The following is a 144,179-nucleotide window of genomic DNA, read 5'->3' as shown; positions in this document are numbered from 1 at the left end:
TTATCTTACTTTCAAAAGAAAGTCTTTCAACAAATGTTTAGATATGTACTTTGAAGACAAATTCTGAGTTTTCCTTCCATATTTAGCAATATAAGAGAAACAAGACGTGATTAAAGAAAGATCAGATCCTGCCAGCTGGCGTGGCTCAGGGATTGAGGGTACACCTATGAACTAGGAGGTCATGGTTTGATTCCCAGTCAGGGCACATGCCCAGTTGTGGTCTCGATTCCCAGTAGGGGCATGTGGGAGGCAGCCGATCAATGATTCTCTCTCATTGTTGATGTTTCTATCTCTCTTTCCCTTACTCTCTAAAATCAATAAAAATACATTTTTTTTTTAAAAAAAAGAGCCTATACAGAAGTGATCAAATGACGAAGTCCTTATAATCGTGTTTAAGCTTCATTAAGTTTTATTCATTTGCAAATCTTTATAAAGCATGTATTTCGTGCCAGGGCTATTCTAGGAACTGGAAATACAATGGTGACTGAGAGCTGGTTTCTGCCTTTTCACAGCTTATAAATCAAAAGGAAGAAACACAGTTAAACAATCATAAAACAGAACAATTCAACAACAGGGCAAGCACAGGGTCCTACAAGGCATAAAACAGTGCCACCCAAGTTAACTGGGGAGAGAATAGGGAGAACTCAGAGAGGCTTTTCCAAAAGGGGCTTAAACTCACACAGCACAAAAGGCAAGAAAAGCCTAAAGTGAGAAATGGCCAGTCCAGAAGTGAATAACGATAGCTACTGTGGAGGAGGAATAAAGTTTCCTCTACTCTTCCAGGTTCTCTTGGCTAGTCTAATAATTAAATCTACATGGGACAGATTAACAAGAGAAAATAACCAAATTTAATTACATACATATGTACAGGAACTCCACATACATGAAAGAGTCAGAGACTCCCACATACATGAGAGGTTCAGAGACAGATGGTAAAATGAAGTATATATGACATCCTGAGCTAAGGAATGAGGTAAGAACTCTGGGGCTTTCAAAAGAACTCTAGAAGGGGTTAATTCACAGATTGATGAGAAGAGCAGATGTTCAGTAGTTAGATGTTTGCCCTGCCCTCTAAATAGGTCATAAAAAGTTATTCTTGTTTTATTATAGACAAGGCCCTCAATTTAAAATTTAAGGGAAAGGTAAAAGTTTCTCTGGACCTTACAAAGTCTCGATTACCTTCAGCTTAAAATACTGTAATCCCCATACCACAGAGCCACAACGCGGGCAACTCATTCTGAGCCCCCCACTAACATTTACTGAATGTTCGTGAAATGCCCAGCAGTGTTCTAAATGCTTTACATGTAGCCTTACCTGGTTAGGCTCATTGGCTAGAGCATCGGCCTGCAGACTAAAGAGCCCCAGGTTTGATTCCGGTCAAGGGCACATGCCCAAGTTTCGGGCTCAATTCCCAGTAGGGGACCTGCAGGAGGCAGCCAATCAATGATTCTCTCTCATCATTGACGTTCTATCTCTCTCTCCTTCTTCCTTCCTCTCTGAAATCAATAAAAACACATTTTAAAAAATGATTTACATGTATAAACTCACTTAATCCTCAAAAATATAAAATACGCACTATTATAATTATTCCTATTTTACATATGAGGCAACAGATTTGCAGAGGTTAAAACAATGGGATTAACATCCTCCTTATAAATCCGAGAGACAGAGGAGTAGCTACCTGATCTTGCCCAAATAGGAAAGAAAAACCACAGGCATTATTTTCCTGGTGCAATTAGAACTGAAGGTTCCACTTAAAAAAAAATAATTCTAGAGAAAGATATGTAACCATCTATAGCATTTTGTGTCAAGAACAAAATTTTCTTAGCCTGAAGTCTGTATTATAGGTGACATATTCACTTCCTAATATGAATCTGTAGGTTGCCCTTACAGAAGAGGGAGGTTTCTATAATGAAGGAGAAAGTCAGACCTCCTGTTTGATGTCTGCCACTAGTAAGTGAAATGACACCGGATACTACAGTATATTAAACTTCAAGGTCCATTCTTTGTCATCTATAATGAGAGTAAAGATATCTACCTTTCAGCATTGTTATGAGAAGATGATATTGGTGATGAAAACACAAACAATATTACAAAATATATAGTGCTTACTATGTGCCAGGTGCTGTCATAAAGTACTTGATTCTCACAACAAACCTATGAGCTAGGTACTATTTTTATTATACCCAGGTACATTTCAGAAAAAAAAAAAAAATGTTTACTGTAGAAAAAGGAAAACCTCTCTGGGAGGTTAAATAAAATGATCAAGTTTTGGCAGGTGATGGAAAGACAAAAGAGCCTAATGGAGTCTAACAAGAATCATTCACGAATTACACCTTATCTTTAAGACAACATAATCACCCATAAATGCAGTAAAAAATTACACCACCAATTTAATGGAAGAGTGCCACCTGCTGAAACCTCCTGAAATAATACAGTTTGTGACCCATTTGAAAGAAGTTTTAATCCATTCTGAAAAACAATAAAACACATTTTGATTTATGAAGAGTAACAAGATTAAGCTTCAACAAAGTAAAACAATGAACATAAAATTACCCCACAAAAGAATTTCAATAAAGAAATACCAAACCTGGATTCTACCACTACCAACTTAATGTTCCTGGCATATACATAGGGGCTCAAATAATGTTTGTTGAATGAACTGTAACACAGAGAACTACTAAAAAGTTATCTTAAAATCTTGCAATCATCACCTTATTTAGAACCAAAACATCACCTTATTTAGACCAGGCTGGTCTCTTCTCAATATACTGTACATGTAAGTATTACCCAAACTTCTCCATTCCCACTTCTCAAGTAATAATGGCTCATTATGTTAGGCACTGTTCTAAAAATTTGGCATATAGTAATGAGTTCTTATGACAACCTTATAAAGTCAGTATTAATAGTATCTTCATTTCATAAATGAAAAATGAAGGCTCAGAGAGGTAAAGTAACTTAATTGGGGTCCCTCAAATGGGCAGAGTGAAGATTCAAACCCAAGAGGTCTGGCTCCAGAACTTTATACATAACCCCTTTATAATCTCTTACTAGAGGCCCGGTGCACAAAAATTTGTGCACTCGGAGAGGGGTTCCTTAGCCCAGCCTGTGCCCTCTCGCAGTCTGGGAACCCTTGGAGGATTTCCACCTGCTGACTTAGGCCTGCTCCCCGGGGGGATTGGGCCTAAGCTGGCAGTTAGACATCCCTCTGGCAGCCCGGGAGCCCTCGGGGATGTACACTTGCCAGCAGGTAGCAGGCCTAAGCTGCAGTTGGACATTCTTAGAGCTGCTGAGGAGGCGGGAGAGGCTCCCACCACCACCACTGTGCTGGCAGCCGTCAGCCTGGCTTGTGGCTGAGCAGAGCTCCCACTGTGGGAGCACGCTGACCACCAGGGGGCAGTTCCTGCATTGAGTGTCTGCCCCCTGGTGGTCAGTGTGTCATAGTGACCAATCATTCCTAGTCGTTCTGCTGTTAGGCTCAATTTGCATATTACCCTTTTATTATATAGAATAGAGGCCTGGTGCATGGGTAGGGGCCTGCTGGTTTGCCCTGAAGGGTGTCCCAGATCAGGGTGGGGGTCCCGTTGGGGTGCCTGGCAAGCCTTGGTGAGAGGCTGATGGCTGTTTTCAGGCTGGCCACACCCCCTTCAGGGTAAGGGTCCCCACTGGAGGGCTTGGCCAGCCTGGATGAGGGGCTGAGGGCTGTTTGCAGGCTGGCCAAGCCCCCCAGCGGGGACCCTCACCCCATGGGGGTTTGGCCAGCCTGAGTGAGGGGCTGAGGGCTGTTTTCAGGCTGCCCACAGCGCCTTCAGGTTGGGGGAGGGTCCCACTGGGGTGCCTGGCAAGCCTGGGTGAGGGGCTGATGGCCATTTTCAGGCTGGCCATGCCCCCTGGTGACCCAAGCTCCCAGCCTCTCATTCTGGGCTGGAAGCAGGTATCTGAGATTTATTTATCTTCTATAATTGAAACCTTGTAGCCTTGAGCGGAGTCCAGGTCCGGCTGGAAGGGGCAACCCAGGCTCCCAGCCCCTCCTTGAGCGGAGGCCATGGCCGGCTGGAAGCAGCTATCTGGGATTTATTTATCTTCTATAATTGAAACTTTGTAGCCTTGAGCGGAGCCCAGGGCCAGCCAGGGCAGGCAGGAAGCTTGGCTTCCTCCATCACCAGGGGCAACCCAAGCCTCCTGCTCACTCCAGTTCCGTGGCTGCTGCCATCTTAGTTGGGTTAATTTGCATACTTGTTCCTGATTGGCTGGTGGGCATGGCTTGTGGGTATAGCAGAGTGATGGTTAATTTGCATGTTTCTTTTTTATTAGTGTAGATTATGGGTTGGTCTAGGCCAGTGGTCGGCAAACCGCGGCTCGTGAGCCACATGAGGCTCTCTGGCCCCTTGAGTGTGGCTCTTCCATAAAATACCACGTGCGAGCACGCACATACAGGGAACGTTGTGGAGTAAAAGAAGATGTAGAGTCGAGGATTGAGAAAGGTATGTTAAGATGGTTTGAACATATAGAGAGGATGAACGAAAGGAGATAGACGAAACAAGTATACAAGACGAGTGTGGATGGGAGAGTTGGAAGGGGTCGACCTCAGAGAACATACCTCAATCAGATTGAGGACATTTTTAGCAAAGGTCAGCTTAGGAGTACCCTAATTAAGTTAATAACAATGTACCTACCTATATAGTTTAAGCTTGAAAAATTTGGCTCTCAAAAGAAATTTCAATCATACTGTTGATATTTGGCTCTGTTGACTAATGAGTTTGCCGACCACTGGTCTAGGCAATAAAGTAGAAGCTAGAGGTTTATGGAAATGGGAGCAACAGCAGCTGTTGATCTGTCTTGGATGCTTGTAAGCTTACACTGAAGCTCTGTCACACAGACTCAAAGAATAGAATTATAATGAGGCTTCAGATTAGAAATGGGCTTGGAAATTTATGCCTATCAACTTGTATCTGACCCCAATATGCAAGTGGTCATGATGGCAGGGCTATGCCTATCATCTATTTTGCCTGCATACTTTTAATTGCTGATTGCTAGAAACTCTTAGTACTGTGATCCCAAATAGGTAGTGCACAAACCTAGAATACCAAAAACAAGGCCTAACTTGGGGTCGTGGCTGGGTGAAGGTGGAAAAAATGTAGCTACACATGTGAATGTATTTCTATGCACTGCAATGGCAATGCCATCATCTAGATTCTAGATTACCTGGATTTCAGCCTCTACCCCGCTCTCACCAGTGTTCATCCTTTTTCAGTCCAGCTCTTAACCAACCTGTACTCCCACTGTTTTCTACACCCATGTAGGGTGCCAGGTCAGCTTATATTGTTAGTGTGCCAACAACACTCTATCTGGGGATTTTGCAAAAATATTTCCCCCACCAAGAGCTCTACCCTCCTCTGCAAAAACTACCTGTCCTCAGAACTACACTTTCTTCTTGACTTTTCCCAGCAATGAAGATCCACAGTAATTACTGGCCTTTCCCAATGTACATACTATCTGTCTCACTTGTATCAGCTTTTTCAACTAGACTAGGAGTTCCTTGAGAGCAAGGAGTTTCCATAGCTCTTTCTGTCTCTAAAGCTAGGTGATATTGTAGGAATTTATTAATTCATTCAATGCTACTGCCCAGCTCTGTTCTAGGAACTAGATTTTTAAAATCCCGTTTATGTGGAGCTTACATTGTACTGGAGAAGTCAATAAACCAATAAATGCATAAGGTTTGTTAATGGAGAATACTACAAAAACAAAAAATGGGGTGAAGGGGTAGAGTGAGGTAGTGGGTGATATTTTAAACAGGAAAGGCAGGGAAATCCTCTGAGGCGATTGTGAGCTGATAGGCAGTTTGTTCCTAAGTGCAGTACTCACTGCATTCAGATGAATTAAATCTTTTAAAAACATTTAAAAAATTGATTTTAGAAAGAGAGGGATAGAGAGATAGAAACATCGATGAGAATCATCTGTCAGTTGTCAGCTGCCTCTTGCAATCTCCTCCCCCTGCCCCCCTCCGGAGATCGAACCCACAACCCGGGCATGTGCCCTGACCGGGAATCAAACCAGCGACCTCTTGGTTCATGGGTCCCGCTCAACCACTGAGCCACACCAGCGGGCACACATGAGTTAAATCTGTGTCAAGGTGGTGTGGGGCAAATAGCTAGAACCCCAGCATCAAAGCACTCCCTTCACCTGTCCTGGCTCTGCAGCAGGGCCTTCATTTCCTCACCATCTTCAATGGCTTATTGGCTTTGGGAGCCTTAGCAGTGGTTCTCAACTTTCCTAATGCCGCGACCCTTTAATACAGTTCCTCATGTTGTGGTGACCCCCACCATTAAATTATTTTCGTTACTACTTCATAACTGTAATGTTGCTACTGTTATGAATCGTAATGTAAATATCTGATATGCAGGATGTATTTTCATTGTTACAAACTGAACATAATTAAAGCATAGTGATTAATCACAAAAACAATATGTAATTATATATGTGTTTTCCGATGGTCTTAGGCGACCCCTGTGAAAGGGTCGTTCAACCCCCAAAGGGGTCGCAACCCACAGGTTGAGAACCGCTGCTTTACGGGCTCAGGGAAGGATGAAACGGAAGCACAGTGCCAGTGCTGCAGCCTGTGAATCAGTGCGCAGAGGGCCACCGTTGGTTTCTGCCCGACTCACTAGGGGTCCTCAAACTACGGCCAGCGGGCCACATGCAAATACAAATATTATATTTGTTCCCGTTTTGTTTTTTTACTTCAAAATAAGATATGTGCAGTGTGCATAGGAATTTGTTCATAGTTTTTTTTTAAATTATAGTCCAGCCCTCCAACGGTCTGAGGGACAGTGAACTGGCCCCCTGTTTAAAAAGTTTGAGGACCCCTGCACTAGAACAAGGGTTGTGCAGTGAGCAGACTTGCGGCCGGCTGAGAGGCTGGGACTCAGAGGGGCGTGAAGGCAGGCAGGTCACGCCCCCTGAGCTCCCAGGTTCGGGTGTCTCTGGGTCCTCCGCTCCCCCGGCCAGGCCAGTCTCGGGGTAGGTGCTGCATGTCCAGTCCCCGCCGCCCGCACTCACCGATGGGCTTGTCCAGCCGCATGAGGCGCAGGTAGGGCTGCAGAGGGCGGGGCGCCGAGTCAACCACCGCCGCGGCCGACAGGCTGAGCCGACGCCGGCATGGTCCCGGCCCCGGCCCCGCGGAGGACGGCCGGTCCTCCGGGCGGGGCGCACCAGCCGCACGCGCCAGGGCCAAGGAGCGTCCGCGCGCGCCCCACGGCCACGCCCGCGCCACGGCCCGCAGGCCCCACGCGAGCCCCGCGCCACGGGCGCCCAGCATGGCGTGGGTAAGCACGGCACGCACGGGCCTGACGTCATTCCCGGGCGCCAGGTCGCGGGTTGGCATGCGTGGTGACGTCAGCGGCAGGCCCTCGGGGCCGACACGTCTGGGCAGGGGCGGGGCCGAGCCTTTGAGTGACGTGAAATAAGCGTTACGTTGTCACTTTAACCTGCAAAGGGGTCCCCTAGGTTCTTGGCGTAAAAGGAATTCCTGTTATCAGCTTTCTCAGTGAATACGAAAGGATATGTTTACTCGTTCGGAACGGTTATAGCAAAACAAACAAACAAAGCACACGCATAAAACCCACGGAACCCGAAATGTTGATTTGAAGACAGGGTTTTTCTTTTTTAAAGTTAAAAGGATCCCTGGCAGCCAAATCCAAGAATGTAAGTTAAAACCGTACTCATAGTTAAGGGACGTTCCTTACGAAGTCGTAGGTAACCGGCAGTTCAAAGGAGTCGGTATGGTTGAGAGGCAGGAGTGTGTGGGAGCTAAGAGCCTCAGCTAGAACATCGGCTCTCACTTCTCATCATAGCCAACAATCAGACAGCGCTGTGAGCCAGGCACTGTTGCAGGCGCTTCGCAAGTATTATCCCATTTAACCACTTCCTGCGTGACCGAGGGCCAGTCACTCATCTGGATGTTAGGTTAGTCTTCAAACTCCTCTCCTTCAAACCCGAACAGTGATGCTGTGATATCTTGAGTCCCCAGTGGTGTTGGCGAGGGGGCTGTCCTTGATAATTCTACAAAACTAGTACACAACTTGTTTGTTCACCAATTGTAGACAGAGGGATCAAAAGGTACTGGGAAATTTTATTATAAAGGGTGGGGCAAAAATAGGTGTACAGTTGTGAGTATGTAAAAACACAGAGTTTATTCTTGTATTATTAGTGTATTATTTTCCATATGAACAATTGTAAGCCCAGTTTTGCCCCACCCTGTAAAGAAAAACACACTTTTTTCTGTGTTTCCTCTACTCTTAATATTCTACTACAACACCGCTCCACTCTGTCACCAGATGTGTGGATTTTCCACCTATGAAGCAATTGTGACACCACCTGGGTGGCCTACGATTTTAACTCAGTTCTGGCACTACTGGCCATAGCAGCAGATCCCACAGATTCAGGGCGCAGTTCCACAAGACCGCCCCTCCCCCAACTGCGGAAGCCAGTGGAAAGTCCAAGTTATTAGCTGTGCTTCTGCGTTATTGGTGATAGCTGCGAGGAGCACAAGACCTCTTTCTGGGGTTTGAGTAATTTGCTGGAGTGGGTCAGGAAACTTAGGAAGCATTTTGCCTAATAGATTACTAGTGTATTATAAAAGGACATTAACTCGGGAATAGCCAGATGGTGAGGAGATACATAGGGCAATGTATGTGGGAAAGGGAACAGAGCTTCCATGCCCTCTCTCGGCATGTCATTCTCCTCATTTCCATGTGTTTCACCAACCCTAAAGCTCTCTGAACCCCATCTCTTTGGGGTTCCATGGAGGCTTCATTATAGGCATAAGTGATTAGATCATTGACCATTGATGATGAACTCAATCTCTAATCCCTTCCCTGATAGTCAAAGTGGGGCTGAAAGTTCCAACCTTCTAATAACATGGTTGGTTCCTCTGGCAACCAGCTCCCTTCCTCGGGACTTTCCAAAAGTCCCTTCAAACATTCCTACCACTCAGGAAATTTCAAGGGTTTTAGGAACTTTGTGTCAGGAACTGGAGACAAAGACCAAATATATTTATTATACTATAATATTACACACACACACACACCACACACACACACACACACACACACCCCATATGTACATTGAAGTCAAAAGAGGACTTAAAGGTATAGCAATTATAGTCCTAACAGAAACTCTACCTGCATAAACTCTCTTCCACCTGCCTTCCTTAAAATAACTGACAGGTAAAATGTTTGCAATCAAGTCACTTGACTCAGGGTATTTCTGAAAATGGAAGATGGGCTCCAGGCATGAAACTGAGCAGTCACATCCTGAAGCATTTGGAAACAGATGAGCTCACTTTTTTTTAAATCCTCACCTGAGGATATTTTTTACATTGATTATATATATATATATATATATATATATATATATATATATATATATATAAATGTTCGAGGCCTGGTGCATGAAACTTGTGCATGGGGGAGGAGGAGGGTCCCTCAGCCTGGCCTGCGCCCTCTCACAGGAGCCCACCCACTGCAGCGCTGCTGCCAGGTCGCCTGGGCCTCCCTCTGGGGGGCGATCATGGGGCAATGGCTGGGCCCTCGACCAATGGCATCGCACCCGCCTTGGCTGGCCTGGCGCCAGTGGGTGTCATATGTAGTTGTCCAGAAGGTCGTTCCACTGTTCAGCCATTCAGTCGATTTGTATGTTACACTTTTATTATTATAGATACTTCAGAGAGGAAAGGAGAGGGAGATAGAAACATCAATGATGAGAGAGAATCATCTATTGGCTGTCTCTATGCCTGCAATCTGGGCATGTGCCCTGATCTAGAATTGAACTATGAGTTCCTGGTTCATGGGCTGATGGCTCAACCACGGAGCCATACTGGCCTGAATCCATTGATTTTTTTAGAGAGAGTGGAGGAGAGGAGTGCAGAAAGAGAGAGAAACATCAATGTGAGAGAGACACATCGATTGGTTGCCTCCTGCATGCTCCACAACCGGTGCCGGGATTGAGCCTGCAACTCAGGTATGTGCCCTTGACCAAGGGCCAAAGCTCTAATCACTTAGCCAAACCGGCCAGGGAAAGATGGGCTCACTTTTAAGAAAAGTCTTCTAGAGCCATAATAAGCAGACTGATGTCAGATAAATATTTCAATTAATGACTTGTAAGCCTGCCTCTGGGGGTGAGGACAGTTCTAAAACGACAGCTCTCAAAGATCTATAATCTAGAGTAGATTTTCCTACCTATCCTCCCCCAGTTATAAAAGTTACAGAATTTTGCTGGATGGGATCTGCTGCAGAAGGACAGGAGTTTTTGCAACCGTGTTTTGTTTTTTAAATAATGTATTTTATTGATTTTTTTACAGAGGAAGGGAGAGGGATAGAGAGTTAGAAACATCGATCAGCTGCCTCCTGCACAGCCCCTACTGGGAATGTGCCCGCAACCAAGGTACATGCCCTTGACTGGAATCGAACCTGGGACCCTTCAGTCCTCAGGCCGACGCTCTATCCACTGAGCCAAACCGGTTAGGGCGCAACCATGTTTTATTGAAAGACGATTCAGTGCTTCGCAGGCTGCATTGGCCCTGAAATAATGGTACTCTTTGAGGATCTGGGTCTTCATAGGGTACCTCATGTGGTTATATCACAGGTAAAATATTTAGGCCAAGGGTCAGCATTGCTAGTGAAAGGGTTAGCTAGCTAGCTTAATTAGGCAGGTTTAGGAAGTTTTAGGAATGAAAATAGTCCATGGGAAGGAATACTTAATAGAGACTTGCAGACGCCAGGGTGTTTATCTTGTACAGAGAATAAAGAAATGCCACAGGCAAATAGAAATATCTCTGTCTTGTGCAATTAAGACAGCCATAAACCAAGGACAGACAGGGGTATTCTGGGCCTGAACAATTAAAGTGACCATAAGTTAGGCCAGTGATGGCGAACCTATGGCACGCGTGTCAGAGGTGACACGCGAACTCATTTTTTTGGTTGATTTTTCTTTGTTAAATGGCATTTAAATATATAAAATAAATATCAAAAATATAAATCTTTGTTTTACTATGGTTGCAAATATCAAAAAAATTTTATATGTGACATGGCACCAGAGTTAAGTTAGGGTTTTTCAAAATGCTGACACACCGAGCTCAAAAGGTTGGCCATCACTGAGTTAGGCCAAAAGTAGCCCTGACCTGAGTAGCTGGGAGGGCTATAAGGCTTTCTCTGCCACCACAACTGGGAGAGCTGTTAAGATAAATCAAAAGTGACTCCAACCAACAAGGTAAGGAGGAGAGAAGGCGGGGACACCACTTGGGCTTTGAGCTTTGAAACTAATTCTGTGTAGCCAAAGGGCCAATAAGAAGTGGTCAGATTCAGACAAAGAACTTCAGCCTATTTAATGCCTCAAGACAAAGAAAGCAGCGGTCACCCTTCTCGGGGGCCCCCTGTCCGTCCAGGAGGGACAGAGTCTTAGGCTTAGAATCTATAATTAGGGTTTTAGAGGTAGTGTCTGCTTGCAAGAGAGTCTCTGCACTTTTTACCTATCACCTTTCGTCCGTGGCTTCATTCTTAAAATCCATCAGGACAAGAACCCGGGAATTCACCTTTACATTCTGCGCAGAGGAAAAACCATGTGTTCCAGTTCGATTTTTGCGTTTCACTAGAGGGGCCTCCTGATCATCTAGTCAACTTCATCCATTTGTGTTGTTAAGTTAATTAAACAAGGAAGCTTATTAGGCGATGGCTCTAATGCCGTGGCAGCCTACATAAGCAAACCGCTGCCTATAAATGCCTCAAAGGTATGAAATCAGAATGTTAAGGACAGCCAATCACAAATAGCCAACTAGGCTTTAAGCTATAGCCAATTAAATCATCTCCCTTCTTTGCTTCCGTGCTTTCTCTATATTAGTCTTTCCCCTAGCCCCCTGTCTGCAGAGCACTCCTAACTACTTCTAGTTTGACACCGCCCTATTCAAGTGGATACGTGCCTAAAGTCTTAAACTATTTAAAATGCCTCAGTTTATCTTTTAACAGTTTCATGTCTTTTTCATCTGGATTCTCAAACTCAACAAAGACAACTCAAACTTCAACTCGATGAGACATTGCCCTGACCTTTGGAAAGAAGGGTTTCTGTCCCCAAAGTGGAAAATACAATGTGGTGTGACTTCTTGGAAGCCTCTCAAATGTGTTTTTCTATAGATTTGGAGAGAACGATTTCCTCGTTGAGGGAAACATTCCACTTTTTAATTTCCTTTTCATCATTTTTAGAATATGTAACCTTAGAGTAAGAACGCTTATGTTGTCTTGTCTCTGATGTTTCTGTGAGGATGTTTTTGGGTGAGATTAATATTAACTTTGAGTATAGCAGATTGTCCTCCATAATATGGGTGGGCCTCATCCAATCAGTTGAAGGCCTGAATAGAACAAAAGACTGAACTCCTTCAAGCAAGAGGTAATTTGCCAGTAAATGACCTCCAGACTTGAACTACAACATCAACTCTCTCCTGGGTCTCCAGTCTGCTGGCCTACCCTGCAAATTTTGGACTTGTCAGACTTCATAATCACCAGTCAATTCCTTAAAATAAGTCACATACTATTGGAATATCTATCTCTATCTATCTCCATCTGTTTATCCGACAATTCAAACTAAAAGCAGGAATATTTAAAACTAAAAATAAATGGTAGTGGAGTGAATAACTAGTTTTGACTCTAGATGTCTTTAGTGATCTTTTAGCAAAAGGTGGAAGGGGCTGTATGTTCAGACTTCTAAACCAGTGTGCGGGGTGAAGAACAGAGTTTGTGGGAGAATGACAAGAACTGAGGCTGAAGAAATAGGCAGGTGAAACAGGGAACATATGTAATACTTTCAACAATAAAGATTTTTAAAATTTTTATAAGAAAAGTAAAAATAAAAACTAAAACAACACAACAATAACAACAAAAAGAAGTAAGCAGGTGCCAGGTTATGGAGGACCTTTTGTGCCTATAAGAGATGGGAAAAGTCAGGGAGAGCAGTTAGGAAATGATAATGATTATACAAATGAAAATTAGACCTTGACTTTATTAAGTGGCCAGGAGACAGGTAAAAAAATAGAACAAGATGTTAACACTGAATCTGCATGATGAGGGAGGAAATAAACGTTAACAATGAATCTGCATGATGAGGGAGGAAATTGTGTTTATGCCTGATGAGCCCTTTGCGTCAAGGTCACCTCTTATGGTGTCAGACTGAAGGGACAAGTCAAGATAGGAGGTGTAAACAATGCAGTGGAGAAAAACAAGGCTCCAAATGTAGGCTTAAGCTTTATTAAAAGAATAATCGTGCAATACTGAGATTACAAAAATTGCTTTATTTCAACTGTGAAAATATAAAAACCACATACCTACAAAATGTAAGGGTATTTAAGCATCCAACTTTAAGTTCCAGCTTTAGCTCCTCATAAATGTGATTAAATTTAATTGACACACTATTTATTCATAGTTGGCATAAATATGAAGAGGATTACATTTCTAGAAATTAAGCTACTGGAGAAAGGAATACATCCTGTCACGGATAAAAGTACAGAAGTGTAGTGGTCAGTGCCATGGGCTTCCCGACACCCGCTCCATTCCAAAAGATTACTAGCAGGAAACTATAGGAATTTCAGTGATGCTGGCAGTGACTGGGAGAATGGCCACGTGGTCTATTCCTGACCAATAATAAGACATGAGGAGACACAAGGAGAGGTTTGCTGGGAGAACCTCTGTGAAAGCGTTCTTCAAGTCTGTGAAGGAGACACAGAAAAATTGCTCATCTTCTTTCCCTGGATGCTTCCAGGTCTCCGTGGGTCCATGGAACAGCTGCAGCCATCATGCCACCAGCTTGAGAATGAAGCCAATACTAAAGGTAGCAGAGCAGAGAAGGAAAGAGCCTGGTTCCTTACTGAGCTATGGAGCCCTTCCTGTTTCTACTTCTTGTAATTTGGGATTTTAAATACCCTTATTGTTTAAGCCATTAGAATCAGGGTTTTCTGTTACTTGCAGCCAAAAGCTCCCCAACTAAAATAAGAACTAAAGGCGGAAAAAAAGTGTAACAGAAGTAAACATGAATGGATGGTGATAATGTATTTAACCAAATTTTCTCCTCTTGGCAAATCAATTTCCCTTATAGTTATTTTTTATTTCATTTAAATTTTACATAATACTTCTGTCAAAATGATTGTCATTAATAATTGTTTAATATGATCATATTCACCATCTGTCTTCTCACATAGTATTGTTGACAAAGACAAACAGAACAAAGAGAAGAAAAGTGGCGACTGAGTCTAGCTCTCTATCCAGGTGCAAAGAGATTGTCTCTCTTTTATAGATAATTTGGAGGTTATGGTAGTAAACTTTTTCTGATGGGAGCCCATGGAGACAGCACATGCAGGAAAGAATCTGACAATCTTCTAGTAACTGTTTTTTAAAATAAAAACTAAGCACTTTCTTAAAACGAATAATATATCCTTCACTTACTTGCCTCCTGGCTGTATTGGAAACATTCATATACATTTGTAATAACCTTAAATAAAAATATTACACATAAAGTACAAGAATAGTGTTTGGCACAAAGTAACAGTGGTTTACTTAAAGGGAAGAAAATGCTGTGCTAAGTCTAGCCTGAGAGTGTCCCTGTCTCTACAGCTCCCACTGGTTGATTTGTAAGGTGTCTGCTTGCCTTCCTGTAGCTTGAGTTTTGCTTTCCTCTTCTCAATACACTTGAAAAATTCAATCTCAAGGCTAGTGTATGCCATTCATTTTCAGAGGCAAGCAGCAACTCTGGCATTCCTTATCACAAAAAACCCATAGGAGAAAGCCGGCAGGCTCAGTGGACTTCCTGGGCTGAGCGGCTTTTCTGTCAAAGCTGGCAGGGTCTGGTCATCCACCATCCTCAGAGTTTTGTCATTGAGCTGGACAGATCTGCAACGTGGAAAGATACATTTAAGTTAGCCACGTCGTGTGTGTGCTCCGCCTGCTCTACAAAAGTTGTGAGATCTTTTTAAGACCAAAAACTTTTTCTGTGATAGCCTATCCTATATAATAAAAGCCTAATATGCAAATTGTCCCCTCAGACAGTCTTTCGACTAGGAGTTCGACCGCTTGCTATGATGTGCATTGACCACCAGGGGGCGGCACGAACATGGCGGGCATCAGCCATGTGGCGCTGGCAGTGGGTGGTAGTGGAGGTGCTGCCGACCCCGATGGGCCCTGACGAGAGCAGGACTGCGGCAGGATGGTGGAGCAGGTGAATGGGCAGCGCCAGACCAAGGCGGGTTGCCAGGCGGGGCTGTGAGGCTGGGGGCACAAGCTGGGGTCTGATCCCTGCAGGCCACCCCGAGGGACCCCACCCGGGCATGATTTCGTGCACCAGGCCTCTAGTAGTACATAACTTGTGTTTCCACACTCTATCAGTTAGGTATTTGACTTACATGATCTTCAAGGTACAATTGAGTAGTTGTGACAGTGACCATATGGCCTACAAAGCCTGAAGTATTTACTGTCTGGGCCTTTACAGAAAATGGAACATGTGATCTATATTAGTCTATAAAATGGAAGTAAAAAAGGATAAACATGACATAACTTCTGGATTTGTGGAACATTTATGGCAAATATTTTATATAGAGCTAATAGATATAATGAATGGAATGTAAATTTCACATTTAACATAAAAAAATTACAGTAATTAAAAATTTCCACTGGTAACTATGTCCATAGCCTTCTAACTCTATTCTCCCCAGGAGATATACATTTACTTTCTTATGTTGTGAAGATATTTTGGTAGAATGTATGTTGCTGGGTAAAACAAAATGATTTTGTTTGGCTAAACCACAGATTGAAAACAAATTATATTTTCTTTGCATTTCACTGGGGAATTCAAATTCAAAACTGAGTCAAATACTGGAAAAACTTGTTAAGCACAAGTGTTATTTCTCATGCATATTTACTATTATTTAAATCAAATGAATACATGCTCACAGCAACAAATCCAATATAAACAAGAGTGTATGAAGAAAGCTTTAGTCTGCTTTTAGTTATATTAATAACTACTTCCATAATTCTAAATGATGTTTATATCTCTATTATCTTTTTCTCGAGTGATTTTTATATCATGAATAAAATTAGTACTTTTTTACTGTAAAAATTTAGAGGATTAGTTCACGTCAGAGTTACATATATGTCATATGTGTCATTCATGTAATACATGTAGGACACTGAAAAGAGTATGTTGCATGTGGTAAGTGCTGTAAAAGTATCATATCATCATTATTCAGAAATAAATATAACAAAAGTAACCTGTTAAGTTATCCAAACTATTTTTAGTATTTTGATGTATATTCCTTCATCTCTTTTCTGTGTATGTATAACACATATTTTCATTTAAACAAAATGAGTACATACTGTACACAGTCTCTTAAAAATTGACTCTTCCAGCCAAAACCGGTTTGGCTCAGTGGATAGAGCGTCGGCCTGCGGACTGAAAGGTCCCAGGTTCGATTCCGGTCAAGGGCATGTACCTGGGTTGCGGGCACATCCCCAGTGGGGGATGTGCTGGAGGCAGCTGATCGATGTTTCTCTCTCATCGATGTTTCAAACTCTCTATCTCTCTCCCTTCCTCTCTGTGAAAAATCAATAAAATATATTAAAAAAAAAAATTGACTCTTCCAAAGAGGACATACAGATGGCCAAGAGACATATGGAAAGATGCTCAATGTCACTAACAATTAGGGAAATGAAAGTTAAAACCACAATGAGATACCACCTCGCTCCTGTCAGAATGGCTATCATCAATAAATCAACAAACAACAAGTGTTAGCGAGGATGTGGAGAAAAGGGAACCCTTGTGCACGGTTGGTAGGAATGCAGATTAGTGCAGCCACTATGGAAAAACAGTATGAAGCGTCCTTAAAAAATTAAAAATGGGACTTTTTTACAACCCAGTGATTCTACTTCTGGGTATATATCCAAATAAACCCAAAACACTAATTCCAAAGAATCTATGCACCTCTATGTTCACTGCAGTGTTATTTACAATAGCCAAGATATAGAAGCAACACAAATACCCATTGATAAATGATTGGATAAAAAAGTAGTGGTACATATATGCAATGGACTATTACTAGGCCATAAAAAGATGAAATCTTACCATTTACAACAGCTTGGATGGTATTAGGCTAAGTGAAGTAAGTCAGACAGAGAAAGACAAATACCATATAATTTCATTTATATGTGGTGCCGGGGTCCAACCCCAGCAGGTCCAGGGGTTCCCAAAGGCGTAGACGGAGTCAGCAAAGAAGGAAGGACACGGAGACAGTGTTCAGTTGATCAGCAGCCTAGCCAGGATCTCCAGCCAGGATCTCCAGCCAAGTTCTGGTCTGGATCTCCAGAGAGGTTCTGGTTAGGATCTCCAGCCAGGTTCTGTGTCCATGTTCTCTTGCTAGGTTCTCCAGCCAGGTTCTGTCCAGGTTCTAGTCAGGTTCTCTTGCCATGTTCTATCCAGGTTCTGTAGCCAGGTTCTGTCTCTAGGTTCTTCAGCCAGGTTCTCTCGCTAGGTTCCGTCTCTAGGTTCTGTGGCCAGTTTCTGTCCAGGATCTTTTGCCATGTTTTCTCCAGCGAAGTTCTTCTGTCTCTAGGTTCTGTGTGGGTTCTGTCTTCTAAGTTCTGTCTTCTAAGTTCTGTCTTCTAAGTTCTGTGTGTTGCTGTCTTGTTACATCTGTATTTATACCAGTTGATTCAATCCTATCAATCTCTATTACAAAGGTTAGGGTGTTTCTTATCTCCATTCCAGGAAGTAAAGATTATGTAGCTTAAGCATGATTGTTCATAGTTAAAGTGATTAATTATCTGCCTGGCACTTAGTTGAGGGGTTTTATTCCCTCCCTAACTTCAGGGGAAAATCCCTATCTGGGGAAACAATCTTTCTCAGAGAGGAGACCTTGGTTAAAACACATAGTGCCAAGAAGGTGAGCGAACATTTTAAGAACAGTATGCCATATATGCCAGGTCCTTTGAAACAGCAAGGATGGACCGGCTCCCGGCAATGTGGAATCTAAAGAACAAAATAAATGAACAAACAAAATAGAAACAGACTCATAGATAAAGAAAGCAAACTGATGGTTGCCAGAGAGGAAGGGGGTTGAGGGACTGGGTGGAAAAGATGAAGGAATTTAAAAGTACAGATTGGTAGTTACAAAACAGTCACAGGCATATAAAGTACAGCATAGGGAACATAATCAATAATATTATAATGAGTATGTATGGTGCCAAGTGGGTACTGGAATTATAAAGTATATAATTTGTAAAGTATATCATTGTCTAATCACTATGTTGTATACTAATACAAAATAATAGTGGATGTAAACTGTAATTGAAAAAATAAAATTAAATAATTTTTAAAAATTAAAAAAAACTTGATTGTTTCCCCCTTAATTATTATAAAGAACTCATTTTTAAAGCTCTCTTAATCCTCTATCCTCCCTAAGTATCAGTCAGCAGAAAAACTGCATCCCATTTAATCTTGGTCAGAGGCCCAGTTCTGGGCTCTGTACTTTAAGACATATCCTCCCATTCCGTGTGCCAGTATGTAAAGATGCTGTGTATAAAATACTGGGATCAATCAAAGTGTCCAACTACAGGCAATTAGTTAAATAAATCATCTAATCTTAAGAACTAAGCAGGTCTGAATGTGCTAATGTGAAAAGACATGGGTGTTTTTAAATGAAAGATACTTAGGCTTATATATGGATAGCACACTTCTAGAATGATACTCAAACTCCTGGGAGTGGGACTATGGAGTGAGGAGTGAGGAAATGACTTTTCTATGTACACCTTCTTCTACTGTTGGAAATTCTTACTATGGCATACATTTTATCATAATCTTTTAAATAAAAAAGGAAAAATAACTAAAAATAAGAGATATAAATAAGATGTTCATGAGCCCTAACTGGTTGGGCTCAGTGGCTAGAGCATCGGCCTGCGGACTGAAAGGTCCCAGGTTCGATTCCGGTCAAGGGCATGTACCTTGGTTGTGGGCACATCCCCAGTGGGGAGTGTGCAGGAAGCAGCTGATCGATGTTTCTCTCTCATCGATGTTTCTAACTCTCTATCCCTCTCCCTTCCTCTCTGTAAAAAATCAATAAAACATATTAAAAAAAAAAAAAAAAAGGTGTTCATGACTGTGCTGGAGGCTGAGAAGCCCGCATTGCAGTTATGCTCGGTCCACATGCTCTGGGTTTGTTTTCACACCTGCATCACACCAGTTTTTTGATGGGCTCTAGGAGGAAATGCTGTGACTATGATCAGGAAACCACAAACAAAAATAGGTCTTGAAAACATCTGTACATGACAGTAGTAAGAGCTGTTTGGCACAATGTTGAGGACCTTCTACAAGGGTACACCAAACATTTCAGAAACACTTTTGAATAGGCAACAGAGTTTAAAGGTAACCCTAATCATTGTAAGTTAATCCTGCTATAGGTTAGAACAGCTGTGGGCAAACTACGGCCCGCGGGCCGGATCCGGCCCGTTTGAAATGAATAAAACTAAAAGGAAAAAAGACTGTACCCTTTTATGTAATGATGTTTACTTTGAATTTATATTAGTTCACACAAACACTCCATCCATGCTTTTGTTCCGGCCCTCCAGTCCAGTTTAAGAACCCATTGTGGCCCTCGAGTCAAAAAGTTTGCCCACCCCTGGGTTAGAATGATGAAACAGGGGTAAATTACTAATTCCATCAGGCTAAACTGTTTAATCAACTATAAATATAGCTAAAGGATGCTATCAGTGCACAGAGTATGAGCTGGCAGGGGTGGGGAGCCTTTTTTATGCCGAGAGCCACTGGGATATTTATAACATCATTCATGGGCCATACAAAATTATCAACTTAAAAATTAGCCTGCTATATGTGGTTGAACATTTAATTAACTCACCCCTAAGGCCTTGGCAGGGCCAGACTAAATGATTTCGAGAGCCTTATATGGCCCATGGGCCTGATTTCCCCACCCCTGGTTTAAAGCATACTGATTATTTCCACATCAGGCTGGACAATGTGGGTGGGGTTTTATTTGAGAGTAGTATCTTGTTTCATATTTTGAAGTCAGCAACATAATGATAAAGAAATATGAAATATGTTTGTGAAGTTTCAGATGAAATAGAGCTGGAATACAAAGCAGTTGTCCTTCAAGAATTTGAGAGTTGTTCTGGAGAAAATGAGATATTTGACATTGCTCCAGACTAAGGGTAGCAAACTCAAATGCCCACAAGGGCCAAGGAAGTTATACATGCAAGTGTCATAGGACAGGCATAATGGGGTTACATCTAATAGAAAAGAACAAGCCCCAAGTTGCCAGAGTACCCATTTTTAAAGATTTTTTTAGTAGTTGTCAATTGTTAAATATTGACAACTAATCCTATATAATAAAAGGCTAATATGCAAACAGACCGAATGGCAGAACAACCGAACAACCGGTCACTATGATGTGCACTGGCCACCAGGGGGCGGGCACGGAACACGGCGGACTTCGGCCACAGCGGGATGGTGGAGCAGGTGAGCAGAGGTGCCAGACCAACGTGGAGCGCCGGTTGCTGTCAATGGGGCGAGCCTCTGGTGGTTACTGATAATTCTTTGCTCCCGTGCTCCGCGGTCCCACCCAGCACTCAAAGTTGCTGCCAGCACTGGCCCCACTCGCACCCATTGCTGGTGTTGGAGCCGCCACTCGCACCTGCTGCTGGTGCTGTCAGCGGCTGTGAGTGGCGGCTGCTGGCCCCGATTGCCCCTGAGGGCTTCTCCACCTCCCCCTGCTCCTGAGGGGCGATTGGGGCAGCAGCCACCACTCGCACGTGCTGACGGTGCTGGCCCCGCACGCACCCACTGCTGGTGCTAGCCCCAATCGCTCTGAGCCATCAGCAGGTGCCAGCAGGGCCGGCGTCCTCAGCGCATGAGAGCAGTGGCAGCAGTGGGAGTGGGGCCGGCCGACGGGACCAGGGGCTGCAGCAGGAGGGGCCAGGCAGGGGCACAGAGGATGGGCCGAGACCCACCCCTGTGCCCACTGCAGCCTCAAGGCCCACGGTTCCTTTCAAGGTGCACGGATTCATGCACTGGGCCCCTAGTTGAAAAATTAACAGAGTGCATGCCAATCTTTCCTACCAGGAAGAGAAAAACCACTTGTCTAAACCCACTTGCCCACAGGCATGAGGTGTAGTTTCCAACCTCTGCCCTGAAAAACAGAACTAAGAGCAGCAGAAGAAAGGCATAAAGAGGCTCACTTTGTCCCCACCAACGAGAACAGTCACCAGGAGAGCTGGGAGCTTCATCAGAGGAGGAATCAGATACTGACCTAAAGTTGGACTAAAATGATCTAAGACACTTGCAACTCTACAACTATTATTCAATTACTTTACAAAAGCATTTCCCTTATCAGCATCAGACACAAATATGCTAAAAAGGCCCACTCAAAAAGGGTCAGAACCCAAGTAGAGAAAAGTATCTGTTACCCAAATATGCATTATTTACAACAGGAAAAAAAGGTTTAAACAGTAGGAAAAGGGTAAGTAAGCCATAGTATTTTATAAAACATGAAACCCATTAAAAATGTCTACAGGGTGGTGAACACACAATATAATATACAGATGATGTATTATAGAATTGTACACCTGAAACCTATAGAATTTTCTTAACCAATGTTTCCCCAATAAATTCAATGAAAAAATTTTTTTTAAATGTCTACAAAGGCTCTGCATGGAAAGACATGGGAAAACTTATGGGTTCTTCCTCTTTTTCCCATTAGAGGTTGTATGTTTACAGCTATAATAAAAGAAAGCATAGGGAGAAGAATAAAGGAATGATACCCAGTGTTAGTAATGTTTATCTATGGGGGATAGGACTTTGGAGAAAGCATTCTTCCTGTCCTTCTTCAGGTTATGATGCTAATTGTCACTGAAAACATCACTCATATAGCATTTGCAAAGATGGGAGGAGATTAAAAGAATTTTGTAAACTCTTAATTTTTTATGCTTCAATCTGAGAATAACCATGATGAAAAGAGCTCCTTCCAACACACATTGGACAGAAATTTGATAATGTTTGCATGCCTAACTCTTCAAAGCTCATAGACATTCTTGGATAGTCTCTTAAATATAGTCTATTTGTTTTTTTTAATCCTCACCCGAGGATGTTTTTATTGACTTTTAGAGAGAGAGAGGGAGAAGGAGAGAGGGAGAGAGGGAGAGAGGAAGAGGGAGAGAGAGAGAGAGAGAGAAACATCAATCAGTTGCCTCCCATATGCATCCCAATGGGGGATGAAACCCAAAACCTGAGAATGCGCTGTGACCAGGAATCAAACCCACAACCTTTTTGGTGTACAGGACAATGCTCCAACCAACTAAGCCACCCAGCAAGGGAAAATAGGGTCTTTTGTAATACATATTCAATGGCTGGCTTTTAAAACCAAATTGTCTTTGGACCAACTTCAAATAATCCACCTAAAAGGTACATTTCAGGCTACTTTTTCCTTACTCTTAAGTAATAAAAAACTACTTTAATGCTGTTAGAAATTCATGCCCAGCTCACACAGAATAACAGTTTACAGCAACCCCCATGCCCTTAACAGCAATTATATATAGGTATGCTTTGCTTTTGTGACTGTGTTACCAAGCATTATAAGTATTTTTAGAGCAAATAATCTAAATATATTGAATGGATCTTTTTTTTTTTTAATATATTTTATTGAATTTTTACAGAGAGGAAGGGAGAGGGATAGAGTTGGAAACATCAATGAGAGAGAAACATCGATCAGCTGCCTCCTGCACACCCCTCACTGGGATGTTCCCGCAACCAAGGTACATGCCCTTGACCGGAATCGAACCTGGGACCTTTCAGTCCGCAGGCCGATGCTCTATCCACTGAGCCAAACTGGTTAGGGCTTGAATGGATCTTGACATACCAAGTTGTTTTGAAATGCAAATTACTTCCTAAGATAGCTGCGAGCTTGTGTTCAGCCCTTCTGCTTGTGACTCTCAGAGTGAATATATATGTATTAATAGGTATTTATATATAAACTTCCTGAATATTAAAAATTATCAAAACTTGAAATAGTTGGCTTCTTTTTCTCCCTATCAACACTCTATGCTGATAAACACCGATACATTTGGTGAACGTTTAAAATGAACAAGAAAAAGTACTCACTGAGAAAATAATCCATCAGGTCCTGAAGGTTTTACAAGGTATCTGTCCACTTCTTTGTCAAATAAATAATGTGGTAACTGCAAGTGCTTGGTGACATTATGAAGGTTTAAGGCATATAGAGTTAAATCTCCTTCTTTATACCTTGGGCTAAAAGCAAATAGATTGACTCAATAGTAAAAATATTTGTCTCATTTAAACAATTAAAAACTTGATTACAAATATAATTATGGATACTAAGTATTAGTATTTATAGGATGATGGACCCTCCTTTTACCCTTCCTTTTATAATGATGTAAGACCACGAATGTGGCCCTATTTGAAACTGATTACACAATGCTCTTCACAGCACCTCTGTCTGGGCCAGAGTACCCTGAGATCTTTGCTGCTTTCCCAGGCTGAGTTACTAGGGAGCCAAGCAGCTTATTAATTTTCAAATATAGGAAGGTTAAATGATAAAAGTTGAATTTTGTGGGTTCATGTGCATTCGAATTATAAACCATAGGAACAGGGGCTTTTTCTAGCCGTATGAAAAGAGTGTAACAAACAAGAAAAGTAAATCTGTTGACACTTTTCAGAATTTATTTATCCAAACTACCCCCCAACTTCTTCCTAGTGGGGCCCTCACTATCCAGAGTTCCCACTCACCAGAAATTGGAAATGTTGGGTAGCTATTTTGGCTAGAACTAGTATTTTAGTTATCATCCTATCAGGATGGACAGATTGAAACCAAGAAGATAAAAATCCATGAGATTTAGGAACATTTTTTGCTACCAAGGGCAGGATATAAACTATAAAAATCTCTGTAGTCTCTCAATTCCATAAATTGGGTTGAAACTTTTGAAAATAAGATTGTTATTGTTGATACTGTTCTTTAATTCTTCTTCCCTATCAAATTGATCAGATGTGATACAAGGGGATAAGTATCCTATCTAATAAAAGAGAAACATGCAAATTGGTGTCACACCGCTACCCTTCCCATTGGCTAATCAGGGCGATATGTAAATTAACTGCCAGCCAAGATGGAGGCCAGCAGCCAGGCAGCTTGAAGCAAACATGAGTCTTGCTTGCTTCAGAGACGGAGGACTCCAACGTTCCCCGCCTGCCGCTGCCGGCCTCTGAGCTTGCAGTTTGAAACATTGTTACAAATATAGAAGCTAAACAAAACCCCAGAAACCTGCTTTCAGCCAGCCGGGATCTCAGAGCTGCAGTTGAAACAGTGTTTCGATTATAGAACCCAAACAAACCAGATACCTGCTTTCAGCAGCCGAGGCCTAAGAGCTGGAGCCAAGCCTCAGAGCTAAAGCTGGCCCAGAATAAAAACAAAAAAAAAGAAAAAAAGGAGCGGTTGGGAGCTTCAGTCACCCGCCAGCCTGAAAACAGCCCTCAGCCCCTCACCCAGACTGGCCAGGCACCCCAGTGGGGACCCCCACCCTGAAGGGTGTGTGACCAGCTGCAAACAGCCATCATCCCCTCACCCAGGCTGGCCAGGCACCCCAGTGGGGACCCCCACCCTGATCCAGGACACCCTTCAGGGCAAACCAGCTGGCCCCCACCCATGCACCAGGCCTCTATCCTATATAATAAAAGAGTAATATGCCTCCCAGAACCGGGATCAGTGTGACAGGGGGCAGCGCCCAAACCCCCTGATTGCCCTGCGGCTCTATGTGTGACAGGGGGCGGGGCCACAACCTCCTTATCCGCCCTGCTCTGTTCGTGACAGGGGAAGGCACCCCAACCCCCTGATCAGCCCTGCTCTGTGCCTGATAGGGGGGAGCTCCCCAACCCCCTGATCGCCCTGCGGCTCTGTGTGTGACAGGGTGGGGCGCCCCAACCCCCCCCCCCCCATGGGCCCTACTCTGTGTGTGATGGGGTAGAGCCATAACCTCCCCATTGGCCCTGCCCTGAGTGTGACAGTGGTGGTGCCCCAACCCCCTGACTGGCCCTGCTCTGTGGGTGATAGAGGGCGGCGCCCCAACCCCCCTTCACGGGCCCTGCTCTGTGTGTGACGGGGTAGAGCCATAACCTCCCCATTGGCCCTGCCCTGAGTGTGACAGGGGGGAGCTCCCCAACCCCCTGATCGACCCTGCCCTGTGCGTGACGGGGTGGCGCCGCAACCTCCCCATTGACCCTGCCTTGAGTGTGACAGGGGGCGGTGCCCCAACTCCCTAATCGGCCCTACCCTGAGCGTGTCTGAGGGTGGCATCGCAACCTCCCAATCCGCCCTGCTCTGTGCATGACAGGGGGCGGCGCCCCAACTCCCCATTCGGCCCTGCTCTGAGCCCGACCAGGGGCTGCACCTAGGGATTGGGCCTGCCCTCTGCCACCCGGGAGCAGGCCTAAGCCAGCAGGTCGTTATCTCCGGAGGGGTCCCAGACTGCGAGAGGGCACAGGCCGGGCTGAGGGACCCCCTCTCCCCCCCGAGTGCACAAATTTTTGTGCACCGGGCCTCTAGTATTCATATAATTATTCATTCATATGAATTTATATTTATATTCATTCATAGTCATTCAATGAAGTAATTGTTCATATAAAAATGCATTGGTGCCCAACCAATGTGGCTCAATGGTTGAGTGATGACCTATGAACCAGGAGGTCACGGTTCAATTCCTGGTCAGGACATATGCCCAGGTTGCGGGCTCAATCCCCAGTGGGGGCATGCAGGAGGCAGCCAATCAATGATTCTCTCATGATTGATGTTTCTCTCTCTCTCTCCCTCTCCCTTCCTTGAAATCAATAAAATAATATTTTTTAAAAATACTTTGGTACTATTCTTTATTTAAAGTTAGGGTATATTTTGATTATGGATTATGACAATTAAAGTCATTGTAAAAGTCAAATGCTAATGTTTAAGCTATATTTTTTGTGGGGGTTTTTTGTAGTTGTTTGTTTGTTTTTTAGACTCTGGCACCATATCACTATAAATGGGAAAAATAAAAGAATAATGACACAGCTTAGACCCTCTGAATAGAGAGGAGACAACCAGGTGTTAGAGTAGGAAGTTAGGTACTTACTAATTAAAACTTGTTGGTTTGTAAAGAGTGTATTGCATACTTACTGGTTGATGTTTGTGCAATGAAGGTATACTCGAAGTTTGCTCCTGGCTTCACCTTTCACACTTGCCTTTAATACAGTGGTGCCCACCAGTTTCTTGAATAGAAGAGAGAGCCAATAATCCTAGTTGTGGTGGTTGGGGAAAGGACGGACAAAAATAGATGTTTACTTAGTTCTTCATTTAACAAAATGAAGTAGTTATCCTACAAAGAGTGTGACTGTTATTCTAGAGGTAATTAAATAGGATTCATCTTTTGGTTTGGGTTATCCATGAATCTGAGTGCAGCATCTTGTTTGCTGCTTTTTATCACTAAAGGACTATGTTTCCACAATTCAGGGGGCCATACCTGCTAGGAGTTATAGCTCAAGACTGCAATTATTGACTAAGAGACAATTTAAATATTCTCTGTTGTCTATCATGCAAAAATTGAAAGCAAAGCTCAAAGCTGAACTTTTAGACACACACACACACACACACAAAGACAAGTTTTTAAAATAAAATTTCTGTTTAAGACATTAAAATATTTTCTTTAAAATCTTTTAACACCCCTAATAAAGTAATGGATTAGGGGACAATCATCACTAGCTATCAAGGTGAAAAAAAAGAAAGATAACCAGACATTATTATCTGTTGATGGAAGCACACAACATCACCTTCAAAGAATTCTTGCAAAACAAAACAGAAAAAACTTGAGTAAGCTCAAGCCTCTAGTTTAAACTACCAGTTTACAGGAACTATAGGGGACAGAGGAACATGCTAAATGAATAAATTTAGCAAAATCCAAAATGTGGGAAGCATTATGGAACAAACTACCTGCTTTCTTTAATTAATAAATTCCAACGGACAAAAAAAAGGAAAGGAGAACTTAAAGATTAATACACCCCCCAAAAGATTAATAGACTTAAGAGATATATCAACCAAATGCTATATGTGAATCTTATGGATTTGAATATGCTAACTATTAAAACATTTGCAACAATAAGAAAAATGTGAAACACTGATTTAATATTTGATGATATTGACGAATTACTGTTAATATTTTAAAGTATAATAATGATATTGTTATGTTTTTAAAAAGGAGATACATACTAAAATATTTATGGATAAAGTGATATATCCGAGATTTGCTTGAAAGTAATACTGTAGATGGGAGTAAGGAGTGGATAGCATTGTAGATTAAACAAGATTGGAGATTCATACACTTTTCTCCCTACTTTGAAATTTTCCATAATTATTAGTTTAAAAATAAACCACTCGATATATGCCTCAACTCTTCCCAAAAGCTGCTTAGGGAAAGTAGGCAGCTTTTGTTTCTCTGCCATAAATTCGGATTCAAATCGTCTCTTGAGATAAGAGTAGAATCAATGAAATGTTTCACAAGAGACATAACTTGAGCCCGGTTCAGTTCCTGGGTAGAAAGCATGCAGGCCTCAAGCCAGGATTTGTACAGGACTCTTTAGAAAAATACTGGCTAACTGCGTGACCTCGAGCAAATCACATGACTTCATCTCAATTAGAACTTCCTCAACTGAAAAACAAGGACTTAAGATACCTGTCTTTCCGGCTTCTGGGATTGTTATGCAATTCAAATAAGAAAACAGACAGGTACAATAGGTTTAAGGCCAATTCCCTTAATCCTATTCATAGTAATACGGTACATTTATTTTTGCAAGTTTTGCTAGCTGATCCTGCACTATAAGGAAGAAGTATAGTTAGTGCATATAAAAGGGTCTGAAGCCAAAGGTTTATGCACTGAGAAGATTTAGATAACAAACTAAATAACTGGCACTATTTACAAAGAGTGACAGGATAAGCTGGCTAGTTTCTAGACATTGTACTCAAAGTGAATTTTGTAGAAACTATTTATTTACCTTTGTTGCTCAAGGCCAATTTAAGAAAGGGCCAGCAGTAGATTATGGATATTTGTCTAATGAAATGATCATGTTTGGTTTAACTTTACAGATGGCTCATAATACACTTGGGAGAAGACAGATTCTATTTTGTGCAAGGTCATTTTTCTAAGAATTTTCTAAAAGTTATGAACAGTGTGTTCCATGAGCTTGGACCACTATAGATTAAAAGCAATTTTGTTGAGTAATCTAGCTACAAACCACAGAAGCCTAGCTTATATTTTGGTATGTGCTTTTTGCAAACTTACTTAGCTTTCTTATAATATTCACATAATTCCTTTAGGAATTATTCTTAGAAAACAGATATCCTCAAATATAATTTTAGACAATAAAAATCAAGGTCATACTTCTTAGGGAGATATCTATACTATTTCAATTTTTAGACACATATAGATTCCAGGTGCCTTTTTAGATAGAAAGGCTACATTACCTAATTTAGCACCAGATGCAATTGGAGGTAGGGTGGACTTTTTAAAAATTCACAAATACCTTGAAGATTATTATAAAATAGCCAATTCTTTGGGTGAGCTTTTTGAACAAATATGTGATACTACTGGCTTATCTTAAGGTTAAAGAAATTATGATTTAATGACATAAAAGTTTTAAAGCTTTGGATACTATAACCAATTTTAACTTTGATTTACTCTTAAATATTTTTTGATCCAAGTTTTATATCTTGTAAAATGAGAGTCATAAAATTTCAAATGACCCCTTTTAAAGAAATCCCACACCACGTCCACATTAAAAACATTATTCCTGGGCCTCAAGTTCTTCTCTTGACATACAAAAAATATTAGAATGGATTCTCTCTACCCTTTCCATGGTTTGGCTATACTGAGAGCACCGAATTTACTGAGAGGGTTGACAATTCATAGGAGGTTAATACAGGGGTCCTCAGTATAGTCTAACCTACTCACAGAACCAGAAGAGTAATGATCACTTACAGGTAGAGGTTCGAAGTTTTCATCCACCAAGTGGTAGTCTCCAGCTCCAAAAAACACTTGCCTCATCACCACTTCTATGCCCATCCTGGCCGACAGGCCCAATTTATCCAGCCACCTGGAACAGTGAGGCCCGACTTATTTCAAACTTGGAAAACAAAACAACTTAATTCTAATTATCGACTATTCTGATTTATTCATCTATGAAACCAGAAAACTGGTATTAATTGTAAATAAGTCACTCAAATCAAATGGAGACTATCCTTCCCTTCACAAGTTCCCATACTTCTGCATGATTACAAGTCCTAGAGGACTGTTAATACGCCACAGAAGTCCCCTTCAGGCTAAGATTTGGTCTATAAAACGGAGTAGATAAATTCCTACCCCCACAGACAATTATTCCTTGTCTTTCAAGGTACCCCTCCTCCCCATCCCTATGTGAGGTCTAAACACTACAAGGTTCCATGTAGTCAGGAGTAAAATGTGAAATAAGTAGGATCACACTTAAACTTTTATGGACACCTCCTGCCCCTTATCTTTAGTTAATGGCAAAACAAACATCTCCATTTTTTTCTCTACTCATCATGCCCCCAAGAGCATAAATGATTTGTACTTTATTCTGGGCTTATTCTCCTACTTTGTGTAAGTAGGAGAGGAAAGAGAGTAAGTCTCAATATGAGAGTGTTAACAGTGTTGTGGAATGTAAGTTAACTGGTTGTTTAAAGCAATCAAGTTTGTGGTGGTTGGAGTAGGAGTTAATTTAAATTCATTGATAGGTCCTCTGGTGTGACCTCATACTTCAGGCTCTAAACTTCTTGGGAATCTGTAGTAACTGTGTAGCCTGTACCACAAATCCTTCCAGAGTCAGAGCTATAGATGCACTCCTTTACAACGTTTTTGTTTTGTTTTGACAATGTACTTCTTTAGAGGAGGAATCCTTGGCATGGCCATGGCCAAAATTAAGGAACAGAACTTCTAAAGCAATTCATTCATACAATGATTAAATACAGTATGTCCAACAAGCTTTAGTAAATCATTATTTTACAAAATCTGGCACAAATTTTGGAGCTCAGCCACAGAAACCATCATTGATCAGACTTTTGGCTGATGAGTTATTTCAACCGAATAGAATAGGAGCACGCTGAAATCTGGTCCCTGAGGCGAGTGCTACTTCACTCACATGAAACCAGCCGCAAAGGTGTTGGACAGCAAGGGTGCTCCACCCCCATACGCAGAGCTTGTTTCTCCTAACCAAACCTTCTTGTGGGGTCTGGTCATCTCAACAACCTATGAAACAGGAAAGTCTCCATGGTAAATGCAAGCAAGCTGACCAACTATGGTGCTGGAGATTAATGATATTCAAAATCTTGTATTCCCAGACCCATCTGTCCAATAAAGTTACAAAATATGTTCACAATCATTTAGGTCTTGGGTAACTTACTTTTATTGGAATTCTAGGTGTGGAATAAATGTAAACAATCTCATTCTTATAGCCTATAAAAGTTAATTCTACCAAAAGGCTATTAGAAGTATTTTTCATTTCTAATCAACGTCCACAGGTAGGACCTGATGCTAAGGGGACAGACAGAAGGTGCATAAGATTAGTGCCTGTTCTCTAAGATTAGAAAACATGTAAATGTATACACCTATAGAATTTGGCACTAGCTAAACCACAGAATAAGGACTTCGGTTTTACATAAAAAAGAATAAAAGACTATTACCTGAAAAATTTTTTGCACAGGTAAAATAAAAGTATCCAATACATCAGGGTTTAGGAAATCTTCTTTGGTAGCAGTTCGTCCATTCAAGTAGTAGCTAAATTATTTAGAAAATAATCAGAAAAAAATAACAACCTTTACTTTCTGCTTTTACGTTAATTGGCTGAACCTGCTCTTCTTACTACCTCTTCCCACCTGCCTATTATAAGAAAGAGGCAGAAGTTCTACTAAGGCGAGATGGCGATAAAAGGGGATCAGTTACTCTGCCTTGAGGAGACAGTCATCAGTGCAGGGCTCATGGGTTACTTGTTCTTCCGCAAGCATACTGGCTGTAGCTACTTATCTGTCCCATGAGTTAAAGGATAGTGTGCTTTGATCTTGTAGAAACTATCACATTATTTAAAATAAGTTTAAATTTTTGTTTTATTAAAATTTTACTACAGTGCTGTTTGAGACACTGTGATTCTTACTTGAATTATAAAGTCAATTAGCAGTTAAGTGGAAATCATTTTTGGAATAAAAAAAACACCAGTAAGTAAAGCTAGCAGTACTTTTTTAGTATTAAGAAGACATACCATTAGTAGATGAGTGGACAAAAAAGCTATGGTACATTTACACAATGGAATACTACTTGGCCAAAAAAAAAAAGAAGGAAATCTAACCCTTTGCAACAACATGGATGGACCTGGAGAGTATTGTGCTATGTGAAATAAGCCAGTCAGAGAAAGATAAGTATTATATGATTTCACTCATATGTGGAATCTAATGAACAAAATAAACTAACAAAATAGAAACAGACTCATAGTTACAGAGAACAGACTGACAGCTGTTAGAGAGGAGCAGGGTAGCAAGGTTTGGTGAAAAGGTGAACAGTTTAAGCAAGAAAAAAAAACCTCATAGACACAGACAACAGTATAGTGATTACCAGAGGTAAGGGGGGTGAGAGGAAGGTATGAGAAGGTAAACGGGGGATAAATGGTGATGGAAGGAGGCTTGGCTTGGGGTGGTGAGCACACAGTATAATATACAGATGATGTAGTAGAGAATTGTACACATGAAACCTACATAATTTTATTAATCAATAAATTCAATGAAAAAAGAACAACAACAACAACAAAGAACAGGAGATGTACTTACTGATGCCACGTAACTGAATCAATCACTTCTCCCCCAGTTTCCAGGAAACTACAAAATCAAAATCTATTATGTTATCACTAAATTCTCATATATACATACACACACAATATGTGCACAAGAAATGGGCTGGCTACTGCTTTAGGATCAGGCAAACACAAACTTCCTAACTCAGATACAAGCTTTATCACAGGTACCATTTGACCCAAATCCTTGGTATTCTGAGCCAGTCAATGTTTTCTCTTTTGCTTAACCAGCTAGCCCGGCAGAAAACTGTTTAATAACATGTGCACTATTGAAGATTCTACACCAGAGAAATACAATTTTTAAGAAAAGAGATTCTTCCTCGAGCTCTTACTTGCTCAGCATCTTAACAGTCTTTCCTCGAGGCTGACCAACATCTGGACCATACAGTTTTGCATTTTTGAAAGCAGATGTTCCTAGAAGTTTATGCAACTTAACAAAATCTTCTCCTAACTGCAATCCATCAATGAAAATACCAGCCTTCTTCTGGAAACTGTTGGGTTCTGAAAGAGCAATTTTCAAAAGAATCGCTTATGTAGAAATTTCTTATTTAAAAGCAAACATAACAAAACATTTTTCAAATTTCAAAAATCTTAGAATCCAAAGTCACAGAAAGTAAAACCACTAGTTATAAAGACAATATTGCAGAAAAACGAAATTTTGAATTCTATAACTAAGGTATGACGGCATATTAAAACAATTTGAAATTAACAATGAGGATTTTAACCAATGAATAGCTAAAAAAAATAGAAGGTTTATATGTGCAAATGATCCTAGAAGTAGCAAAGCTGAAGAGATGGGAGGGAGGCACAGGCAGTGTCCAAACTACTTCCCACAGATACCTTCACCCTGAAACCAGACCTTTTCTTTGCAAAATGGGGCCCAAGGAAGAGGGAAACATAATGACATCACTCTTTTATCTCACTGTGAGGAGCAGAAGGAGTTGGGGATTGTAGGGTAGAAAAGGAGGGAGGGAGGGAAGTAGGGAGGGATGGAGGGAAGGAGGGAGGGAGGAAGGGAAGGAGGTTGGGAGATGGGTAAGGATGGGTTCAGGTGACCTATTATGCATATGGTGGCTATGGTAAAGTTGTTCATCATCTAGCTAAGATACAGTTGCCTCTACCCGTCTATTCTGTGTGTGTGCGCACACTCCAAGTTGACAGTTATCCTCAGCAACCCGATCAGAAAAGCTGCTTCTAGACTTTACCATAACACATACCACTACTGGCATGTATCATTTCTTGGCTTCTTTTCTTGTTGGTTTGGCTCCCTACCTCTAGAATAGAAGTCTCAAGAGAGCAGAGACCTTGTTCTGGAGGCAGATTGCCTGGGTTCAAAGCCTAACTTCTCTAAGAATCCTCTAAGAGTTGCACAGCATCACAAAGCTATTTAGCTAACCTTTTGGTGCTCTTGCTATCTGTGAAATGAAGGTCATAATTGTGTCTACTTCAGGGTGGTTAAAAAGATAAAATAAGTTAATACTTATTAAACACTCAGGACAGTGCTCATCATACTATTACATCTCATTTCCCATTTTATCGTCAGGTCCATTTGCTGATGTGCGAAAAAGGCGCTATAAATATGTTTGAATGAAGTGGCTAGTCATTTGCACTTTAGTTAGAATTTACACATTCCTTGCAAAAAAAGGAGACAATCAGGAGTTTGACCTGGGTAGGATTCTACACTGGGAACTTCTAGCTTGAGCATTTCATGAGGGTTGGAATGGTGTTGCTGAGATTAACTGACAAGTCAAGAAACAGGTAAAGGAGTGGAAGGGGAAAAGCAACAGCCTGCTTTACAGTTTTGCCGAGTCCAGCCTGCCAAGCCTAATAGGCTTAAAGTGACCCTGAAAATCTCAAGGAAACCAGGGCACTGTGGAAGTTGCTGGTTTCAATGAGTTGTCCTCAGCTCAAATGTATCATAAACTGGAATTAGCAACAGGTTCTGGGATATACATAGGAGTTTTCTGCCTTAAGCAATCCAAAAGTTGCACTGTTGAGCACTGCACAAATGAACTAGAAGTGCATTTGCTGATATCACAAGTATAAACAAATAATGCCAAAGGGGAATCTCGTTAATGAAATGTCCCAGGGGTACTTACCATTGCCTAGTTCCCAAGAAATGTTATAACGCTTGGAAGAGCAGTAGTCCAAGAGCAGCTGGGCGTTAGAACTGTTCCACTGCAAGTCTGCTGTTCGTAGTAAGGCATTTAGACCAAAGATCAAGTCCAGTCCTGAGCAATTTGCAAAAGTATACAGTATATCCACTGAGCTTCCTAGAAGAAGAACATAGCTTAATAGTTAGGTTGGCACCACAGGGATGAAGGCCTCCAGATTTGTTCTTCATAGTTCACTATTTCTGCTGTTAAATCTAAGGAATTTCTGTCCTAAGGAGTGAATATAATTATGAAAAAGAGACAACAAAATTGGACTGGCAAATTAAAAAAAATTAATATAACTTCATTTGCTTCAGCTGTTTAATCAAGTCTCATGGAAGGTACTAGAAGCTTTGGTCTGGCACTCAGGTTTTTTTCAAATGACCTCAGGTGAATTGGAAAAACCATATTGTAGTAGCTCAGTGCTCAATATGCACAGGCCAAACCTTCATCAGTCAACATAAGCCCTAGGCTTAATAATCTAAATATCTTTAGTTATAAACCCAGTCACAAAATATTTTGGTAAATTTAATTAAAAACATTTTTTTGAAAAATTCATGTGTATGATTTATTAATTTTAAATAAATAGAATTTTGTATTAAAAACTGGCCCTGGGCTATAATGTGCCAAGGCACCCTGGAAAGCCACCATGAATTCACCGGTGTGATTGTTAGATTTAGCAAAAAACAAACAAAATACAGGGCATCATTTGCAACTACATGGATGGACCTTAGAAAATCCTGCTAAGCAAAATATGTCAGACAGGAAAAGTTAAGAACCTTATGATTTCACTCCTAAGTGGGATATAAACCTGAAAGCAACAAACGAACAAACAGGAAAGACAAACAGCCCAGCTGGTGTAGTTCGGTGGTTGTGTGTCGACCTATGAATCAGGAGATCATGGTTCGATTCCCAGGCAGGGCACTGGCCCGGACTGAGTAAAGGGGATCAAATACATGGTGACAGAAGATGCTTTGACTTTGGCGGTGGGCACACAATGCAATGTGCGGATCATGGATCATAGAAATGTACACTTGAAACCTACATAATCTTATAAATCAATGTCAACCCATTAAATATAATAAAGAAATAAAATAAAAATACAGGGTATCTGGTTAAATTTGAACTTCAAAGCAACAATGAACACTTTTTAGTGGATATTCTCTGCAATAGTTGAGAAATACAGTAAAATGTTTTTTATCTGAAATTCAAAGTTAACCAGGCAACCCTACTCACAGGGGTATTGCAGGATCTTTTAAATTGCAAGGGAAACACTTCGACGTCTGTTGGACAAGATGAGAATTATTACTATTCGGTTGTTTGAACCTAATAACCTATTAACAAACTCTTCGGTATTTCTTTTAGGCTAAATACACTGTGAAAAAGATCACTGAGTCACTAAAGTGCCATAAAAGTTTGAGAACTTTTGACCTCAGATTTTTAAACCATTAGCTAGTGACTAGTCTATAATCACTGTTTGAGAGTGGCAACAGTGTAATTTTTAGTGTTATCTTTAAATGTTATCATATGCTAAATAAGTTATTGAGATTTGCATGTATATTTAGTCATTTGTTAAATAGAACTCTCCCAGTTTAAAAACCAAATCTTGTGGTTCGGTGGGAAGAGATTAACCAAAGAACTTGTATGCATATATGCATAACCCACGGACACTGCAGGGTGCAAAGCTCTCTGAGCCCAGCTGCCCAGCGTTCCACTGGATCTTAAAGCCGCAATTTAAGACAGCATGGGCCTTTGAGATTACTGAGTCCTCCCCGAACCACCACCCTCATTTTCCTTTGAGGAAATGGGCACCCAAAGTAACAAAGTGCTTTGTCCAGTATCTCACAGCTCTTTGGTGGTGGTGCCATTACTAGAGTCTGTTATAAAATTCCTGGAACTGCCTACTCACTGCTATATTTTAGCCTTATACATTGCAGAAAGTGTCCTGATCAGAAATCTAAGTCCTGAGTTCCAGGCCTCACTCTCCTGCTTACCGACTGAATAACAGGGGTGGAACCCTGAATGAGCCTGAGCTACGGATCTGCAATCCTAGAACTGGTACCATCATCCGCCTACCTATCTCACAAAACCAAGGTTGAAACTACACATGTGAAAACGCTTTGTAAGGCATGCACATCTCTTACAGATATAAAGCACTGTTATTGCCCAGCCCCTTTACAAAGATTATGGCATTTTCAAAAAACCTGAAATGTTTGCATGTTAGCTGATTTATTCAACTCATACTTTACTCTTCTTCCATTTCTTCATTTTTCCAAATGCACTTGGAATGTATGTAGCCTGAAATTCTATTATATGCCTCCTATCACACAACAGTAACATCTCCTAGCATAAGGGCTGTATATTACTGAGTTTAAATCCACTCTTAAAAAAAGTCTACTCCCTCCTCAAAATAAGAACAATAAGAAAACTCACAGCTGCCCGGCTGGAATGGCTCAGTTGGCTGAGCATCGTCACCTAAAGGTTGCCACTGGATTCCAGGTCAGGGCACAACCTGGGGTGCAAGTTCGATCCCTGGTTGGCATGGATGGAAGGCACCCAATCAATGTTTTCCTATCACATTGATGCTCCTCTTCCCCAACCCCTTTCCCAACTCTCTCCCTTCCTCTCTCTAAGCATGCCCTTGGGTGAGGATTTAAAAAAGAAAGAAAACTCACAGCTAATTATCCAACTCTCAGTCATTACCCAATCTCTTATCCCTTCCTGTATGAGAGGATGGAAAGATCCCTGGGACAAAAGCAACCTAAATGACATTAAACATTGGCACTGTCTCTTTCCCTGGTATCATATCATAACACACTTATATATTTACATAAGTGTGTCCAGCATCCAGTGTGGGGTGGGTGTTGAGGGTGGAGGAGTATAATAATGAGGTTAGCTCATTGAATGTGATTATTTTAATAAGAGAGTCTTCCTTTCTGCAGTAACACCCAGAATTATACCTGTAACACATTGCTGCCTTTCCTGTCCTAGCAGGTTTGCAGTGTGAGTTTATAGTCTCATGACGAATGTTTTTGTCATCTTCTACTTAAGTGAAACACACCAGCCAATGGGCGCTGGAATGAGAAAATGTCCCTGTATCTTCTAGGACACCTGTTTGAAGGGTACAGACCACTGGAAAAGCAAGGTGTCCTTGCCCCAACAGACTTTTGTTCTCTCTTCCATCGTGCGATGCCACCCCAAGTTACTCAGGCATTACCAACCCCAGCCATGGATGGAGAACAATGTGCGGAAACTCCCATTGGCTTCTGAGATACTTATCACTGTGATGAGTTGGTGCCTAGAATAAACACAGGGATTCCTATCTATATGTTGGCAAGACATACAGATTAAATAGAGAATTTCAAACCAGAAGTCAAATATTTCCAAATACAAATAAACAATCTGTATTTGTTACAGATTTTTGAATTGCCAAGAGAGTGGCTGGAGTTTTACTGACCCAGTTACTATGTAGTTAGCAAAGGAACTTTCCCCTGGTATAGGAACTATGAAGTTCCCAGTCCCACAGGCAGGAAAAGATGTTGAAAACCTGCCATTTTGGTTCCAGAAAGGTAACGTGAGAGCAAATCTTTTTTTAAAGGAAAATTTAAGATAAATTGGTATACTATTTAATATGATTAAAGAAAAAAATGGGAATCTGTAGATTACTTAATGCTGTGTGGTCTTCTCTAAGCAGGCCTTTATCATAAGGATTTATTGCAAATGAGGCCTTGCTGCTGTAGGTCTCTCTGTACTTCTGTCATTCCTTTAACGGGATCTGAGGTGGCCGTGCCTTATGCCAAATCCCGTGCAACCAAATCAGAGTAGTCCCGCCCCATTTTAAAATGCAAAACAGTTTAGAGAACTACATTATCTATTAGCATATAATGTATTTTCCAATTTCTTATGTGTTGTGTATTTTTCTGTATCTTATAAATTTAAAAATATAAAAATTAAAAAATCTATGGGATACACTAAAATCCAGAGAGTGTACAATATAAATCTTATGAAGGTAATTTACTTTCAATAATGTACTTTTAGAAATGCTGACTAACCCAAATTAACTTCAAGATCATTTATTTTTCAAAAGTTCCAAGAAGATAGTTGTGGACTCTCTGAGCAGGCTATTTCCTCAACTGAGATCTGGGGCAACATCATCCCTTAGGAGGGTCTGAAAACATCAACTTTCAGATAAAAATATATTTCATAGTTAGATATGGCTTGCTTGTTTAGTTGCTTCAAAGCCCTGCGTGACAACATCCTCCCATTTTGAAGATTGAATGGAAATAACTTCCTGATTAGTTGCGCTACTCATGTGTTTACAAACCACAGAAGAAAAAGAGAAAGCTGCTTCAAGGCCAAGGCTGTCTGGTGTGACTCAGGCTTCCTCTGCCTAATTCACCAACTCACAATAGGGGCTGCTTCTGGGAGGGGAGAGAGAATGGACAACAAGGTTTTCACATTCCACTCTTTATACTTTCCTATTTTACTTTTACATGACAAATGCATCCATGTCTTCCTTGATTTCCTAGCTCTCAGAGAAGTTAAGGTTATTATTAGCTTATGAATGAATAGTTTCTGGGACAAAACTATTTTGTGGCTAGTAGGTAAAGTCAGGTGAAGACAAGAAAAAAAAACACCCATAAATTTTGGGTTCAAGATTTCCATTAACTCTTTTTTTTTATATATCTAGACTTAATTCTTTAAAATGCTTTTTAAATTTATTTCAGAGAAGAAAGGAGAGGGAAAGATAGAAACATCAATGATGAGAGAGAGTCATTCATCAGCTGCCTCCTGCATGTCCCCCACCCCCCTCCACTGGGGATTGAGCCCCCAACCTGGGCATGTGCCCTGATCAGGAATTAAACCATAACCTCCTGGTTCATAGATCGACGCTCAACCACTGAGCCACACCAGCTGGACATTCTATTAACTCTTGAGAACATCTGAGTATTATGCAGCTTTACACAACTGCTATAGAGGGCTTATTAGACTGAAGGTCAAGTTCAAGCTATCCAAATATTTTAGGGGCTGGGACACTTGCAGGTTGCCATTCATTTCTTACTTGAGTAGGTGGTGTTCTTGAACCTTTTGTAATACTGTTCTCTGAGTAGAAACTGCTCTTGGGATGGCCATTCCAGCTGTAACCTCTTCTCCACATCAGAAGGGATGAATCCAGACTTGCAAATATCTGCAGATGGGAGACAATTTAGAGAATCTATTTTCAGTGATCCGGTTGAAATCCCCTACATTTATTTAGTTAGGTACTTAAATGGCTAAAGTAGACTAAGTTTCTGGTTATTAGGAATGCGATCAGAGAAAATATATTCTGTTACAACAAGTCAAATTTGCTGGCTAACCAGTCACCACACACACACACACACAAAAGGGCAGGTTTCTTAAGAAACATCGGCCATACACTGGACACAGGAACACTGGACATAAGTTTACAATTCAGAAAGCTCCTCAGAAATATGAAATTACCAGAGAACCCCTCTGAAGAAAACATAGTCCAGTTTTCTTAAGGTTCACCTTCAAAATACAGAGAACTATGTTTTACTACATCTGATTAATGGTAATTTCCTCTTGCCATAATGGCAGGACAGGAAATGTGGACGTTTTTCCTTCAAATCTGGGATGGTCAAAGCTTCTGAGGCTACAACATGTGCACCTAGAAAATTCCCCACTACGCTGTCAGGCTGACTGTGCCTCTTGATCACAAGACAGCGGGCCTGCCAGGCGCTCACTGCCAGGCCTGGCTGACCCACCGGCGACTTCCTTTCTGGGAAGTCCTGCATTCTGGCTTTCTGGCAGCCAGTGCCCTATCCATCCCTGTGCTCACAAAGGATGTTTCAGTAGTGCTTGGATAATTCCATTGACCCCCACCCCACCCCAAACAGGAAGAAGAAAATTGATCAGTGAAGGGCAGTTTCTGGTCTGAACTTATAAGACCTTCTGAATGCATATGACTGCTGGGAAAGGGCCAAGTCTACACGTAAACTATCCCAATGTGTTATTCAAAAAAAGCCTCTTGCTTTTTTCATTTTTTCTTATTTATTTATTTATTTATTTATTTATTTATTTATTTATGTCTTTATAAAATACATTTTATTGATTTTTTACAGAGAGGAAGGGAGAGGGATAGAGAGTTAAAAACATCGATGAGAGAGAAACATGAATCAGCTGCCTCCTGCACACCCCCCACCACTGGGGATGTTCCCGCAACCAAGGTACATGCCCTTGACCGGGAATTGAACCTGGGACCCTTGAGTCCGCAGGCCGACGCTCTATCTACTGAGCCACACCGGTTAGGGCTTCATTTTTTCTAATTACTATTCTATCAATTTTTTAAAAATATATATTTTTTATTGATAGTATTACAGATATTTCCCATTCTCTCCCCTATAACCCCTTGCCCCTTATTCTATCAATTTTGACCCAACATGGTTAACTGTTCTAAATACTTCCTAACTGAAGAAAATAAACAAAAGGAAAATATGTAATATATGAAAAGTGAAATGTTATTCACTAATATATACACTATACAAACATTATTATCATTCAATAATGTATATTTTTAAAATAATTGTTAAAGTAATGATCCACTGATGCCTAGACAGCACTTACGAAAGACACAGGGCAAAGCCTCGTGGCTTCCGTGGGCAGGTTTCTCAGGTGAAGCCCGCACACTGCCCATATCAGGACTATCAGAGGAGCTTGCTAACCTTGGAACTAAGGTGGGAGCCCAGATCTCCAGATATTTAAACTCACTCCAGGTGAAGTTTGAGAACCACTGCCCAGTAAGTCTTAAAATCTATTCTTAGAAGCAGAATATATCTCACATCCTCTACCTATATCTGTCATCCACATTCTATAAGGTATTCCAAAAAAATGTATACACACTTTAATAGCTGATAACCCAATTTTTACTCCTTTTCAGGTTTAACTGACTTGAAATAATGGGTGAAGCCAGACTGAGCTTTTAACAAAGAAAATTTATCCTAACGTGCCACTAGACTTTTTTTTTTTTTAATGGGGACATACAAAAGATAAAGTTTACAGTACAAAACCGGCAACAGTCAATGAATTGAGGGCACACAAATATTGAACAAAATGATTATTATTTTTTTTTTTTTGGTTAATCCTCACCAGAGTATTTTTTTTCCATTGTTTTTTCAGAGAGAATGGAAGGGAAAGAGGGATAGAGATAGAGAGAGAGAGAGAGAGAGAGAGAGAGAGAGAGAGAGAGAGAGAAACATCAATGTGAGAGAGACATCAACTGGTTGCCTCCTGCACATGCCCCAGGCAGGGAACAGGGAGCGAACCTTCAACCTAGGCATGTACCCTTGACCGGGAATCAAACCCACTACCCTTTGGTGCTCAGGCCAATGCTCTAACCAATGAGAACACTGGCCACGGCGAAACAAAATGATTCTTTATGTTTGCGATTCCATTGCTTCACATTATCCGTAGGACCTGGACTAGAATGGCCACCAGTTTGAAAACAGGCACTGACAGAAAAATTATTCATTTCTATAGATTCTTTTAAATTTTGAAAATGGCCAAAACCGGTTTGGCTCAGTGGATAGAGCGTTGGCTTGCGGACTGAAAGGTCCCAGGTTCGATTCCAGTCAAGGGCATGTACCTGGGTTGCGGGCACCTCCCCAGTAGGAGATGTGCAGGAGGCAGCTGATCGATGTTTCTCTCTCATCGATGTTTCTAACTCTCTCTCTCCCTTCTTCTCTGTAAAAAATCAATAAAATATATATAAAAAAATTTTTGAAAATGTACTATATGTTCATAAACATGTTAATAGACACTGACCTTATAATCATTCAAAGTGAGTATACATTTTTTTGGACACCCTATATTTCCAGAATAAAAGGGTTTCAACCCATTGCTGTATCTTCAGCCAGAAAGTACTCTCGTCAGTTTGAGGCACTGCTACCTACATGTTCCTTCCAAGCAGCTCTGTCCTTCAACTCCAGTTGTTGTTCTATTTCCACACAATTAACTCCCGGCTATGCCCAGCACACCTTTGTTTGGTGAAGTCTCACATTCATGAAAACATCAGGAAGAGGAAACCTGCCCACTGCCTCCTTCTTTTGTGCAGGTGCCTCCACCGGTCAGTTGGAAGCCCTTAATCTCTGACTGAATGCCCATGACTAGCCACTTAATGAAAATATATGGTTAATCTTTAAAAAGTTTCACCGTGGTTTAACTGAGATTGCCAGTAACTTCTCTCTTCGAAGCTTGGCTCCTTCTTGGGATCAAAAACGAGAAAGTCTGTCTTGGTGCCACCAAATCTCAGGTATGCAGGAGACAAACCTCTGGCCAAAGTACGAAGTTTTGGAGAACTGTGAGGAAGACAGGAAGAAATTAAAATTTTTTCCCCCCAGAATAATCTGATCAAACATGTTTACTCCTTCTGTCTCGGTGGACCTATTTCTTCATGTCTAGCTGGACAGGCCGTGGAGAGAGCAGTCATATTGCTATATGGGGAGTCATCTCATTCTGAATCTTTCTAATGGCCAGGTTGCTCTCTAGGCACCTGGAGGCAGTGTGGAGCTCTAACTCCGGCAAAGCAGGACAGTGTTCAATCCATTAAAAAAACTCATAACCTTTTATGATTGTTGGAGGGAATAGGTAAGAAGCTGGAAAGTACAGGAACGATGACTTTGTGTTTCTTTAAAAAATAGATTGTCTTCAAAAATTTATGTTCCCACAGAAGTTCATAAATGACACAGGATTCCTCCTCCTCTCCCTAACCATCCCTTCCCTAAGAAAACCATCCTTTTAAATTTAAGTCAACTAACTGTTCCTGGCCACACTGCTTTCTGGAATGCTCTTCAAACACATAAAATCCATGCTGTGTCATTCTTGGATTGGCCTGATTTTAGTTTACATCTGGATTTATTTCAAATTGAAAAATCATCCCAGGAAAACTATCTAATTGTCAATATTTCTAACATCCTAGGAATTAAAACCTAACCTAAAATTTAAAATTTTAAGATGTGCACCTGCTTAATTATACATAATGTTATGTAAAATTTTGAAAGATTTATTTACTTATGTTCAGAGAAGCGAAATTAAGAGGTGGAAATTGACCAAAGAATAAGTCTCCTGCATTAAAGAATGTCAGCCATTCTTCCTCACCATTTTTTTGTCTGTAACTTGAGAACTTTTTACTGTACTATATAGGCACTTTTTCCTGTCTGAGCCTCTTCCTCCATAAAAAGCACTTTCATGATGCTATTTATTTAATTAAAGACAAATATGCTAGTATTATAGAGTAAAACATTTTCTTTGACCTAAAAGTTCATTTCCTCTGCATCTTAATAGAAGATAAAATATTTTCATGGGTCCCAGCACGAGAAAATGCAGTACAAAGTGAGGCTTCAGAAATGTCATTAAACTGGATTCACTCTGACAAACACCCGACAACACCAGCACTCTGGGAGGGACGGCATCGGCCACAGGATCCTCACAACCACTAGAAAATATGCAGAAATGCTCACTTGGACTAGGTAAGGATCCAGAAGACAGCCAGTCCACTTACTGTAGGGAGGAGGACCAGAGCATCATTGTGTAATGGGCATAGAATTTCAGTTTGGGAAGATGAAAGTTTTAAGATGGGTGATGGTGATGATTGCACAACAATGTGAAAGTACTGAATGTCAGTGGACACTTTAAAATGGTAAATTTTATGTTTGGTGTATTTTACCACAATAAGACAAACCAACTGTAGACACAGTGTGATTTCAACAATGAAAATAATATAGAAGGAGATAAGAGTGATTATTATTATTATATGATAAGATGGATGATAGGCTCTTTTCTACTGTTTTTCTGTTTTTTACCTCTTTTCCATAATAAGCACATGATAGTTAAATTTATACGGGATTTGTGTGTGTGTGTGTGTGTGTGTGTGTGTGTGTGTTTTAATGTTTTTTTTAGAATAGATAAAGAAACCAAGATTTACTTAAAGGAGCTATTGCTATCCATTAATTTATTCAATAAATATTCACTGCAGGCCCACTCAGTGCCAGGCATCATGCTAGTTATTGGGGGCACAATGGCAAACAAGACAGAAATAGCTGCAGTTCTCAATGCATAGTCTAGTGATATAGATGAACAAGTAAACAGGCAAGTCCAAAACAGTGCTATGAGAATATACAAAGGGATCCTAACCCAGACTTTGGGCTGGGGGTAAAGAGTGGTTAGAGGTTTTCCAGGGGAAATGACTTCATTGCTAGACATTCAAAAATAATAAATCTTATCCAGATCAAAGGTAGTGAAGTAGGATTGAAGGAAGTGTTTCAGGAGTAGGGGGAAGTCTGTGCAAAAACCAGAGGCAGAAGAACATATGGCACCACTGAAGAGCTGACAGGTGTGGCCAGAGCCTAGAATTGGGGAAAGGAGTCGCTGAGAGAGGATATCTGGTGAGGCAAGTAGCACCATGACACGGGAGGCCTGTAAGCCACCATGTCTACAAGTTCCAACTTCATATGAGAGCAATGGGGAGCCATGGAAGGATTTAAAGCCATGAAGTGGCCTCACCAGACTTTTATTTTAGAAAAGAATCTCAGGCTATAGTATAAATAACTGAATAGAAGGACCAAGACTGTAGTCATAGTAATGTAAACAAAAAGTAATGGGCCTGGGTAAGATAACAGCAGTGGGGATGGAGAGAAATGGATAAATTCAAGATACATATGAAGGTAGAAATACCAGATTTGGTGTTATTTGAATGTTGGAGAAGAATCAAGAATTGCCCCGGAAGCATCTTGAAAGAAGGTAATATTTGCTGAGAAGAAGAATAGGTGATAGATTGGAGTTGGGGGTGAAGGGGAGGGGGACTTAGTTTTGTAGAATTTGAGATGCCAATGGAACACTTACCCTTTCAGCAGGCTAAACCATATTTCCATCAGGCCCTTGGCCATGTGTGCTTGAGTTCAGAAGACATACAGGTGAGGTATAGGGTGGAGAGCACTCGGTCTAAGAGTCAGTGACTAGTAACCCCAGCCCACAGGTGCGGAGACATGGCCCTAGAGCTGATACAGGACCTTCCTCAGAGTCACCCCACTGCCTTTGGTCAGGCACTGATTCTAGTCCTTGACATTTTGATTGTGTTTGATGATAGAGGAAGCTCATTTAAATCTGTGTAGCTGGTATTTGTAAGATGGGGAGAGACTGGGGCTTTCTGGGGAATGTGGGGGGGGGGGTGGGGGGAGACTAGCAACAGATAGAGGTGCTGTGGCATCACTAGATGTGCATCTGTGCATGGCTGGGGTCAGAGGTATGAGTGTCAGAGCCTAGTTCCCAGGGGTAGGGACTCTACCATTGTGGGTCACTCTCAGTCACATTACCCTGCCTTTATTACCTTCATCCTTAGTTGCTTCCTTGGTTTCCTATCTGTCCCAGTCCCCACCCCTGACCTAAGCCCTGTGAAAGCCCAGACCTTACCTGTGTGGCTCCTCGGAATCTTCACTGTGCCCAGAGAAGCATCTAGATAAGTCCCTGGCACACTGCTGGTGTTTAATAAGTATTGGTTAAGTGAATGAACTATTGAGTCCAGCCTGCTGAAAGGGCAAGTGGGGCCAGGCAAAGACTGTTTTCTGGACAAAATAAAAACCCAATGCTCTGGCTCCTGCCAAGGAAAGGAAGTCAGATGTTTCCAAGTATCGGTATTCAGGACCTTTTGTTTGTCTCGTTGCAATGGAACATTTTCTTGTTTTGAGAATACAGTATTGATGCCCTCTTACAAAAAACAAAAACAAAAACAAAACCAGATTGAAAACAGATGCTAAACATGTCATAAAAATAAAACCGATCAAAGGTATTTCCATCATATATAGGAAAAAGAAAAGGGGGGACCTGCCACCGCCACAGTGACATGGCAATAACAAAAGGAGACATAAAGCAGCTGCAGAGGTTCATTTCCGGAGCAGCTGTTAGGGAAAGGAAAGTCTGCAGGTATTTTTATGTTATCTTATGTCCGACAATAGGCGGCATATGTCTGGCACAAAAGCAAAGGTGTGCTGGAGCCAGCTTGTATTGGCTCGGACCAGCCGGCGACAGCCAATTGTTAAGTTTTGAGAACCAGTTGTTAAACTGCTGGCAGTTTGAGATTAGCCATGGTGGGATTACTTATAACAGAAATTGGAAGAAAACTTACATTAGTCTCCCCTCCTCCCAGGAGGCTCATGGTTCAACATTTCCTAGCCCACTACGGCATGAAGAGTAATTCAACCCACGGAAGTGGGTAAGGCCACTCAGGAGAGTATGTGAAGTGAAAAAACACCTAGGCCAGAAGTCTGAAGAACATCAACATTTAAGACAAGCTAGAGAAAGTCATGGAGAAGAACCGTTAGTTAGGCGGGGAAACTCCCAGAAATGGAAGTGACACAGGCCCAAAGAGATGAGATAGTGTTTCAATTGTCAACCTTGCCAAATGCTTTCAACAGACTGTGTTAATTTGCTAGGGTGCAGTAACGAAGTACCACACACACACTGGGTCTTATAGTTCTAGAGGTTAGAAATCTGAAATCTAGGAGTTGGCAAGGCCACCATCCCTCTGAATGAACTGGGGAAGGATCTATTTCAGCCCTCTCCTAGCTTCTGGCAGTTCCTCATAGCAACATACCTCTAATCTTCACAGAGTGTTCTTTCTGTATGCATGCCTGTCTCCAAATTTCCCCTTTTTATAAGGACATCCGTCATACTGGATTACAGCCTGCTCCATTCCAGTATGCTCAGTTCTTAACTAATTTTATTTCTGCAATGGCACTATTTCCAAATAAGGTCACATACTGAGGTACTGAGGGTTAGGACTTCAACATATAAATTTGCAGGGGAACACCCAAAAATTCAATCCATGACAGAGACCAACTTGAAAGTTGTTCACTGGATTTTGCAATAAAAGAAGGTGATTGATGTTGGAGAGATTTATTTCATGACACAGTGATGGGGACATTATGAAGTTGGAACAGGAAGGAATGGGCAGGAAGGAAGGCTGCAAAGGGAAAATGAGGGCAGTTCCTGCAGAGGCACGCGTGCAGGGAGGAGTTTGAGATGGGAAAGACTTGAGGATGTTCCTATGCTGACAGGGAGCATTCAATACAAACAGAGATGTTAAAGATCCAGGGAAGAGAAGAGATGACTGACAGAGCAAAGTCCTTGGGGAGGCAAGAGGGGACAGGATCCAGAACAGAACTAGAATTGGCCATGCTCAACCAACTGAACCATCCCATGCACCAAAAGGTCACCAGTTCGATTCCTGGTCAGGGCACATGCCAGGGTTTTAGCTTGATCACCAGCAGGAGGCATGCAGGAGGCAGCTGATCAATGTCTCTCTCTCTCTCTCTCTCTCTCTCTCTCTCTCTCTCTCTCTCTCAAAAAAAGAAAGAAAAGAAAAAGAAAAAAAGGCCTAAGAAAAGAGAAAGGAAGAAAGGACATAGCCATGGTATGTCTGTAGGTTTGATGGCAGGAAGAAAAGGAAGTTCCTGTCTAGTGACTTCATTTTCTTTGGGAAACAAAAAAGTGGTCATAGGCTAAGAGTGATGAGATGAAGATGGGCTCAGAGTTTTGAAGGAAGTAGAGAATGAGAGAATCGGGGAAATGAAGAATTAAGAGTAGCACTAAGGGATAAGTCTGAAAGCCAAGAATTTATAGTGCAACATCAATCCATGTGGCTAGGAGAGTCCCTTCCAACCCCAAGAGCTCTATAACTCAGCTATACAGTGTGGCCACTGAGACTGGAAGCAGAGGTAAATACATAAAGGTGGCTTATTAATATGAATTATAATTCACAGCTAGATAATATTTTCCATTTCAGGATTTCATAGCCACCCTATAGATTCCGAAGAGGGAAAATACAATTAGACTAAGCTAGGTTTGGGTTTTAGCAGGAACAATGGGGCCGGGATTTGTGGATATTATCACATGAGCGGTTTATGTAGTAAATCAAGAAGTCAAAATCAGAGCGAGGAGGAGGCTGTTCAGTGGAGGTACTTAAAAAAAAATAGTTGTGTTGGGATCCACAGAGTGAAGGAGTTAAGAGAGTAAGGAGTTTAGTCCAAGAATGGGACGTTTTAAGATTTCAGATGTTGAAAGGTTCTTAGGGACGAAGAGGCAAGGCATGGCCATGGCATTAGGTGGCTGAAGCGGAGAGAAGCAATGTGTGCTAGTAAGTTGACTCCCTAGCGAAAAAAAGTGCTCTATTTTTTTAAATTCTCACCCAAGGATATGTTTGTTATTGATGAGAAAGAGAGAGAGAGAAAATGATGTGAGAGAGAAACATCAATCTGTTGTCTCCTGCACATGCCCCGACTGGGGATAGAACCTGCAACCTGGATATGTGCACTGACCGGGAATCGAACCCACAACCTTTTGGTTCAGGGGACTATACTCCAACAAACAGAGCTACCCATTCAGGGCAAAAGTGCCCTATTGATTAGCGTTTGCAAATCTCCATGATGTAAATATTCCCACCACGGCTGAGTTCAGGCTATCAGTGCTGGTGTCACAGGTGGAGGTGGAAAGAGATGCACACGTTTTATAAGCTGCTGCAAGCTGATTCCAGTGAGACACTGAGTGAAGATTATTTTGAAATGTGGGTGTGAAGAGATAGAGAGGTAGTTTATTTACTTGGACTTGAAGTCATCTAGGATGACGGTGGGGCATGGGAAAGGAGAGGCAAGTCTGCGATCAGTGTCCATCTTCAATCGATAACATGTGAGTTGAGAGGGGAGCAGCGCGTGGTGACAAGGAGCAGAGGATGAGACCCAGACATGGAGACAGGGAGCCTCACCCTGGAGTCCTGATAGTCATCTATCTCTAGCCTGCAGCAAGTTCATCTAAACTGAGTGCTTGGGGCATGTGGCACAGATTATTTCACTTAATCCTAAAACAACCCAATGAGGTGGTGTCATTATTATCCATATTTTACAGATAGGGAACCTGACACAGGCACCAAGCCATTAGGACCTGAACCACAGCAGGCTGGAGTTCAGACTGGTGGGTAGTTGTCTGGAAGCTGCACTGGGGAATGGGAGAAGAGTGCAGTATGGAGACTGCCCAGCCTCTACTCCAGAGGAGTCGCATCTACTTCTCTACTTCAGAGTTCTGCCAGGGCCAGGAGTGGCAGGCTTATTCTGTGAGGAGCCCAGAACAGGGCTGCCATGCAAAGGGCTCTAGGGACCACAATAGAAGGTTTGGGAAGGAAGAAGAGAATGAGCACTCAGTTAGGGGGAGCAGTTTCTCAGAGCTAGAAAATGTGAGTCTATGCGTGGCTTTGATTGCTCTCAGTTCCCTGTTTCTCTTTGGTTGGTTACTTCTGCCAGCAACAGGCACATAGAGTGCCTATGGCTCTTTCCAACATCAGTTATCAAACCTTGCACTTGACATTGAAAATAACTACTTTTCCAAAAATGAAAAGCAACTTTGCGGAGATACAGTAATCTGATTATCAAAAGTCATTATTAATAAATATTTATCAAATTGGCAAAAAGGGATGAACTTTGCTGAAGAAAAATAAGCAAATCCTATGAAAAGCAAACACAATGGCATTATCGTTGCTGTGGCTGTTTAGCACCAGGACATTACACTGTGGTTCTAGGATCTCTATCACTGACTCAGCGCTCTACTGTTTTACAGTGTTAGTGAACCTTGCTTGATTGACATGGGGACTGCATTGTCTAACACGGTAACCACTAGTCACATGTGGTCATGAGCATTTGAAATGTAGCTAGTCTGAATTTGAGATGTGGTGTGAGTATAAAATATACACCAGATTTTGAGGACTTGGTTAGGAAAAGAATGTGAAATATCTCATATTTTCATATTGATTACATGTTGAAGTAATATTTTGTTACATAAAATATATCATTAAAATTAATTTCATCTGCTTGTTTTTACCTTTTTTTAGCATGGCTGCTAGAAAATCTAAAATTACATGTATAGCTTGTATATGAGAATCACATTCTATTTCTACTGAGCAATACTGGTCTCAGTCCACCCATCTTTACGGGCGAGGAGATTTTTTCCATTGTTTTTTTTTTGTTTTTGTTTTTGTTTTTTTAGAGTGAGTAAAGGGGAGAGAGGATGGGGGAGGGAGAGAAACATCAATGTGAGAGAGACACATAGTTTGGTGGCCTCCCACATGCACCCCACACCCTAGCTGACCCAGGTACGTGCCCTTGACCGGAACTGAACCTGTGACCCTTTGGTCCTCGGGTTGACCCTCTAACCACTGAGAAAAACCGGCCAGGGCAGGTTTAGGAAGTTTTTGATTGGGCTGTTGATTAGATACTTCTGGGAAAAGGGCAAATTGAAAAGATGGTTCTTTCTAATTCTAGATTGTTCTATCCCTGGCATTTACATTCTGTGTGCTCTGTGTTCTCCAATTGCAAATGTGAACAACAACCCAAAAAAACCCCCCTGCTTGCCATCATGGGAACGGAACCATGCCATCTGATCACATTTGCATGGGCCTCTCTGGAAGTACCTTGGGGGCTTAGACCCTGCTCCTCCTACTCTCAGGTCAGTGCTGCTTTCACTAGATTAATCTTCTCAATTTGTGTCTGGACAATCTTTTTTTTTTTTTTTTTTTTTTTTTTTTTTTTTTTTTTAAGTATAGCCTATCCTGTTGCCTTAAAAAGTATAAACTGCTTTACCTTCTTTTTGTGTACTCTTGTCTCTGCAATTAGCATCTGGGTTCAAACTCTGCTCCTTCCAGTATTAGCTGGCGGACCAGGGGCAAGTTACTGAATCTCCCTAAGCCTCCATCTCTTCCTTTTTATAATGGGGATAATACCAGTACTGACCTCAGAGTTTTGTAGTGAAGACTAAATGAGTTAATACCTAGATCCTAGGGGGTGCTTAGAACAGGGCCTGGCCTATGACAAGGGCTTAATTAGCATCGGCTAAGTTTAGTTTATTATCTGCTCCTCCTTACTGCAGCTTTCTTTCATCTGCTGGGCTCTTGCTATCTTCACCCAAACTTCCTCACTTTTGAGGAACGGTAACAAAACAATGCCCCTCTCACCCTCCCTTCCTGTGGACAGATATTAAGCTCAGTGGTGTCTTCTGAAAAGGAAGCTAAATGGCTTGTCTTCTGAGACGGCCAGGCCACTCTGGGCACTGTGCTAACCATCCTGAAGCTGGGCCCTCGGACCCCGTTTCCGAAGGTAGGTCTTTGAGGAGAAGGAGAGGGAGCGCCTGCCACTTGGAGCTGCAGTCTTTGAGCTCTCAGCTGGGAATAGTGTGGATGTGACTGCAGATGCCTCTGGGGAGTGGGCATCGAAGACAGCCTCTGCTAAGGAAGGAATCTGGAGTGGCCAGGAGCCAGCCCTGGAGAGAAGCCCATTTGAACAGGAATACACTGTGTTTTGAAAACCAAAATCAGTTTTATCTATTGCATGTTGGGCTTTTTTGGTTTTCATTATCCTCCAGCCTTTAACAAAAAGGTGGGGATCAGGGAGGAAGAAAGAGTGCTATGGGATATAAAGAGATAGGTTTAAGAGCAGTTAAAGTCGTGGTGGGCAAACCGAGGCTCGAGAGCCACATGCGGCTCTTTGGCCCCTTGAGTGTGGCTCTTCCCCAAAATACCACGTGCGGGCGCGCACGTACAGTGCAATTGAAACTTCGTGGCCCATGCGCAGAAGTCTGTATTTTGTGGAAGAGCTGGTATTTTGTGGAAGAGCCACACTCAAGGGGCCAAAGAGCCGCATGTGGCTCGCAAGCCGCGGTTTGCCGAGCCGCAGTTTGCCGGCCACTGATAAAGGTATCACCTGCACTAAATTGCAGACTGGAAGTTCTGTGTGTATAGGGGGCTGAGGGTCCCAGCCAATTGGTTAGCTTAACCGCAGGGTGATCAGGCCTAGATCCCAAAAGTCATACTATATGTTTTTTCTTTTGGACCTGTTTTCCCAGGAAGATATCCCCAAATGCCCTTCCTTGGGGAGGGGTGGGACAGATCCTGGCCGCAAAAGCAGAATAGAAGCTGAGTTCTCACATTTCAGTAAGCGTCATTTACTTAACCCCTCTATTTTCAGTCAAGAACATCTCTTCTCCTATCATCTCCCACCACCCCCACCAAGCTAGGCCAAGGGTCCTCAGATATGTAGCCTATACTTTAGAGTTTCTCCAGAGTGATCTTTCTGTCCCAACCAGCTGCTACCTGTATCACCTTTCTACCCCTAAGGGGGAGGGGAAAAGTGGGGACTCCGCCACCAGGAAATTCTTGCTCTCCTGCCACAGAGGGAAAGATAGAGGTTAACTATGGTCAAAAGATACAATGAGAACTGGTGAATGGTTATCAAATACTTGCCATTTTCCAGGAAGAAGCTGTTAGCTTACTTTGTGAACACTCTGTGTCAAACACTGTGCTAAGTACTTATGTGTCACCTCATCAAATCCTTATTACAGTCCTGCAAGGAAGTTTTATAGAAGTTCCATTCTACAGGTGAAGAAATTGAGGCTCGGAGTTGCCAAACAACCCGTTAAGAACTAAGCCACCCTGCTTTGGCAGAGCTGGGAATCCAGCCGGGGCTGGTCTGACTGCCAATCTCTAACCCAGTCGGCTACCTGCCTTTATTTGCAGAATGAATGACTGAACTTAGCAATGGCAGCTGACAGTGTGCGCACAGGAAGTTCAGCATGTAGGTGTTGGGCAACGGCCAAAGATACCTAGCTGTCTGGGTTGGTGGAGGTGTGGCCGCCTCTGGAGGTTCTCATGACCTAGATGAGTGGCCTCGATGACCTGCCCAGAAGACCTGTGCCTGTCCCTGCAGCTCTCCATCTTGGGATCAGCCTGCCCGCGTGGGGCAGGGGCCAGGGACCTGCACCAGGTTTGGTCTTTCTCCTATGAGAAAAAATGACAGCCGATAAAGCAGTGCCACATTTTGAGCCTCAACTTGGAGAGGTGTCTTTTTATTAAGGCCCTGTAAGGCCCTGCGATCGTCTCCCTGGCCTCATTTATTTAATATTTAGACTTTTAAAAAAGTGTAATATGGGAAATCTCTGTGCCTAATTTAGCTGTGAACCTAAAACTGCTCTTTAAAGGTGTATTTACAATATCCATGTTTTAGAGATATAATTTTAAAGTGTACCTATGGAGTAAGTAAGGTTTGAGATATTTTCCATCTATTTTTTTAACCCCTCCCGGAGCCCGGAGCCCGGAGCCCGCCTGCCCCAGGGGCACTTGCCCCGCACTGTGCAGCAGACCCAGGCTCACAGCTCCGCCGGCTCTTGCCCGTCCCTCTTCCCGGCGCGTTGCCGGGCAGTTGGGAAGTTTCTTCCCTAAATTTCCTGTTAATACTTGGCCCTACGTTGGCGCTCAGTCAACATCTGCTGAATGAATAAAGTAGGGAGGAATGAGTGGTTTGGAGGGGGTGAGAGAGAGAGAGAGAGAGAGAGAGAGAGAGAGAGAGAGAGAGAGAGAGAGAGAGAGAGAGAGAGAGAGAGAGAGAGAGAGAATTTCCGTGTCAGAAGAGACAAAAGAGCGGAGGGGAGGAGAGCGGTGGCAGGGCGGGCGTGGATGTCAGGAGCCAGGAGGGGCACAGGGCAGAGGGACCGGGGCCGGCGCTTACCCCAGGAAGGTGAGGAACCGCGGGTCCGTGGCCAGGTTGGCGTCGATGGTGAAGGACAGGAACGCGGGGCTCACCTGGCGCACCGGCTGCCCCGTGGAAAAGTCCAGCTCCACGGCGTCCTCGGTGCGCGCGGGTCCCGCCAGGGCGCCGGGGGCGAAGGCGCCGAGCGGCCCCAGCAGCGGCAGCAGCAGCAGCAGCGGCGGCGGCGGCCCCGCCTGGCAGCGCCGCAGCATCTCGGGCTCACCTGGCGGCCCGGCGGCGGCGCAGCGGGAGTGGAGACCCGCCGCACTTCCTCCCGCCTCGCCACCGCGCCTTTCCTCCTTTCCTCCTTTTCTCCCCGGCTCACCCCGCCCCACCCCACCCCGCCCCCGGCGCCCTGCAGCCCTCCTCCTCCCCCTCCTGCCCCCGCATCCCGCCCGCGGCTTCTCCTCTCCCAGCCCCGCCTCCCCACTCACTCCCGCTGCCTCGCACGCTTCCCCCTCGGAGGTGGTCACGTCCACTTACGAAACCACCCACACCCATTCGAAGGGCGCGGGCCAGGCCACGCTCCAAACGCCCAGGAAGCCCGGGGAGGGAGCCGCCCTGGGAGGAGCGCTGGGCACCCGGCGGCTTCCCTGTGCTCTCTGTTGGGGGCACCAGTGTTTCCCTCTTCCTCGTCCCACCCAGGTGGCGCGGGGTCCGCTGACCCTTAACCGAAACCTCCAGCTGAGCATCCATCGCTTGTCCTTTCACCTGGCTTACAAAACTGTGTCTGTCACTCGAGCCTGCCAGAATCTGATAAACCCGTGTGCCCTCGGGCCAGAGAGCTGTGTCCCAGGCATCTTATTTTTGCCTGAAAAATCTGTCCTGGGCGTTGGCTAACCTACAGCTAGAAAGAGCACTTCCAAAAGTCCTGATCAGCTTCTCCTGGAAACCTGTTAGCACAGCCTCAAAGCATCGGGTGCTCCGACATCTGAAACTCAGGAGGTGAAGGCTGCCTACAAGTGTGGAGGAGTGACTGTCCTTTGGATCTGAGCCTTTTCCAAACTTCCCCTCTCTATCTCCAGCTGTGGCCAAACTTTCCTTCCGTTTTCCTTCGAGTCCTACATTGATGTATAATTATAACAAGCACCATGTGCTTAGGGCTTACTACATGTCTGATACCCAAAGAGGTGCTTTACCTGTATACTGTCTCATGTTCCGCAGCTCTGCCAGGCGCATGTTACCCTCATTTTACACACGAAGACCCAAGCTCTGAGACACAACATGCCCAAATGTCCGAATTGGGATGTGACGGTAGTTGTACAACCTCAAGCAGATGGCAGCCTGTTTCTGCAGAAATGTAGCTTCCTCCAAGAAACTTTGCCTGAACCTCCAGGCAGTTGGCATTCCCGATGACACATTTTCACAGAATCCTGGGCTTGCTAGCACTTACCACGTTTGTTAGTATTGTGAGTGTTGCTCCCCATTGGCCTCGCCTGCTGGAATATGAACTCTGTGAAAGCAGAGATGAGGTGTGCCTGACCTACTGCACTCACCAAAGCTCGTGGCACTGTGCTTGGCACTTAGTAGGCATCTACTATGTTGAGTAAGCACATTACCCCAAAATCCTTAGAATTTTCCACTGAGATGGCACCACCAATAAAGCAATAAATAGAAATAAATTGTTTTGAAGTTCATATCTAACTTGCATACAACTGTCGATTCTTAAGCAACTTAAAAGTTAAATGTATAGTTAATTGGGGAAGGTTACAGTTTGGAGATTCTGTGTGCATGTAACAGTTACTATTTTGCAACTGGAATCGGGTTCATGTCCTACAATTATACATAAGAAAAAAAAAACATAAATAAGCCCCAAGCTACCAAAGATCGTGTCAACAGACACGGAGGTAGGAAAGCAGATGCTTCTTCTGCCTTAGTCATGACATTGATCCTACATCACCCCACCACGCTCCGGTCGTCATGGGCGAAAGTCGCACCAATTTCTTTGGAATTGGGTGATTTGAAAAGTGGATCCTTGTAAGTTTTCTAAATAATGAATGCTCGTGACACCCTGAGACGTGGGCCAGTGTGGGCCACATATAATTACTAATATGGAAACTGGGAAAACATAAATGAGGAAGTGAAGAAAAGTGACTTGCACACATGATGATTGAGATCAGACGAGTTTCTGTCTCCTGGATCTAAGTTGCTTTAATCTACGACGCCACCTAAGAGGAATAGATGGGCACATGGGCGATAATATTAAAGGAAATTGTCATTTCAGAGATGCTTTATAGTTGGGCACCTGTTTTTAAGGGGCGTGAAACGTAAACATGTGCTGGGGGCTGGGGAGGAGAAAGTTACCTGGTGTTGAGTGAGTGCCTGTTCTTCTCCAAGGTGCTTTCGTTTATTCATCTAGTCCAGCCGTGGGCAAACTACGGCCTGCGGGCCGGATTCGGCCCGTTTGAAATGAATAAAACTAAAAAAAAAAAAAGACCATACCCTTTTATGTAATGATGTTTACTTTGAATTTATATTAGTTCACACAAACACTCCATCCATGCTTTTGTTTCGGCCCTCCGGTCCAGTTTAAGAAGCCATTGTGGCCCTCGAGTCAAAAAGTTTGCCCACCCCTGACTAGATTCTAGTCCCTCAAATATGTATTGGGTGCTTCCTATGTGCCAAGCACTGAACTAGGCAGCGGTAAGCAGGAATGGCCCCTGCACTCTGGAGCTTCCTGTCTTACTGGGGAGGCAGGTGATTGCCGGAAGCCAGTTCCAGCATGTCATAATTGCAAGTTTCATGAAAGGTTGATGGGACTTGGGAACGCAACAAAGGGCTGAGTCACATATGTTATCGCCTGCTGGGAATGCCTAAAGGCATTTCCCCAAACCTGAAAAGGATGATTGCTTGCTGCCAGACAGCTCAGGGCATCTTAATCTACATGTTATTGCCTCCTACTGGCCAAACACCTGAACAACCTTGGGAAAATTCCAGTCTGACAGTGGATTCTGTAGAAACCCTACCTCTTGAAGTATATATCTCCACCTTGCCTTAGGACAGTGATGGCGAACCTATGACACGGGTGTCAGAGGTGACATGCAAACTCATTTTTTTTGGTTGATTTTTCTTTGTTAAATGGCATTTAAATATATAAAATAAATATCAAAAATATAAGTCTTTGTTTTGCTATGGTTGCAAATATCAAAAAATTTCTATATGTGACACGGCACCAGAGTTAAGTTAGGGTTTTTCAAAATGCTGACACACCGAGCTCAAAAGGTTCGCCATCACTGCCTTAGGACAATTTGTGTTAATAAATAGCAAAGGGTCCTGAGACAAGGAGAACTTAGTTCCTTTAGCAAAGTCTTCTCTGACTCCCTATAATGCCTTTCAAAATTATGTTTCATCTCTGGACTCTTTACTAATTTATGCACAGCCCTTCTCCAGATTGCTGAACCCTTCTTGATGCCGGATCAAGAAACCTGGCAGGTGATATATATCTTTTAATTACACAAAAGTAAAATTCCAGGTATGCTGGGTGCTCCAAAGGTGATCGTGGTGCTTTACACATGTACGCTGGAGATTTGAATGTAGGGCAGGGGTGTTCCTGTGGAGGTTATGCTTAAGTCAAGATCTGAAAAATGAATAAACAACAGGGGAGGGGGGAGGGGGGCTGGAGGGAAGGGACTCATTAGTAGCTAAGGAGATGGCATGTGCAGAGATGAGGGAGCTCAGGAGGTCAGAGGACTGAGAGGGGGCCCGGGCAGCGGGAGCAGAGAGAGCCAGGGGCAGCTAGGGATACAGAGACTGGCATTGCGGGGTCTGGAGGGATCCTTGCAGCAGTGGGAAGCCATGGAAAGGGCTTCAAGTCGGGGGTGGGGAATGTGATAAGACCAGATTTATACTTTAAAAAGGCAAACTAGCCGAAACCGGTTTGGCTCAGTGGATAGAGCATCGGCCTGCGGACTGAAAGGTCCCAGGTTCGATTCTGGTCAAGGGCATGTGCCTGGGTTGCGGGCACATCCCCAGTGGGAGTGTGCAGGAGGCAGCTGATCGATGTTTCTCTCTCATCGATGTTTCTGACTCTCTATCTCTCTCCCTTCCTCTCTGTAAAAAATCAATAAAATATATTAAAAAAAAAAAAAAGGCAAACTGTAGGAGTTCTGTTTCTTCTCCTGTGTGGATGTCTCTTTGTACAAGGATGTGCAGTTCTCTATAGATGTAGACAGGGTTTGTTATGTTCTTCTATTAAGCTGATACCTATATTTATGCCATAAATATGTAATATTTCTCTATGTCTGCAGGAAAGTGGATAGTTGGAGAAGGTATGTGAGCCAGAGATCATCAGAGAAAGCAGAAAGCAGTAAGATTCATAAGTCCCAGGAGTCACACATAATAGTCATTATGGTGTAAGCCAGTGATTTTCAACCAGTGTGCTACAAGAATTTTTAAAACATGTAATACCTGATTATTTGGTCAGGGTCTCTGACCTCTTTTCCCTTAAGTGATAAAAAAAAAATGATAACAGCCAACACAGCAATAGCCATCTGCTGTGAATGAATCAAAATTATACAATTTTTGGTCAGATCAGCGAAAAACGTCTATTTTTTTGTGTGTCACAGAACTTTAGTTATCCGTTGATGTGTGCCATGAGGTGAAAAAGGTTGAAAATCGCTGGTGTAAGCTAAAGGATTATTCAAAGGTCTTCAGAAGAGAGCTGACTGCCCAGTTTTAATCTTTTGTCTCTGGGATGATGAAGGCCCTGGAAGACCCTAAAAATGCATAGTTTATGCTAAAAAAGCACACAAAAGTGAATTAAGTGGAACATTTTACTGTTACCTCTAGCGTCTATAAACACTGTAAACAATACAAACATGGAATGGAAAAGGGAAAGTGACAGAAATTGCATTGGACATAGGGAAGTTGTTGGGGGTAGGGCAATAGGGAGGAAGTGTCCTATACTAATATTAGATGTAGGCTACATTCTACCATATTCTTGACTTTTGGCCAGGTGTCCAATAGTTTTAAGGTTTTCAAGAAATAGGAGCTATGAGAGGGTTCCAGTCAAGATGGCAACATAGGTGAATGCAGTACTCTAATTCTCCCTTAACCACATCGTAATTACAACCAAACCACAGAACAACCATCATTCAGAACCACCTGAAGTCTAGCTAAACTAAGGATATAAAAAAGCCACATTGAGACTGGTAACAGGGGAGGAAATGCAGAGTGGGCTCATCTCTCACCCACCTGTCTCAGATAAAAATCAGGAGGGGTATTCTGGCTGTGGAGATCCCCCTCAGGAGTGAGGGGTCCCAGCCCCAAACCAGGCCTCCGAGCCCAGGGTTCCAGTTCTCAGGAAAAGAAGTGCCCATAACTTCTGGCTGTAAAAGCCAGTAGAGATTGTGGCTGAGTGAGACAGAGGACTTCTGGAGTCCCAGGTGTTCCTTTTAAAGGGCCCATGAATGAAATTACTCAGAATCACTCTCTCTCAGCTTAGTGCAGCAGCTCAAAAGGCACCAGAGACCTTTGGGGAGAAACTGAATTGTCTGGCTCCAGTGCAAGTGCTGGAGAGGCAGCTTTCTCCCAGACAGAAGTGCTGACAGAGGCCATTGTTCCTTTGCTGAGCCTTTCCTCAATAGAACCAGCCGGTGGGCACCATATCTGAGTCTCCATCAACCTGGCTAATACTATTCACCTGGCCCTGGTGATTCCCTGAGACCCTGTCCCACCCTAACTTGTTATTATATTAATACTAGTGGCTGGTGCACAGGTTCATGCACAGTGAGTGGGGAGGGGGGAGAAAAAGGAAGAAAACTCACGTACAGGTGGGGGACACACCCTGGAGCCAACCTACTGTGGTCCCTCTATGGCCAGCTGCACCTGGGGCAGTGCCAAGGCTGGAAGGGCATCTGCGGAGTGAACGGGTCCCTCCAGGCAGGTGGGGTCCCTCAGCCTGGCCTGCGGGGATTGGGCCGAAACTGGCTCTCTGATATCCCCTGAGGAGTCCCGGAGTGTGAGCGGGCACTCTGCAAAGTTGCTATTGTACAGGGTGTGGAATACAAACACAAGTGTGCAGGAAACCAGATTCGGGGTGACAGTGCCTCCGCAACAACATAACCCATGGCCGAAGGTAGAATCGCAAGGCCTTGCAAGGGATTGGGCTCTCTGCTCTCTGGTTTTGGGGTGCATCACCCAAGAACCGCCACTGCCAAGTCACCGCAGCTTGGCAGCTCCTGCATTGAGTGTCTGCCCCTGGTGGTCAGTGCGCATCATAGGTATAGGCGGTTGGACAGTTGGATAGTCACTTAGCCTTTTATATATATAGATTTTTCTTCTGAGTTTAAAAGTAATTAAAATTAAAATATATTTGTGGGCACCTAAAAGTATCATAGGTCCTAGATACTGTGCCACTCTGCTTGGTGACTATCTCCTCCTTAAATTAGCCCTGTTGTTGACTATCCCCTCCTTAAATTATTACATAAAGGAACTATCTACACTAATAAAAGACAAAGGTGCTAATTGACCATACCTTCGCTATGCCCAAGCCACGCCCACCAGCCAATCAGAGTGACTATATGCAAATTAACACAACCAAGATGGCGGCCGGCAGCCATGGAGCTGGAGCAAGCAGGAGGCTTGGTTGCCTGGGTGATGGAGGAAGCCAAGCTTCCCACCTGCCCTGAGCCGGCTGTGGCCTCTGCTCATGGCAACAAAGTTTCAATTATAGAAGACAAATAAATCCCAGATACCTGCTTCCAGCTAGCCTCCACTGGGAGCTTGGGTGGCTGGGGGCCGTGGCCAGCCTGAAAACAGCCATCATCCCCTCACCCAGGATGGCCACACCCTCATGGGGTGAGGGTCCCTGCTGGGGGGCTTAGCCAGCCTGAAAACGGCCCTCAGCCCCTCACCCAGACTGGCCAGGCACCCCAGCAGGACCCCCCACCCTGAAGGGGCTGTGGCCAGCCTGAAAACAGCCATCAGCCCCTCACCCAGGCTGGCCAGGCACTCCTATATAATAAAAGGGTAATATGAAAATTGACCCTAACAGCAGAACAACTGGGAATGACTGGTCACTATGACACACTCTTACCACCAGGGGGCAGATGCTCAATGCAGGAGCTGATCCTTGGTGGTCAGTGAGCTCCCACAGGGGAGCTCTGCTCAGCCACAAGCCAGGCTGACGGCTGCCAGTACAGCAGTGGTGGTGGGAGCCTCTCCTGCTTCCTCAGCAGCACTAAGGATGTCCGACTGCAGCTTAGGCCTGCTCCCCGCTGGCAAGTGGACATCCCCTGAGGGCTGCCAGGCTGCCAGAGGGATGTCTGACTGCCAGCTTGGGCCCAATCCCCCCAGGGAGTGGGCCTAAGCCAGCAGGTGGTCATCCCCGGAAGGGTCCCAGACTGCGAGAGGGCACAGGCCGGGGTGAGGGACACCCACGGGTGCACAAATTTTTGTGCACCAGACCTCTAGAGTATATATATATAAAAGCCTAAGTGACCATCCAACCGTCTGACTGTTTGGCTGTTCAACCGGTAGCTATGATGCTCACTGACCACCAGGAGGCAGACGCTCAACGCACAGGCATGGAAACATGGAACAGATGAATCTCAGAGGAAAGGGGGGAGGGTGGGAAGAGATTAACCAAAGATCTTATATTCATACTAGAGGCCCAGTGCATGGATTCCTGCACCAGTAGGGTCTCTTGGCCTGACTTGTGGGAATCGGGCTGAAACTGGCAGTCCGACATCCCTCAAGGGGTCCCAGATTGTGAGAGGGCACAGGCCAGGCTGAGGGACCCCACCAGTGCACAAATCTGTGCACCAGGCCTCTAGTCCTATCTAATAAAGCGGGAATATGCTAATTGACCCTCACACCATCACAAAGATGGCGGCGCCCACAGCCAATAAGGAGGGAATATACTAATTGACTGTCCTGCCCTCAAAGATGGCGGCGCACACAGCCACAAGATGGCCAGCAGGGGAGGGCAGTTGTAGGCGATCAGGCCAGCAGGGGAGGGCAGTTAGGGTCAACCAGGCCTGCAGGGGACGGCAGTTAGGGGCAACCAGGCTGGCAGGGGAGGGCAATTAGGGATGACCGGGCCAGCAGGGGAGCAGTTAGGCATAGATCAGGCTGGCAGGGGAGTGGTTAGGGGGTGATCAGGCTGGCAGGCAGAAGCAGTTAGGGGCAATCAGGCAGGCAGGCGGGCGAATGGTTGGGAGCCAGCAGTCCCAGATTGTGAGAGTGATGTCTGACTGCTGGTTTAGGCCCAATCCCACAGGGGCCAGACATCCCCTGAGGGGTCCCAGATTGGAGAGGGACAACCGCCCCCCCACCCCAGTGCATGAATTTCGTGCACCAGGCCTCTAGTAATAATTATAAAAGGAAACTCAACTTAGGCCAAGGTTGTAAGAAGAGCTCTCCTGGAAGTCTGTAGTCCATGCCTAATGTCCAGGCTGAAATTTCTGGTTGTTCTGCAAACTCTTCAACATCTGAGAAGGTAATTCCCCAAAAGTAAGAAATGGTATGATGTTTTCTCTTTATGGGTAAGCATCTTTCAACCTCAAAAAGCATTAAGTATAATGGTGTTTAAGAAAATATGTGAGTATTTGGGGGTTAAAAAAAAACACCTTGTACATATATTTTTTTAAAAATTTTTATTGTTGGAAATACTATGTGTCCCCCTATTTCCCCTATTGACCCCCTCTAGCCCATACCTACCCCCACCCCCCCACCCCAGGCCCTCACCACCCCACTACCTGTGTCCATGGGTCATGCATATATGCATACAAGGTCTTTGGTTGATTACTTCCCACCCACCCTCTGTTCCCTGACTTCCCTCAGAGATTCTGCACTTTATTCCATGCTTCCATGTCTGAGTAATATTTAGCTTTATAATTCCCAACTAAATGTAAGTTTGAGCAATTGATTTAGCTCATGATTCTAAGTTGAGGCGTTATAAGTTAACTTTTAGATTTTAACTTACCTAAGAACATGGAAAGGGTTGTTTGTTTAGGCAGTACTTGAAAGGATAATAAAATATGTTTAAAATTCTTTAAGGTGAATGTTAAAATTGTCTAGATTTATCAAGAGAATTATATGTTTTTAAAACTGCCACTTCTTAAAAGCTTATGTTTGAATAATTTTAATACTAATTTCTAAAATGAAACTCTTTCTCTCTGTGCATAAAAATCACCCATAAGGACATTTTTTAAAAAATGGTTTGGATGATACATACTACTGCAATGGAGAAAACCTATTTTAGGTAAGTGATAAGGAGAACAGGCTGTGTTAAATCCCTGTGTCAATCACTATGTCACCTTCCTATAAAACACACTTGAAATCTTTCTATCAGTACCTGCTCTCTCAAACACGGCGTCTACCTTGGCCCAGGCTCTCTGCCTTTGCGTTATTTGTCTGGCTATTTATTCCACCCAGATTCTTCTTTGTACTCCCTGGGTGCAAATTTGACCTTTTGGAAGCAGTCTCAAAATTTTCACTCACCAGGGCCCCATTCACCCTCATTTACCAGAATAACAATTCCTTAAACAGTGCCCTGGTGGCCCGAGTAAATGGATGCCCCTTCACATTGTCGAATTTGCATCCTGAGCATGATTTAGCCATCCAGCGACATCTAGATTCTATTTTCACTTATCTCATTAGTGAACTTCCTAGTTTCTTTGAGAACTGTTCTCAGAGCAGCCGTATCATATTGCTTGGATAAGGGAAATTCTAAAGCCTCTGCACTAACTGGGTTATTTTTAGTTGCTATAAGAAAAGACATTTTCTTATGCAGAGTATCAATTTGTTTTTCTTTTTTAAGACTTAAAAATCAGAGAGGAAGGGAGAGGGAGAGATAGAAATATCAATGATGAGAGAGAATCATTGATTGGCTGCTTCCTACATGCCTCCTACTGGGGATCCAGCCGCAATATGGGCATGTGCCCTGATTGGAATCCAACCTGACCTTCTGGGTCATAAGTTGGTGCTCAACCACTGAGCCACACCAGCCAGGCAAATGTGGAGGTCATGATAGTCCTATATGCAGGTAGCTTAACAGATATGTTAATTTCGCACTAAAGTTACCAAGTCTTTGTTCCCTGGGATCGTGTGCACATGCTATAGTGTGTCTGCCTACTCTTCAGGCCTCCCAAGAACTGCTCCTCCCACCCGTCCACAGGGTTGATTCTGCGCAGTAAGTTTGTGCTCTTTGATGGCCTCTGTTTCCTGTTACAGTTGATTGAATAAGGAGGAGAATACAATCTAAACTTGGTCATTCCTTTTTGGGAAATTGAGACTTAGAGATCCGGGCTCTAGGGCAGCCATCCTGCACCTTCACTCAGGGAGCCCATCTGCAAGGAGGGGGAGGAGGGGGGAGAAAGGGAGAGAGACAGCTGTGCCAAACAAAGCAAAGGTGGATAAGGGCTGGGCAGCTCAGGAGAGAGACAAAGCAGCTGAGTTCTGATAACTTTCTGCTCTCATTTCCTTGTGAACATGAGTACACATCCTGTCCTTGGAATCTGTGAAGTGAGCCAGCCTTTTGTACTAGTAATAAAGCCTCTCATTCATCCTAGGCTACTTTGCTTGCGTTTCAAGTTCTTTGAAACCCAAAGAAGTCTGACAAAGAAATAAAGGCCACTTCCTCAATAGCAGTCAGATCATCTGACTCTTAAAAATTTAATTCTTTAGGAAAAAAAGTAATGCAATGTTAAATGAAAGAAGGATCATAGTCTAAACAGTTTTACTATGTTCTACTGAGTCAGAACATTCCCAGCTTAAAGCAAATACAGTGCACAGTAAATTCAATCTGCAAAACCAACGTGAATATACATAGAAATAAGCACATTGTCGTGTTCCCTTGATTTCCTCAGGAACTTGTGCTTTCCAGTGGAGATTTGTGAATTCTGTAATATACCCCATTCAGCAGCTTAGTTCAGATCTTTTAACAGATATTTAATCAGCTTATACAGATCACGCCAATTTTGAGGATTCAAGATGAAGAAGATTGGGCTCTTGCCTCTAGCGGAGTGGCCAACACATGAAGAGAGTTCCTTTCCTCTCCTTTCTCTTCTGTCTCTGAGGGGAGATGGGGTGCGATTACCAGGATCAGATAACTGATCTAGACAAACGCCCTTCCTTGGAGTCTGACCTAGTAGAAAAGGACTGAGCAGGAGACCCGGGTTGCAGGCTGGGCTGTGCCAATGCTAACACAGCTCTGTGAAGCCTTTACCTGTTAGTTTTCCTGTTTATCTTCATACCTATAAACTGGGCAAAGGGTAACTGAGAAAAGGGCTCTCATGGGCAGATCACTCAGGACTCAGTTGTAGAAAACAGCTGCCACTGTATGTATATTATGCAGAAATGGATTTTGAAAAAGAGAATTAAACACAAACTTGCTGCAGGGGCTGGAGGAGAGGGCTCTAGGTTGGCTTCTGGGATGACTCTCAAGAACATACTGCAGATTGGGGATCAGGGACTAAAGGAGGCGGACCTGTGGTTGCAGAGGCTTATTTCCATGCCTTCCAGGACCAGCTGCCTTAGGGCACCCATGAAGCTAATGGTACCAGGACCTGGTGGAAAAACCCCAGGACAGTGCCTGCCAGAGGAAGACAGCTACATAGCAGGAAGATGGACTCCAGCTCACTCCCACCTAAAGTAACAACAACAATGCTCATCCTAAAGCTAACACTTACTAATACTATGTGTCAGGCTAAGCAATGTATGTCATTTAACCCAGTTCTCCTATCAACCCTAGGAGAGATTATCCCTATTTTACAGACAAGAAGCCAGGGATAAAGAGAGAGTAAGCATTTCGAGTGCACATAGGTAGTAAGTAGCAGTAGGGATGTGCATGCATCTTATTGGTATCATCTGCTTCATGTCTAGAACCCCAGCTGCAAGAAAGCCTGGGGAGCAAAGCAAGGCTTTTGGTTTTCCCACTTCTGCGGGTTTCAAAGACACCCTGGAAGACAGTCAGGATGGTGGCTGCGTGGCTGTCCAGCATATCCATCCCAGCGAAGCAGTCACAGACCCAGGCTTACCATGTCAAAAATGCTACAGCAACAGTGATTCACTGCAAGTAGATTCAATGCACCTAATCTATTTGTCATCTGTTACCCTCAGATTAGCTCACCACAGAGCCCCATTGAAGCAATGCAGAGTTTAGATTGTATCTGCGCACATTCCTGTTTGAACAAGGCCTACATTAGTTTGTGGTCTGTGTTTATTTCATTGATACAGAACTACAAACTTAAGTTTTGTGTTTCAAAGTTACTCATTTTTGGCAAAATATGCAATACTTTTCTTTAAAAACCTGCAAACAAACTCTGAATATTGATTATGAGTTCATTGGAAGTTAACAATTCCCTTAATTTTTCAGGAGCAAACTCAAAAGTCACTGTTTTGTGAGGATTTCCCATCTGGATTTGTGTACTTTTGTTTACTAATTGTATTCTTTTCTATTAAAAAATCTGTACATGTCTGTACTAGATTCCTAGGGCTGTCATAACAAAGTACCAATGACAAGGTGGCTTGAGTAGCAGATATTTGTTTTCTCACAGTTCTGGAGGTTAGAAGTTTGAGATCAAGGTGTTGGAGGTGTTGGTTTCTCTTGTTGGCTTGTAGATGGCCATCTTCTCTGTGGGTCTTCCCTCTGTGTGCCTGTGTCCTAATCTTCTCTTCTTATAAGAACACAAGTCATATTGGATTAGGGCCCATCCCAATGACCCCATTTAAATGTAATTACCACTTAAATTCCCTGTCTCCAAATACAGTCACATTCTGAGGTACTGAGGGTTAGGGCTTCAACATATGAATTTAGGGGGACACAATTCAGCCCATGACAATGTCCTTTGCCAACTAAACCATTGTGCTTTCAGCATAGTAAAGAGGTTATTCTTTTACAAAGTGCTTTCCTTGTAGAATCTCATGTAACCTTCACACAGAGCAGGATAGAGATCCCCATTTTAATTTATTTTATTTTTAAGTATATATTTTTATTGATTTCAGAGAGGAAGGGAGAGGGAGAGGGAGAGGGAGAGAAAGATAGAAACATCGATGAGAGAGAATCATTGATTGGCTGCTTCTGGCAAAGCCCACAACCAGGGCATGTGCCCTGTCCAGGAATTGAACCATGGCCTCCTGGTTCATAAGTCAATGCTCAACCACTGAGCCACGGGGCTGGGCGAGAGATCCCCATTTTACAGGTTTGGAAGCTGAGGTTTATGGAGGCAAGATGACACCCTTGAGCTTACACACAGGATGAGTGAATCTGGGATTTACGTCTGGGTTTTCTGGTTCATGGTCCAGCTCTCCCAGAGCCCTGTCTGCGATCTTGTGGATGGACATGAGCGTTTCATTGGGTGTTCATGGAAACCTTTGGGGAAAGGTAACATAGAGGCAAAAATCTGAAACTTATGGTCAGCTAGATGCATTTTAATTTTAGGATTATAGTGAAGAGGAAGAGAGTGAGAACTGTCTGGTGTATGCCAGCCCCGAGGGGCAAGGGGCACAAACAGAGGGTATGGAGTTGTGCACAGCAAAGAAGAGAATCAGTGTCTTCAAAGACTCCACAATGTTCCCCCAATCTACTCACCAGACTTGTCTATATCATCAAATTGACAAATATTTTAAAGCATTTGTTTCATTCACAAAAGTAGACATAAGTAAATAGAATAACATCAATGACATCTCTCATTAAATATACTGCATTATGGTTTTCACTAATTACCATGAATCCTCTAAATGATAATGTTCCCGGAAATAGAAGAACATTATAATAACTTCTAGAATCACTCCATAAAGATGAAGGCATTTGCTGATTTTTAGCCATTTTTCTATTGATCACCGGAAGAAATGAATGGCTATTCTGATGCATGTAAGTGCACAATTAAAACATTATAAAAACCCAGCAATACTATTAATGCAGAGCTTTTTCCTAACATACAGGAATAGGAAGTATGTAGCACTGGTAAGCAGTCGAGGAGTATAAATGAGCTCTGTGTCTGATGCTTCACGCAGCTCTACAGTCACACATAAAAGCTCAGAGCACATTATTTGAAATTGACTTTGGAGATCAATTAACACACAAGAGAATGTGTAAAAACCTTCCATGGTGCTTTGCAATCTTCTCTATATCTTTTAGAGATAATAATGACCATGTGCTCTCTTTATGACAATGAAAAAGACACTATTGGAACATATAATGTAATTCTACTTTCATTTTCTAATTTTTTTGGGAAAATTTCCTTTAAAATATATTTTTATATAAAATATACTTATAAATACATTTTTAAGAAAGTGTATTACTATTATGTTAGCATCATCAAAACTTATATTCTTTGGCCTTTATACCAGGCCAAGAGAGAGACATTGGCTATTTTGACAACCTTAAAACAACTCCACGAACGTCACCAACAGCATGGACTTTAAGACCAAATCCAGCCACCAGAACTTCATTGTTTCCTCAATGAAGTGTGAACAGCCATCGCTGCCTGGGCAGATGCATGGCAGAATTCGACCCTACTTTTTCCAGCACTTCCAAAGGGCTTGGCCCTCAAGGCTCTGCCGAATGGGTTTCTTATGGTCCTGTCAGTGGCTCAGAGCTTCCTTGCAGGACGAAGCTGGTGACACTGGTTTACCTACCAGTTCTGCTGGCCTGAGCAAGAGAGGCAACACTTACTCTTTTGCTAATTTTTGATGGATATTATAAACACCCAAAAAAGAATGGAGGAAAAGAAGAAAAGCAAGGAAGGTTTAATGTCAAACATGAGCTTATAGGTGTGCCAGTCATTACTCATTGCTGCTCAACTCAAAACTTACCTTTTATTATGTTTCGTGGCAATGGGACAGACCCTTCAAACACTTCTCATTTGTAATGAGCACTTTATTAGACTTTGTTAATGGGAGGTTTCAGAAGAGGAAGGGGCTTCTTTTTCTGGTTCTGGTTCTTCCATTGTATTTCTCCAGGACTGGACACCTGTGCCCACATGGGCAGAAGTAGCAGCAGACACAGCAGGCTCCCTGTGGTGGAGGTGACTGGTGTGAGGGGATAGGGGAAAGGGGCTGGGGGTTCAGGGGAAAATCCCTTTGCCAGTGAGTGTGTTTACCCCCCAGCTGTTGTGAGTAGAGCCCACTAACATCCCATAGTTGCTGCCTTTGCTAGAGAATTGCCCTCAGCCACAGTGGTGCTGCCTCGCGGCCCCGGAGGCTCTGCCACCCTCTCACCCTCCCTGAACTGTTCTCTGACTGACTGATGGAGGGAATGACTCGATTTTAGTTAGGAATTTTTATGTTCCCCCAATGACATGTCTGTGTGCTGTAAATGTTAATGATTTTTAAAAAATATTTTTATTGATTTTAGAGAGAAAATGAGAGGGAGAGAGAGATAGAAACATCAATGATGAGAGAGAATCATTGATCGGCTGCCTCCTGCACGCCCTCTACTGGGGATCGAGCCCACAACCCAGGCATGTGCCCTTGACCGGAATTGAACCTAGGACCCTTCAGTCCTCAGGCCGACGCTCTATCCACTGAGCCAAACCAGCTAGGGCTAAATGTTAATGATTAACTATCCTGTACCCAGCAAGGTAAAAGAAGTATGTGCCTCTCTGTTTTACTTTTTATCCAATCCCACAGATGTCCCTGCTTTGTTTTCTCCTCCCCATCTCTTTTTCTGTGCTCCCCTGCGATATGGATTTACCATTTGCCTCTGCTGGAGCACTCTATTAGGAAGGAAACAATGCGCCCCTCCTCCTCCCCCCAAAACAGCAGGCCCAAGAGTGCACTTCTGAGTCCACTTAAATTGCTAACCTTTCGGTACTGCTCTGAAGGCCAGAAGAGCTTTGTATCTGAGAGAACTCCACCATGCCCCCAACAGTCACGGACCTGAGAACTACTCATTTATGCTGAGCAACACCAAACCGGAGAGCTTCAATAAAACACCTGAATAACACCTGGAAGCCGTTTAATTCACAATATAGATGTGGTAAGTGTCCCAAGAGAAGTGGGATGGAGTGCATTCTCTCCCGAGCGATTTGATCTGCGTTACCTCTGGGACCATTTCCCCACAGTCCCGCAGAGACCAGCCAGGGCTCCTGTGGCCGAGAGAGGGCCCCCAGCTCCTCACTGCAATTCCCCGTGAAGCGCGGAAATCTGGAATGGAGTCTTTGGTCTTAGTCAGCTTCGTGGCCTGTGTCAGATATAGGAACCCAATCGACCATGATTTATGAATGAAACCACTAGACGTTCTAAATCAGTGACAAGCTAATTACTCATTTGGAATAAATAATGGGAAAGACTCCTTCTCTGCTGAATGGACAAGAAGTTTCAGGAGCATCTGCCAGAATCTGCTCATTCTGCAGGAAAAGATAGCAAAAAAGGCCACATCATAAGTCAGCCTCCACTTGAAGCAGCAATTCCCAAGCTTGTTCTCCTGCATGTGGTACTCTTCAGGGAGGCATCACACCATCCGTAACCTTTTTCTGTGTGGACTCCTGTCTTTCTTCTTTGGCTTCTCTCAGGGACTTGCAGCTTCTCCTGCAAGAACGCATGTTCTTCCAGTCCAACATCTTGACAAAGGTGTGTCTTTTTGGCAGCAGGGACATTAATGAGAGCAGTGCTGGCGTAAACCTAGGAAGCCAGGGCACAGAGGAGAGCAGTGACCCAATCACGGACAGCTGCTGGAGCCTCATTTCTCTTAGTTTCCCCAGCAGAGCGGCACATCATTAGCATTAGCATTTAATTTAGATTTAGTTTGCCTGCACAGGCTGAGTCAACTAAAGCACAGCCTGTTGCCTATAAAAGTTCAAGCCCTCTTGAGGTCATTTTGAACTGTACCTGCTCAGACCCAAGCAATGACTAGAAGCAGCTTTTCAAGGTCGTTCAGGTTTCTAAAGGCTTCCCCCTGCTGCAGAGGTTTTGCAAGATGAACTTAAGACCTCTGTGAAGGGCTGCAATAACTTAGGCAAAATCCTCTTCCTACTCTCCTGTGATTGTGCTGGAAAAAGAACCAAGAACTGAAATTAAAGACCAAGACATAGGTTTTATAATATAAAGAAGGAAACCAAATAGCAATCTTAGTGATGGCATTTTTTTTCTTTAATTCTTTATTGTTTAAAGTATTACATGTGTCTCCTTTTCCCCCCATTGACCTCTCCCCGGCCCTCCCACCCCCCAGCACATGCCCTCACTCCCCTAGTGTCTGTGTCCATTGGTTATGTTAATATGCATGCATACAAGTCCTTTGGTTGATCTCTTACCCCTGCCCCCCCTGCTCCTCTGCCTTCCCTCTGAGGTTTGACGGTCTGTTCAATGCTTCTCTGTCTCCGGATCTATTTTTGTTCATCAATTTATTTGTTCATTATATTCCACAAATGAGTGAGATCATGTGGTATTTATCTTTCTCTGACTGGCTTATTTCGCTTAGCATAATGCTCTCCAGGTCTGTCCATGCTGTTGCAAATGGTAAGAGTTTCTTCTTTTTTTTACAGCAGCATAGTATTCCATTGTGTAGATGTACCACAGTTTTCTAATCCACTCATCTGCTGATGGGCACTCAGGCTGTTTCCAAATCTTAGCTATTGTAAATTGTGCTGCTATGAATATAGGGGTGCATATATCCTTTCTGATTGGTGTTTCTGATTTCTTGGTATATGTGATGGTGCTGGGGTTCTTATTACAGCATCAAGAAGGGTTCAGGAATCTGGAGAAGGGGTTGTGTGTAGATGACATAGGAATCCAGAGACTAATAAAGAATCTGGAGATGAGATATAATTTTGAAAGGCATTGGGGGTCAGAGGAGCTTAGCTAAAGGAGCTAAGTTCTAAGATCTTAAGTCTAAGTCCTTAGGTTCTCTGTCTCCAGGACCCCATGCTTTTTATTAACACAATTTGTCCTGAGGTGAGGCAGAGATATACACTTCAAAGGGTCAGGGTTTGGTACAGAGTCCATTGTCAGAATGGGGGAATTAGCCTAAGGCTGTTCAGGTGTTTGGCCAGTAGGAGGCAATAACATGTAGATTAAGATGCCCTTTAACTGTTTGGCAGCCACAATCAATTTAATGTATCCTATTCAGGTTTGGGGAAATGCCTTTAGCCATTCCCAACAGGTGACTATATGTGTGACTCAACCCTGTTGAGTCCCCAAGTCTCATCAACCTTTTGTTGAAACTCCTGAAATTATGACATGCTGGAACTGGTCTCCGGCATGATGGCATTTCTAAAAGTGAGATAAGCCCTGCCCGGTATAGCAGTTAGTTGGACATCGTCCCTTGGACTGATAGATTGTCCATTTGAATCTCAGTCAGGGCACATGCCTGGGTTGCAGGTTTAATCCCCAGTCAGGGTGCATATGGGAAGCAGCCAATCAATGTTTCTCTCTCACATTGGTGTTTCTCTCTCTTTTCCTCTAAAAATCAATAAAAACATATTTTTTTAAATATATTTTATTGATTTTTTTACAGAGAGGAAGGGAGAGAGATAGAGAGTTAGAAACATCGATGAGAGAGAAACATTGATCAGCTGCCTCCTGCACACCCCCTACCGGGGATATGCCCGCAACCAAGGTACATGCCCTTGACCGGAATCGAACCTGGGACCTTTCAGTCCGCAGGCCGACACTCTATCCACTAAGCCAAACTGGCCCCGGCAAAAAAAAAACACACCAAACATATTTTTTTAAAAAGTAAGATAAGTGGTGCATTTTATTTTATTTATTTATTTATAAAGTTTTTGTGGCTTTTTAAAAAAATATATATTTTATTGATTTTTTACAGAGAGGAAGGGAGAGGGACAGAGAGTTAGAAACATCGATGAGAGAGAAACATTGATCAGCTGCTTCCTGCACACTCCCTACTGGGGATGTGCCTGCAACCAAGGTACATGCCCTTGACCAGAATCGAACCTGAGACCCTTCAGTCCGCAGGCCGACGCTCTATCCACTGAGCCAAACCGGTTACGGCCACTAACAGTTTTTAACAGCTCAAAGCTGTACCCCTAGTATGACCCCTGTCCCCTTAAAATGTCTGCCTGAGAAATGGGCCGGAATAATGACAATTTGTTCCAACCAAAACCTGGTAATAGACTGATAAACCCCTGAACGCCCACCCCTCTGAGCTGTTACTTTAGAAAGCTTGGTTTGTTATTCCTTTCTCCCGATTCAAGATGTAGATCTTCCACCACCCAGAACCGCCTTCTCGGGTAACTGAGAGGCTCTCTCTGAAATGCAGAAATCCAGGAAAACACCTCCTGCTCTCCCTGCCAGGCCCTGGGCAACTTGCTGTAACTTCCACCAATACCTTCCATCATAAAGAGACTAGCAGTTTGTTTCTCCTCCAGATAAGCACCAATTAACAAACCTGTGTCTGCGGGAGCCTCGCTTGTTCCTTCATCTTCAAAATGCCCATCGCCTCTGCACTAACCAGTTCAGGTCAGTTCATGTTGGACCCTCTTCCCATCACAAGGGTTGTTCTGAGTAAATTCTACCTTTACCACTTTAGTGCCCAGCTTCTCTTTGACAAGGGTCAGACCTACATTTTCTATCTGCCCGAGGGAGGGTTAGACAGAAGATCACAGTGCTGACAAGGCTAAGGTTATGAACTTGATCTCCATGTGGCTCTGTCCATATGTCACATGTGTACACCTCTGTCAGGCGTTTCACAAGTGCCTTTCATTGATCACGAGGGATACCAGGTGAGAGTAGAGATGGCTCAGCACAAACCATTTGCTGCTGCTTTTTTTGTTTGTTTTTGTTTCTTATTATGGCTTGAAGAGCTCAAATACACAGATGGTGAGGCTGATGGCCATCACTTTGTATACCTCAGCCAGAAGAGAACCTTCATGGCATCCCTCATGTTCTCCCCTCCCCCAACACCCTTCTCCCTCTTGTCTCCTGTCCTTCTAGCCTAGTTCATGGTCTTCCTTTTCTCCCAGTTCTTTCTCAAAGCCTCCACCTCCCATTCCTCTCAGTGCCGATGAGCATTCATCTTCTGTACCCTGTTTCCTTTTGTTACCACCATTGGCTCATGATGGTCCATATATTTATGCTTTATCACTCTTAAATATTCCACCTCTTTTGTTTCATTAGACTAACTACACTGAAACTATTCAGTGGAATGCATTTGAATATTCCCATTGAGCTTTCCAATGGCTTTCACAAATTTCAGCAAAACGTTGAGTTCCTTCATCATTTCTAGGATGGGCAGTAGCCTGTGTTATAACTCTCAAAAAGCTTACAAATTTATACAGAATCAAGCCAGTGTTACTGAACTCTGTACAGAGTAATCTGTTTCCTGTGGATAGTTTCCAATTTTACGTGATAATACAGTAATATATTTTACCACAAAGGAAAATCATGTAGTTTATAGCATTACAATAGCCAGTTCTTTACAATCACATTGCTGTTAGCCTACATTTTCATAGCTTTATAGCATGAAAATACATACTTTGTGCCCATTTAAAATATTTTGTATTTTCAGGAATATGAAATAATCCTTTCAATGGGCATAATACATTTAACTTAGATTACTCATATGCTAAGATTCAGAAAGGATCCTCCAGAATGTTAATTTTCCCATTGTTTCCCATGCTATTGTTGGATGTAATAGTTTCCTCTTGCTGCTGTAACAAATTGCCACAAACTTCAGTGGCTTAAAACAATGCACATTTATTACTTTATAGTTCTGGAGGTCCGAAGTCTCGCAAGGGTCGCAATGAACTAACAACAGGTGTCGGAACTGAATTCCTTTGTGGAGGCTCAGAAGAGAATCTGTTCTCTTGCCCTATCCAGTTCCTAGAGGAGGCCTGCATTCCTTGGCTTGAGCCCCCTTTCATCTTCGAAGTCAGCCATGGCTGGTTGAGTCTCACAGTGGAAATGAGGGATAACTCAACGAATGGAGTTGAAACAAATGGCTACCTCATGTTTTAGAAATATATTTAGCTGAATGTCTACCTATCTCCTTAAACCAAATTAAATGTTAGATAAATGAAAAGATATGAATGTGGAACTTTTGATGGTGTCAGCTGACTACACTGAAGCATCAGTATCTTCAGTTCCTTCATATCGGTCCTATTGCTGCTGTGGTTTGGAATGTGGCCATGAAACAGTCCTTTTTGTTTAAGCCAGGTGTCCTTGGGTTTGTATCACTTCAAACTGAAAAGCCATGATTATTATATAGTAAATTCTCAAATGTATTTAAGTATATTTTTTATTCTCCCCTCTGTTCCCACTGACCTACTGTTTCTTCTTCTCTAGAGCTGAACTGTTTTAATTGCTTTACATTTTAAAATCTTTTAGGGCTAATTCCCCATCCATTATACATGACAGCCTTTTAGTTAAATTTACCTACAGAAACACTGATCAGGGGCCATGGAGACTGTCCTGGACTACAGATACAGGCATTCTAGTTTCTGTAAAGGTACCTCCTCACCAATCTTGCCATCTCTAATCTTAAATTAATAAATTGAATTGGGATTATTAGTAAGTCTCTTATAAATTGGTTAGCAAGAATCAGGGCTCACAGCCTTACTTACTTGGGCAACCTGGTAATTTGGAGTTTCTAGATTTAAAACAGAAGTATGAATGATGCTAAAGTCTTTTTAGCTGGAACAAATGGATTATGTGCAGTGAAGCCCATAAGACATTAGGATACCATATTTTGATTCATATGAAGGAGCAGGGTATAAATGAGATGTAATATTGGGGGTAAAATCCAGGGCAGGTGAAAAGAACACTTAGAAGGGATAAAGTAGGAAAATTCTGCCAAGACAATCTATACAAATAAAAGGGTAATATGCTAATTAGACCGGGCATCTTCTGGACAACCTTCCGGATGTCCTTCTGGACAAAGCCACGGTGGCGGGGCCAAGGCAGAGGCAGTTAGGGGTGATCAGGCCATCAGGGGAGCAGTTAGGGGCATCAGGCAGGCAGACAGAGTGGTTAGGGGCAATCAGGCAGGTGAGCGGTTAGAAGCCAGCGGTCCCAGATTGCAAGAGGGATGTCTGACTGCCAGTTTTGGACATCCCCCAAGGGGTCCGGATTGGAGAGGGTGCAGGCCAGGCTGAGGGACCCTCCTTCATGCATGAATTTTGTGCTCTGGGCCTCTAGTATTGTATAATGGTTAAATGCAAAGACTTTAGGTTGGGACTGCCTGGGTCTGAATCCCTGCCCTATAACTAACTAGTACATGTCCCCAAGGCAGTTACTTTACTCTATGTCTCAGTTTACTTTAAATGGGGATAATAGCCAAACCGGTTTGGCTCAGTGGATAGAGTGTCGGCCTGCGGACTCAAGGGTCCCAGGTTCGATTCCGGTCAAGGGCATGTACCTTGGTTGCGGGCACATTCCCAGTGGGGGGCGTGCAGGAGGCAGCTGGTCGATCTCTTTCATCGATGTTTCTAACTCTCTAATCCTCTCCCTTCTTCTCTGTAAAAAATCAATAAAGTATATTTAAATAAATAAATAAATAAATGGGGATAATAATAGTATCTGTCTTATAGTGTTGTTTAAGGATTTAATTAGTTACATAAAGCACTTATAACAGTGCCTGGCACACAGAAATTACGAGGTAAATAACTGCTACATTATAATGGTCTAAAATGTTAAGCAAAAAGAACTTAGGCTGGGAATCTATTTGCAAAGTTTCCAATGGATCTCTCAGACAGGTAAGAGTTTAACTAAGCCAGTTCAGTATTAATACATGTTGCTAGTTATTACCCTTTTTTCCCCCTGTAGATAACCAGCCATCTACATTTGAGCTATAAATCTGAAAAGGGAAAAGGGAGAGGCAATACTGAAGGTGTGTTTGAAGAGAATCTTTAAATTGCTCACTTGGGTGGTACTAATTTTTCACAGAAGTTCCTACTTTCTCCAGTGAATTTCGGTAGGTGCTGTGTGCCATACAAAGACAATAAAAATAGTCCCAGCTTTCTAGCATATTTGAAACTAATGGCATTAAAACGAGACATGGGTGAGTTTTTGCTGAGGGTCACACTGAGCTGTGAGCTGCCTCAGGGTGTTTTTCAGGAGTCAGCAACGTGGCAGAAGACATCAAGACAAAGATCAAGAATTCTAACTGCTCCTTTTGACAGCTGCTTCCCTAACCAGAAGCAGGCCGGGAACTATCAGCAGAACTACTTGGACTTCCGCCCCTGTGAGAAGGCAATGACCGCTAACGGGGGGGGGGGGGGTGGGGGGTGGGGGGGCTGATGTCTCTGTTTGCGAATGGTCCACATCCTGGGTGGAAGCTCTGTTTGTTTACATTTCTGTATCCCTGTGTTTGTTGCCAATCTGAGTAAGTCACAAGGCTCTGTGTTGTCTATTTTATTTTATAACTTTCTTCCCAACTATTAAAATCAAAGAAACTCTTAGAAAAACAAAAAATGGCAGAAGGCACATTTCCTGGGAAGATCTGAACTGGACCCCACCCTGATACTCCTCTGTCCTCACCCTTCTCCCAGGATAGTGAAGGGGAACCTGGGTACATCCCACCCTGGGATCCTGAATCATAGGTTAACTAATAATAAATACTTGTTGAAAAAGTGTTAAAAAAAAATACATGGGTGCTTTTTCCCCCCGCCATTGGTCCGTGCCGCCATAATGGTGCGCATGAATGTCCTGGCTGATGCTCTGAAGAATATCAACAATGCCGAAAAGAGAGGCAAGCGCCAGGTTCTCATCAGGCCGTGCTCCAAAGTTATTGTCTGGTTTCTGACTGTGATGATGAAGCATGGTTACATCGGCGAATTTGAAATTATTGATGCCCATAGAGCTGGGAAAATTGTTGTGAACCTCACAGGCAGGTTGAACAAGTGTGGAGTAACTGGCCCCAGATTTGATGTGCAACTCAAAGATCTAGAAAAATGGCAGAACAACTTGCTTCCGTCCCATCAGTTTGGTTTCATTGTACTGACAACCTCAGTGGGCATCATGGACCATGAAGAAGCAAGACGAAAACACACAGGAGGGAAAATCCTGGGATTCTTTTTCTAGGGATGTAATACATATGTGGAAATAAAATGCCTCAAAGGACAAAAAAAAAAAAATACATGGGCATTAATGAGAGATTCACAATACTTACAGGAAGGGAAGAGCCCATGTATGGGGTGGGGATGAGAATAAACTTGAACAATTTTATAGAGAAGACAGTATTTGAGCATTTTTAGTTTATACTTGAAGTATACAGTACATTTTAAAGATAATTTTCTATACACTGGAAATGGAATAAAACAGTTAGGAAATGAAGGGTTTGGAAATTGCAGAGAAAATTCTGGTATTTCAAATAGTCCAGTTTGATGAAAGAAATGGATAAGAGAATGATGAAAGATCTGGCTACAAAGGTAGGCTGCAGCAATGTTGAGGAAGTTGATTTCATTTCTGAGCACAGAAATAATATGTAAGTATTGAATAAGATGGGTTATTACTAGAAAGGTTATTGTAATTATGGGTGAGAGATATATCCAAACATCATCCATAGTTCTGAATGTATACTTAAAATGTATCTTTTCATGTATAAATACTAAGGAATCTTTAATAAAACATATATACAAGAAATAATTAAAAAAAAAGAGAATTCATTCATATTTGAGAATGCTCATCAGACACACTTCATGCCTTTTCAACAGGAGGGAAATCAGCAGGTAATCTCAATAGCTCTTCTACTTCTTCTTGCAAAGCCTCTGCTTTTTCATGCAACAGCATCTACAATAAAAACATCAGGACATGAGACCAAAATATTCAATGCTAAAGAAATGCTACCATTTTTACTACCTGAATCCTTACACATCAGCAATCTAGACATTAAAACTAATATGAGATGGAAAAATGGCCACTTAAGAAAAAGTGATTATAGTAAGTGAAGCTGAAGCATTTAGTTAAAGCCATTTTAGCTGATTGCTCCATTTGGTATACCAAAAATAAAGGAGCTCTAAAACATGATTTGTTTTATTGGAGACTCAGCCACTTAAAAATTAACTTTTAATCTATAAAATCTAAGACAATTTTACAAAAAATGTAATTAGCTCTTGAAAATGTTATCCTTCATATATGCATTTTATTACTCCTCAAAATTTAGTATGCTATCTTTTAAAAACCTATAACTTTTTCAAAGAAAAATTTTATTCAAGTTCCTAAAATTAATAGTTAACCCCTTGAGTGCCGGGGAGCACGATCGCGCTCCTCCTGTCTTTCGCCAAAATGCCGGGAGCGCTATTAAAGCTTCGAAATGGCGTCCAGTTCTAAGTCTGCTTTTATTAGTGATGATGATATTGCTAATATGTCAATGTAGTAAAGGTTTCCTTAAGTTTTTGAATATGTCACTTCATTTACTTGCGATTCATAATTTTTTTCCTAAACTGCTGTAAAATCAGCAAAAATGCCTTGGCAATTTTAGCATAGTTCCTAGGATATTGGTTGGCACTCAAAGGGTTAATTTTGAAAGAAACATAATGAGAAAAGAAAGTATTTCTAAACATGGAGCATAGTAGACATAAATGAATATTTAACAAGTAATGACTCTCTTTCTTTTAGAAACCAGAAGTAAAATGTTGGTATTTGTTTTAGCTGGCTTTTGTGTATATTGTAGTGAAGTATTTGTACTACTTCTGTTACAAAGTATTATAATAAAAAGTTTAGCAAAATCACAGAGGGGGAAAAAAAGTCATATGATGCAAAGTGAAAGTGAAAAACCCACTCCCTACCAATTTGACAAACCCATAGCATTACATAGCATTATATATATAAAAAAGACTAAAACGTAATTAGGTAAGCTTTCCAGCAGTTGAGTTAAGGGTGACCATGTGAAATGAATCTCCCAACACATCCTCTAAAAACTATACAGATCAACAAGTAAACCACACAAAACTCTTGTGTCAGCATTACTAGAATACAGAGAACACCGTCAGCTTCAAATTACCTATGGTTAAAAAAATCCACCAGTTATCAAAAAAATGGCATAATCTCAATATAATCCTAACTAGTTTCCTCATTTCCATCCTTGCTCTCCTATTTGCAACCTCTGACCTACTCCTCTGCTCAAAATCCTGCAAGGAGTATCTACTTTTCTCTTTCAAACTGTCTGGAAAGTGAAAGAAGTGGCGGGAACCAGAGCATGTATCTTAGTTCATAAGGTGGAAGCCATGTATTGAGAATGAGACAGAGGTAGGATCCCTGGATACAACACTGATTCCCACAAGAGCTATAAATTGCTTGTGCTTGAATTTGCCTAATAAACTTTTAAAGTTTAAAGTAACTTCTTTTGGCCATTGTTACTACAGCTCCATTTGTATCCCCAATGATATACAGTCTAACTCCACAGTCCTGGCTCTACTACTTACTTAGCTATACTTCCTTGGGTAAATAACTTAATTTCTTCAAATCTCATTTATTTATTCAAATACATATTAAACGCCTACTCTAGGTTGAGTACTGTGCTAGCTGCCATTGCAATAGAAATGACTATAACTCCATCCCTGCCAATCCCAAGAACTTCTAATCTAATGGAATAAGGTCAGTTTTAGTGCCGTCAAATTGAAGGTAACACCATCTCTGTACACCTCACAGGACTATTGTAAAGATCAAAGAAGGTAATATAAACAATGTGAGCACCATTAAAAAAAAGTAAGATGGAAATGAACTTTTAGCTCATTCTGATCTATATATGACCATATTGTAACAATGACGTTTTCTAAAAAAGCCAAGCAATTTCAGGCTACAAGAATGGAACTACAGTTAAAATCAGGAGGGGAAAAACCCAAATTGCTGTGGAATGGCTTCACCCACATTGAACTGGAGGGTAATGATACATATGATTGCATCAGGCAAAGGGCAACTAGGACAATAGATTATTTAATGCAAATGAAAGAAACAGAAAAGAGAAACCCTTGTTAGCAGTGAGAACTGTTTTTCAATATGTGAAACACTAATAAAGGAATAGAATAGTTCCAGATGGTAGTATTACAATGCAACGGTCAACATTTTAAGAAGACAAAATTGAGCCTCATTATAATGGGATGCTTTTTGTTATACTAAGAGTGACCAAAAATAGAACTATGTGAATTTTGAGGTTGTAAGCGCTTGTCAATGAAGGTATTCAAAGGTGGGAAGACCAGATGTTGAGAGTGCTGAGGAAAGGACTTCTGCGAAAAGGTTGTAAGGAGGCCAAATTCAATGAGTTCTAGGCTTCCTTGTACTTCAGTGAACTTTTGAAACTGTTTTTAGAAGGTCATTTTTCTCTTTATAGCAAGTCTTGTATCATAACAAATGCACTATTTTTACCCACATATTATGAACTTATACTTTTGTGTCTATTGCTAAATGTTTTTTTTTCATGTCTCAGATATAAGGAGATAACACCACAAAACATTATAAAGGTTAAAAAATGGTTTGCTTACCTTTGCTGATGAAACAATTTGCTTGGCCTGGCGTCTTGATAAATGATCAATTGTCTTTATTAGCACTTCAGGATTTGCATTAGCTAAGTGTGCTAGACTTTTATAACCTGCATTGTACAACTGTTTTGCCCGACCCTGAAAAATATTACAAAAATCAGTAGGCTCAGAATTTGGGATTTAGAAAAAATAATTGAATGTCTTGTTGAAAGGAAAAATTTCACATGATTATATATATATTCTATCTAATAAAAGGGTAATATGCAAATTGACCATCACTCCAACACACAAGATGGCCACCCCAATGTGGACACAAGATGGCTGGCAGGGGAGGGCAGTTGTGGGCAATCAGGCAAGCAGGGGAGGGCAGTTAGGAGGGCCCAGGGCTTCAGGGGATGGCAGTTGGGGGGGGGGGACCAGGCCCGCAGGGGAGGGCAGTTTGGAAGGACCCATGCCTGCAGGGGAAGACAGTTAAGGGTGACCAGGCTGGCAGGGGAGGACAGTTAGGGACAATCAAGCTGGCAGGGGAGCAGTTAGGCATTGATAAAGCTGGCAGGGGAGTAATTAGGGGGTGATCAGGCTGGCAGGCAGAAGTGGTTAGGGGCAATCAGGCAGGCAGGCAGGCGAGCGGTTGGGAGCCAGCAGACCGGGATTGGGCCTAAACGGGCAGTCGGACATCCCTCGAGGGGTCCCAGATTGGGGAGGGTGCAGGCTGGGCTGAGGGACACACCCCCCCATGCACAAATTTGGTGCACCAGGCCTCTAGTATATATATAAAATATACTAAAATAAATAAAGTAAGAATGAAGCGATAACACATCAGAATCCAGAGGAATTTTATATTAAATTTTGTATTGTATTCAAAGATGTACTTGAATGGTTCCAATGTGACTGCAAGATAGCCTTCTGTGCAGTGTGAGTCATCTGATATGTGTTGCAATGAGCAATGAAAAATCCATTATGGCACTTAGGCTAGGGGAATTATTTCAGACACCAATAAAAATATTCTAGTCTAATATACCTAAAATGTTCTTGCCACCAACTCGGGGGACTACAGGGGAGTGGTGTGATGTGGTGTGGGATGGGGTGTGGAGTGTGTGGGGTGTGTGTGTGTGTGTGTGTGTGTGTGTGTGTGTGTGTGTTCCCAAGCAGTAGAGTTCCTCTAATTCGAGAACTGAATAACAGAGAATAAACTTAAATTAAGGGTTGGTCAAAACAGAAAGCTGAAAAACCATCTGAGAATACTTTCTTCTCACTCTCTTCAAAACTATGAATAAGCCTTGTAGCACCGAGTCACCACTACCTTAAATAAGCACGGAGTCTAAACTGACAGAAGGTAATTCTCCACTGGAGTGGAGGAAGAAAGATGCTAAGGATGAGCACACGTATACTTGGAGAGTGTCATCTTATCTCTTCTGTTATTTTTTTTCTCTCACAGTTGTACTTCTGAATTAATGGGATTTCTAGGAAGCCACAGCAGCAATTTACTTTGAAACAAGAAAACAGAAAAAAAAAAGACTACCATAAGGATGTTGTTGTCACTTACCCTGTGACAAGACTTTGCAGTTAGTTGAAATCATCTCAACTGGGAAACTGGGAAGCTACTAACCTCTAAAACTCCAGTCACTTCCATGAGAGGGATTAGTTCTGCCTTTACACAGTAGGTCAGTTTCTTGGTAAGTTCTACCAAAAGGGCTTTATAAACCCAAAACTCTTCAAGTTCCTGCAGAACACAAAGAAATATACAGAATTTAAATCTAGTCAGTCATTTCAAAGTTTAGTTTGCATGGGAGGGGGCTCAGAGAGGATGTTCCCTTATGTAAGCTCTGGAACTTGGGTTAAGCCAGAAGTGAACAATAGTTCCAAGCAAAATTATTATGAGGATGAATGGCAGAGACTGACAAATTTGACGAAGTGGTTTTGGGATGAGGAAACAACTGAAAAATAAGTCAACAAGAAGAATTCTATTCATTTTTATCAAAATACCAGAAAGTGAATGTATAGTTTTTCTTTCCCAGATGACTGAAAACAACTCCTATTTGTGGAAATTTATCCTAAAGACTAAGTATTAACTGTGGAAGGATTCAAATGCAAGACAATGCTCAGTGCAACAATATTTAAAACAATAAAAACATTGGAAACCATAAGTCAATAACTGTTAAAGCTGTATGGGTAAAAGGGTATTCATTATATTATCTTGTCTTCTTGTACTAGTATATATGCTTGAGGCGTTCTACAATAGTTTCTTTCTTTTAAGTCTCTAACCTTTTGTGAGAATGTGTGATGCATGGAACAGCATTAGTTAGCCACTTTGTGACCACTAGGAAAGTAGTTAATGCACTAAAGATGGAAGAGTAAGAAGAAGAGAAGGTAACCTTGAATAAAACTACTGAATCAATCACCCTGGAATTGCCTTAGCTTTAGCTTTCCTGTTACTGAAGACAGTCTTTTTTCTATTGTTTAATCTTTTATGGGGTTTTCTGTTACTTGTAATTAAAAGCCATCATGCCCGGCTAGCATGGCTCAGTGGTTGAGCATCGACCTATGAACCACGAGGACACAGCTCAATTCCCAGTCAGGGCACATGCCCGGGTTGCTGGCTCAAACCCCAGTTGGGGTGTGCAGGATGCAGCCGATCAATGATTCTCATCATTGATGTTTCTATTTCTCTCTCCCTCCCTTCCTCTCTGAAATCAATAAAAATATTTTAAAAAAAATAATAATAAAAATAAAAGCCATCTTAATTAAAACAATTAGTGTCCTATTTTAAATGACTTACATAACTAGTTAAAGAGGAAAAAACATTTTAAAATATTAAAAATACATTCATGAAAGCACAAGTTGTCAGGTAGATTTTTTTTTCTAGGCTCAACCATCAAATTATAGTAGCTGTTTTTCAAGTTTAACATATTCTTTTACTTGAAAAAATCAACAAGGCTGAAGCCTGTATAGTCCCAATTAAAACAAAGGGATTGAATATTAGGAAAAGCATCCTTAAACACAAAGAACAACAAATACAGAAAACTTAAATAACAACTAGCTTCTTATTACTCATAATTTTTGTCTACTGCTTAGCTAGCATGTGATTAGGGAATGTAAGCTAGTATTAAAAAGATCAGTATACGTAGAAGATATTTAGAAAGATAAATTTACTAAAATAGTTATCATTTAATCCAAAGTCAAGTATTTTAGATTATTTACTCCTTAGTACATATGACAGAATTAATTGCCATACACACATACAGAATATGGAGATTTAGGATAGGGAAAATGAAATTGATTTTAAGTTTAAAAATAGAACTTATGGGGGGAACTTTTTTTAAAAATTGAGTACAGAAACAAATATGAAAAGGATATTCTGCTAGTCAATAATAAAAAATTTAAATGCAGCAAAAATGACATATTATAAATTTGTCAAAAAAACTGTCTGAGTAGAAAAGTCTGGCAAGCTTTGTTGTGTTATTTAAGGAAATTCTGAAAATTTCTTTTAGTAAAATCTTAAACAAATAAATCCATCCTAAATGCACACGGCCAAAATAAAATTTTCTCCTTGAACTACTTTATAAAATGGGCATTTGTTGTAGAAACCTAAAGTAGCTGGTTGACACTGAAAGCGAGAATGGTAGATTATTGAGGCAATCTAAAGAACATGGTACTAAGTAGTTAACAGTAGCTGTCAGATATTGACAACATGCTAATCAAACATTTCACATGAGTATCACTCATGAGAAGGACACTCAGACAGAATCAACATGAGTGGAGAGAGCCATTTTAAGAGTTGATTCCAAACACTTGAAACTATTAACGCTGGTTCTAAAAGTAAGCATAACTATTCTACTTGTTCATTACATACTTCAGTTGATTTTGTTATTTTTGTATTTTTTGTATTACCGTAAGTATGTATATAGTATTTCTGTAATAAGCGAATAAAAACAAAAATATATTTTAAGTAAATTCTGACTGCTTTGTAACAGAATAAGTCAACGATAAGAAAATACTAACTGGCCAAAACCGGTTTGGCTCAGTGGATAGAGCGTCGGCCTGCGGACTGAAAGGTCCCAGGTTCGATTCCGGTCAAGGGCATGTACCTGGGTTGCGGGCACATCCCCGGTAGGAGATGTGCAGGAGGCAGCTGATCGATGTTTCTCTCTCATCGATGTTTCTAACTCTCTATCTCTCTCCCTTCCTCTCTGTAAAAAATCAATAAAATATATTAAAAAAAAAAGAAAAAAAGAAAGAAAATACTAACTGGTTTATGAGTTTGGTCACAGTTAAAAAGGAAGATGCACAAAGCATCTATCATCTATTTAATGGAATTACCTCACAGAAATGTAACACACAACATGAGAAGGTGGCAGCTGCAGTGAGAAGACTCTGTATATATCCTCGAGGCATATTGAATTTTTCAGACACACTCCAAATGCTGGTCTCTTTGAGCAAGGCATAAAGAACAAAAGACAGGTATAGTCTGTTCACTATGTTCTTGTCCACCGTCTAGAAAGACACAATCAAATAAATTAATATACTGAACCTGCTAAAACTGGACATTATATTCAAACTGGACAAAAGGTAAATTGAATGAAATTGTGCTACAGGAGAGCAAGGGTAAGGATAGAATGATTCATAGAAATAAAACTAAGTTCTAACATATGTAACTTAGATGAATTCAAATTATCATTTTTCCAAGTATAAAAAAATATGCCAAATTATTTCCAATTTAGTTAAACTTCTTTCTATAGGGAGTGTTGAAGGTTGAGTTGTGTCCTACCAAGAAAAGATATGCTCAGATCTTAACCCTCGGACCTGTGAAGATGACTTTGCTTGGGAACAGGATATTTTCAGATGTAATTAGTTAAGGATCTTGAGAGGAAATCATCCTGGATGTACAGTGGGCCCTTTAGTTAAAGCAAATTATAGTAGTTTTTTTTTAAGTTCAACATAGAAAACTACTGTCCTTATAGAAGAGAGGACAGAGTGACCCAGACAAGCAGGCCATGTGAAGATGGAGGCAAACATTGGAGGAATGAGTCTACAAGCCAAGGAAAAACCAAGGATTGCCAGCACTCACTGAAAGATAGGAGACAGGCAAAATGGTTTCTTCCTCAGAGCCTCCAGAAGGAATCAACCCTGCCAGCATCTTAATTACAAACTTCTGGTCCCCTGAACTATGAGAGAATAAACTTCTGTTGTTTTAAGACACCCAGTTTGACTTGGGGTGGTGAATACACAATACAATATACAGATGATGTATAATAGAATTGTACACCTGAAGTCTATGTAATTTTATTAACCAATGTCACCCCAATAAATTCAATAAAAAAAGACACCTGCAGTGTGCTAATTTGTGGCAGCAGCCCTAGGAAAATATAGAAAGAGAAGGAACTGGGGAGACCTTTTCATTTCCTGTGGTATGTATAGGTTGTATATATGTGTGAATGGGATTACAAATTAGATAAATGCATTTATTTAGATAAATGTTAATAAGCTTATCTACATTGTAAACTAAGAGTAAATATTAGCTTCTATGGTTTCCACATGGACATGATAAGTCAGTAATGTTTCCAAAGCTAAAACACTGAAAGAGAAAAATGCTCTCTGAAGTTGACAATTTCTATTCTGTGTACCTGCTTTTGCCTGTGGCGTCTAGTGACTATTTTTTGTGTGTAGTAAAATCAGAGGGGGGAAAAAGGTTGAACTTGAAAGAGAAAAAAAAGGTATAAAATCTAAAATTATATCCTCTACTATAGTAATGGAATGTTTGAGATGCAAACTTAGACTGACATATTAAAGAATATATGAATTAAGATTCTGCATGTTGATACTGGATCAATCACTTAAAAAGCATTAAGCTAAACAACATGATAGTTGAATAAAAGTAGGAAAAGATCATTTTTTAATTTTCCAAATTTGGTGCACCTTCATTATTAAAATAGAGTCAATGTAGATTTTGTTCAAAAGGCATTTTTTAAGTCAAGAGAAGTGATAAAATTATATTACAAGGCAAGATAAAATGCTTAGCTCCAATCCTAAGCTATTTTACAAAAATGTTTAAAGAAAAGGAAGGTGACTTTTTCAATGTGGAGAAATCAATTTAGATTTTAAGTAAAATCATGTTCTCTAGAATTATAAATAATGATACTTTCAAAACATTAAACTAGTAAATAATCCATTTGTAATTAAAATAAATTCACGTCCATACTGGTTTAAATATGCAATTATCAATTGAATAAACATTTATTGACTGTATTTCTTTTCTTTTAATGCATTTTTATTGATTTCAGAGAGGAAGGGAGAGGGGGAGAGAGATAGAAACATCAATAATGAGCTAGAATCATTGATCGACTGCCTCCTGTATGCCCCACACTAGAGATTGAGACCGTAACCCAGGCATGTGCCCTGGCCGGGAATCAAACCATGACCTCCTGGTTCATAGGTAAACACTCAACCAGTGAACCATACCGGGCATGCTATTGACTATATTTCATAAAATGTAACAAAAATAAATTTGGTGCAAGTTTAAAAAGGTGTATTATTCTAATAAGATTTTGTATATGTTTATTATTTGGTAATATGTTCCAAATTAACACGAGTTTTAAAATATAATTTTGTTTTTATTTTTATTATACAGTTGGTTATAAAAAATTTGTTTTAAGAAATATTTTTATTCAACATTTTGAAGGTCTAAACAGCAGAACCATTTTTAAGGTAAAAGACTTAATCTAAATGTTGTGACAACATGAATATTGAAGTACTATAATATCTACTGATAACTTCATGATACAGCAGTACATGGGACAGTTGCACCATTCAATTCAAATGAGATTAAACATCATCTTCTGTTTTTCAAAATGAAATCAGTAATATCCATGGAAATTTAAAAGATATAGGAGGGAATAGTAGGTAGATAATTAGGTTTCAATGGAGTTTGGATTATCAAAGAAACTTAAAAATGAATAAAGTGTATATTATGAGGTGGAAAATGATATCAACTTAAGGAATTTTAAATCATCTTAGCCAAAGAATTATTTCCACTTCTCTTAAAGTTAGTGTATGCATTATACACTTGCTTCATGCTTGTTGACTAAACTTTAAAAGCCCAAAATATAAAATATCAAACAAATAATATTCAACCTTTTATACTGTTTTATGTATGTCAAATATTAGATTGGAAGTTCTTTGAGGACAACGAACAACACAATCAACAAAAACCCTAAACCTGTCCTACCTCAGAATCTCTGATAGCAAGTAGAATGCCTAATCAAAGTTTTAGAAAATATAATTTTCTCCCTTGAATTGAATTTACTTCAGGATTACATAATATCATGAAAACATTATAAATATTTTGTAATGTAAGCAGTAAGTAGCCTATGAAAAATAAATTAATAAGGTTTACCTTTCCCTATGATAATAGCCTTACATGTATGACAGAATATTTTAGAATACAAAAATACAAAAATAGTCTATTACACCACCAACAAATAGTTTTTTTTAAATGCCTAAGTTTCTGCTCCTCAGATGTTTTAAATAATAAAGTGGGAATTTAATTTAGAGAAAAGAAGTGAAACAAAAAGATCAAGTCAACAAGGGAGATGATACAACAGCATTAATTTTGTTAAATGAACTTAGTTATTTAGGAAGGAAAAAAAAGATTATGGTACCTTCTTGATAGCTTGACCTGATACCTTCTTTCCAATATAGTTTTCAGAGACTCCAACGAGAGCAGCCACATTTTGTTCTGCTGGACTGAGCTGATTAAACTACATAAAAAAATTAGGGTCATTATAAAGGAAAATCTAATTGTACCTTTAAAAAATGCCATTTGAACCAAATCCAGTATTTTCTATGATATCACATTTTCTTGTTTTTAAAGGATATGAAAAAGCAACACATTTTATGTACAAATACTACAAACTTAAAAATATTATTAAAATATAGCATATTTTAAATATATTTTTATTGATTTCAGAGAGGGAGAGAGAGACAGAAACAACAACGATGAGAAAGAATCATGGATTGGCTGCCTCCTGCACACCCCCCACTGGGGTTCGAGCCCAGAACCCAGGTATGTGCCCTTGACTGAAATCAAACCTGGGAACCTTCAGTCCACAGGCCGACGCTCTATCTACTGAGCCAAACTGGCCAGGGCTATAGCATATTTTAGTAGAATTACTTAAAGTCATGGTCACAAGTACTGTATAATATTGGAAGGGTGGTTAGGAGAAGAGGGAAAGCTTTTGAAAGTAACTGCATTATATACTACTGGCTAAGAAAACTTCAGGAATAATTTTAAAATATATTAAAAAGAAAGTGAATTTCTTGCAATTAAAAGCTATATACCACTTCTGCCTAATATGTGTTCATGCATCTATCCTGTTTACAATAAAATCATAATAGATTGTACTCTATCACTCGCTTTTATAATAAATAGGGCCAGGTCCACCTTTCCATAAAACTGATATTCTTTCTCAGTTATCAATAGTACTGGGTCTGATATATCTATCATGCTTGGCTCTGACAGAACTCTCAGGTAACTAAACTCTCAATCATCAGAGATGGTCTTCATGGTTTCCTTTAGATTCCAGACATCTATCATCTATATCTATACTAATAAAAGGGTAATATGCTAAGTGTTCATCTGACCGGTAGCTATGACGTGCACTGACCACCAGGAGGCAGTCACTCAACGCAGGAGCTGCCGTGATGCACACTGGCCATTTACAGAGAAATGGCACCACAGACCTGGCACCCAGAAAGCAACACTTGGCTTCCCCAAAGTGGACACAGGCCCCGCCAGCACCCGGGAGCGAAAGCCCACCAAATCGCAGCCAACGCTGCCGAGACCCCATGGCGCAAAATGTGGCCCACAGCCCAGACCAGTCTGGAAACGGTGGCTGTGGGTGCCAGGTAATGATGTCTCATAGCAACGCCCAGCTTCCTCTCCCTAGCAACTAGCCTCCTTGCAGTTTCTTCAGCCACATGACTTGCTTTATAGCCAGGTGCAAACATTTTACACTTTAACCAAATGTCTGTGAAGTGTTTTCCTGTGCCTCATCTCATTTGATCCTCACAGAAGTCATGGAGTAGGTAGATAGGAGACTCGGTGGAATCCTATTTTCTTTTAATTAACCGGAAAAAGGAGATTTAGAAAGCTTAAAAACTTGACCCAACTGAAAAGAAAAAATGGTGGACCTTGAAAATGACTTCAGGTTTTCTCACTACACAGAATATAGTCAAGCACTGCTGCAGTTAAATATTTTACCCTTTGTTTTCCCTGAGTGATCTACAATAATAATCTGCTTCATGTTGATATTTACTGCTGTATTGCTGACAATTACCTGAAAGAGAAGTTGGGGTGCTTCACTTGCCAGGAAAACGTTTCGCTAAATCAGAAAGCAGGTCTAATTAAGCAAGTTTATTCTATATCTATAAAAGGCTAAGTTGACTTGGGCATGCGCAATACATATAAAGCTCTCGCTGACCCAATCGCACGCATGTGTTTTGTTCTGTCATTGTCGATCGTGAATTTGGTTGACACTTCTATTATAGAGAACGGGCGAATAGCGATATTAAAATATTTTTTCTAATTAATCTCCTTTCAATGTACACAAATTCGTGCACTGGGCCACTAGTTATAAAATAAAATGCTGTAGTCAACAAGTCAGAACAGTAACTATCTTTGGGAGAATGGAAGCAGGGATGATACTTTTTCCACACCTTTATTTTTTTTTTTATAATGACATCTTTATATTTAACAGAAAAGTAATATTTAAGTTAAACAAACCAAAAATGCTATTGTCATATTACTATTTTAAAAAATGAAAGAACTAAAGGCCCAATTTCAAACATTTTTTTAATATATATATTTTATTGATTTTTTACAGATAGAGAGTTAGAAACATCGATGAGAGAGAAATATCGATCAGCTGCCTCCTGCACATCTCCCACTAGGGATGTGCCCGCAACCAAGGTACATGCCCTTGACCGGAATCAAACCTGGGACCCTTCAGTCCGCAGGCCAATGCTCTATCCACTGAGCCAAACCGGCTTCGGCTCAAACATATTTTAATAGAAAAAGTGAATAACAACTTGATAAAAATCATATCATCATTAATAGACTAAGTAGCTTATACTGAAGTACCTTTTATGCTCACCTGTTTGAAGTATATCATCCAATCAGGGTCACACTGAGAAGCCATATCGTAGGGAGTGGTTAGGTAAATTAGATGAAGAAGGCTTTCAAGCACAAGGCCTTCAAGACCTTTCTGCAAATCTCTGTAGAGAATGTCACAATAAGCCAAATCTATAGTTCCTAAAAGATACAAGTATTTCATTTTTCATAATTACCAAAGGGGGAAAGAGGCGATTTAAAAAAAAGTCTTGTTTAGAAGTTACCTAAATATAGCAAACAGTATTCAAAAATCTCTTATTATGTACTTTAAGCATGGCTATTTTGGAGGTCATTTTGATAGTATCCATCAACATTTAGTAAGTATATACTTTCTGACCCAACTACTCTATTTTTGGGAATCTAACCCAGAACATTTCTATATATACCCAAAAATACATGAATATAGATGTCTATGCAATCTTGTTTATAATTGAAAAAACTCAGAAACTGTGCAAATGTTCATTAATAGGGGAATGGATAAACAATTTAAGGCCTTCATACTATAGATGTCTAAAGTAGTAAAAGAAAAAAGGTAAATTTAAAGGGATTAACTTGTTAAGATGTTCATGAGAGCCCTGGCCGGTTGGCTCAACTGGTTGGAACATGGTCCTGTACACCAGAAGGTGGCAGGTTAGATTCCTGGTCAGGGCACACACCTAGGTTGCAGGTTCAATCCCTGGTCAATCGGGAGGCATATGGGAGGCATATGGGAGGCAACCGATTGATGTTTTTCCCTCTCTCTCTCCACCCGATTCTTCTCTCTCTACGTGTCCTTGGGTGAGAGCATGTCCTTGGGTGAGAGAAACAACAACAAAAAGATGTGCATGACATTTTATAAGAAAAGCAAGCTGCTAAAACATACCCTATGATTCCATTAAAAAAATAAACTGTGTGCATATGCATGTATGCATGTGTGTATATATATGTATATACATACAGACATATATAAACGCACATACGTATATGCATACACACACATAAAAATACTTGCAATTGTTATCTGAGGCAGCCCCTAGAAGAGTGGAAATGGGACAGGAATCTGAGATTTTCCTTTACATAATTTCTGATTCCTAAAGATTTTTTTTTAACAACAGACATGTATTATTTTTCATTAAGTAAATTATGAAGTGGACATTAAGAAACTATCCACTGTCATACAACAATCTTTAAGATAATATATTATTTAAAAACAAAAGTTTAAACAAATCTTTAACCTGTATATATCTATGTATTATGAGTTGAAATGAAATATATAGAAACTGTTTGAAAAAATATACACCAAATTGTTATTCTTGGTAGGATATTAATATTTGTGTGATTGCCAGGGGAGGGAAGTGTGAGAAGTGATGAACACCTTTTTCTCTATATACTTCTGCAGTATTCTAAATTACTTGTAATTTAAAGCATTTTTAAACTTTTTAAAGTTTATAAGATTAATGTTATTAATATGAAATTACAAATCTAATTTTAAGTAACAGAATATCTACTTTTTCCAATGCATTTCCTCAGATTTTGGTAAAGTAAGATTTAAAAAAAAATTTATTTTAGGTAAAATAAAATTTAGGTAAACTATTACCTTTAAAAGAAGCTCGTCCCAACTTTGTGATATGAAAACTATATTGGAACCATTCTTCGGACTTATAACTACCATCTTTTTGTGTAAGTCCGTTTTCTGTCAAAATGGTGTCTTTTTGTAGGAGTCCTTTTTCTGTCAGGTATCTAAGTGATTCAACAGTTATTTCCCAGAGACTTTTTTCTTTCAACAAAATCTTTTGCTGAACACCAAAAAGTGTACCACTCATAAAGTGATATATGTCACCAAGATGTGTTGCAATCTGAAACAATTCAGGACATCATTGGAGCATTTTCCTTAATTCAAGACATCAGTTTGAATGTACTCTAATTAAGATGATAATTAATTTCTATACCTCAAAGATATTTAAATAAAAAATTAATATAAAATCTACATAGTTGCATATATAAAGGTAATTTTATAATGGCATTTTAAAATTAACAAGAGAAAACATTTTAAGGAAGAAGACAGTTATCATATTCAAACTTGTTATGAAAACATCTATACACACACACACACACACACACACACACACACACAACCGTCTTAGGTCTTTTTGAGTAATTTTTCACAGTATCTCCAAAGCTGTGATCTGTTTATTCCTCAACCAATAATCACTAATTCCCACTCTGCCTTCTTCAGAAATCCTCTCATCACTCCTTTTCAGCCACCAGTGAAAACAATCTAAAAATTGTATTTAAAAAGAAATAAAGAAACACATGGAAAATACAACTGAAAGTCTCCAGTGAAACAAGATCAGGCAATATTTTCCCTGTATATTACCTAAAAATAAATACAGTTTCCCACCTCTTTTTGTCTCATTTCTATCTTCTTTTCCTGCCTTTTTCTCTCTCCTCCTTTTATTCACTATTTAAAACTTTTAATGGCAATCATCAGTAATACTTACTTAATCCTTCATTTGTTAATTAGTTGTAGAGTTGACTCTGAATTAGAATAATTTTATATTATGCAATTTCAATGATATCAGTATGTTATACTAAAATATAGTCAGTCAATAAGCATATTTCTCTCTCACAATTCTGAAAATATTTCAAATGGAAAACTTAAGTAGTCATTTCATATTAAACCAATATAAGGGATAACAAAAAATATTATGGAGCACTGACATTTCTTATTCCTTCTTCTCTTAATATAGTATTCAATTAGGCTAAAATTGCACTTTTAAGATTCTATTCTAGAACTGATACTCAGTTTGTAGATTATCAACGTAGTTTCTATATTGTTTTCTACTTGGTTAATTACAGTTAACACTGGGGATTAAAAAAAATAACATTTACTTGATCCTTCTAGCTACCAACATGTTCACTTTCTACCCCTCTGTGAAAAACTTTTAGACATAGTGATTTAAACCCACTGGGCTAGCCTCTGCCTCTGGCCTCCACAGCCTCTCAAAGCTGGATTCTCCACTGTTGCCGCAACCTGGAAGTTCAACCATACCCATTTCCAAAGTCAATCCATTAATGAATTCAAGCATTTACTGACACACAACCACATGCCAGGCACTGTGTTAGGCACTGACATTCAGTGACATGAAAATAAATGTGCACAGGGCTTACATTCCAGGGGGGTACAGTGTGTAGTTCCATGAAGTATACAGCAGACTGACTGGATTCAGTGGCACAGGGAGGCTTTCCTGAGGAAGCGATCGGTTAAGTGAAAATCTGGAGGCTGGATGGGAGTTAACTAGACAAAGTTGTGGGTGACTATAGACCACATGAAAGGTTAAGAGCACTGGTTTTGTATTTAGGTAAAGCTGAATTCAAAACTTGACTTTGCCACTTTGTGGCAGAGTAACATTGGGCACAAAGTTAAAATTTCCTTAAGAATAATTCTAAAAAGGAACTTTAACTCAGGAGTAAGCTTAAAAAAGAGAGCTAATTTCTATTCTTAGTAAAAGAGTATTTTCCTGTCATGCCTTTTTTTTCAATGTTTTTTAATTTTCTACCTAATAAAGGCTATAGTTATCTCATAAATGTTTAAAATACCTAGAATGGTCACAGGACTATAGGTGAACCTATTCTTAAAAAGGGCAGAAATGCTGGATTATCACATATCAGGACCCGTTTCTTCACAGCAATTTGTGTATCCATAGTATCCACCAAACTCTAATATTTGTAACTGATGCCCAGTTATTATGTTGATTTCTCATATTTCTTATAACTCAAAGATTAAAAATGCATATATAAATCCAGATTCAGATCTATCAGGTCACAGACTGTTCTTTCCCACATCAAATTAAAGTTAACATTTTTTTCATACTTTACAATTTTCATAACTATTTAACCTCTATTATCTTAGGTAACAGTAAAAAGATTTTAAAATATTAAAATATACCTTCAAACCAATCAATGAGAGAAATAATGTTTGGATTCCCTTGGTGAATTCTTGAACAAGATGGCTGTAACAGTTTTCCAATGGTCTGCTTATTAACTCCAATGCCTACAAAAGTTAAAGCAGTATTAAGTTTTGTGTTATTATAAAGAATAAATGGTGTTCTATATAAAATTTTAAATTTTTTGCATATCTTGTGGAGGTAAGGTAAAGAAAAAAACAAAGACAAAAAAAGAATGTACAGTTGTGCTCATGAAAATAGAAGATAATTAGGAAAAATGCTTTTTATTGTTTGCCTAAAATACAAAAGTATTCAAACTACTCTTTCTAATTTTTAATCATAGAGAAGGAAACATTTTTAAAGAAATGTTAATAATTAATTTTTAAAAGATGATCTCATAAAAGTGGTAGACCAAAGTCCAAAAAAAGACAAAACAACCAACTAACAACTAGACTGAGTGTTACCTGTTGCTTGTCTTTTTCTTGCAATATAAGGATACTCTCCCCGACAGAATCTATTCCAGCACGGCCAGCTCTGCCAATCATCTGTTTATATTGATTTCTCTTTAAAAATTCCTTAGCAACATAGGGGGCTCTCAAAATAACTCTATGAAATTGATAAAATTAATTAAAAGTTATATTCCACCTATAGCGATAGCACTTATTTTTTAAATTCTTAATTTCATTATATCTATGTAATATTAAATTTAATAACATATTAACTTAAAATAATAGAAAACTAGTATTTACCAAAAATCTATGATGTCCTAGGTTCTTTATGTACATTATCTGTAATTCTTACACAACTCCTTGTAATAATATATATATATATTGACAAGGGGCTAATTAGTTTATCTCAACCCACAAAATTAGTAATTACCAGAAACATAATTTGAACTTAAGTCTGCCTAGCTGCAAAGCTTATGACCAATCCACTTCAGCAACAGTTTTTTTATTTTATACTCCATAAATAAAAACTCTGACCATGTATCACCAACATATGCAAATTTATTGATGAATTTATATTGTTGTCAACTATATACAATTGCAGATTTCAACTGTTTTTGACCTATAAACAAGCTGATTTCATCCCGCTCACATATATAACAGTCTGTAGCCAGCTTTTCTGTTAAAAGATGAGAGAAAAATCTATGGTATTTACCTATACTGATTAACCACCTCCTTTATTTATAAATCTCAATGAACAGCCAAGATTAACATTTGGAAAAAAAACTAATGACATAACAGAAAAACAACAAGAACATAAAGAAAAAAAAGTCTGATAGAAGCAGATAATACAAAACTTAAAGAACTTAAATTCTACTAAGTATCTATAGAAAATCCTCGAGGGTATTGTATTCAAAATCGGCAGCAGACCTTATTTAAAAAAAAGAGCAATAAAAGAAAAGAGTTCTTGGAAATTAAGAAAAAAATTTAAGTTCATTCTAAAAATTCAATAAAAGAACTGAATAATTAATAAACATAGTTAATGGGATATAGTTATATAGAAGGTAAAGATTGCAAAAATGTATGAGAAAAGAGATAAGAAAACTCAATCTAGAAAGTTCCAACTCTGAAATTACAAAAGCCGAGAGTGAGATAATGAAAGGAAAAAATAATACAATAACCAAAAAAATTACTCTAAGATTATGAAAGGCATAAAACTTTAAATTGAAAACATATATCCAAGTGCTAAGCCCTAAGAATGAAAAGTAGCTAAAATGGGATGGTTGGGATTGTAGAATTAGTTTCCAGGGTTCAAACTTTGGCTGTGAAACTCATTTGTTGGGCCTGAAGTTGGGCAAATTATTTCATTGTTCAGCACCTAAGTTTTCCCTTCATAAAATGTGGATAATGAAATATAACCTTCCTCAAAGAGTTGGCGTGGAGATCTATTAAGTCAATGCACATAGAGGTACTATGGCATGAAGGAGGGAGTGCAATAGCTTGCAATTATTATTATACACTATGACAGAATTTTACAGTTAAAGAGACAAGTTTAGCGGGTCTGGAAAGAGAAAAACAGTGAACCTACACAAAAAGAAAACTGAGCAACATTGGCTCCTAAAAAACAAGAAACAATACTGAAGTCGCCAAGGAAAAAAATTGAACCTAAAATTCTAGTAAGGTGTTAAAGTGTGAGGCTAAAATAAAGACATCTTCAGCTATGGAAAGACAAATTTTTTACTCCAATATACTAGTAGCACTTAATAATTACTCAAGGGTGGCAAGAAAAAAAAAATGAATCACAAAAGGAAGATGTGGGATACCAGAGGCAATGGTAATCAAAACAAAAAACAAGGATAATATACAAGTAAGTTTAAATAGTTACTGATTATAAAATGAAAAAACGTAAAAATCTGGAACTACAATTTCAGTTAATTGCAACATACATACATAAGGCAGAATAAGAGGATATATAAATCGCAAAACTCATGTACAAGAGAATATAATTATTGATTAATTCTACAATGACAAAAAAACATTTTCATTACAATGCTAAAATTTTAACAGTTGGAATAAGAAAAATAGAATAGCCCTGACCGGTTTGGTTCAGTGGATAGAGTGTTGGCCTGTGGACTGAAGGGTCCCAGGTTCAATTCCAGCCAAGGGCATGTACCTTGGTTGCGGGCACATCCCCAATAGGGGCTGTGCAGGAGGCAGCTGATCGAGTTTCTCATTGATGTTTCTAACTCTCTATCCCTCTCCCTTCCTCTCTGTAAAAAAATCAATAAAATATATTTTAAAAAAAGAAGAAAAATAAAATATAGCCCTGGCCAGTTTGGCTCAGTGAATAGAGTGTCGGCCTGCGGACTGAAAGGTCCCGGGTTCGATTCTGGTCAAGGGTACATGCTTGGGTTGCGGGCTCGTTCCCCAGTGGGGGGTGGTGGGGGGGGTGGGGGTGGGTGCAGGAGGCGGCCAATCAATGATACTCTCTCATCATTGCTGTTTCTCTCTCTCTCTCCCACTCCCTTCCTCTCTGAAATCAATAAAAAAATGTTTAAAGAAAAAAATAGAATATATATGTATGTGTGTATATATACATATATATATGTATATATATAGATAAAAACACACACATACACATACATACACTAGAGGCTCAGTGCACGAATTTGTGAACCAGTGGGGTCCCTCGGCCTGGCCTGTGGGATGGGGCCGAAACCAGCTCTCCAACATTCCCCTAGGGGTCCCAGATTGCAAGAGGGTGCAGGCCAGGCCAAGGGACTCCACTCGTGCACGATCAGGGCCAGGGAGGGACGTGGGAGGTTGGCTAGCCAAGGAGGGACCGCGGGAGGGCTCCAGGGTGTGTGCGGCCTGTCTCGCTCAGTCCCAATTGGCCGGACCCCAGCAGCAAGCTAACCTACCTGCTGGAGCGTCTGCCCCCTGGTGGTCAGTGCACGTCATAGCGAGCGATTGAACGGCCTTAGCATATCATTCGCATATTATGCTTTGATTGGTTGAATGGACAAATGGACAACCAGACACTTAGCATATTAGGCTTTTATTATATAGGATAACTTCCTGTTTTTTTCAAAAAACAAATAACAGAGGTTGAAAATAAAAGAATGGAAAAAGATATACTTGGCAAAAATAATGTAGTCCTCATATTCAAAGTAAAATCACTAAGTTAGAAAAACTTATATTGACAGAAGGTATAATTTAACAATAAGATAGTTGGAGTAGCCCTACCAGCATGGCTCAGTGGTTGAGTGTTGACCTCTGAACCAGGAGTTCATGGCTCGATTCCTGGTCACGGCATATGCCCGGGTTGTGGGCTCAATCCCCAGTGGGGGGTGTGCAGGAGGCAGCTGATCAATGATTCTCATCATTGATGTTTCTATCTCTCCCTCTCCCTTCCTCTCTGAAATCAATAAAAATATATATTTTTAAAAAGATATTTAGAGTAAACCTTTTTTGTTTTTAATCCTCATCCAAAGAGTCAGGATATTTTTTCCATTGATTTTTAGAGAAAGTGGAAGGAAGGGGTGGAGAGAGAGAGAGAGAGAGAGAGAGAGAGAGAGAGAGACAGAGACAGAGACAGAGACAGAGACATATAGATGTGACAGAGACACATTGATTGGCTGCCTCACACACCCACCCTGACCAGAGGCTGGATGGGACTGGCAACCAAGGTACAGCTCTTGATTGGGAATTGAACCTGCAATCCATCAGTGAGCATGCTGCTGCTCCAACCACTGAACCATGCTGACCAGGGCTGGAATACACCTTTTTATACCTCAATAGTTTTGAATATATGCACTTCTAGAATGCAAAAAGGAGAAATCGACAATTTCACAATTAAAATGGGAGACCAACACACCTCTCTGAAATGGACAGATTAAGGAATCACAAAGAGTAAGAAAATAAAGGAGCTGGTAACATGATTAATAACTGTGATCTCATTGAGATACAGCCAACTGCACACTCAAAAGGAAACATATATTTTTTTTAACACTCATGGATGCTTTATAAAAATTGACGATTTGTTTGGAAAACTTTTTAAAGTCACAAATTCTAAAGAACAGAAATCAACTATGCAGGCCACAGCTTTAGTAATAACTGAAAAGGTAATCAATGATCTACTCTAAAAAAGATACTAGACCAGTGATGGCGAACCTTTTGAGCTTGGAGTGTCAGCATTTTGAAAAACCCTAACTTCACTCTGGTGCCATGTCACATATAGAAATTTTTTGATATTTGCAACCATAGTAAAACAAAGGCTTCTATTTTTGATATTTATTTTACATATTTAAATGCCACTTAACAAAGAAAAATCAACCAAAAAAATGAGTTCGCGTGTCATAGGTTCCCCATCACTGTACTAGTCTCAAGAGTCTTTATGGATGAGTTCTCTACAAGGAAATACCTATGTAAAATAAACCCTTTCATATGATAAAAAATGGTGGAAAGCTTTCCAACTGTTTCTACCCAAGCAGGATAATAAACCTTGACATCAAACCAGATTGGTCCCATGTATCAAAAGGTTGCCCAGGTTGTGGGCTCAATCCCCAGTAGAGGGTATGCAGGACGCAGCTGATCAATGTTTCTCTCCCATCATTGATGTTTCTATCTCTCTCTCCCTTCTCCTTCCCCTCTCTCTAGAATCAATAAAAACATATTACAAAACAAAACCAGATTTGGAGGGCACAAAAGGAAGAAGGAATTTTAATACCAGAAAAGCTACTAATATTGTTTTTTCATTAAATATTAAAGGAAATAAACCAAAGGATCAACTCAGCAAATATTTAAAAAAACAACAACAAAACAATAAATTCTCACCCACTACCAAGAAAGGATAAAACAACAATGAAACTGGTAAGCTAGGAATTGAAAAGTTTTGAGCCTGGTCAACAGTGACATATATCTCACCTTCGAGCTGGTAGGTTAACACCTGCTGCAAGGGTGGATGTGCAGGTCAAAAGGCAGAGAACTCCTGTGGAATAAGCTTCCTCCAAGAGCTTCCTTTCATCACTCATTAAACCGCTATGGTGATAAGCAACTCCTAATGGGATAGTGCGCTTTAAAACAGGACACAAGTTGCCACTGCTGATACTCTTCAAGTTCTTAATTACCTCCTGTTTTTCTTTTTCCCTGTGTTTCAGATAGTCCCTAGGAAAAAAGATCTGTTAGAAATATGAACCCTGATCTTATAGTGACAAAGTGCCTATACTTTTGATTTCAGTAGATGCATGTAAATATTCCTTTAAAAATATTAATTTTAATTATATAAGTACAAAAAATGTTCTTAGAATTTTGATTCTGATTTCACAATTAGGCAGTCTCTTTCAACTTTTTTGTGTGGATCACAGAGCACTGTGAAAATTTGAATAAAGCTAAGAAAAATCACACAAATATTCACATAAACACAATATTTTGCATTTAATATCAGAGGATTCATGGACTTCTTGAAGCTCATTTCCGTACTTTCTATAATCCTTGGATACCAGGTTTGAGCCCTGCTCTAAATGTTAATTTTTTTTCACTAGATCATATAGCTTTATTGAAAATGATTTATTTTAAGTAATAAATTCTCTTCTCTTAAGATGGAAACATATATTATCAAACCATCCATACTATATGACAGTCTAGACACTAGCATTTTAGAAACTTCAATATTATCTTACAATGTCTCTATATCTAGAAGCACCTGTTATATTAAGGAAAGAAAGAAAAACTGTGTAGAAATAACTACCAAATGGCTGTAAAGCAACAACTTCTAAATACCAGTAACAAACACATATCATCCAAAATATAAATAAAATACACACAGCCCTGTGTTATTTTGGTCTGTTTCATGGAAAGAATAGAAAGCTCTGGCTGGTGTTCACTGAAGAACACCAGTAATTGCATAAGAAGTTGAGAAATGGAGGCAAAGAGACAAAAGTAGAACAATGAAGAATTGGGAAGAAAATGGTCAAGAGTCATCAGTGCAAAAATTAGAAGTGACAGCTTAGTAGAGCAGAGGACTTTCTGCTGCTCTTTGCCAGCCAGTGTTCAGGTCCTGAGAAGGATGTACAGGACAAACACTTCTCAAGGCATTGAGTCTTAAAAGCAGTGAGAATATAGATAATCAGCATATAATTTTAGAGAAGGAAGATGTTATTTATAATTGACCACAGAAGATATGATTGTATGAAGAATGGTTGTGGGAGAACTTGAGATCTGAGCTGTGTCTTGAAGAACAGGTGTTAGAAAGGTGGCAATGAAGGGGCAGGAGAGTGCATTCTTGGCAGAGGGTAAAGCATTATCAAAGGCTTGAAAATGATAAGTTCAAGGCATAAAGAAAGAAGGTAGCAGTCCAGTTTGGATGAATCACAGGGTGAATGAAGAGTAGGAGAAATAAGAATGGAAAAGTAAGTTAAGTCAGTTTTTAGCCTGAATTCTAAGCTGAGAAGCACTGAGGTATCATTTCTTAGGGAGATTTATGACCAGAGCTTTAGCTATTATCAGGAAATAGTGAAAAAGGTGAAGGGATTAAGAAGTACAAATTGGTAGTTACAAAATAGTCATGGGGATGTAAAGCACAGCACAGGGAAAACAGTTAATAATATTCTAATAACTCTGCCCAGCTAGTGTGGCTCGGTGCTTGAGTGTCGACCCATGAACCAAGAGGTCACTGGTTCGATTCCCAGTCGGGGGACATGCCCGGGCTGCAGGCTCGATCCCCAGTAGGGGATGTGCAGAAGGTAGCCGATTGATGTATCTCTCTCTCCCTCTTCCCTCCTCTTTCTCTAAAATTAATATAAAACATATTAAGAAAAAGAAAAGTTCCCTATTCACTGTGCAGCCACGGTGGAGAATCGCTGATTTAAACCATTGTATTAGCATTCTCTTACATGTAGTCTTGAAATTTTTCTCTGGCTATTTCACATATGTGAATTTCATAGTTAAACTTCCTTCAAGGTTTAGGCCTTCAGAATCAAGTAGAACAACTTAAAACAATGTTCTGCATGAAGTAATTAGTGCTCATTGAATAAACAGAATACAGAACATGCAAATTATGACAAAAATAAAATAGAACAAAATATTTTTAAAAGATTAACATACTTGCTTAAAAATTTGCATATCATTTCTGCTACATTTTCACAGTTCTTCTTAGTGGGACAAAAAACTAAGCAGGAATTATTGGGAATAACTTCTGTCACCAATGCTACCAAGTGATCAGGATCCATCTTTTTCAGAGCATCAGAATACTGCATAACAAGACACAGCAACAAGGTAGTTAGCAATGATAAAAGCTTTGAAGGTAAGTAAATCAACCATAATCTGAAGTTCTGATTTAGTAAATCTGATCATTTAAAAGAAAAAAATGAAATCTATATTACGTATTAAAATGTTAATTCTCACTTTTCTCTTATGGTATTAGGATTTTGTGAGGTATATTTAGTTTTAAATTAAAGAAGTGAAAACACTAATGCTATTAATAACTCCACTGCATGCCCATCTTCACCAAAGCAGTACAAAATATGTCTAGAGAAACACAGATTGATCCTAATAATGGTCAAAGGACTGTGCAAATAATATTTATCTTTAACTATTACTACTAGTTTTTAAAAATATAGATTCAATCATATATTACAGTACATTTTTAGAAATAAAAAAATTATTTATCAAGCAGACATAAGGAATTCAAAGAACATGAAGAATGTAAAGTTATTTTAAATCTCCTTACTTCCTTTGACTTTCTGAAAACTATGAATTAGAATTCATAGAGTTCTAAAACTGTAGTAAAATCCTTTTCTCCCCTTTTTAATATCCTTCATATATTATAGACCATTAACATAGTAGACATTAAAATTTTCATATACCAATGTGTGAATTAACTAGCCCACAAATGTTTCTTTTTGCTGTTGTTGATAAATGAACGAGCATTTAAGGGAGAGGTCTGCAAATTTTCTTCGTTCATGGAATCCCAAGGCTAAGAAAATTACCATTTTTATTAATTGGGGAGTTAGGTCTAAACAACCTAATAAGTATATATTTCCTTGCAACTTAGTAGCTGTCTGCATAAATAATATACATCAGGTGAATATATATATATATATATATATATATATATATATATATATATATATACATACATATATATATATGTATATATATATATATATACATATAGCCTGTGGGTGTGGCTCAGAGTTTGAACATCCACCTCTGAACCAGGAGGTCACAGTTCAATTCCCAGTTAGGGTACATGCCTGGGTTGCAGGCTCAATCCCCTCTGGGGGCAAGTATGAGGCAGCTGAGCAATGATTCTCTCTCATCATTGATGTTTCTGTCCCTCTCTCCCTTTCCCTTCCTCTCTGAAGTCAATAAATATAAATATAAATAAATATATATCTGTTTAATCTTTATTGTTGAGAGTATTACATATGTTCCCTTTTTTACCCCATTGACCTCTCCCATCCCACTTCATCCCCCCAGGCCTTCACCACCCTATTGTCTGTGTCTATGGATTATGCATATACGCATATGAGTTCATTGGTTGATTTCTTCCCCCCCCCAACCCCACCCTCCCCTGCCTTCCCTCTGAGGTTTTTAAAAAATGTTTATATAAACCTTAAATAACCACAATGGCCCACTAATGGGATGTGTGAACAGCTGGACACTGCAGTATTTTGAAGCTTGGAATTGGACAAATGTAGTTATTACCCTTATTTCCTGTCCCATATTGATTTTCACGTGGTTTTTGCTTATAGTAACTGCAAAAAAAACCCCATATTCACAAAGATATGATATTATAGAAAGGAATGCAGTGTTATCTAATGTTGAAAATAGAAAATAACTACCTTGTACCAGTAGTTTGTATGGTGTCCAACAGATTTCAAGCATCAGAGGTTTCTCTTAAAAACCTAAAATATTCCATGGGACTCATGTGAACGTTCTGTGGTGCCCCAGGGCTCCTGGACACAAAACCTGAGGATCTCGGGTTCAGGGGTTATTAACATTACCTTATAATTAAGGAGACGTGAAAAAGTCATGCCATTTTCAGCTTTGCTGTCAACCTCATATATTGCATCATTTATTTTCAGATATTCTTTTAATTCAACCTTAAATTAAAGGGACATTTGCAATTAATAACACATACAAATTCCTTTTTTCAGAGTTAAAATTTTGTAAAATATGTTGTAAAAATACCTATACAAATATTTTAGCTTTTCTATGGTCTGTATACGAAAACATGCTTTAACTTAAAAGTACTTTCTTTACCATTTCTTTTTTTTAAGTCTCTTTTTGCTCGTAAGTAAAATTAGGGAGTAATATCCTTAAAATATACTTTTCAATTGAATAGCTACATGTCTAAAAAGAAATCAAACACTTCCTTATTTTTCACAAGAAGTACAAATGAGTTAAATGTTCACACTCTTTATCTTTTATTAAGGAGTTATTTCTCAAGATTTAAAACTTTGTTCAATTAGTCATCAGTTTTCAATCTAACTGCCACATTATTTTTAATTTAAGTTTGTAGACAAAAAGTTTGTAAACATATTTCATTGCATGTTCAAAAGAATAGCACCTAATTTGACAATTAAGATAATGAAATATACTTTAAATTTTTCTTTTGTGATGCAAATATAAAAACATCAACTTTCAAATTAAAATTTGGTGATTCTTAAAAATCATTTTCTGAAAACCCATTTAGAAACAGAACATGCACACTAGAACTGCAGACAGATACATTTATTTACTTTCTTCAAGCATTTTGGGAATACTATTACTGGGGAGTTTAAATTTAAATCTATGTGAAACCTAGATTTATTTTAAAAGCATTATAACCACCAAGTGTAAATATTTTAACTTTTAAGATAACTTTTTTACTGTGTTAATAGTTCAAAACATAAATTACTAAATTTTGACTGAGTGAAAATTTTTACTTTATAGAATAAGAAATAGACAAATAGGATGTGTCTGGAAATTTTCATTCAATAAATATTCATTCATTGAATATTTAGGCCAGTCACTATTCCAGGTGCTGCAGATACAGTTGTGACCCAAGCCAAGATCCCTGACCCCAGAGTTTACATTCTCTATAAATTCTTATTAGCATATAGCCATGGTGAGTGGAATTATGGCCCTTCACTACTCTATAGAATTTTTTTATTTGGTACAATAGCTACTTTTGTTTCTAAGTAAGATGATACATAACTACAGTGCAAACTTCAGGTACATACTGGCCTGAACTGACTGGTGTAATATTCTGCTTGAAGGAATTCTTGCAGGTCTTCAACATTGTTCAAAGTTGCACTCATACCAATAATTTGAGTTGTTTCTAAAAAAACAAAAACACCAAAGTATTGAAAATTTTTTATTATTTATTATATCATAACAGTAATTTTAGCAACCTTTTTTGGTTCTAAATTTTTCCTAAGTGATTTGGGAAAGGGGTGGGGGGAGGTAAGAAAAACACAAATATATTTTCAGATTATTAATCTGGCAATCAAAAAATGAAACTCTTCCCGTATCAAGAAGTAGGATCTTTATTAAGACTTCTAAACAACAAAAATGAGTATAAAAATGTGTGTTGATGACTGTCTGGACCGTCATTATGAAGAGTTATGACAGGTTCCATAGGTTCGGCTGTCTACAGATGTACAGTGTAGGATGCAGGACTGAATGGGGGATGACCTCATACCACATGAAAAGTTCTTTATGCGATCTTGCTATCGGATTAACTTTACTTTAAAATAAAGGTGGAGTGCAACTCATAAAGCTGCATGACTTCCTGGGCAGCTCAAAATTGCTGCTTTCCACAGACCAGCTATTTAATCCAAAAAACCCCCACAAAACCCAAAGAAGTCTTCTTAGCAAATGCTTCTTCATTGCTGTTGTGTTCTGTCTTGAATTTTACTACACAAAGTAGTATCTGAAAGAGGAATGTTGCCCCTTCCTACTCCCTCAGGGTAGACTATGAAACTGAAGAGGTGAACATGTGGCCAAATCAATGAAAGGTTGTGCTAAGAAATTTGGGATTTATGTAGAAACAAAGAGAAGCTATGAAGAACTGTAAACAGTAAAATAAACTAATAGGATTTGCATTTGGGAAATATCATTTTAACTGCACTAGAGAAGATGGATTTGGTGCGGGGTATGGCAGCGATTAAGGCTGAAGGCAGATGAGAGAGCTTTCTGTGGTAATCTAAGTAAGAAAGAATGAGGCATTGAGCTAAAGATTTAGTAGTAAAGGACAGGAGGGAGAGAACTTAAAAATATATTGATGAGATGGACCAGATAAGATTTGGTTGCTGACAGAATGTACAAGAGTGAAGACTGTAAGATTCTGGCTTGGCTGGCTGGCTGACAAATAGTGGCAGGAAATTCAGACTGAAGAATGGGTGTGAAGGAAACGAGTTAGACTTGGACATGGTGAATCTGAGCTGTTCACAGGATTTTCAAGTAGAAGTGTCTAGCTGGCAGATGATATTACGCAGAAGAGAGCCATAAGCTGGAAATACAGAGGGGGAGCCATCACTACACAGGAAGCACTTGAAGTCATGAGTGTGGATAAGAATTAGCAGAAACTGTATGAAGAAGGGAATAAGAGAAGAGCCTAAGATGAATCTATGGTAACACCAATGTAATAATAAACATGCTCAGAATGAGGTGTCCCAAGAAAGAAAAACTAAAGAGGTTCATCACATTTAATTATCTATTAAGTATAAGGCACTGGTGATAAAAAGACAAATATATATCAACTAGAGGCCCAGTGCATGAATTCATGCACGGGTGGGGTCCCTCGGCTTGATCTGCGATCCGGCCGATCCAGGCCACAGGAGGTTGGCCCGCAGGGGGAAGGGGCTGTGGGAGTTGGATGGCCAGGGGGAGGGACCTCGGGAGCTTGGGTGGCCAGCGGGAGGGGCCGCAGAAGGTTGGCCGGCCGCGGGAGGTTGGCTGTGGGAGCGCACTGACCACCAGGGGGCAGCTCCTGCATTGAGTGTCTGCCCCCTGGTGGTCAGTGTGCATCATAGCAACTGGTTGGTCATTCCGGTTGTTTGGTTGCTTAGGCTTTTATATATACTAGAGGCTTGATGCATGAAATTCATGCAAGGTAACTTGGCCCTCGCAGCCCTGGCTTCATCCAGAAGGTCGTCCAGAAGGACGTCTGGAAGGTCATTTGACTGTCTGGTCTAATTAGCATATTATGCTTTTATTATTATAGATAGATAGCAAACACATGTCCACTATGTACAGGTACTATGCTAGATGCTTTACAAAGATAACTCATTCCATCTTTACAGCAATTCAGTGAGAAGGTTCTATTACTATCATCCATTTTTGAGGCATAAGGAAACAGAGGCACAGTTACTATAGCTTGCCCAAGGTCATGTATGTAGTTAAAAGTGAGCCAGAATTCAGGCGGAGATGGGTGGATGGGCGGGAAGAGATTAACCAAAGCACTTGTATGCATATAAGCATAACCCATGGTCACAGACAATAGTGTGGTGAAGGTCTGGGGCGGGGGTAGGCTAGAAGGGGTTAATGGGGGAAAAAAGAGAACATCTCTAATACTTTCAACAATAAAGATTAAAAAAAAAAAAAGAGTCAGAATTTGAATCTAGTTCCAGAGTTTGTCCTCAGCCATTATGCTATGCTATCTTTCCATGCTAACACAGGCTCCCACTTACACAGAAATGGTAGGAAACCCAAAAGAGAATGATGTAGCAGCACTCAAAGGAAAAAAGAATGATAAACAGTCAACTGCTGAAGTAAAATTGAGACAAGGACAGTCAGTGTACAGTAGATTTGACAAGTAGGTGATCATTCTCTTCTCTTTCTCTGCTTTATATTTTCCTATAGAACTTGTTATGCTTTCACACACCATGTTTTCTTGTTTATTTGCTTATTGTTATTTCCCTTTCATTAAAGTATGTTTGATGAAGGCAGAGACTTTGTTTTATTCACTGTTGTATCCTTAGCACTTAAAATAGTGCCTGGCATGTACTCAATAAATATTTTTTTAATGAATGATTATAAAGTGCTACAATATGTCTACTAGTAAATACCATTGCTATTAAAATTTTTTAAAATAATTCTAAAGTTTGACCTTTACAATTAATAATTTTTGCATATAGAAGTTACGCTATTGCAATAGCATATCATTAAATAGTAGAGAAGACCTTTAGAATAAATATTTCATGTACATTTGAAGACTATCTGATGTTGCAAAAGAGCTCCTTAAAGTGACTACTGGAATATGCTGCATTATTGGTATGATGATGATACTGAAGGTGGAAACAGCAGCAACTCTTGTTGAGTGCTGTGTGCTAAGCACTGCTGAATGCTTCACATGTGCTAACTCAATCCTCACAACAATCCCATCAGGTCAGTACCTTTACTATCCCCATTTTACAGATGAAGAAACAGAGAGGTTGAGTCATCTGCTTATGCACACATAGGTAGCAAATGAAAGATAATGACAGGGATGTCCTCACATGTTACTTTCATTTATCTTAACAATTATCCTCATTCATCAATTCTTCCAACAAAAATCTATACGCTTACCTTAGAAATCATAATCTAAGGCAGAAAGCTTACGTATCTTACTCTAGGCTACGTAATTTCGCTAGCAATAGAAATAAGTCTTTTATAGATCTCTTGATCATAAATCAATTAGTAACCACATTTGAAAAAATACTTACTACTAGTGTAGAGGATTTTTGCTAGGGTCATTTCCAGTACAGCCCCACGGCTTCCTTCAGCAATCATGTGCAACTTGAGATTTTTTTAAAAAAAGGGAGAAAAGTAAATCTGGATATCATGCCTATATAAAATATGCACATATTATATGAAACAAAGTAATCTTTGCTTTATAACTCTTAAGCATTTTAGATATAGCAACTAGAGTACATATGCATTATTTCACTGATTTTTAAGTTAATGAGGTTTGGGGCAACATCTTGACACATCTGGAATTCATAAGAACTATTATAAAATTGAATATACACATACATGCATATATTCACTCTTTAAGAAACACTTGACACAAAACTGAATTTAAGATTATCAAGCATGAAATGTTTTCATCTGTACTGTCTATCTATTAAAACAAATTATTTATTCTCATACAGGTGCTAAGTGGATCCACATATTAATAACTGTTAGTATAACAAAAATGTTGATAAATTACAAAAGTAGCAACTCACCTCATCTACAACAACCAGACCCAGACTGCTAATCCTTCCAGTTTCAATCAAGGAGTTGACCAGACCATGTCCTTTTTCAATAGTGGCAATGTATAGTGATTTCTTTTCCCTTCTTTTAATTGGAGGAAATTTTCCTTTGCTTCCGGCATATTCTTCAACAAAGAAACCCAGTTCTATACCAAAGCTTGACAAACCTGAAATCTAGAATGTTAAAGTAAACAAATGAAACAGATAAATAAGGACTTTAATTATTAAGTACTCATGGGGATTTAAAAAAATCTAAAATTGTGTTAGATACCAATCAATGGGAACAAGGTCACAGATAAGACATAAACATCTAAGAAATGTCACAATTAGTGCTCACTTTGGCAGAAGTTATATTAAAACTGGAACAATACAGAAAAAATTAGCATGGCCCCCGTGCAAGGATCACATGCAAATTTGTGCAGTGCTGCATATTAAAAAAAAACCCCAATTAATGCTGGTATTTTCAAAATGAAGACAAATTTTAAACTACATAATAAATGAGAAAATAAATTTCAATTGTCTCCTGAAGTTAAAAAATCAGAGTAACTCATTTATTTTGATAAAATAATTGAAAGCAAGCTAAATATCAATAGAACATTTATAATGAAGTTGAATCCACCAGTTTAGATCAGAAAAGATATTCAGTCCAGTACTCCATATTGCTTTTAACATTCTAAAAATATTAATTTCTCATTAATAGAAATCTCTTTTCAGTCAATAAAAAGTTACTTAATGTTAAAATAGTATTAGCAAATACCACTTGTTAAAAAAAATCGCACCTTTTCTTGGACAATTGCCACATATGGTAGGATCATTAAAACGTCTTTGCGCCGGCAAAGCAGTTCTTGTAGCATTAAAATCTCAGCCACGAGGGTTTTTCCACCACTAGTTGGCAAGGAATATATTAAATTTTTTCTTTCTTGCACAGAAGTCAAGGTTAAGCAAGTATGTTGCCATTCTGTGGAATTAAAACAAAAGCATTATTTTCCCTTAATATAGTTTCAATCTTAAAAAGTTTTCTAATAAGAAAATATCAAATCTGACCTTGTGTAGCAATTTTCTTATAATGGTAAGTGTAACTATACCAATGTTAACTGTCAAAAATCCCCAATGTGTGATGTGCACAGCCAGTGAGTCTAATTCTAATTCAGTCCTGGTCAGTGGGATGGGCATCTAGCTCTCCTACTCGCCAGCTGCAAACTTAGGTCTAAGATCCCAGCATGGCAGGCAGTGCCTGGTGGACAAAAGGCATCATCTGGGACATCAGAGACAGTACACAATCTGTGTGAATCCTAAGGCTTTCCTCTTACTTTCTGCAAGGAGACTAAGTTTCCCTTTTTCATTCATCCAAACACCATCTCAGAGAAATAGGAGAAGGAAAAAAATGTATGCGGTTTTGTACAAACCAAGGACTATTTAGCTCTCATGCGGAGCTGAACTTTGAATGGCCTGAATACCAGTTTAAACTGGTAGTTTAAACCATGAAAGATGGATTATTAATTGGCACACCTAACGTTTCCACAACTTAGCAGGGTAGCATTCATGAAAAGTATCATGTCAGATCCAAAACATGGTGTGGAAACTAGTATAACTACTTGGTAGGATAATTTAACAATGTGGATCATCAGAAGTTTTCAGACCATGCACCAGTGTTTTATCACTAGAAAAATGGGAAAAGATAATCAAGACATTTCACTGTAGGGAGAAATGCAAATGACTAATAAATACATAAAAAAGATGTTTAATTGTTACCTACTGGGTTGGCAAAAATAAATAAAAGGGCCACTAATATAAAATCCAGCTGAGCAAAGTATGGTTTATGAGAGCATAAACTACTACAATATTTTTGGAAAGCCAATTTAGCAGTATCAAAAATAAAACTGCACGTTGTTGTTGATCTAGTAGTATTACTAGTAATACTTCTAGAACTCTACACCCATAGAAATAAAGGGGCATATAAAGATTATGTGCAGGATGCTCATCATGGCATTGTTTACCTATAACAAAAAAAGACATTGGGGGGACAAAGGTTAATGAATTTTGCACAATTATAATGTAATTCTTTGCATCTTGAAAATGAAGGAATAGACGGTTAAATTTAAAAATGATTAACAGGATATATGTAGGTATTAAAAATAGTTATACATGAATGGCAATTACAGATGACTTATTGTGCATTTTTGGTGATACTCAAAAATTTGCAAATAACTATGTACCTTTTTTACTTGGAAATATTTCAGGAAAAAAGATTTACAATTTTCAAAAGTCCTTAACTACTTAAATTCAATACTAAAAGATTTTTTTTTTAAATCAGACTGGTATTACCCATTCGTTACCAAACTGCAGATGTTTGTGTGCAATAATACAACTTGACCATAGCTACACTTTATCCAACTCAGATTTTTAAAGTATAAAATGAACAAAATCATAAATATTTAGGAATATTCTTTATCTTCAAACATTATAAAAGTAAATTATACCCTGGCCCGGTGGCTCAGTTGGTTGGAGCATTGTGCCCTATACCAAAAGGTTGTGGTCTGATTCCTAGTCAGGACACATACCTAGGTTGCAGGTTCCATCCTTGGTCAGGTGTCTTTAGGAGGCAATTGATCAATGTTTCTCTCTCCTTCTCTCTCTCAATTAAAAAACATATCCTCAGGTAAGAATTTAAAATAAAAAAAAACCTTTAAATTATATTAACTTAGTTCTCAATATTTATACAAAATACATCAAGCATATAATTCCATGATAAAAAAGCAACCTCTACACTATGGGATGTGCAAAAGTAGGTTGTTTTGAGTGCACAAAACAGATTATTCTTGCATTATCATTTATAAATTACTAGAGGCCCAGTGCACGAAATTCATGCATGGGGGAGGTGGGTCCCTCACCCCGGCCTGCACCCTTTCCAATCCGGGACCCCTCAGGGGATGTCCGACTGCCAGTACATCCCTCTCACAATCTGGGACCGCTGGCTTCTAACCGCTCACCTGCCTACTGGCCTGATTGCCCCTAACAGCTCTCCTGCCAGACTGATTGCCCCTAAATGCCTCTGCCTCGGCCCCTGCCACCATGGCTTTGGCGGGAAGGACATCCAGAAGATGTCCGGTCTAATTACCGTACTACCCTTTTATTAGTATAGATCTGTGATAGCGAACCTTTTGAGCTCGGCATGTCAGCATTTTGAAAAACCCTAACTTAACTCTGGTGCCGTGTCACATATAGAAATTTTTTGATATTTGCAATCACAGTAAAACAAAGACTTATATTTTTGATATTTATTTTATATATATTTAAATGCCATTTAACAAAGAAAAATCAACCAAAAAAATGAGTTCGCATGTCACCTCTGACATGCATGTCATAGGTTTGCCATCACTGGTATAGATTGTATTACTAGAGGCCTGGTGCACAAAAATAGTGCACTGGGTGGGGTGGGGGGGCGATCCCTCAGCCTGGCCTGCACCCTCTCATAGTCCGGGAGCCCTCAGAGGATGTCCAACATCCTTAGTGCTGCCACAGAGGCAGAAGAGGCTCACACCACTGCCTCTGTGCTCGCTAGCTGTGAGCCCAATTTCTGGCTAAGTGGCGCTCCCCCTGTGGGTCAGCTCCTGCATTGTCTGCCCCCTGGTGGTCAGTGCACATCATAGCAACCTATCGTTCCGCCGTCCGATTTGCCTTTTATTATATAGGATTTCTATTGCAACTGTAAACCTATTTTTGCCAGCCCCTGTATAAAGTTGAGGTTCTCTAGCTCAGTGGTTCTCAAACTTTAGGCACATCAGAATAACCAGGAGGGCTTATTAAAGCAGACTGTCAGACTTGCCCCCAGAGGTTCTGATTCAGGAGGTCGGGCTGGGTCCTGAATGCACATTTCAAGTTTATAGGTAATGCTGATGCTGGGGTCTAAGAACTCCACTTTGAGAATCACTGCTTTAGCACACATAATTATTTTTTAAATTGGTCATTTCATTAAGCTAAATTTACAAATAAAAAGATTTAAAAGCTATTTACTAAAGTTCATACTTTAAAGCTACTAATATAATTACTGATAATCATTATCAAAGTCTAATTTGGCATGTCCTTCACACAGAATGTAACCTGCAAAACAATTACTTTTATTATCATCATTATCCCTTTTTAATAGATCAGAAACTAAGGCTCAGTATAAAGTTGAGGTTTATAGTGACAGGGCCAGAATAAATAGGCTGACAACCCCCAGCAGTAGAGAACCTACCAGGATGTACCAGGTATAGTGCTAGTTATATAAGAAAAAGGTGAATTAGATAGAGCCCTGTCCTCAGGGTACTCATGCTGGTAGGAAATGCAGATTAAACAAAGGACAAGGTGCTAGGAGAAAAGCAAAGGGAAGTTAATATATCCTTTATGAGCAATACACACCATTAGCTCTTAACTACAAATCTCACAATTTAGGATTTATTAGACTCTTATAGTCTTATATTAGACTTTTTTTCCTGTAGTCCTACTTCTTGAACCTAATTGTCTTCTCCCTGAGAAGAGAAACCATGTTTTCATATTGTTTTTAAGACACTAACATAGGAGATTCAGAAATACTTATGCAGTGATTGGTTGATAGGCTAATCTTCCAGAATGGCAGCAATTGTACCGTCTTTGTCTAAAATAACACACATTTGAAATATAGGCAAGAATCCAGGATTTTTAAAAAACATTATGAGACATTATTAATATTCTTTGCACTTAAGTCTTTTCAGCCATCTTTAAAAATGTTTAGTTTTAATCAGTCCTAACTTTCACTCAAGACATCTCACTAGTCAAAGGAATTCAACAAGTTTTGGTAGAGAAAACAGAGCCAGCCAAGGAAGAACCAGCTAAGAAAAATGAGGAGCAGACAGTTAGAAAAACAAAACAAAACAGGAGTGGAATGTCAAGAAATCAACCAGTGTTTCAAAAAGGATCTGGTCAATTGTGTCAGGCAAGCTACTTACAAGTCAGGAAAGCAAAGATCTAAAGGTATGATTGGGTTTAGACAACCTAGTCATTGTATCTTAAGTGAGCACACAGAACCCAGAGTTGGAGTGGGTTGGGAATTATTTGAGGTGAGGAAAGGGAGACAGCAAGAATAAGTTTGAGAAGTGTGACCACAAGGGAAGGAAAGAGGTTCAGCAGTAGCACAATTGGGATAGGTTGAGAGAGGACTGATACTTTGATTTGTTTTTAAGATGCACTATATGACCATGGAAGGATCTCCTTTCTATTGACGTGCACTAATATACTATGGTAATGGTGGCAAAATTTTTTTCATTCCAGCAAAATGCATTACCATATAATTTTTCAATTCCTTTGAACTGAACATAAAGGTCTCTCACTTTGCTGGGTAATGAATAAAAGGGACCAACATCATCTGATGATGACTCAATTGCTTTCTTAGCAACATTAATTTCTTCGGACAGGTGAGTCTCCTTGAGCTGTTTAGTCCTAGAAAATATTGGCATTTGGGCCTTTGCATTGACAGTCATGGCACTTTTTAGATGATCTTTAAGACTTTTTCTCCTATTCACATCTGAACTCGTTCTGACTTTAGAAGAGAATTCATCATTTTGTTGGGGTTGCTCTATGCTATTTTGGGGCAATTCCTCACTCACAGTCTTGTGAGAGGATGAGTTCCAATCCCTCTCTTTAGTAGACTGATTGCCCAATTCATTTGAAGAGTTCTGCAAATTTTCAAAGTATAAAACCTGTGAAGAAGGCAATTCATACAAAAGATCAGCTCCAGGTTCAATAGAGATATCTTCATGCCCGCTCTGATTTTCTGTGTGCTCATCTGTTTTTAATTCAGTAAAGCTGCCTATAGTAGTAATGCTGAGTTGGTTATGTCTGATGTTTTCTGAACAAAGATCTTCGGTGGCAAGGTCTGTATCATGCTTCCTACTTTCAGGAAGTTGCATATATTTTTGTTCCAGGTCATCAACTTGAGCTATAAGAGAATTTTCAGCAAAGCTATCATAGTCACCAAACATGTCCTCTTCACTATCATTATTCTGGAAAGAAAACAAAAATATTTATGGTCAATTCTAGCTTTAGTAAGAATAAAAGTTCCAGCCTAGGGCTATACCAAGTATATAATTAAACTAGAGGTCTGGTGCACGAAATTCGTGCACGGAAGGGGGGGGGGGTCCCCTCTGCCCGGCCTACAATCTCTCGCAATCTGGGACCACTGGCCCCTAGCCACTCGCCTGCCTGCCTGATCGCCCCTAACCACTCACCTGCCTGCCTGATCGCCCCTAACCACCTCTGCTTGCCCGGTAGCTTCCAACCACTCTGCCTGCCTGCCTGATTGCCCCTAACCGCTCGCTGGAGGTGGCCAGCTGGGGTGAGAGGCCATGGTCTTTCTGGACTCTGGTCATTCTGGTCATTCCACCATTTCGGTCGCTGGGCTTTTGTTATATAGGATGGTCACATATGGATCACAGAACTAAATGTAAATCACCCTGTGAAATAGATATTATCATCCCATTTTACAGATAGAGCAATGGAGGCCTAGAGAGGGTAAGCGACTTGCCTAAACTGCACTCTTGGTGCATGATGATGCTGGGATCCTAATTCTTAAGCCAACGCTAAATCCTTCAAGTGGTCGGTAGCAAGACTGGCAGACGTCTACTGGGATGCCATCTGACTGGAAGTTCTGATGCTGCACTATCCCCTCCCCTCCCAGCCTCTAATCTAGAGACTGGCCTTTAACAAATCATGCTGTACTCCGGGACACTCCAAGGCTGTCCCTAGGAATCTGGAACTGAGAGGAGAGTCTGCACCACCTACAGCGGACTACTAAACAGAAGAGATGTAAACTGGGGGGCAGCGATACAGAGTCGTGATTAAAAACACAGGACTTTGGCCAGAAGTGTCATTTCTTAACCTCTGGGGCCTGATTTGTGTTGTGAATGTAACTAGCTTAAGAAAGCACGCAGCATATAATTCGTCTGCTCTTCAGAACTGGTAGGTTTTATTGGTACAGCAGAAGCAGCAGTAACTTCGAAGTCTGCCTTTGCGTCTCAGTCAAGCCACTTACTTGCTGCGTGAACAACTTTTATGTGTCGAGGGTCTGCGTTTCACATCTACATAAAAACGGGGATAATAAGGCAAGGCCTCACAAGTGGGAATTAACAATAACAAAACTGAGGTGAGCACACGAGGCCTAGTAGATAGCTGGTCCATTGTTTGCACCCGAGAAGGGCGCTGTCAAAATGTTAGTGTCAAATGCCATGCCTTCCACAGCTGGCCCCCACTCCTCAGTGGGCATGCGCAGTAGGAGACCCGGGTGTGTACCGCGGCCCCTAAGGTGGGACATGGGGCGAGGAACTCGGGGCAATTTGACGGGGCTGTACCTCGACCGGTTGTACGCCCACAGTTTTCCGTCGCGGGCTTCCAGCCCCCATCTCTTCCTCCTCCTCCTCCTCCTCCTCCTCCGCCTTCTCGTCATCGCCCGGCTTGAGCTCGTCCGCGGTGGGCGCGGCAAGAAGGATCTCTAGGCTGGGACGGTTCCTTTTGCGGACAGACACCCGCCGGCGGATGCGGGAACTGCCTTCATCCATGGCAGGGGCCGAGGGCCCTGCCCGAGGGACGTCCCCGGTGACCCAGCCGCGAAACCCCAGAGCAGCGCTGAGTGGAGGGCAGAGCAGCAGTAGCGGCAGGGGCCGAGGTCGCTCGCCTCTCCATCCACCTTTGGGAAAGACCACAAATTAATTGCTCCCGGGCCGGAAGTGGAGGCACCTGCGTGGCAGCCCGCCTTCCTCCCGTCCAATCGTAGGTGCCGCGGGCTTGTGGCGCGGCGAGGGCGGGCATGTAAAGGGGTTGCGCAAACGCAGTGAACACGGTCTCCGGCCCCGGCATTGGCTCGCGGAACCTTGGACGCGAGTCCTCGGGCTCACCCGGGAGCACCGGAAAGGACTTGTGCGGAGGACTTAGGAGGAGGAAGGGAAGGGAGGACCGAGGAACCATGGCTTCTGTGGGTGCTCTTTGCATTGGTCCGGGAAGGAGAAAGTTTACCTGCTTCCTGACGGCTGCCGTCCGCTGCCCAAACCCAGGAACCCAAGCGGGTAAAGTCTCCCGCCCTCTGCTCCGCGGTGGCACTGCCGCCGCCCCAGCCCGGATTAGGTCGGGGAGTCGCCGCTGTTAGGTCAACGTCGCCGTTTTCCGGGCAGTGGAAGTTTCTCCTGGGTGGGAATCTGTAATGGCCCATGACTAGTATTTTAAAGCTGAAAGGGACGTGAGGCGTCTTCCAGTACACTTCATTTTTTTAACATACTAGGAGAGTAATGGGGTGATTATTAAAGAGACAGGAACTTGCCTGAGACCTCCGGGTCGACTTGTAAGGAAGGGACATCTCCAGAGCCATCCAGCAGCAAATTCCGGATGTCTGAGGTCCCAGATCAGGGCGAAATTGTGAGCGAGGCCCTCGAATCTGTAATTTTTGTACTTTCATCTTTTCTGTGCTTCTCTATCAGTGACTATTCTCTGTAAGGGGTCTGTTACACGTTTTCCCTCTGTTGCTTCTCCCCCGAGTATTTGCAGTAAAAATCTGTTTCTAACCGTGGGGTGAAGGGAATATAAATATCGCAAGAGAGCAGATGAGAGATTGTGTGGATGGGGAAGGGGTATATATACCCTGTTTCCAAAGCCCTGGAAGGCACATCCATATTAAGTCTCACTCTGCCTCAAATCTAAAGGGTTTTGTCCAGTCAGTGTGAGTATAATGAATAGAAAACCTGCCTTTTACATTCAGGTGTCCCTTGATTTTTTGTCCCTTGATTCATCTTGCCTCCATAATGCAATGTCTTTAGCTACTCAGCTAACAAAGAATTGGTTTGTTGCTGTTTTTGTTTACTTGCAGTGCTGTGGAGAAGTTGTTCACAATATAAACAGGTAACCAGCAATGAGGACCTGGTAAGAATTGTTTTCTTCCTTTTTATAAGGCATTTGCAAATATGACCAAATTCTTATACGGTTATTTTAGCTGTTCAAATAGAGTTCAACAGGAGGACAATACAATCAATAATCATTAGTCTGAGTTTGAAAATTATAATTCATTGATGAGTAGTCACTTGAGTTTTCAAGAGAATTCCTAGATTTCTAGAAAGAAGCATGGCTTCTGCCCTGGTTGGTATGGCTTAGTTGGTTGGAGCATCGTCCTGTACACCAAAAGGTGGCGGGTTCGATTCCCGGCAGGGCACATACCCAGGTTGTGGGTTCTCGCCCCAGGCTGGGCGCATGTGGGAGGAAACCGATTGATCATCACTGTTTCTCTTTCTCCCTTCTTCTCTCTCTCTCTCAAAATCAATAAAAAAAATGTTTTCTTAAAAAGCATGGCTTCTATAATACATTTTTTTTCTTCCTAGATCTTAAATTTAAGGATATGTGCTTTGAGAATTTAAAAAGGTTGTTTCGGTGGATAGAATAATTGCAGATAATCCAACAAAGGCATTATATACTAAGCTTACTTACAGGTTGGCTCTTCCCCATTTCAAATTCGATTTTATTGCCCCATTCAATTTTTGGGGGGGAGGGTTGTCTTAATAAATGAGAAATCAAAATGAAAGTTTCATATGAGGACATTAAATATAATTTCTTCTGTCCTATAGATGTATTTTTATAGGTTTTAAGTGCTAGGGTTGGACTTGGCAGTATAGGTTTTCTTCCTACTTGCAAAGATAATCTGACACTAATCAGACCATACAAAGCACATAGTACAGTGCAGGGTAGGAATATAGTCAGTCATTACATGTGAGCTGAATGTAAATTGGTTTAAGAACATTTGAGGACTTGGAAAAAACAAAGAACTCTGGTCCTCCTGAGCATGTATCTTAGTCATTCAATTCACAACCTACCTCAAGAGAGTGAAGGAAATTACTAGAGCTCCTTTTTAGGTTATTAACCCCACTTAGACGCTAATGAAGCTATGGGCTTTCTCAGAAAAAAGCACACATGCCCGGCCAATGTGGGTCAGTGGTTGAGTGTGGACCTATGAACCAGGAGATCACGGTTCAGGGCACATGCCCGGGTTGCAGGCTCCATCCCTAGTAGGGGTCGTGCAGGAGCAGCTGATCAATGATTTTCTACCATCATTGATGTTTCTATCCCTCCCTCCCTCTCTCTCTGAAATGAAGAATTTTTTTAAAAAGCTATTCAAAAGACAAACGAAAAAGGCACACAGTCCCACTCATTTGAAATTTTACATACAACTACAGGAGTTAGAGGACTTTAAAGCCATTTCTAGATTAAGAATCTCTAGACTGGAGATGCTTATACTCGTAGGAGGGAGGCATTGTGACAAAAGCATATAGTTAGTGAAGAAAGGAAGTCCAAAGGCTGACACAAACTTATAAAGCAGTCTGGGAACCATAAAATGGTAGTCAAAGGACCTTATATTATAGTAAGCTATGGGGCATTGTCTTTTAAAAGCAAAAATAGTGATAAAACATCTGATAGAGAAATATGGGGATGGATTTAGACATTACATATGACACCTGTTGTGCTATAAGATTTTCTTAATTTAAATCTTAAGAATTTTTAGTCACTTGGGCAAAACAGTTGAGGAGGGAATCACTTAGTGCAGATTTAATTTTGTTTCTCCCATAAGCTCTTTTTTTCTCCAAAGACTGTATTTTATCCTAGAATCCATGACTTACCTCCTCCTTAACCAAACTAAGCCAAAATAAAACACTTGTACAAAATATGGAAAAGCATACTGAAATCTTTATAATGGTGAGTCCTTTTCAGAAGTACTTGTTTTTTCTTTTACAAGCCAAGATGTTGTATTCCTTTTCACAGTAAGAAAGGTAGAACTAATTCTTTGGATAGATTTAAATGTGGTAGCTTTAAGGTTTAAACTTTTTAATCATATTCTTTTCCCTTTATCCTAGCCTGTTCCAATAGAAAATCCTTATAAGGAGCCTCTTAAAAAGTGCGTCTTGTGTGGAAAACGTGTAGATTATAAGAATGTACAGGTGAGATGTTTACTTCACTATGATAATTGATTCTAGGATTTTGCTTTTTAAATTAGTCCTAACTAAAGAGAATCAAGTCAGTTTTATAACAGGCTTTATGGAGGGGCAACTGTTTTAGCAACATCATAATTCCAAATCTGGTTATATTTCTATGTATAAAGCATCTCTATTTTATTCTAATAATAGCTCACAATGGCAGTAATTCTCAGTTGATGGAGGTGAGTAGTTTGGAAAAAGCTCCTCTGGTGAAGTTGATCTCTATCTCACCAACAATATCACTGCTTCAAATACAACTTTATCTGTTTTACAGCTCTCAGCAAGTTAAGTGGCAAATCTGGGGTAGAGAATGATGTTGAAGTATACTGACAATAGTATAAAGTGATAGCTGCCTTATAGGGAGAAAAACCAAGAAATTTTTAAATGCACGTATTAGGAAAGGGGACATATGTAATACTTTCAACAATAAAGAATTATAAAAAAAATAAGTCATCACAATATAAAAATAAATGTAACATATTGGGAGCATTATGCCAAGAATACTGCCTGGCACCTGGAAGGTGCTAAAGAATTTAAATTTATGAAACATAATTATAGCAAATGGCCTGATGTACCTATATCTCTTAAAGACCTCACTATAGTCTGGTATTATGTGACAGCCTATCATGATAGGTGAAATGTTTAGTATTTCATTGTAAGCAGGAGTATTTTAGAAAAGAATCTGTATAAACAAGAAAACAGCTTTAGCCCTGGCCGGTGTGGTTCATTTGGTTCAGTGTTGTTCCATGCACCAAAAGGCCACTGGTTCAGTTCCCAACTAGGGCACATGCCCAGGTTGTAGGCTTGATCCCCAGTAGGAGGCATGCAGGAGCCAGCCCATTGGTGTTTCTCTCTTCCTTTCTCTAAAATTAAAAACATTTAAAAAAAGAAAACAGCTTTAGCACTGAAACAATATGCTCATTAATCTGTTGTACAAACTTTTTGAACAGACTGGGTAAGAGATGTTAACTTTAATAATTGCTTTAGTTACTTAAAAAGATAATCTGTCAATAGGATGAGCATAGTAGTATTTTTCATATTTTATGAAGTTTGAAATTTATTAGTAAACCTTTATATAACTGGAAGGTGATGTGAGGTATGCTTTTTGAAATTTACAGTCAAGAATGAATAATACATGTATTAATATAAATTTTTTCTTCCTCTCCAAATAAAACTCAAACAGCTTTTGTCCCAGTTTATTTCTCCATTTACTGGATGCATTCATGGAAGGCACATAACAGGTATTTTGTTTTCTCTTATAGCAGCTTATAAATCTACTTTTGTTATTTAAGAAAACTGGCAAATTTTTATTTTCAAATAGTATATAAATCACTGTTAGCAAACTTAGTATTTAAGAAAGCACCTTATTCCAAAAAGGGTACTATTTTACATGTCTTCTCATACTCAGAGATAGCTATAATCTGACGTGTAGAAAACTTGGGTTTAAAAAATTGTGTTGGTATTTTGGAGTATACTATAATCGCTCCTAGACTATTATTTAAACAGAGACCTATTTCTCATAGGCCAAATTGGATCTGCCACTTATTTTTGTAAATAGCTTAGTTTACGTAGTGTCTGTGGCTGGCTGCTTTGTGTACTAAGAGAAGAGTTGAGAACTTACGGCAGAGACTGTACAGCCCACAAAGTTTAAGATATTTACTATCTGGCTCTTCACAGGTTTTCTGTTCCTTCCTTGACTTAGACAATTGTTATGCATTTTGAATATTGGTATTTTTTATGACTAAGAAAGCATTGTTTTTATAGGTCTTTGTGGGAAGAAACAAAGAGAAATCACAAAAGCTATTAAGAGAGCACAAATAATGGGTAAGAGAATCTGAAAAAATGATTTGGGCTTATCAATTTTGGTTGTTATCTTTTGTGAAGAACTTAATTGTCTCTTTACAGGATTTATGCCAGTTACATACAAGGATCCTGCATATCTCAAAGACCCTAAAATTTGTAACATCAAATATCGGGAGTAAATTATGTAAAGTTATCAGCAATAAACTTATTTTAAAATAAATGGTTGTTGACTCAAACTATAAGATTTAATAACTTTTAGAAAATTAGTAGGTTAAAGTAAATCTTATCAAACTATAAATCGTTGTAACTCTTAATTTGAAATTTTCTGAGGAAAAACTGTTTCAGGAGTGAAGTGAGGCGTTACCTATCCATACCAGTGATTGTTCACTAAATAAAACCAGATTATTTCAAGTGTTAACACTCATTACATTTCCATAAACATGAATAAAAAAATTGGTACTGTAGCACTGTCATTTATATCTGGTCCACAAATAGCTTATACAATAAGACTGCTGAAAATGGGATATTAAATATGGAAGGGATGACTTGTATTGGGATTTTACTTTAGGTCCAGATTATGTCTTGTAGGTGGCATTTTATGGATATAGTACAGGAAAGTGGAATGCTTGTATAATGGACAAATCCCTCACGACGGTGTGGACCTGAAATTGCTCAGGAAGGTTTTCTAACTAGCAAATACAGGTATACTGGACTAGGAGAGTGGATATTCTCTTTGTAGATATGTTACATTGGATGGATAGTGGTGATGTTACAGGATCTCACATTTATTCCTGGGCTAGTCTATCCTGAAACTGGTAGTGTCCTTTAAATAAACTGATCCATAGGTGATATATTGTGTCGTCTTATTGCCAAAAGTTGGAGGGAAATTTTCCTATATTCTTTTCCTCCTTTTACTACGCTTAAAGTTGGGTCATCAAACTTAATTGTGGAAGTTCAGCTGTGTACTAATTAATGACCTGAGCAAGCTTCTCTGATTAGCAGTTATACAACAGTATAAGCTCAATACTTTTTGTACCTCTATAGCATTTTAGCAAATTGAACTTTCCATTGAGGCACGTTTAAACTTTAATCTGAGTAAATATGTGGGATCTTTGAAAAATCTCAAGCTGTTATCTAGAGAAGATATTTGCATACATGTTGGCTGCTTGTTGCCTCTGCTGTTCCTAGTCTTGCCTGTGCACCCAGTTTTGTTCATTTATTGGTTACATTTAGACATTATCTATGTTCTATATGCTCTGATGTTTGTGATTATTTTTAAATAGTGTTCAGACTGACAACCTGTTTCCCTCCTGCCCTCCACAACACCACAGGCTTCTTACGTAACCAGTAAAACAGCCCAGAAGTAACTCATTATTTGCAAAATCATTCCTGGTATTATGTGGGCTTCCTAAGCACCCCATGGTAACTAGTGCATGTTAACACATAGATAAAAGATGATAATTTTTTATACTGGCTATGAATTTGCTCTATTAGGAAATAACATGGAAAAGCAATAGCCAAAGTGCATGCTCAGCATTTCATACAGTGAGTGAAACATGAAGGCTTCATGTGATGTGTATACTTCATGGAAAATTCTCACAATTATGAAACAGACAAATACAAAAAAATACAGCAAAAGCTCTCTTAGCCAACCTCCACTTAACCAATTCATAAAATTGGGTTAAACTAAACATTCTTCCTAAAAATCTTACTGAAGCCCATGACTCTCCTACCTGTTGAGTTCATTGCCAAGAGTCAGCTATTTTGTTTTCATACCTGTAAGTTGATCTGTTATTGTATTGTTGAAAAATAAGCATTAAAAAGAAAGTTACTCTTGCAATAAAAACGAAGTAAATGCTTTGAAAGTCCAATAGAAATAGCTTTAAAAAATAGTTGTCAAATTAGGTGTGGTTAGGTTTTGGGTTTTTTTTAATGTATTACTGCAAATAGCCAAACACAGCTGATCAAAAATCTTTTGGCCTGAAAAGATCAAAATGTAGGAGACCTTGGATAGTCACCAGAATCCTTCATTTTCTCAATCTCCTCATCTGTTTCTGGGCTGCTTGTGGATGACTTTTCTTGGTTACTACTATCAGTATCTGTTTTAGATGGTTGACTTTGTATCTCCAACAGCCGTGACTTCTTGAATTGCCATCTATCATCTGTATCTAAAGCTTTACGCTTCCTCTCTTGCCGTGCAATACTAGCTGGACTAGCTTCAGGAATGTCAGTGTATTCTACCATTAAGGTCAGGTTGTCCACCACATTGAGTTGGTGATTGGTATTACAGCTACTTTTAGAGATATGCCGATTTTTCAAGGAGATAACACATGAGTGAAGAAATTCACAATCTGGAAAAAAGGTCCGTAAAGCTTGACAAAGAATAATGTTCTCCTGAGGGTCTTTTTGGACATTCTTCTCTCCTAAAACAAAATAAAGTAACAGTTCAACATACAATAGTTGTTCTACAAAGCATTTATAGTTATCTGTTAGTAAAGTTGAGTCAGAAATACTAACAATTTTATCAAATTGTCTAAACTGAGAAAAATGACTTGCATAATCCCAAACTCCTACTCATGCCATAATATTCTAAGGGAATATTATAATTAAATTCTTTAATGTCAACAATAGAATATATCTATAATAGTACCATGTTCTTTGCTCAGTGGGATTTAAGAGTATTAATAAAACAATTATTTTTAATCTTAAGATGGGCAAATTCATCCATGCAGCTGGCTCATCCATAATTCAAATCAGAACTTTTTTTAGGCATAGAAAGAGGTGGTGTGCGAACTTTTTTTACTTACGTGCTGCTTGAATCTGTGCTTGTTTTCTTTTTTTAATTTCTTGTTTTAATCTGTTTACATCCTTTAGTAGTTTCTCTACTGCTTCTTCACTCTCTTCTACTTGTTTGCATATACTCTGCAAAATAAAATAATGCAAGGATATGGATAAAGTTCCCAGTCTGGGTTCATAAAATCCTTCATGGTACATAATATTAAGTATTATTTGCTTTTATAAAAACTTTAATTTTGCTATATTTTTGGAGGAACTCAACAATAAGCACTTGTATGGTACTTTATAGGTAGCAAATGTTTTACAGATGTATTAATTTCCCTGGCTTTATCATACCAGTTATTTCTTTGATAATGCACTGAAATAAAAATAACTCGCTTTGAAACAAAAAATACTGTACTGTTTTGAGAGGTAAACATTTAATATTAAAGAAAAGTGACTGAATTTTACTGTTATGGAAGAATTTTCATACAGGACCTTCATAATTCCTGTAAAAGAAACTATTTTTTTATTTTTAACTGTTGACACTATTACAGATGAAAAATGTTTAATACATCAAATAAATAAATACCATGATACACATTGATGTGCCTTTATCACTATCAACTATATAAAAGCACGTATACATTAGGGAAAAACTGCAGAATATGGCAAAGTGAAAATAGTTATATTGCAGTGGTGGAATTCTGAATGTTTCTCTTTTCTAAAATTCCTGTACTATCATTCATATTAGTAGTGTGTAAAATGTATTAACGTCATTTCTCTTAGTGTGCTATATTGATGAGTATGGTGACCATGGAAGTATACTACTGTAAGCTCAATCAGGAGGAGGCATGGTTGACTAGCAGCCCAGCTGCCACGCTTTTGGACCCACTACTGTGTCTGTGCTTAGGCCAGGCTTTCTCTAGGCTGCTCTTAGTGACTGAGCATGTTGTGGGTATTATTACAAGCCCATTCCTATAGGACAACTTTGCCTGGCTGAAACTTTCTCGTCCTGCAGTCTAAATAAAGCTCTTCCTACCCAATTTGCTTTCTCTGTCTTTTTCAGGAGCACCCTCCCCTTCTCAGCCTAATAAATCTGTCTAATCCTACCTTGATGTTTACTTCTCAAAGCACTGAACTGACAAAGATAGAACTAAATACAGTGCTAGACTGTCTTGTTCACAAATATTTGCTGTTGTTTTTATCCTATAAAAGGATTATATGTCCCTACCTATTGTCATGCGATGTCCTCTGACCAATGAAATATAAGTGGAAGAGACAAGCCATCTCTGAGCAGTTTTAAGAACTGTGAATTTCCACTAGCTTTCTTGCTCTTCCTTTGTCATGAGAAGAGCATGTCCCATGTAAGGGCTGCACCTTCAGTCTGGATCCTAGAATGAAGATACTAGTACTTAGAACAGGAGCAGAGTTGCATGCAGCCAAGACATAATGCGAGACTAAACTTTTGTATGTATAGGCTACTGAGATTAAGGTCTTTGTTACTGAAGCTAAATGAAACTAAAGTTAAATCTAATCTAATGTCAATTTATCCCTAAAAATTCTCAATGATCAATTTGATATCAACTCTAAAGTGGTCTCTAAGTGTTGGACAAGTTATGTTACCTTTAATTCCTCTTGTAAGGAAGCATACATTTCATTTATCTTGTGTACTTCCTTTAAAGATCCATCTTCTTTAAAAAACTCAGGGCTGTAAAACATCATTTCATCAGGCAAGTGTACAGAACTCATTTAATGATATGATGAAAAACTTATTGGTAGTTGAGCTATGGAAGAATCACAGTCATATTTTACTGATCTTAAAGCTTCATTGATTGAAAGAGGCAACATTATTTTACATACCAAGAAGAAAAAAATGCTAAGGCATGGTTTGTAAAACATCCCAATTTGAGGTAAATTTAAAACTGTACATCTTAGAATCAACGAAATGTAAGACACTGGTAAGCACTGTGGGAACACAAAAATAAATAAAATCTAGTGCCTTTTCTGAGAGTTTATTCACTAGGAAGTATCCTGTAATACCAGTGTTGCTATTTCTGACAGTCATTTCTTTAATGGTCACAAAAAAGTTGTAACTTAGCAGCTGGTAGTATGTGTGAATCTTGGCTAAAGCCTCATTTTTTGTATTTATTATGCAGTCTGATTTCATGCCTTTAATCTGAACTGATGCCTTAAAAAATTTATTATTTTAAGGCTAGCTACTTATTCTTAGAAAATACGTTAAAATATGCAACAGCTTCCCTCTATGTATTTTATAAATAGACAAGTGCTAGAAGGAAATATGGAAAAAGTAATAGATCTAATTTATCTGAGTGATATGGGTATTAGTCGATTTTCCTTTTATTTTTATTCAGTTGTATAATTTAAAAATTAATTTCAGTAAATGAATAGGAATAAGTTTAGTGGGGAAGCAATTGAGGAATCTCACCTGTGTGTTTTTACTGCTCGGCTAAAACCAGTGGATGTACAGGAACCTGATACAGTTTTATAACCTAGTTGTTCAGACATGCCCAGGTTGGCCACCACTAAAGGTATCCTATGAAAAAGTCTGAGGAAATAAAATTTTAAAATAAACCTAGAATAAAGGCAAAGATTAGCATCTACTTATTAGTATACACTACCTTTCCCCTACAAGATTAAAAAACAAAAAAGTTCTATTATTACTTATCCAAGATAGAATTTATTGACTTGAGGAAAATGGCTTTTTAAAGTTGTGAAGTGCCCTAGTCAGTTTAGCTCAGTGTTTAGAGGATTGGCCCATGGACTGAAGTATCTCAGGTTTGATTCCAGTCAAGGGCACATACCTCTGTTGCAGACTTGATCCCTGGTTCTAGTTGGAGTGTGTGCTGGAGGTAACCAATTGATGTTTCTCTCTGTCTCTCCCCCTCCCTTTCAAATTCTCAAAATCAATGGAAAGCCCTAACTGGTTTGTTTCAGTGACGAGAGTGTCGGCCTGTGGACTGAAGGGTCCCGGGTTCGATTCTGGTCAAGGGCATATGCCCAGGTTGCGGGCTGCATCCCCAGTATGGGACTTGCAGGAGGCAGCCGATCAATGATTCTCTCTCATCATTGATGTTTCTATTTCTCTTTCCCTCTCCCTCTGTGAAATCAAAAATATATTTAAAAAAAATTTTTTAAATAATAAGAATCAATGCAAAAATATCCTTAGGTGAGTATTAAAAAAGAAGTGGCATGTACATAGTATAAAATAATTACATAAAAATACTTTTATGGCTATTGTAACTGATTAGCACATCCAATATAATAAAAGGCTAATATGCAAATACTGAATGGAGGAATGACCAGTCGCTATGACATGCACTGACCACCAGGAGGCAGACGCTCAATGCAGGAACTGCCCCCGGTGGTCAGTGTGCTCCCACAGGGTGAGTGCCGCTCAGTCAGAAGCCAGGCTCACGGCTGGCGAGCGCAGCAGCAGTGGCGGGAGCCTCTCCTGCCTCTGCGGCAGCACTAAGGATGTCTGACTGCCAGCTTAAGCCATCAGTTGGACATCCCCCAAGGGCTCCTGGACTGTGAGAGGGCACAGGCCAGGTTGAGGGACTCCCCCTGAGTGCACAAATTTTGTGCACCGGGCCTCTAGTATAAATATAAGGCTGTATTGTTGAGATTTAGCCTATCTTCCATGAATAATAAAATTAACCTTAGTTGGTATTCTTTCAAAATTCTCGTATTCCATGAAAATGTTTATATAACCTTTGGGGAGTCTGTTAAACCATTTTGGTAGATCATCAAGAACTACCTTGCTTCCTTGTAGAGGGTATAGAAAAGCTGCTCAAGTATCTAGGTTTAAATTCTACGTTATATCCTTTAGCAACCAATATCTAAAGCACACAGTCCTAACCAGTTTGGCTCAGTGGATAGAGCGTCGGCCTGCGGACTCAAGGGGCCGAGGTTCGATTCTTGGTTGCGGGCACATACCCAGTAGGGAGTGTGCAGGAGGTAGCTGATTGCTGTTTCTCTCTTATCGATGTTTCTAATTCTCTCTCTCCCTTTCTCTCTGTAAAAAATCAATAAAATATATTTAAAAAAAATATCTAAAGCACACATTTTTTCCACCTTATGTTAAATAATAGCAAACCCTCAGTGCCAGAAACTTAAGTCAACATTCCATACTGGGCTTCTAATTTCTTTATCTGACATTCATTTTCCCATCTATTAAGAACAGATGGTAAGACACACTTCAGAGCAATATTACGACAATCTAATGTAACAATGTATGAATATACTTGGTAAGCTACTAAAAGTGCTATAAAAATGTTGAGTGTATTTTTCTATTAGCTGAGGATAGCCAATGACTGGCCAACATTTACCCTTTCTGTGGTTTATATAAGGCATGCTCCAGCCGATGAGTAGAACAGCTTTCTGTTATTATACTTGGTGTTAATAGCAAAAAAACAAGTTCCCGGCTTGAAAGATGCTGCTGTAAATTTTTGTGAAGTAGTCTTTCTCTAAATGTCATGATCTGGTCTGAATGGCGTCGGAATTTGTACCAACCCACCACATCCTGAAAGGAAATACAGAAAAAAACAAAACACCTTAATAATTACAATTATTATGTGTCTTATCATAATTAAGCAATAAAATTGACAGCCTAAAAAATGGCTTTCTTAATATTTAGCAAGATTTGGGGCATATGTAAACAAAACATACACTTAAATATACACTTTTACACTTTGTAAAGTATGCAAACTGTCTTGCAGTTAAATTACTTTTTATTCAGTTTCAGGACCAAATTTTATTCAATATAGATTAGGGGAAAAAAGATTTAACTTCTTTTATGGCATTCTGCTCTTTTAAAATCTTAATCTTTAGCTCAGCCCTGCCACTGGTGGGGGACCCAGACCGGTACCAGGCACTGCTCCGGGCTCAACCATCTCTACTTAGGGGAGACTGTCTGCTTCCTGCTAGTGCTTTGCTGCGGGGGTGGGGGGGGGGGTGGGGGGGTAGACAGGAGGGGGTTCTAGCGCCGGGGGTGGCCCTGGCAGAACTGGCCACCGCCTTGGCAGCCCAGGCAACCAGCTTCCTGAACCCCCAGGGAGCGGGGATCCAGGCAGCGGGGGGTTGTTTGAGGCTGCAGCCCGCTTCTCACCCACCACCTGGGCCCTGCCACCTCAGGGGGAGTGACCACGCTGCCTGTGGAGGAACCAGTTGTGTCCACAGATGAGGTCATCTTCCCACTCACTGTTAGACTGGATAGACTGGCCCCAGGGACACCTAAGGCCAAGGACCTAGAAGTCCCCTTGATTGCTGTGGTTCAGTGGTCCACCCCCAAGCTGCCCTTCACCCGGAGCATCTACACCCACTACCACCTGCCCAGCGTTCGTCTGGACGCCCATGCTTTGTGATGACTGCTTCTTGTGAGTCCCCAGTTCAGACCTATGAGCATTTCTCGGTCACCTACATGCTGCTCAACAATCTCCAAGACTTTCTTGCTGTGAGGCTTGTGTGGACCCCAGAGCACGCACGGGCTGGGTGACTTTGAGGACCAATCAAGACTGTGCTCCTGGAAGCCCCTTGCTGAGGAACACTGTACAGATGTGTTTACTGGTCGCTGTTTCTGCCCCCCCAGGAAACCAGTTGTGTGAGGACCTTCGGGCCATGCAGGCTGCCTAGACTCCATTGTCTGCCACACGCCTCTCAACCCTGGCTTTTCCTGGAAGGGCAGTGCACTCACCTTCAGTGTAGCCTTCCAGGCTCTAAGGACAGGGCTCTTTGAGGTGGGCTGGGGAGGTGCTGGAGAGGGGGTGGACGGTGTGGTGGGTGATGCAGAATGTTGGGATAGGAGGCATCAGGGCTGCTAACTGCTGGAGATGAAATACAATGGATGGCACTAAAGGCAGGCCGAGGGAAGGTGGAATTTAGGTCCAATATTTGTCTGTCAAGGGGAAAGGTGATTTGAAAGGAGGTCTGGGGCCTGGAAGCCAAATGGGAATGCTGATCTGTGTCTTTCCACCCCAGCTGAACCAGCACATGAAACTGAAGCTACAATTCACTGCTAGTGTGCCCCACGCTCCACCCGAGGCCCAGCCCCTCTCTGGAAAGAGCAGTCCCAACAGCCCAGCTGTCCGGGACTTGGTGGAGAGGCACCAGGCTAGCCTGGGCTGCTCTCAGTCCTTCTGCCACCAACAGCCTTCCCGCAGCCACCTCATGAGGTATGGAACCCAGGGAGGGGAGCCACTGGACTCAGTAGAGGCTGGAATTGGAGCGGGAGCAGGAAGCGGTCCTGAGGTCTAACTAGAGCCCACATCCTCTGCCTTCCCCCAGGTCCGGCAGTGTGATGGAGCGCAGGGCCAGCACACCCCCTGTGGCCTCCCTGGTTCGCTGCTCCCTCTACCTGCCCCCAGAAAAGGCTGTGCTCTGCACAAGATTGCAAGTGCAAAGTCCTGGTGGTGGAGCCCATGAGGTAGCACCTTGCAGGCCCTCTTACACTCCCAGAAATCAAATGTCTCTGGAGGGGGTCCTTGTTCCAGGCTGTCTCCCTCTAGGGATGCCTCCCATTGTAGGTGAGGAGGCCATAGCCCAGGCGCGGCCGGCGGGCCGGACGGCCCGTTTGAAATGAATAAAACTAAAAAAAAAAAAGACCGTACCCTTTTATGTAATGATGTTTACTTTGAATTTATATTAGTTCACACAAACACTCCATCCATGCTTTTGTTCCGGCCCTCCGGTCCAGTTTAAGAACCCATTGTGGCCCTCGAGTCAAAAAGTTTGCCCACCCCTGCCATAGCCTCTCTGTGTCTGCTGGTGAGGTGAAATGGGCAGGTATGGCTGCAGCACTAAACCAACAGTATTTCCCTGACTTCCTGGTGGGGGGTCGGGGAGAGGGGGTGCTGGTTCCACCCCTTGGTCAGGGCAAGGGTTCTAAGCGCTCCCTTGTTTCCCTGCCTTGTTCCCTGGTTCTAAGTTTATAAAGTGGCTTCTCATTCCTATTAAGTTGTCTTTCCTACCTCTGACATTCCCCCCCACCTACTCACCCTAGGGCTGAGATTAGAGGGTGGTGATGCTAAAGGGACCCAGACAATGACCCTCCTGTCTCCGAGGGGAGGGGAGATAGCTAGGTGGCCTCTTCCTGCCCCTCATGTTTGTGTTTGCAGCCTGAAGCACTTTAAGTTGTGTGAGTTTTGTTTTTGTTTTATGTCTGTCCCTGTAACTTATTCTCCAATTACTGCTTCCAAATGAAATAAGACTATTAAATGCCTGTTCAGGAGGGAAAAAAAAAAAAAATCTTAATCTTTAGTCAAAATTTAAACTAAGAAAATGTCAATGAAAACAAGTTGAATTCCTATATGGATACTTGGTTTGTTAAATAAGTAAGTTGAACCCAGTAGCTTTTAAAACTGAAATTTATATGGTAATGATTTATCACCTACCCCAGAGAATTGGTTTCAAGACTGAATAAGATCATGTGAAAGGGTTGTGAACATGCTAAAGAAATGTGTTGTTAAGTGTTACTAAACCTTTTTAAACTACAAAATTAATCTCATTTGCTGAAACTTAGTAATTGTAAAAAAAGAGAGAAAACAATCACTTCAGTTAGAGATCTGTCTGTGACCATTTCAGCAACGAAGTTTTATATTTGCTCATTTAAATTGAGGAAATTAAAATTACTTTTTAAAAAAATATATTTTTATTTATTTCAGAGAAGAAGGGAGAGGGAGAGATAGAAACATCAATGATGAGAGAGAGTCATTAAATGGCTGCCTCCTGTACACACCCTACTGGGGATTGAGCCCGAAACCTGGGCTTGTTCCCCTATCAGGAATTGAACCATGACCTCCTGGTTCATAGGTTGACGCTCAACAACTGAGCCACACTGGACGCTCAACAATTGAGCCATACTGGCCGGGTAAAGTTACATCTCTTTACAACTAACACATTTTTACAGGTACATTTAAAAAATATAATTGGAAACCCAAGCATTTCCAACAAAGGACTTTTTGAAAGAAACTTCTTTTACTGAATTTACTTTTATTTTGAACTCAGAGATCAAAAAATTTTAAGAGGAAAACAGTACCCAGAAAAATTTTGTATTTGGGAAAAAATATCTATTTTGATCATTCAACAAATTTTAACTGAACACCAGGTATGCAGTGGAGGAATCAAATTAGGTGCTGTATAGGAACTCATCCCTGCACTATAAAAACAAGTAACTGCAGCTATGTAAAAACAGTAATGGATTAAGTCCTAGAATAAATGGTACTGGGAAGGGGTATGGTGGGAAAGTAGAAGAGGAAGAGATCAATGTTCATTAGAATAGTCAAGGGAAGAATGAAAACAAGATTAATTCTTTTAATGACTAGTTTTGCTTTCAGAGCAGCCCCTTTAAATTTCTGGAAAGAACAAGCCTTACCTCACCTGCTTTATAGGACATCGTGATGACACATGGTGCTTAAAAGTTCTGTCAAAGTGTTACATGCTTTTAGGAACTGAAAATAATACTTATAATATAAAAGACAAGGTAAGTCAGGGAATACCTTTTTGATACTTGATAGTATCTTCTTCAGTGCTTGCTCATTTAACTCACCAGAAGAATTGTAGAAACTGTAAAAGCCAAAATTAAAGGCATTTCAAATAAGCTAAAAATATGATTTTATTAGCACCTTTAATTTTAGTTACTCCTAACCTAACTACCCAACCCAAATCCATATATATCTACCTGCTTGTCTGATGAAGTTCTAAAATAAATAGAGAACGTTCTCAAAGTATCAGACTTAAAGTGGTAGAAATATGAGGTCCATAAGCAATGAAAAAGGAAAAGGGTTGGAGAAACCTCAAGAGATAACTTTGGGCATCACATTTTCTTGAAATAAAACACTATTCATTAAATACAGGTATTTGTGAATTCACGCAGCCAGTTCAAAATTAATTCATAATTTACTTATTAAAACTTAAAGGAAAATATTGATACATACAAAAGAGATGTAAAATGAGTATTGGAGCACAATAATGAAAAGACAATTTATTCATTGTTAATTCCAGAGGCAGTATTTGCATTAAATTAAGAGAAGTGTTTCAGGAGTTGGTTTGTTTTTTTTTAATGGGGAGTGCAAGAGAGCACAAAATAGGTACTGCTTTAGTTTAGTGTTCGTTGTTCTGTAGCTGGAAAGTCAAAGATGTAGGGAGAATTAAAAGATAATTCTAAAAGATTTTAAACTCTAAAGCGTTTACTTCCAGCCTTCTTTCCCTTCCAACAAGGAATGCATGTGATATTTTCCTTCTGTTAACATTCATTGAGATAAAACATATTCTTTTGTATGATGGTGCACTATCTGTAATGCAAAATCCTTTATAAATAAGTGACTGTAATAAGTTTAATGGTAATTCTAATCTACACTAAACATTAAGTTACATAGAACTGAAGGTATATCCTAATGGACAATGTTTTTTCTTTTTAAATTACAAATGCTTACATTAAAAGTTTTTAATGGAGCCCTAGCTGGTTTTGCTCAGTGGATGGAGCATTGGCCTGCAGACTGAAGGGTCCCAGGTTCAGTTCCAGTCAGGAGCAGGTACCTCCGTTGCAGGCTCCTCTCCACCTTGGGCCCTGGTGCCTGTGCAGGAGGCAACCGATCATTGTGTTTCTCTCACATTGATGTTTCTCTCTGTCTTTCCCTCTCTCTTCACGCTCTCTAAAAATCAGTGGGAAAATATCCTCGGGTGAGGATTATTAAAAAAAAAAATGTTTCTAATGGAAAAATAGACAAAGTAAAGTGTTCCATCTACCAAAGGCAGGTCCAGAGAAATACTTTTCATGAGTCTCCACCAAGAATCCCTTAGTCATTCAACAAATATGTTTGTATGTTCATTGTATGTAAGGCACTATATGAGCTATACCTCTTTTTGGTGCAGCAGTTTAAGACTATACTAAGCCTTTATTTCTATCATCCCCTACCATAAATTTTTATCACCTTAACCATGTGCTCCATTACAACTATTACACAATCACTAAGTGTGACTGTAAGATAATAATGTTGATTATTCATTTACAGTTTATGTAAATCATAAAGCTATTTCATTAAAACTATACCATGTTATAGTTATAACTGCTTTATGAACATTCATTTGTGTACTTTTCCAAATGTATGTAACAATACTTCAATAAAAAGTATTTAAAAATACCACAGCTTATATTAAAAGCTAACAATACTACTTCTATCTGTAGGACTAAGAGCACAAGTTTTCACCCTAGAATAGCAAAAGGAAGCAGGGCAAAGAACCTAACTGGTTAATTGACAAAATATAACATTAAAAAAATATGATAAAGTGAAGAAACCTATGATAAACTAGAATTAAAGGGTAGGAAAAAAGGCTGCAGTTGATGTGTGAAATTGTGTCACTGAGTTTATAATAATGCAATGAGATGAGTGGGTGTGAGAAGGAAAAGCAATCCTCAAAGTAAACTGGTACCTGGGAGAGGCAGTAGAGATCAGCTAACACAAGCATATAAATACAAAGAATGAAATATTAGGGTTGAAATGAACAAGTAAATTTTCATGTATTAAAAAAAAGTCTTTTCATTTTAAACAGCAGCACCATATATAACAAAGATACTCCGTTAGTTTTAAAAATTACTTCACTTGCGGAGTAATTTTCACAGTGGATCATTTACTTGCTCTTGCTTACTCACCTAAAAAGCTGATAACATGGAATATATTTCTGAATGTCTGGAAAAAAGAATTTTTAGTTACAATTACATTAATTGTTATTTGATAACATATGTCGAATACTTCGTCCCAGGAAGTACTTTACCATTATCTCATTTAAACCTCAGAACAAACCTAGGAGACAGATGTTATTCCTTCCATTTTAAAGATGAAGGAACAGGCAGAGAGATTAAGTGACTCTCCCAAGCCAGTGGTAGGGCCAACATTCAAAGAGCTTCACTCCTAACTAGAGTGGTATATTCCTTCTGTGTATGTTACTAACAACAACACAAAAGATAAATTCAAAGTTGCAATTTTTCCTTTGAGTTCTAAAAAGGGTTATGCTCTAATTTTACTCAATTGATAAAAACAGCTGTTAATGGGATAATCTTTTGTTATTACAAGTAGTTGTCTCACAAAGGATTTGTTAATGTTAACTACAAACTATCAAGAAAAAACCCCAAACATCTTTTTCTTTACAGGGCATGGGACGATGCTCTAACCAACTGAGACATACCGGGCCAGGGCAAAACCTCTTTTAAGAGGTTAGTTTTATTTCTTGTCAATAGAAATAAATCTAAATAGGGAAAGTGATCATCCTCCTTAGACATTTTTCTTCTAGCAAATGTATGCTACCCTCAGATAAATCTCTTGTCTGAAAAAACACTGAACAGATAAGTCTTTGTAACTGATAACAGCTAAATATTCTCTGGTGCAGATTACAGAGAGTATAAAATGAAAATTTCATTAACCAAAGCAATATAGGAATTTATATATCTTGGATTTTATCTGTTAGGTGTCTTAAAGTAATCTAATATTTTAAAATAATTTGAGCAAATAAGCATTTCTATAGCACTTGGCTGACACCTTAAAGCTGAGCACTATCCCTGGCACAAGGACTCAGTAAATGGTTGCTTATTTAAACTCCTCAAAGTGTGTTTGATACTTTGGGCAGCATACCGATTAAAAGAAAAAGCCCCCCCCCCCCGCCCCCCCAAAAGGTCAAATACATAAACTCTCAATCTCATTTGTAATTAAGAAATGCAAATTAAAATGATTTTTTTTTTTTTTTACTTATCAAGTTGGCAAAGATTAAAAGACCTGATAATAACCAGTGGTGGCAAGATTATGGGGACCCAGGTACTTTTACATATTGAGGAGTCTAGGATGGCATGACTTTTCCAAAAGGCAATATGTCTACCTCTAGGAATCTGACTTTCAGATATATTCAAAGGCAAAAAAGATACATGCACAATAAAATGTCTACTATTTTATTACAAATAGAAAGTCATTCATAGCTGTTTAAATAAGTTATGGTATGTCCATATAGTGGGACTCTGAAGCCATCAGTAAGAATGACAAACTATATACAATGGCATTCTTCTGTACTAATAACATCTTGGAAATATTTATTCATGTATAGATGATCCCATTTGTGTAAATGAAACATATAGTAGTACATATGAAACCAATAGTGGTGGCCACAGAGGAAACTAATGAGAGTGAGTTTAAATTGACTTTATATATTTACTTTACACATATACACTATATTTATACACACATGTAAATTTACATATATGTACTTCCATTTTTAACTTTTTAAAGTGGCAAACAAAAAATGACATGAATAATGTGAATATCCTATCTAATAATAGACAAACATGGTAATTGACCTTACCTTTGCTACACCTCCCATTGGCTAATCAGCACAATATGCAAATTAACCGCCAACAAAGATGGCGGCCAGCAGCCACGCAGCTGAAGCGAGCAGGAGGCTTGTTTGCTCCAGTGATGGAGGAAGCCAAGGTTCCCCGCCTGCTGCGGTCCGGCTCTGAGCTCCGAAAGCAATAAAGTTTCAATTATAGAAGCTAAACAAACCCCAGATACCTGCTTTCAGCAGGCCGTGGCCTCAGAGCTGGAGCGAGCAGGAGCCTGGCTCGCAGCTCCAGTGATGGCAACAAAGTTTCAATTATAGAAGGTAAATAAATCCCAGAATTAAAAAAAAAAAGAAAAAAAGGAGAGGCTGGGAGCTTCAGTTGCTGGCCAGCCTGAGAACGGCCCTCGGCCCCTCACCCAGACTGGCCAGGCACCCCAGTGGGGACCCCCACCCTGAAGGGGTGTGACCAGCTGCAAACAGCCATCAGCCCGTCACCCAGGCTGGCCAGGCACCCAAGTGGGACCCCCACCCTGATCCGGGACACCCTTCAGGGCAAACCAGCTGGCCCCCACCCATGCACCAGGCCTCTATCCTATATAGTAAAAGGGTAATATGCAGACTGCTCCTAACAGCAGAAAAACTGGGAATGACTGGTCACTATGACACAAACTGACCACCAGCGGGCAGACGCTCAATGCAGGAGCTGCCCTCTGGTGGTCAGTGCACTCCCACATGGGGGAGCTCTGCTCAGCCACAAGCCAGGCTGATGGCTGCCAGTACAGCGGTGGTGGTGGGAGCCTCTCCTCCCTCCTCAGCAGCGCTAAGGATGTCCGACTGCAGCTTACGTCTGCTCCCCGCTGGCAAGTGGACATCCCTCGAGGGCTGCCGGGCTGCCAGAGGGATGTCTGATTGCCAGCTTAGGCCCAATCCCCCGGGGAGCAGGCCTAAGCCAGCAGGTGGTCATCTCCTGAGGGGTCCCAGACTACGAGAGGGCACAGGCCTTGCTGAGGGACCCCCTCCCCGCCGCCCCCGCCCTCCCCCCCCCCCCACCGCCCCGCGTGCACAAATTTTTGTGCACAAGGCCTCTAATAAACTTATATCTTTCTGAAAAGCAATCTGAGAGTATAGATCAAGAACTTTAAAAATGTTCATAACCCTGCCTGGTGGGTGTGGCTCAGTGGTTGACCTCAGACCTATGAACCAAGAGGTCACAGTTTGATTCCCAGTTAGGGCACATGCCTGGGTTGCAGGCTCAATCCTTTGTGGGGGGTGTGCAGGAGGCAGCTGATCAATGATTCTCTCTCATCATTGATGTTCCTCTCTCTCTCTTCCTCTCCCTCTCAGATCAATGAAAATATATCTTTAAGAAAAAAAAAGATTCATACCCTTTGACATTATAATCATATTGCCAGGAAAATATCTATAACAAGGAAAATATCTATACAAGGATGTTCACTGTAGTTTAACTTATGATAATAAAAATTGGAAATAACTCTGATTATAATTTACTTATTTTAAGGACTGCTGAAAGTCCACAGAAGTAAGGCCAGAGAATACAATGCAGTTATAAAAAATGATAGAGGATAATTTAACATGGGAAAATGGTCATGATACAGTGTTGTCATGATGCAAATTTTTTATAAAGTACACCACCAATTTTTGTGTAAAGAAATATGCTCAGGCCCTGGCCAGTGTGGCTTAGTTGATTAAGTGAGCGTTGTCCCATGTACCAAAAGTTCGCTGGTTTGATTCTTGCTCAGTGCACATGACCAGGTTGTGGGCTAGATCAATAGAAACATATTTAAAGAAAAAATGTTCAAAAAAAGCTGTATATGTTAATCAGAAAACTCCCCTAATATATTTTAAAGCTCTCTTTTTCCTCTTTTCCCCCCTGAAAGAACAGCTGCCATCATTGTTTTCCCACAGTAATGTTATATGCTTACGTCCCAAACTTTTTCTGCTTTAGACTAGGCCATGGCCATAATTTTAATTGAGAAATGAGGACAAGCCTGAATGGTGTTGCTCAGTGGTTGAGTGTTGACCAATGAACCAAGGGATCATGGGTTTGATTCCTGTCAGGGCACATGCCAGGTTGTGGGCTTGCTTCCCAGTAAGTGGTGTGGAGAAGGTAGCTCATAGATGATGTTTCTTTCTCATCAATGTTTCTATCTCTCCATCACTCTCCATTCCTCTCTCTCTCAAATCAATAAGAACATATTAAAATATATATATATTTTTTTTTAAGTTGTTTTTTTAAAGAGAAATAAAGGCAATGTGGTCTTTTAAAATCTGCTTTTAAAAAATTTTTGTTTTTTAAATCAATTTAAAAAGTAATTTATGTTGACCCCTTTTTTAGCATAAACCATCAACAATAGGAGACAAAGAAATAAGTTACTCACCTATTGTATAAATAACTTCAACATCATCCATTTGGGAATCAGTAATGCTATTCTTGGCTTCACCTTTCACTTCCCCAAGGAGAAAACCTTCCTATGGATAAAAATAAGAAAGGGTAAATATATGGAATATACTGATAGTATGACCATTCAGTCACTTAACTAACCAATCTCTCAAGTATTTAACAATGTATACAGTATGTGCTTCCAGCTTGGGGGCACAGAAAACAAAGACTAGATGCATTCTAAGTTTAGTTGGGAAACATGAACAGTTAAATAAAAATGAGTAGAGACTGTAAGTGCCACTGTAATTTTAGCATATTTGGGAGAATAAAAGGTTTAAAGCCAGAAATGAACACACAATGCCTGAGGAATGGGGAGCAGAGCAGTTTGCCTGGGAACTGAAGGCTCCCATTTGTAAGGAAATCATAGATAGGAATAACGCCAATAATGGAACATCCCAAATGACTAGCCAAGGACTCTGAATTGATGGCACGTACTTCTGGGAGCCAGTGGAGGCTTCTGAGCCTATAAAATGACACAATGATCAATGCTTTTAGATTAAAAATCGTACAAAACATTAACGATTTGAAATTCAATGTCAGAGTCTTTCTAAAAGGGGAGCTGAAAAAAAGAAAGAAATAGCCCAGCCAGCGTGGCTCAGTGGTTGAGTGTCGACCTATGAACCAGGAGGTCAGGGTTCGATTCCCGGTCAGGGTACATGCCTGGGGTTGTGGGCTCGATCCCCAGTGTGGGCATGCAGGAGGCAGCAGATCAGTGATTCTCTCTCATCATTGATGTTTCTATCTCTTTCTCTCTCTCCCTTCCTCTCTGAAATCAATAAAAACATATATTTAAAAAAATATATAAGGTGAGCTGAGAGCCCTGATTCTTTAAGATCTATATGCATTCCTGCTAAAACAGTGGTGATTTGAGTGCTGGAGAATTCAGTTATTTCTTTTGGCACTAAGACCTTCGTGCTTGACCAACAATGAAGGTTTTGTCGTCATTATAATTAAAAACACTTTTTCCTCCCCATTTCATTAAAGAAGAGCACAAAAGGAATGTTTCCGCGATGTGAGGGTTTACTGGACAAAAAGGGAACCAAATCCAGAACTTTACGCTCTAGTACTCTAGACAAATCCTGGGAAGGAAGCGGGACAACACAAGTATGATTAGAAAGCCAGCCTTCAGCCCGGGGCGTGGTGGCTGCGTGCACACCCACCATGCACCAGGGGGCCACAGGTTTGAGGCTCCGTCAGGGCACAGGCCCGGGTTCAAGGGAGCGTGCAGGGGGCAGGCAATCCATGTTTCTCTCTCTCCCTCTCCCTTCCCCTCTCTCTAAATATCAATACATATTTTAAAAAGGAAAAAGAAAATCACCCTTTAAAGGCTAAAGGAAAAAGATCTAAGAAACAAGGGCCTAGCATTATACTTCCCAAGGGCAAATAGGCTACAGAGGACGTTAAGGACCCATTCTGTTTACATTGACACTAAGACATCCCAAAATAATTTCCGCAGCTACATACATTTAAAAGAGTCCTATTTGCCTTTTCTAGGTGTTAATCAAGGTTATTTAAGAAATAACTGGAGTTTGTTCAGTATTTTCTAAACTACTATCAAGTTATTAAGCACTTACTCTAGGGCACTAGTTCCTGGGCTCAAAGTTTTAGTGTTTAATTTCATGAAAAATACGTTTTAAAAAAATAGACACTGTATTTTTAAAACTACTTCATTACTTCAGAGGGTTTTAACCGAGGGCCTAGGGCAATTATATGAAATAAGCATTTAAAATCTATTTGAGCATAACTACTTAAATCATAACTGAAAACATCAGAAAAGGAACTAGCTGAGGCCTTACAACTTAATTTAATACTGATGCAAACGTCAGAGATCCGATACCCAATTGGGCTTTTTCACCCACTTAGATTCCCCCAAAATGGCCCCTGGGTGCAGCGTCTCTGCATCCCGTAACCGGCTACCGTCTCAGCGAACGCGGCGGTGGTGAGAACGGCTGTCGGTAACGGAGGACAGGGAGCCGGCCAGCCCCGGCCCGGGCGGCCGAGCGCGGTGTGCTTTCTACTCACAGCCGGCCGGACCGAGAAGGGGGGCGGGGGAGGGAGGAAGGGGGTGGCGGGTCACTCGGTCCGGGCTCGGAACCAACGCTGCTTCGCAAAGGGAGGGCTCATCCCGCAAAGACCTCGCGGGCGGGAGGCCCTCGGGCGGCCCAGGGGCGGGAGGAAGCAGCTCCCGCGGGCTGAGGCCGGCGCTGCGGCCCCGGGAGCTCGCGGGCAACGGCGGGGAGGGCGTTCGGCCTCTTCCGAGGCGACGCCGGATCCCGGCCCGCCCCTCAGCTCACCGAGTCCGAGTCCGTGTTGAGGTGCTGGAAGGACAGCGCGCCGAGCACGAAGCCCGAAAGCACCGCCGACGTACTCTCGCCCTCCATGCTTGGGCCGCCACAGCGGGGAACCCCTGGGAGCCCGCCAGGTCCGATCTCTCTCTGAGGCCGCACAGCCGCAAAGCAGGGCTGGGCGAGGGGGCGGGGCTGGGCGAGGGGGCGGGGCTGGGCGCTGGGCGGGGCCTAGCGAGGTGCAGGACAGGGCGAAGGGGTGGGGCGGGACCACGCCGGGCCAGGGGCGGGGCCTAGGGAGGAGCCCGGCTGGGAGAGGGCAGGGCCTGCCTGGGAGGCGGGGCCCGCGCGGTGCACTGGACGCGGCGCTCTCGGCTGGAAAGCGGCCTGGGGAGGCGCGGGCGCCCTCTGTTGGCGAGGGCGCAGCAAGGCGACTATGGCTGGTGGGACCCGCCCCTCTCTCTTCCCCCGGCTTTGCGCTCGGGTCCTTCCCTGGCTTCCCTGAGGCCGCTAGGTGTTGGGCACCTCTGGGGAGGGTACAGAATGTGTTTTGGTGGCCAGCTGCTCCTGAGGAACCCGTGGCATAAAAGTGCAAAACTATCAAAACTGAACACTGCTGACAGAACGGAAGCATGGCTTAGTGGCATTGTAATATCACAATGGATATGCCGCGTTTATGGCTTTCAAACTGCAGGATGCTGCCCTTTACCAATGAAACTACTGAATACCAATACAAGTATCAGGGATTGTCTCTTCTAGAACTCTCCAGCGATTATTCATCCGTGAGGTAGGATGGGGGGTGGGGAGCGGGAGAGGAGTTGGGTTTCTTTGAGTGCTTGCTTTTAGAAAATTAAGCACTCGGCTTAATTTAAAGAATAGATAGATTTTTAAACATTGTTCCGACAGCTTAATGACAGGTATAACCATACTTGATATAAGTGATAAGGAGTGTGGGAAGACCAGGGTTTGACAATTATCCACACACGGTAGGCAAAGATACAGTTTTTAAATGATTGAAAGACAGCAAAATATCAAACTATACATGTTCCTCCACTTATGATGAATAAAACGAATATTGATGGGATTAAAGAAGGTCCTACCAGTATTACCAAATACAGTACTACCAAAGTTTAGGTAGAACAAATGGACCTCCTGCTAGTCCCCCAACATTAAAATGCCCAAACAAGTCCTGCTCTATTTCCCTGGTTTACAGGAATTTTAAAAACTGGAAAAATAAAGAATATAGTGAAAACCCTGACCTGGAATCTTCTAAGACAATAGTCAGTCAAATTAATCAAGATAAAGACTGACAAAAGTGCCAGGGTTCTATGGCTGGGAACCTAAAACCTAATGCACAGGAGCGGGTAAAATGGTCAGGGAATGAAGAGAACTTTCTGAGGTTCCTTGACACAGGAGCCTCATGCATTGTGGTACCAACATCTGTTGATAAAGCCCTAAAATGGGCTGCAATTAAAAAACTGAGTGAATATAGAAATGTGTAAGATTATCCATAATAATAATAATAATAACAATAATAATCCTGTTACTGGTAATAAGATTAAGGTAAAAGTTTGAATGACAGGCCTTATGTGAAGAGGTTGTGTCTCCCTTATCTGAATGCTTTATGGGAATAGATATTATATCTGACTTGGAAACACTTCCCCTACCTAATACCA

At 40.6% G+C, this 144,179-nt stretch overlaps 6 protein-coding genes and 1 pseudogene across 9 annotated transcripts in view; 3 read left to right on the top strand and 4 right to left on the bottom strand.

Moving 5' to 3' along the window:
• Positions 1-7,342, bottom strand: part of COQ2 (coenzyme Q2, polyprenyltransferase) — a 24,338-nt gene extending 16,996 nt beyond the window's left edge. The window contains 1 exon segment of the mRNA XM_081107146.1: positions 7,060-7,342. Within this exon segment, the coding sequence (XP_080963272.1) occupies positions 7,060-7,318 (259 nt within the window). The 5' untranslated portion in view covers positions 7,319-7,342.
• Positions 7,343-13,317: 5,975 nt separating this feature from the next.
• Positions 13,318-54,043, bottom strand: HPSE (heparanase). Its single transcript, XM_081111066.1, has 12 exons — positions 53,714-54,043; positions 42,333-42,478; positions 39,187-39,312; positions 34,071-34,244; positions 32,304-32,472; positions 31,949-31,996; positions 30,815-30,908; positions 30,274-30,380; positions 29,097-29,211; positions 26,246-26,364; positions 23,191-23,337; positions 13,318-14,927 (listed from the first exon to the last, which is right to left on the bottom strand). The coding sequence occupies exons 1-12, from the start codon at positions 53,944-53,946 to the stop codon at positions 14,768-14,770; spliced, it is 1,638 nt and encodes a 545-aa protein (XP_080967192.1). The 5' UTR covers positions 53,947-54,043; the 3' UTR covers positions 13,318-14,767.
• Positions 54,044-77,263: 23,220 nt separating this feature from the next.
• On the top strand, positions 77,264-77,659 carry LOC308519017 (small ribosomal subunit protein uS8-like; the record flags this gene model as incomplete). Its single annotated transcript, XM_081090915.1, has 1 exon — positions 77,264-77,659. The coding sequence occupies exon 1, from the start codon at positions 77,267-77,269 to the stop codon at positions 77,657-77,659; it is 393 nt and encodes a 130-aa protein (XP_080947041.1). The 5' UTR covers positions 77,264-77,266.
• A 12-nt stretch (positions 77,660-77,671) lies between these two features.
• On the bottom strand, positions 77,672-117,601 carry HELQ (helicase, POLQ like). The gene is made up of 18 exons (XM_081090710.1): positions 117,184-117,601; positions 115,122-115,839; positions 110,599-110,777; positions 109,793-109,993; positions 109,289-109,361; positions 105,824-105,921; positions 104,603-104,701; positions 102,699-102,844; positions 100,521-100,760; positions 95,613-95,754; positions 95,151-95,255; positions 92,799-93,057; positions 91,206-91,363; positions 88,713-88,811; positions 85,375-85,548; positions 82,664-82,777; positions 81,058-81,192; positions 77,672-78,367 (listed from the first exon to the last, which is right to left on the bottom strand). The coding sequence occupies exons 1-18, from the start codon at positions 117,388-117,390 to the stop codon at positions 78,275-78,277; spliced, it is 3,240 nt and encodes a 1,079-aa protein (XP_080946836.1). The 5' UTR covers positions 117,391-117,601; the 3' UTR covers positions 77,672-78,274.
• Positions 117,602-117,743: 142 nt separating this feature from the next.
• Positions 117,744-124,478, top strand: MRPS18C (mitochondrial ribosomal protein S18C). Of its 2 annotated transcripts, none has more exons than XM_081090893.1 (6): positions 117,744-117,894; positions 118,689-118,741; positions 120,718-120,801; positions 122,021-122,078; positions 122,602-122,661; positions 122,743-124,478. In XM_081090893.1, exons 1-6 carry the CDS (start codon positions 117,795-117,797, stop codon positions 122,817-122,819), a joined length of 432 nt encoding a protein of 143 aa, XP_080947019.1. In that variant the 5' UTR covers positions 117,744-117,794; the 3' UTR covers positions 122,820-124,478. The 2 variants fall into 2 exon arrangements, with proteins under 2 accessions (XP_080947019.1, XP_080947018.1); XM_081090892.1 differs by having other exon boundaries at positions 117,759-117,894; positions 122,722-123,111.
• On the bottom strand, positions 123,097-142,670 carry ABRAXAS1 (abraxas 1, BRCA1 A complex subunit). Of its 2 annotated transcripts, XM_081090788.1 has the most exons (9): positions 142,513-142,670; positions 140,157-140,247; positions 136,085-136,121; positions 133,932-133,998; positions 129,768-129,961; positions 127,865-127,984; positions 127,042-127,126; positions 125,448-125,562; positions 123,097-125,063 (listed from the first exon to the last, which is right to left on the bottom strand). In XM_081090788.1, the coding sequence occupies exons 1-9, from the start codon at positions 142,597-142,599 to the stop codon at positions 124,630-124,632; spliced, it is 1,230 nt and encodes a 409-aa protein (XP_080946914.1). In that variant the 5' UTR covers positions 142,600-142,670; the 3' UTR covers positions 123,097-124,629. The 2 variants fall into 2 exon arrangements, with proteins under 2 accessions (XP_080946914.1, XP_080946915.1); XM_081090789.1 differs by lacking the exon at positions 127,865-127,984.
• Positions 130,056-132,566, top strand: LOC308529777 (trafficking protein particle complex subunit 14-like; annotated as a pseudogene). Its single transcript has 6 exons — positions 130,056-130,092; positions 130,573-130,929; positions 131,027-131,174; positions 131,416-131,609; positions 131,722-131,860; positions 132,552-132,566. The product of its transcript is annotated as a trafficking protein particle complex subunit 14-like (transcript).
• Positions 142,671-144,179: the final 1,509 nt, after the last annotated feature.

This window comes from Myotis nattereri, assembly GCF_964212035.1.
Source record: "Myotis nattereri genome assembly, chromosome: 1".
NCBI classification, from domain to species: domain Eukaryota; kingdom Metazoa; phylum Chordata; class Mammalia; order Chiroptera; family Vespertilionidae; genus Myotis; species Myotis nattereri.
Note: the sequence above shows the minus strand (reverse complement) of the source record. Positions and strands in the feature narration are given on the sequence as shown.

Coding starts and splice junctions, on each gene's coding strand:
- HPSE (XM_081111066.1), bottom strand. CDS start 53,946: ATGCTGCGGCGCTGCCAGGCGGGGCCGCCGCCGCCGCTGCTGCTGCTG. Junction 39,313..42,332: donor GCAATCTCAGTTAAACCACG/GTGAAACTTTTT, acceptor TCCCATCTGCAG/ATATTTGCAAGTCTGGATTC. Junction 31,997..32,303: donor ACTGTTAAGATGCTGAGCAA/GTAAGAGCTCGA, acceptor TTGATTTTGTAG/TTTCCTGGAAACTGGGGGAG.
- HELQ (XM_081090710.1), bottom strand. CDS start 117,390: ATGGATGAAGGCAGTTCCCGCATCCGCCGGCGGGTGTCTGTCCGCAAA. Junction 110,778..115,121: donor AGGAATTGAAAAATTATATG/GTAATGCATTTT, acceptor TTAATTCCACAG/AATGGCAACATACTTGCTTA. Junction 95,755..100,520: donor GTTAACCTACCAGCTCGAAG/GTGAGATATATG, acceptor TCAATTTCATAG/AGTTATTTTGAGAGCCCCCT.
- MRPS18C (XM_081090892.1), top strand. CDS start 117,795: ATGGCTTCTGTGGGTGCTCTTTGCATTGGTCCGGGAAGGAGAAAGTTT. Junction 118,742..120,717: donor TAACCAGCAATGAGGACCTG/GTAAGAATTGTT, acceptor CCTTTATCCTAG/CCTGTTCCAATAGAAAATCC. Junction 122,079..122,601: donor TCATGGAAGGCACATAACAG/GTATTTTGTTTT, acceptor TTGTTTTTATAG/GTCTTTGTGGGAAGAAACAA.
- ABRAXAS1 (XM_081090788.1), bottom strand. CDS start 142,599: ATGGAGGGCGAGAGTACGTCGGCGGTGCTTTCGGGCTTCGTGCTCGGC. Junction 129,962..133,931: donor TACTATCAAGTATCAAAAAG/GTATTCCCTGAC, acceptor ATTTCCTTTCAG/GATGTGGTGGGTTGGTACAA. Junction 127,127..127,864: donor CGAGCAGTAAAAACACACAG/GTGAGATTCCTC, acceptor GATGTTTTACAG/CCCTGAGTTTTTTAAAGAAG.